The sequence below is a fragment of the Thamnophis elegans genome, chromosome 9 (assembly GCF_009769535.1).
Source record: "Thamnophis elegans isolate rThaEle1 chromosome 9, rThaEle1.pri, whole genome shotgun sequence".
In the NCBI taxonomy this organism is placed as follows: domain Eukaryota; kingdom Metazoa; phylum Chordata; class Lepidosauria; order Squamata; family Colubridae; genus Thamnophis; species Thamnophis elegans.
Window position 1 is genome coordinate 72,666,380 of NC_045549.1, and position 129,490 is coordinate 72,795,869.

Genomic DNA, 129,490 nt, shown 5'->3' on the forward strand with positions numbered 1-129,490 from the left:
ATGGCTTCACAGTACTCCACAAGGGGCTCCTTCTGGTAAGGGGGAAAATCCAACATTAGAAATTATGTTTGGTCTGGACATTTTCCCCCTATAAACAAATATCCAGGCAACGCCTAGTTATCTCATAGTTAATATAGAAACATTCCTTTCTTTTCCCTGCCCAAAATTCCCTGCGGTCTTCTCTATTCAGCTAACTAAATTTTCTAGCACATTCTTGTGTACAGGCAGTCCTCAAATTTCAAACATAGTTGAGCCAGAAATAGTTGCTAAGGGAGACCTTTGTCAATTGGGTTTTGCCCCATTTTGCAACCTTCCTTGCCACCGTTGTTAAGTGAATCACTGCAGCTCTTAAGTTAACAGCCCGGTTGTTAAGTGAATCTGGTTTCTCCCCATTGACTTTGCATGTCAGAAAGTCGCCAAAGGGGATCATAGGAACTTTGGACGCAGACACCGTCATAAATATGAGTCAGAGGCCAAGGGGCTGATCACGTGACCGTGAGGATGCAGTAACGGTCGTAAAAACAGTTCTGTCACTTTTTCCCAGTGCCGTTGTAACTTTGAACAGTCACTAAATGAACTGCTGTAAGGACCACCTGTATAAGAAGAAGAAAGAGAGCCTGATCGCTTTCTGAATCCATTGGAAACTTCTTGTCGGATTAAGGGAAGTACTAAAAAAATCGCCGAAAATAAACAAATGGCCCGAAAGGACTCCATGCCTTGAATTCAATGCTTCAAGGGACAGAATAGAATCACAAGAGAGAATATCAGGCTCCTGATTGCAAAACAGTAGGGAATCTCCAAATTGGAGGATCTAATAAACACCCTGTTTATTATACCGTTGTGTAAACAGAGGCATGGAATCAAGATACTACTACCACTTTGTCAAACTCTAGTAAAGACCACACCTGGAATATCACAGCCAGTTTTGGTCACCCACAGTGGTGGGATTCAAATAATTTAACAACTGGTTCTCTGCCCTAATGACCGGCTGAGGGGACATGGCCAGGGGGTGTGACGGGCAGTACTCAACCTCCTGGGAGCAAAAATGGGCTGAGGGGGCGCCACACACCCCCACACCCTGTTTTGGACCTAGTAAGTCTCCCTGCACTTACCTGGGAGCCAGAGACCCGGGGAATATAGGGACTCCTGGAATGGGCAAAGCAGGAAGGGGCGAGGCCAGCCAGCAACTTAATAACTGGCTCGCCCAAACCAGCCCGAACCGGATGAATCCCATCACTGGTCCACCGCACTACAAAAAAGATGTGGAGACTTTGGAGAAGGGCAACTCAAACAATCAAAGGCCTGGAGACTAAAACATAGGAAGAAGAACGGCTACAGGTTTTGGGTTTGGCTAGTCTAGAGAAATGAAGGCTTAGGGTGTGACATGACAGCAATCTTCCAGTATTTAAGGGGCTGCCACAAAGAAGAAGGGGTCAAATTGTTCTCACCCAAATCACCTAAAGGCAGGGCAAGAAAGAATGGTTGGAAACTAACCAAAGAGAGAAGCAATCCGGAATGAAGGAGAAAAGTCTTCCGGGTTTCTGGCGCGCATGCACAAGTGATAATCAGCTGGCCTTTCTGCATACGGCAGTGCTGGAAACCGGAAGAGCTGGTCTTCCATTTTCCAGCATGCACGACACCCAGCTGATCAGCACCTGCGCATGCGCAGCCGTAACCGGAAGATTTGCTGCCTGGCTTGTATGTATGCGCTGGAAACCAGACGTTCATTTTCCAGCATGCACAACACCCCCTTGGAAGCTCCTCTTCCAGATCGCGGCCCAGACGAGCACGCAAAGTGCTCACTTTTCGGCACTTGATGCCAAAAAGGTTTGCCATCATTGGTATAGGATCTCCTGCTTAAGTAGGGGGGTGGATTCCAAGACTGCCAAGGTCCCTTCCAGCTTCTATTCTATTCTATTCTATTCCATTCCATTCTCTATTCTGTTCTGTTCTGTTTTATTCTATTCTATTCTATATTCCGATATTCTATTCCATTCCATTCTATTCTATTCCATTCCATTCTATTCTATTCGATTCTTTATTCTTCTATTCTATTCTGTTTTATTCTATTCTGTTCTCTTCTATATTCCAATATTCTATTCTATTCCATTCCATTCCATCCCATTCTTTATTTTTCTATTCTATTCTGTTTTATTCTATTCTATTCTATATTCCGATATTCTATTCCATTCCATTCTATTCTATTCCATTCTTTATTCTTCTATTCTATTCTGTTTTATTCTATTCTGTTCTATTCTATATTCCAATATTCTCTTCTATATTCCAATATTCTCTTCTATATTCCAATATTCTATTCTATTCCATTCCATTCTCTATTCTGTTCTGTTCTGTTTTATTCTATTCTATTCTATATTCCGATATTCTATTCCATTCCATTCTGTTCTATTCCATTCCATTCTATTCTATTCGATTCTTTATTCTTCTATTCTATTCTGTTTTATTCTATTCTGTTCTCTTCTATATTCCAATATTCTCTTCTATATTCCAATATTCTCTTCTATATTCCAATATTCTATTCTATTCCATTCCATTCCATCCCATTCTTTATTTTTCTATTCTATTCTGTTTTATTCTATTCTATTCTATATTCCGATATTCTATTCCATTCCATTCTATTCTATTCCATTCTTTATTCTTCTATTCTATTCTGTTTTATTCTATTCTGTTCTATTCTATATTCCAATATTCTCTTCTATATTCCAATATTCTCTTCTATATTCCAATATTCTATTCTATTCCATTCCATTCCATCCCATTCTTTATTTTTCTATTCTATTCTGTTTTATTCTATTCTATATTCCGATATTCTATTCCATTCCATTCTATTCTATTCCATTCTTTATTCTTCTATTCTATTCTGTTTTATTCTATTCTATTCCATTCCATTCTATTCCATTCCTTATTCTTCTATTCTATTCTGTTTTATTCTATTCTATATTCCAATATTCTATATTTCAATATTCTATTCTATTCCATTCTTTATTATTCTATTCTATTCTGTTTTATTCTATTCTATATTCCGATATTCTATTCCATTCCATTCCATTTTTTATTCTTCTATTCTATTCTGTATTCCAATATTCTATTCCATTCCATTCCATTCTTTATTATTCTATTCTATTCTTAAGGCATTTTTTATTCTTCTATTCTATTCTGTATTCCAATATTCTATTCCATTCCATTCCATTCTTTATTATTCTATTCTATTCTTAAGGCATGGATGCCTTTCAACTTGGTGACTTTTAGGATCATCTCTGCTTATGCTGATAGTTATATAACCTCCTTAAAACAGCATACATTGGAGGGGGGGAGAAAGAACAATAGAGAGAGTACTAAAACTGGGTAGACTGAAACGATCCAGCTTCCCCCAGAGAACTTTCTTAGAGCAGCAACGGATGCTGTGTGTTTGCCAATCATCCTCACGGGAGAAAGTATCACTCAATTCTGAGATCCTGGAGCTCGGGAATCCCCCAAGGAGGAAACTGTAACAAATCCAATTGCTTCCTTTCCACCATGTTTGGAAAAAAAGTCGGATGAAAGTCTAGGCAGAAAGGCAAACAGTCAATGGGTGTTACTGGAGAATATTAGAGGAGGAAGCAATATTGATCTAGCATGCAAAGATGAACATCTCGTATAGAAAATAATATTTGTAGCTTAGAATTGAACTAGGTGATCCCTGGTGTTTTTTGAGCTTGGTGGCTTTCTTGCAGATATTTCATGACCCAACTGGGGACATCGTCAGTGCAACCCCAGGCAAAGGGGTTTGGGAGGAGGAGGAGGAGGAGGAGGATGTGGCTCACCAGCAGCCAGCAGAGCTGGCAGCGGATTCAGACAGTGAGGAGGTTGGAGAGGAAGATGGGCCAGTCCTGGAGTCTGGGGAAGGCTTGGAGGAGGGCTCTGTGTCGGAGGCAGAGAGGGGGCCAGGGCTGTCTGACAGTTATCAGCTGCCTTTGGAATCAGACATCAGTGAGGCAGACGAACAGCTGGAGCCTGTTCCCAGTGTGTGCATGTGCAGAGATGCCAGACAAAGGGAACAGCTAAAGAACAGATGTCAACCTGGGAGTAAAGCCACAGGTGGATGATGAATGGTCCCTCCCAGAGGAAATAAAACGAGGAGCGAAAGGGGAGTGGAGTTTGCAGGAGACAGTTAGTTCGCTTAATTGGTTCGTGACTCTCCGAGACTCCTTGCCAAGTTTTGCAGATATCAGCCTGGCAGCTCTCCAAGCCAGATAAGGTCTGTGACTGTAAATCCTCCCTTGAAATTCAAAGACTGCTGGATGTGAATGAGCAGAATCATAATATCATGGCCCGTGGAAAGTTATTCTGGATTAAGACAGGATATTTTTATATATTTGTTCCTCTTTTTTTGCCTACAATTCATAACTGGCTCAGCCTATTTAAACAAGCAGGAATAATACATCTAGATTCATATTTATAGCCCTAAATATTACATTCCAATAAATGAGATTATGCTGCCAGAGTATGAATGTGCAATCATATAATCATTATGACTTCAAGAAGAAAGAAATGGTTGTTATTTTGGTCTGCATTTTTATAGAAGTTATCTTTAGTACAGGCTGATATCACAGGACTTAATTCATACAATTCAAAAAATAACTTTTTCCTTTCCGCATTAGCAACGAGAAATGAACATTATTTGCCTTCCCCAAAGGCAGATATTTAAAAATCTCCTTCCACGTTTAAAATAAAAAACTGAATTGTTTTATTTCGTTATAAAGTAGACTCATTTGGTAGCGATCCCACCTTGAAAGGGCGGGGGGTTATAAATTTATACAATTTAAATTGGAGGACCTGTCAGTCATCCCAATTAATTTATTCCTTCTTATTTACCGTTATTGTTTTTTCCAACAATCCGATACATTGAGGTACATGGTAAAACAAATTTGCTAGCCTTTTTAAACGCACTGTATATTATGCATGCTGAATTTCACTTATTCAAGTAAAAATAAATTTCCATAATTAAGCCAGAATAGGTCTTCGTATTCTTTGAATGGTTTTCCTGAATAATTTGCATTCGTTTCAACTTTATGATAGTTCAACTTTAGTTCCTAGGTGTAGAAATTTCAGGAATACAAGAATAGAACAAGTCAGTGGCTGAACTCTAAAGGTAAAGGTTCCCCTTGCATATATGTGCTAGTCGTTCCTGACTTTAGGGGGCGGTGATCATCTCTGACCCAAAGCCGAAGAGCCAGCGCTGTCCGAAGACGTCTCCGGGGTCATGTGTCCAGCATGACTCAATGCCGAAGGCGCACAGAACACTGTAACCTTCCCACCAAGGGTGGTCCCTATTTTTTTACATGCTTTCCAACTGTTAGGTTGGCAGAACCTGGGACAAGTCACGGGAGCTCCCTCCGTGGTTCCACCACAAATCCGCAAAGCCCTTATCCGCGGAGACATAAGCGCGAAGACTAATTTGCGCCGTTCGAAGCGCTAAGGAAAAACGCGACCCTACCGCGATGACATAATCGCGGAGGGCAAATCCGCACATTCCCAAGCACTCAGTACCCTAAACCTAATCCTAAACCTAACCCTAAACCTAACGCTAAACCTAACCCTAAAACAAACCCTAAAACAAACCCTAAAACAAACCCCTAAACCTAATGCTAACCCTTACCTTAATTGAAATCGGCTTTCTGCCGCGGCGCCATTTTAAAGCGCCCTTCTGTTGCCGCGCTGTTGTCACGGCGGTGATGACGCGCGGTGATGACGTCGTGGCTTTAGCGACGCGATTTTATCACCGCTATTTTGACGAGCGCGGTTTTGTCGTGCCACGCCCTCCGTTACGCGGCGCTAGGGATTCGAACCGCTGGACTGCCAAGCTTTCTGGTCAACAAGCTCAGTGTTTTAGCCACTAAGCCACCACATCCCTTGCTGAACTCTATAACTGGCTAATTTTCAGTCTTGTCTCCTTCATTTAATCGAATCACGACAGTTCTATAGACTAGGTGAAACTTGGCTTAATGCCAGTAACTGTGAGCGGGATTTTGGCATCCTACAGGACACTCACTTAAATATGAGCCAACAATGTGCAGCGGCACTCAAAAAATCCAATGCAATCCTAGGTTATATTAATAGAGGGATAGAATCTACCACTTTACAAAGCTTTAGTAAGACCACGCTGGGAATACTGCATTCAGTTCTGGTCGCCACGATATGGAAAAGATGTTGAGACTCTGGAAAGAGCGCAGAGAACAGCAACAAAAATGATTAGGGGGCTGGAGGCTAAAACAAATGAAGAATGGTTGCAGGAACCGGGTTTGTGTGTTTACTCTAGAGAAATGAAGGATAAGGGGGGACATGATAGCAGTCTTCCAATATTTGAGGGGCTCCCTCAAAGAAGAATGGGTCAACCTAAGCAAAGCACCAAAAGGCAAGATAAGGAGCAATGGATGGAAACTAAACAAGGAGAGAACTGACGTAGAATTAAGAAGGAATTTATTGGCAATGAGAACAATTAATCAGTGGAACGGCTTGCCTTCAGAAGTTGCGGGTGCTCCATCAACAGTGGCTTTCAAGAAGGTACTGGACAACCATTTGTCTGAAATGGTATAGGGCGGGTGTTGGCAAACTGTGGCTCTGGAGCCGCATACGTCTCTTTCGATGCCCTGCTGTGGCTCCCTGTCGGCTGAATCCACCACTGGCTGGCCTCATTGGTGGGATTCAAATTTTTTTACTACCGGTTCTGTGGGCATGGCTTGGTGGGCATGGCAGGGGAAGGATACTGTAAAATCCCCATTCCCTCCCCACTCCAGGGGAAGGTTACTGCAAAATCCCCATTCCCTCCCCACTCCAGGGGAAGGTTACTGCAAAATCCCCATTCCAGGGGAAGGATACTGTAAAATCCCAGTTCCCTCCTGATCAGCTGGGACTCGGGAGGCAGGGAATAGATGGGGGGAGGGCCAGTCATAGATGGTATTTACCAGTTCTCCAAACTACTCAAGATTTCTGCTACCGGTTCTCCAGAACTGGTCAGAACCTGCTAAATGCCACCTCTGGCTGGCCCCGTCCTTTGCCCTCCCCTTCCAGTCACTCCTCGCCTGGCCTGAAAGAGATGAGAGAAGAATGAGACAGACAGACAGACAGACAGAGACAGAAAAAGAAAAAGAGAAAGAGAAAGAGACACACAGAGAGTGATATCTGTTTCCCACAGAAAACACCAGGAGCTACAAAACCTGATTAGGTGTGGCTGGGGGTTACCATGTGACTGGGTGGGAGTGAGTGGTGTTGAATTGGCCATGCCCATCCAGGTTTTGTGGCTCTTGGTGTTTTCTTTTTTGTGGGAAACTGGTCCAAATGGCTCTTTGAGTGTTTAAGGTTGCAGACCCGTAATATCGGGTCTCCTGCTGAAGCAGGGGGTTGGACTAGAAGACCTCCAAGGTCCCTTCCAACTCTGTTATTCTTTGTTCTCTATTTGTTGTGTAGACCTCTGATCATCCCAGCTTTTGAGCTCCAAAGAAGCTGGTTCAGTTTTGCCGTTAATTGACTTAATAGCCCACTCAAACATTGGAAGTAATTAAGCGTGGAAACACTATTTTTAGTGGAAACCACAGGATATAACTAAACAAATAACTGATCTCTGAACCGACCTAAAAGAAGGCAAACTTGCCTTCTTTAAATATCGCAAACTTTAATCATAGAGGAAAAAGTTCACTCCAGGTTTTTGTTGCTGCTTTGAGGGTATCTCAACAGGTAAATTTTGCAGTTTTACACATGAGAGTAGAAAGGACATCAGTTAAATTGAAAAAAGTTTTAACTCTTAATTTATGGTTAAAAAAATTTGTTTGGCACTAAAAGCATTTGATTTCTCTTACAATTTTAAAAAGGGACGCAGTGGTTCAGTGGCTAAAACACTGAGTTTGTAGATCAGAAAGGTCAGCAGTTCGAATCCCTAGAACTATGTAACCGAGTGAGCTCCTGTTACTTGTCCCAACATATTAACTGCAAGTAGAATTGTATTAGCACAGAACTGGAAACAAACAGATATCGCCCCAGATTCAATTATAGGAAAGGAAAATCTATGAATGTGCAGAAATGGATAAAGTGTGTATGGAAATGAAGGAGAGGGAAGAAACCAAGTATTATCAAATTTGGAATAGATGGTATTCCTGGTTTGAGAGTAAATGTAAAACTTAAGGTATAAAGGGTAAAAGTATATATGGAGTATTTAAATAAGGATATAACTTAGGATAGTGATATAGAGATAGAATTTTTTGTAAATAGTTACGGAAAATAGTTTTTTGTAAATTGTTACGGAAAATATGTATACCGATATGGAAAAATTACTACAAGTATAACTTTGTGTTTTATTTTTTAAACATTGCAAAATGTAATAAATATTATTATTATTTTTTTAAAAAAGAAGAACTTTGTGGTCTGCTTTTGTGGAGTAAGACTAGAGGTGGTATTTAGCAGGTTCTGACCAGTTCTGGAGAACTGGTAGCGGAAAAATTGAGTAATTCAGAGAACCAGTAAATACCACCTTTGGCTGGCCCCACCCCCATTTATTCTCTGCCTCTCAAGTCCCAGCTGATCGAGATGAAATGGAGATTTTGCAGTATCCTTCCCCTGGAGTGGGGATGGAATGGAGATTTTGCAGTATCCTTCCCCTGGAGTGGGGTGGGAATGGAGATTTTGCAGTATCCTTCCCCTGGAGTGGGAAGGGAATGGAGATTTTGCAGTATCCTTCCCCTGGAGTGGGGAGGGAATGGAGATTTTACAGTATCCTTCCCCTGGAGTGGGGAGGGAATAGGGATTTTGCAGTATCCTTCCCCTGAAGTGGGGAGGGAATAGGGATTTTGCAGTATCCTTCCCCTGGAGTGGGGAGGGAATAGGGATTTTGCAGTATCCTTCCCCTGAAGTGGGGAGGGAATAGGGATTTTGCAGTATCCTTCCCCTGGAGTGGGGAGGGAATAGGGATTTTGCAGTATCCTTCCCCTGGAGTGGGGAGGGAATAGGGATTTTGCAGTATACAAGTACCCCTGCCATGCCCACCAATCCATGCTATGTCCATCAAGCCACACCCACAGAACCGGTAGTAAAAATATTGAATCCCACCACTGAGTAACACAGCATTCCTATGAAAGACAACAACCTCAGAATATCCACAAGAGAGAGGATGAAAAAAGTAGAGTGTTCAAAATATATATACTTTAGATGTCACACTGAATTATTGTCACAGTCAGAGACTTCAAGGCTTCCGTATGATGGCTTGATTGCTGCTAGTCTTATCTTTCCAGGGTTACCGCTTCCTTAAAAAATAAAAATACCTCTGAAATCTGTATCGTGTATAAACATTATGCTGAATTATTGCCAAAAGTGTTCAACTAAATTTGGGTAAATGTCACAGTAAGTGTTTCTGTTCAACAAGCTATTCCCTAGAGCACAGAATCAAGGTTTCTGCCTCTATGCTTGTATTCACAATTTTTGAAATAAATGTTCTCTTTTCTCCATAAAACGACCGACCGAGCTATAAATACAACGTTTTTCCATTCTTTCGTTTTGATTTTTCACCTCCTCACTTACAGATACGGTTGCAGAAAGAAACGCTTTACGAGAACACGTGTATCCCAAGCTACGGGAATTCTGCCGGGAAAACTATGGGATGGAATTTCAGGTACTGTCCTACCATTTAAAATTTTAAGCCGGGATGTTCATAAGCTTGCTAAACCAGGGGTCGGCAACGTTAAACACTCAAAGAGCCACAAAGGTCATAAAGGGAAGCCCCCTATTCAATTCTGGAGCCGACTGGAAGTCCAGTACCCCCACCATAGAGTTTCCTCCTACTGCGGCATCCTTTTTCCTCGGTTGGCGGGAATTCCGGTTCCCCTGCCATAGAGTCTCCTCCTAGCGTGGCATTCTTTTTCCTCTACCTGTCCTAACCAAAAGCCCTATCAATTGTGGAGCTACTGGCGACAGGGAGCCGCAGCAGAGGGATGAAAGAGCCACATGCGGCTCCAGAGCCACAAGTTGTGGCTCCTAAACAGAAATCTTTTAGACGTCAGCCCTCTAGAGATCAACTGATATTTTTTTTAGTTTCAGAAAGCAAAGCCTCATGTTAAATATTGCTTTTTGAGACTTATTTATTTTAAAAAAATAGCTTGGTTTAAAGATACTGTAAATTGATACCTAGGATACAGCTGCAATCCAAGGTACAGTTGCCGTTAAACCTATTGGATTTTGATGTATCAATCAGTATGATCCATGTTGCCTTTCTAAATTCAGAATTGATAGCAGAGATTCCATATGTTTGCTTGACAATTCCCCCCCCCACCAAAAAAAAAAAACCTTAACAAGGTTTTAGCGGCTACCGTCAAGCGGGATTAAATCATAGCCTTTTCCTCAGGGAATTCTTGAAATCACTATTTTTGCAAGACTGGAAGAAGATCTTTACTCAGTTTTTTCCCCAAAAGAATAACTCCAAGGATTAGAATAGAATAGAATAGAATAGAATAACAGAGGTGGGAGGGACCTTGGAGGTCTTCTAGTCCAACCTCCTGCTTAGACAGGAAACCCTGTAGAGGTTAGAGTGTACCACCCACAATTACTAAGTGCCACTATTAGTAATCTGGTTCCCAATTTGAGGAAAGGTAGGATGGAACACTGCAGGGTAGTCCTCAGCGTACGATAGCAATAGCAATAGCAGTTAGACTTATATACCGCTTCATAGGGCTTTCAGCCCTCTCTAAGCGGTTTACAGAGTCAGCATATCGCCCCCAACAGTCTGGGTCCTCATTTCACCCACCTCGGAAGGATGGAAGGCTGAGTCAACCTTGAGCCGGTGAGATTTGAACCGCTGAACTGCAGATAGCAGTCAGTTGAAGTGGCCTGCAGTACTGCACTCTAACCACTGCGCCACCTCGGCTCTATCACAATCGAGCCCAAAAATGTATGTCGCTAAGTGAGACATTTGTTAAGGGAGTTTTGTCCCAGCTTATTCTTGCCAGGGTTGTTAAGTGAATCACAGCAGTTGCTAAGTGAGTCACATGGTTGTTAAAAGTGGCTTCACTACTAGTGGTGGCTCTTCCGTCCCAAGGACCAGCCCATAGATTTCTACTGCTCTTTTCTCCTCTGCCTTCTGTACATCAGGCACTGGACCCAACTGTTCCTCCTTGTCCTCATCAGCCACTTCCAGACCTGGGGGCTGTTGACTCTCCATCTGAGGGCTGACGGACAGCCCAGGCTCCGCCTCTGTCTCTCTCTCTCTTCCAGCTCCATTCCCTCTTCCCCCTCGGAGATCTCAGGTTGCCTTGATCCTGACCCTGACTCCCACGCCTTCTCCTCCTGCTCTGATTTAGCTGCTGGAGAGCCGACAGGCATTTATGTAGCCTCACAAAACAAAACGGCCATGCAGCATCCTTAGACGATTTCACAGCCAAGGATAATTATGTGCCGTTATTGTTTGATCCATTTTTTGTCTTGCTGGCTCCACCGTTTTGTTCTCACCTTCAAATCGGAATCGCCCTTTAACTTAAAAAGTGGTGCCTTTGTGATGCCCATTGGTAGAGTTGCTGGAAGAAAGGATCTCCTCGCACCTATGTGCTAGTCACTCCCGACTCTAGGGGGCGGTACTGATCTCCATTTCAAAGCCGAACAGCCAGCGCTGTCCAAAGACGTCCCTGTGGTCATGTGGCCGGCATGTCTCAACTCCCGAAGGCGCACAGAACGCTGTTACTTTCCCACCAAAAGTGGTGCCTATTTTTCTACTTGCATTTTCACGTGCTTTCGAACTGCTCGGTTGGGACAAGTAACGTGAGCTCACTCCATTACACAGTGCTCGGGATTCGAACCGCTGAACTGCCGACCTTTCTCATTGACAAGCTCAGCCTCTTAGCCACTGATCCACCGCGTCCCTCCTGATATTGCTAGTATTGTGATCAAGGTTTTGCCCAGGTCAGTTGTGCTTGCCGATCAGTCTCTAGGCGTCAAATCATCACAACTTGAGCAATAAAGACTCCTGATTCTGATCTCATCCAAGGCTAAGAGGAGCAATATTGACAGCTTATGTACCAAAGAGGCTGTTTTTTGCATAATTGTTTTTGCACGCAACTGTGCGGGAGAAGAGGGACGAGAGGAGTAATTGGGATATGTTCTCTTTTTATGCAGCAATTTGCGCACACACTCAATCAGGCATCAAATCACTTCAGTTCAGTGGTCAAAAATATTGAATTGCCATGATGTGATTACGGCTGGCACATGAAAAATCAGAAGTAGGACAGCAGTATGCCAGCTTATGCTAAAGGCTGGTCTTTCTTTTGAAAGGTCTTTTATTTTATTTATTTCAAAGGTCAACTGTTGTTGTTTTTTTGAGTTTCAGAAAGCAAATCCTCATGTTAAATATTGGTTTTTGAGAATTGTTTTTTTTTTTAAAAAAAAGAAATAGCTCGGTTTAAACATAAATTAATACTGCAGTTCTATGTACGGTTTGTCAGAGTTTGTTGCATAAATTCAAATCCAGAAAGCACACACAGATAACTGATTCAGCTGGATTCATTAACTTCTTTATATCCATAAGAATAGATGGATAAATGTACAATACCAACAGGTGGTTCTTCCAAGGAAACACAAGGCAGGAGAGTTACAGGCAAACACAAGCAGTTAGCTTTCATTTCAGCAGATGAGCCCAGACAGACTGCTATTTTACTTCTCAGAGCAGCAGATTGCTTAAGTTTCTGTTTCAATTCTTTGCACAGACTGAGATCTGTTTATCCTGGCCACGCCCATCCTAACCCCTTGAGGTCAAACACAGCCCTGATGCGACCCTCGCTGAAATCGAGTTTGATGCTCCTGTATTAGAGGAAGCTATAAAATTGATGTCGTCACGAAATAGATGGTCGTCAGTTCTCAGCAAATGATATAAGAGAAAAGCATTTAGGATGACCCTTAAACTTTTCCATTATTTATCAGTTATGGCCTCCCTACAATAATAGCAAGAGCAATAGCAGTTAGACTTATATACCGCTTCATAGGGTTTTCAGCCCTCTCTAAGCGGTTTACAGAGTCAGCATATCGCCCCCAACAATCCAGGTCCTCATTTCACCCATCTCGGAAGGATGGAAGGCTGAGTCAACCTTGAGCCGGTGAGATTAGAACCGCTGAACTGCAGATAACAGTCAGCTGAAGTGGCCTGCAGTACTGCACCCTAACCACTGCGCCACCTCGGTACACTGGGAACTGGCAGTGAGTTTCAAGGTGGGTTGTGGTTGATTTTGGGACTACCCCAGATGGAAGGTCCTGAGAAGGCCAAGATCAAGCCATAATTTTGCTAGGGATGAGCCGCCTTCTGCTTCTCCAGACTCTCAACAGATTTCAATCTCTGTGGCAAGTAAGATAAACAAGCAATAAGCAACAGCCTGATCAAAGAATCGTCTAGAACAGAGATCACCAACTGGTGCTCCGTGGACCACTGGTGGACCCCAAGAGAATTTTGCTGGTCGCAGAAAAATTATTTGCATTTTTTTATATTGCATTAAATCAGGGATCCTCAAACTACTCCTCCTGGGCGGGATACATGCAATGAAACGCATGCAATGGAACGAACTACCTCCAGAAATCCGGACCTCACCTCACTCTCATGGCCTTCAGAAAAGCTGTCAAGAGCTGGCTTTTCCGGCAGGCCTGGGGCTGTTGACCTCATTGTTGAGGTCCAGCCCCGATTGAAATGAATGTATTTGTGTCATTTTAACTTGTCTTATTTTATTTTTACTTTCTTTTATTTTCTTTCTCTTCCCTTCTGTAAGCCGCCCGGAGTCCTTCGGGATTGGGCGGCCTATAAATAAAATCAAACACAAACTTACTTACATGAACGTTTGTGTTGCTGCAAAGAATCTCCTCCTTCGGGGTCTTTTTGTGCAGGTCGGAGGCCGGGGCAGAAATTCCAATTTCGGGTCTGCTTTTTTTTTCTTACTTACCTCTTTGAAATCTTGGTGCGTCTTATACACCGGTGCGTCTTATAGTCCGAAAAATACGGTACATCTTGGAGCAAGTTCCAATTCAATTCAGTAAGAGCTTTTTTTTTTTTTTTCTCAGCGGACAGATATAGAATTAAAGTGTTAAAACATTACAGAAGTGACAGAAGGCTCGCTGTACGTGTTTCAAACCTATTCCTAACGGAAATATTTCCTTTCGTGACTCATTTATTAGGACAGCGTGAGCATCAAAGAAATGATAACACAACACAGACACTTTAACGCTATTAAGTTCTCTATGCATAGTCGATAGCCATGATGGCCAACCTGTGGCACATGGGCCAGAGGTGGCATGAAGAGTCCTCTCTGTGGGAATGCGCACCATCGCCAGCTGTTCTTCATGTTTCCAGCACACAAGCACCAACCAGTTGGTTTTTGTGGGCGCCGGAGTGCCAGAAAACGGCTGGAAAAATGGCTAAAATTGGCCAAAAACATGCTGGTTTTTGGGGGGGCGGTTTTCAGGTCATTTTCAGGCAGTTTTCCAAGGCATTTTCCAAGGCCGTTTTCAGAGCACCCGGAAAAACGCCTGGAAAACGCCCCGAAAAACAGCCCGTTTTTTGGCAAGCTGGTCTTTCCAGCATGCACATAGCAATAGCAATAGCAGTTAGACTTATATACCGCTTCATAGGGCTTTCAGCATTCCTCTCTAAGCGGTTTACAGAGTCAGCATATCACCCCCACAGTCTGGGTCCTCATTTCACCCACCTCGGAAGGATGGAAGGCTGAGTCAACCTTGAGCCGGTGAGATTAGAACCGCTGGACTGCAGATAGCAGTCAGCTGAAGTGGCCGGCAGTACTGCACCCTAACCACTGCGCCACCTCGGCACATGCATGCACGCCAGCCTTACCTAACGGCCGCTCCTGGAACCCTAGCCACCAAGCCCCTTCTGTCACGCTAATGGCCACTGCAAAAAGAATGCACCTTGCTGCCGCAACAGCGCAACACAGCAGCAGCCATGAGGTGACTCCGCTCGCCACCTCTTGCACCTCAAACATAAGAAGACCTCCCTGAAAAGAAGGCCAAGCGCTTATTTCCGGGGTCAAAAGAAGCGGTTTGCAGAGTCAGCATGTTGCCGCCCCCCCTCAACAATCTGGGTCCTTATTTTATCCACCTCGGAAGGATGGAAGGCCGAGTCAACCTTCAGCCAGTCAGGATCAAACTCCTTGCAGTGGGCAGTGAGCATTTTGCAGGTCGTGTCCCCTAAGGAGATACATCTAGTGGGACCCAGAAGAAGGGCCTTGTCTGTGGTGGCTCCCTCCCTCTGGAATATCATCTCTCTGGAAATTAAGCCAGCCTCCTCTGTAACACTCTTTTGGAAGGCCTTTAAGGTTCTTCCAGTGGGCCTGTGAAATCCAGAGCGGGATTGAGCCCATTGAATGACTGGTATGAATGAAGCCACTTTGAAGGGACGCGGTGGCTCAGTGGCTAAGTCACTGAGCACAGAAAGGTCAGCAGTTCGGCGGTTCGAATCCCTAGCGCCGTGTAACGGAGTGAGCTCCCGTTACTTGTCCCAGCTTCTGCCAACCTAGCAGTTCGAAAGCATGTAAAAATGCAAGTAGAAAAATAGGAACCACCTTTGGTGGGAAGGAAACAGCGTTCCATGCACCTTTGGCGTTTAGTCATGCCAGCCACATGACCACAGAGACATCTTCGGACAGCACTGGCTCCCTCCCTCTGGAATATCATCCCTCTGGAAATTAAGCCAGCCTCCTCTCTAACACTCTTCTGGAAGGCCTTTAAGGTTCTTCCAGTGGGCCTGTGAAATCCAGAGCGGGATTGAGCCCATTGAATGACTGGTATGAATGAAGCCACTTTGAAGGGACGTGGTGGCTCAGTGGCTAAGTCACTGAGCTTGTTGATGAGAAAGGTCAGCAGTTTGGTGGTTCGAATCCTGAGCACCTGTAACGGAGTGAGCTCCCATTCCTTGTCCTAGCTTCTGCCAACCTAGCAGTTCGAAAGCACGTAAAAATGCTAGTAGAAAAATAGGAACCACCTTTGATGGGAAGGTAACAGCGTTCCGTGCGCCTTCGGTGTTTAGTCATGCCGGCCACATGACCATGGAGACGTCTTCGGACAGCACTGGCTCTTCGGCTTTGAAACGGAGATGAGCACCATTCCCTCGAGTCAGGAACAACTAGCACATGTGTGCCAGGGGAACCTTAACCTTTCAAGCCACTTTGAGTCGCTAGATGCGAGTTGGCAGCAATAGAAATTTTCCAAATAAATAAATAAATGATCATAATCCCAGGCTCAGTTATGATCGCTAAACAAAGGACTATCTGTCACACGCTTCTATCCACGTGAGCTAAAAATTATGTGAAATCACACTCTATGGCTTCATTTCTTTAAATAAACATATCGGGTTTTTCTTTTCTTTTTTCCTCTCCCCCCCCCGCCCCCCCTCTCCATGTGAGGGCTTGCATCTAAGATTATTTCAGACTGACTCTGCAGGGACAAAAGAAAATGTGAACAATTAAACATCTGCTATTTTAGAAGGCTCGGCTTGATGGCAACCCAAACAACAAAATATGAAATATTTTAAAAATAGCGCTGTGAATACATGACTACCGCTCGCTGTTCCAAGGCCAAGTTAGATCATTCTTAGGGAAGGAGGGAGGGAAGGAGAGAAGGAGAGAAGGAAGGAGGGAAGGAAGGAGAGAAGGAAGGGGGGAAGGAAGGAGGAAAGGAAGGGGGAAAGGAAGGAGAGAAGGAGAAAAGAAAGGAGGGAAGGAAGGAAGGAAGGAAGGAGGGAAGGAAGGAGGGAAGGGGAAGGAGGGAGGGAAGGAAGGAGGGAGGGAAGGGGAGAAGAAACGAGGGAAGGAAAGAGGGAGGGAGGGAAGGAAGAAGAAGTGGGACCGTTGTAAGTTAAGATGGGTCTATGGGATGTTAAGAAAGCAATCTTCAAGTATATTGTCAACTGTAGGGAAAAATTGTTATAAATACATATTATTAATAACAGTTATGAGATCATATAATTGTGAATATATGAAATTTATTTAAAAAAAATTTAAAAGATTCTTAGGACGATTGGCTCATGGTACAGAGAATCAGTAGATCGTGGGTGTCAAACTCACCCTGTCACGTTGCTCTAACGTGACGTATCGCGACATTTTTTCCCTTTGTGGAGGTGTGGGGGGGACATAGCTAGCACATGATGCATGCAGCCCATAGGCCGCCACTTTAACACCCCTACTCTAGATCAGCAGTCCGCAAGTAAATTTGGGGGGGTCTGCAGAAAACCTATTTGCATTTGTTTATATTGCACTAAATCAGGGGTCCTCAAACTACGGCCCTGGGATGGATATGTGCAATGAATGCTTGTGTTGCTGCGGAGAGTCCCCCCCTTTGGGGTCTGATAGATGATACATCATAGACACATACAATAGACAGACAGACAGACAGACAGACAGACAAATGTGTAAATTATTCTTAAAGTCTGTTGCATTGTTCTCTCTCCTCATTGATCATAAGTCCTAACCAAGCTTGTTGTGGAAATAATAACACTTGGAGTTAAACCAAGTTGGATCTGGGTACTTGAGAGACCGCCTGCTGCCAATTACCTCCCACAGACCCATTAGATCTCACAGGGTTGGCCTCCTCCAGGTGCCATCTACCAGCCAATGCCACCTGGCTACTACCCGGGGGAGGGCCTTCTCTGTGGCAGCTCTGGCCCTCTGGAATGAACTCCCCGCAGAGATTCGGACCCTCACCTCTCTCCAGGCCTTCCGAAAAGCCGTCAAAACCTGGCTTTGCCGGCAGGCCTGGGGTTGATGAGTTCCCTCCCCTCTCGACATGTATGGTTGTGCGACTGTTGTCTACTTTTATTATTTGTATTTTGTCTTTTATGTTCCCCCTTTTTTTCCCGCTTGAATTGTTCGCCACCCTGAGTCCTCCCGGAGAAGGGTGGCATACAAATAATAAAATACAAATACAAATACAAACATACTCCTCTTAGCCATGAGTCTAAATAATTATAAAACTCCCATTTGGCTTCTCAGATCTGGCCCTAAATGTTGACAGAACGTATCCTTTGCTACGGTCCATAAATACATGAAGAGAAACCCTCCAGTCCTTCAACTATTGCTGTGTGTGTGTGTGTGTGTGTGTGTGTGTGTGTGTGTGTGTGTGTGTGTGTGTGTGTGTGTGTCCGTCCGTCCATCTGTCCCCACACTGTTGAGTTATGTCCTGAATGGTTATTTGTGACTAATACTCCACATAACTATGATAATATTATTTCTTGGCTCTCTAGGTCATTGATCTGTACTGGGGAGTGGAGCCAGAAGAATGGGACAGTCCAGACCTCCAAAAGACTCGCATGAGGCTCTTAGAAGATTGCTTGAAAACATCAGCAGGTCCATGTTTTGTTGTGGGTATAAAATAAAGTTTTACTTAAATTAATCTAGTTTTAAATGTAGTGGTGGTCATTTCTTAAGGATGCATATTTAACGTAAGATCTCCTAAGAGATTTAGCTGCTGTTGTGGGGCAGATTCCAGAGATGCATCTGAATATTTCATCATCATCATCATCATCATCATTTCTACGTTGCTGATCAGAAGACGGGCAGGTTGGGTTAAGTGATTTGTCTAAAACATCAGATATGTTTATGTTTGGAATGACATCTCAGAAGGAATATTAGTCTAATATGTTTGTTCCCCTTCATTTATTTTATTTTTCATTATATCGTATCATTTTATTATTATATTATTATTTCATTTTATTATTATATTATTATTTCATTTTATTATTATATTATTATTTCATTTTATTATTATATTATTATATCATATTATCGCTATGTTATGTTACGTTGTTATGTTATTGTCAGAGTTTGTTGGAGAAAAATCGAATCCAGAAAGCACGCACAGATAACTGATTCAGCTGGATTCGTTAACTTCTTTATATACATAAGAATAGGTGAATAAATGTACAATACCAACAGGTGATTCTTCCGAGTAAACACAAGGCAGGAGAGTTTCTGGCAAATACAAGCAGTTAGCTTCATATCAGCAGACAAGCTCAGACAGACTGCTAGTTTACTTCTCAGAGCAGCAGACTGCTTAAGTTTCTGTTTCAATTCTTTGCACAGACTCAGATCTGTTTAAGCTCCCATTGGCTGACTTAGTTTCTATGTCTGTTCATTGGCTGACCTTGTTCCCATGTCTCTCCAAGTCATTAATATTTTAATGTTAAGGTATGTTGTGTTGTGTTATGTTTTATATTATATCATATCATATCGTTATATTATATTAATTATATTATATTAATTATATTATATTAATTATATTATATTAATTATATTATATTAATTATATTATATTATATTATATTAATTATATTATATTATATTATATTATATTATATTATATTATTATATTATATTATATTATATTATATTATATTATATTATATTATATTATATATTATATTATTATATTACTATACTATACTATACTATACTATACTATACTATACTATACTATACTATACTATACTATACTATACTATACTATATTATATTATATTATATTATATTATATTATATTATATTATTTCAATGCTGGCCCACTCATCAGAGTACTGATAATGTTACGTAGTTGGGTAATGAAATGTCTACAAGAAAAACTCCAAGCTAAGAGAGTACCAAAGATTGCACAGTTCTCCTCTTCTCCTCTGCAAAAAAAAAAACCACACTCCCTTCTAGCACTGATGATATTACCTAGTTGGTTAATGAAAGGTCTGCAAGAAAACCACCAAGCTCAGAGAGCACCAAGGACTCTACAGTTCAACCCTGAGCTACGATTATTCTCTTCTATTCCAAGATGTTTCAGGCAGACAGTTCCACAAAGTAGTTGGAAACCTATCCTGTCTTTTGAACTTTCAGCAGAAATATCACATCCAGGGCGATTAAAATGTATGCTCCTCAAGTCAATCCACTGAAAATGCCTCTATATTTTTTTTTTAAAAAAATGGCAGCCATAAAATGTCCCCTATGCTTTTACTCCTAAGAGAAGAAATGTGATTATCTTTATTTCCGTTGGCAGTTTCTCTTTTACGCACCTCTTCCATTTGCTCCTAATTGCTGGTTTTGCCAACATATTTGAATGTAGCTCATGTCTAACCATTTTCTAATCACGTTTTAGATTTTTAAAAGCGTTGCGACTTTACAATGCGGACTGAATTACCAGACAATAGTTGTAAAACTATTCACACTCCGAGAATCTGCGGTCTTTGCTAGGGTATAGAATTGCCTCTTTTGTGTTTTAGATTGCTCGCTGGATGTGACATTTTGGATAAGGTTAAAAGCAACAGAATCTTTTTTATTTAAGGAAGAAGTGTGCAGCTAGACAAGACGAGGAAGGGTGTGTAATTATTGCCATTGTCCACTGATGAACAATTAATAAAACATTGTGCAGACTTTCCTCTCTCCCGACAACCCTGTTCCATAATACAGGAGGGGTTAATTTAATACAATAAAAGATATATTTAAAATTCATAGTGTACTATTGAAGGGACATACTACTAGAAAATTGTTGCTAGATGGTAAGTTAAATCAATGTCTGGAGGGGAAATCACTTCCACTGCTTGTAAGTGAATAGTAACCTAAGTGTATACTATCAAAACAGCCACAGCAGTTCCTTGTCTGCATCAACAGAAGGATTGTGTCAGATTAACAGATTAACAGAGTTGGAAAGGATCTTTTTCTGTAGGTCATTTAGACCAACCCCCCACCCCACCCAAGCAGGAGACCCTACACCATTTCTGACGGAGGGCAGTCCAGTCTCTTCTTGAAAGCTTCCAGGGATGAAGCTCCCACAACTTCCGAAGGCAACTCCTGTTCTATGGGTTGATGGTTCTCACTGTCAGAAAATTCCTCCTCGTTTCCAGGTTGAATCTCTCCTTGTTCAGTTTCCATCCACTGTTCCTTGTCTGGCCTTCAGGTGATTTGCAAAATAGCTGGACCCCTTCCTCTCTGTGGCAGCCCCTCAAATATTGGAAGACTGCTATCATGTCTCCCCTGGTCCTTCTCTTCCCTAGACTAGCCATGCCCAGTTCCTGCAACCGTTCATCATATGTTTTAGACTCCAGTCCCCTCATCATCCTGGTTCCTCTTCTCTGCACTCTTTCTAGAATCTTAACATCTTTTTTATGTTGTAGTGACCAAAACTGGATGCACTATTCTGGTGTGGTCTTACTAAGGCTTGATAGAGTGGTATTAGTGCCTCACTTGATCTTCATTGTGTCAAGATCATCAGAAGTGATAATACCACTGTACCAGTGGTGAGATTCATTTTTTTCACTAACAGTTATGTGGGCATGGGTTGGTGGGTGTGGCATGGCTTTGTGGGTGTGGCTTGGAAGATGTGGCAGGGGAAGGATACTGTAAAATCTCCATTCCCTCCCCACTCCACGGGAAGGATACTGTAAAATCCCCATTCCCTCCTCACTCCAGGGAAGGATACTGCAAAATCCCCATTCCGTCCCCACTCCAGGGGAAGGATACTGTAAAATTCCCATTCCCTCCCCACTCCAGGGGAAGGATACTGTAAAATCTCCATTCCCTCCCCACTCCAGGGGAAGGTTACTGCAAAATCCCCATCCCCTTCCAATCAGCTGGGACTCAGGAAGCAGAGACTAGATGATGACGTGATACTATGGTAACCAGCCTCTTAAGCATGATTTGTGATGTGTCTTCATGTGGGAGTAGGAGATGAGAGCAACCTTGATTTAATCGCCAGACAATTAGCAACCAATTAAGATCATTGAACAACGCTTACTGTGAAGAATGCTCAGGAGGTAAACAGTCCCAAGTTGCTTTTTCAAGAGGCAATTAGACTTCCTTGTTTTTCCTTCGAAGATGTTTCGCTTCTCATCCCAGAAGCTTCTTCAGCTCTGACCGGATGGTGGGGAATGGAAGGATTCATGCTCCTTGCAGACAGCTGGTCCTTTGCATTCTTTTGGAGAGTCGTTGAGGCCACTTGGAGGTTTATCTCTGTCCTCAGGGTCACCTGAGTAGTGCAAATGGGTGTGGAGCCTTCTTGGAACTGCTTGTTGTAGTCCATCAATGGCCAGTGGAGATGGCAGCAGAGTCAGACTGTGAGAAGGTTGGGGAGAAACACGGGCCAGTCCTGGAGTCCGGGGAAGGCTCGGATGAGGGCTCTGCGTCGGAGGCAGAGAGGGGGCCAGGGCCATCTGGTAGTTACGTGCTGCCTTCGGCGTCTGATATCAGTGAGGCAGAAGAACAGTGTGAGCCTGTTCCCACTGTGCACATGCACAGAGCTTCCAGGAGGCAAGGACAATTAAGACAAAAAGGGCGACTTGGGAGTAAGGCTTGGAGATAATTGGCATAATAAAAGGGGAGCAAACATGACTGAGGCTTTGCAGGAAGCAATTTTGTTCATTCTGGTCGGTTCAAGCTCAGAGAAACTCCGTTTGACTCTGTGCTCTATTTGGCCTTGCAAAAGTAATTAGCAATTAGGTCTCTGGCAGCGTTTCAAGGGAGATTAAGATGGGTGTTTATCAGCCTTATCCTGAAAGACTATGGCAGACTTCTGTCGGACTGTAATGTGAATCATTACGGGCTGTGAATGAACATGATTCGCAGCCGTTTAAATAAAAAGACGGGTTTTGGGACTAAGCGTGGGATTTTTACTGTCTCAGGAGGTCTACACCGCTGAAAGGACTGCGTTGTGGAGCTGTGCTTTCTGCGGGGTGTTTTCTGAAAAATGCATCTTAGGGACAATCACGGCCTGCGTGACGGAGAATCTCTACAGACTTTTAGCTAGGCAATTACTATGCGACTTTAACTACGCACACCACTTCCAAGAAACAACACACAGCCAAACTGTTTTTTTTAGGTTCCAAAAGTAAAAAAAAGAAAAATTTTCAAAACCCGAAATCTGCAGAAATGGATTTCTGCAAAACACTCGGCTCTATTTATAAAGGGCTGGATGTCACCCTGGATAACTCTTCTAAGAGTGTTCATCCCACTTAAATGTTCATCCCGCTTAAAAGTTTGGGAATAAAATAAATCGCCAGAGATAGATTGAATATTAAGGGTTCGAGGTTGTCCCTTTTATTCACTGCTAACTCTTAATTACCTGACACGTTTGGCTAATGAATTTTTATATTTTCAAAAGTGAACATGGTTAAAAAGTTTTTATTTTATTTTTAAAAAACGAATATAACCGTTGGCCATTCTTTGTCGCTGGGTTGGAAGAAATGACCATCTGGGTTCAGTTCCAAATGGGGGAAAAGACAACTGGAAACATGGAGACTGCTTGGAAAGATGGTTTAATGGACAGGATCATATGGTTTGAGGTCCTGGGGAAAAGGCACATGGGAGAGACAGAGAGACAGGGAGACAGAGAGACAGAGAGAGACAGATAGACACACACACACAGAGAGAGAGAGAGAGAGAGAGAGAGAGAGAGAGAGAGAGAGAGAGAGAGAGGAGAGAGAGAGAGAGATTGATTTATACCCTCTCTTGGCCTTTGAGGTTGAGCTTGTTTCTGATTGGCTGTCAGACTCCCATGGGGCCATGCAGGAGCAACTCTATAGGCTGTCCTGAGTCCCAAGCTTAGTTGACTCTTGCTGGGTGATGATGCAATGAAAGGGCTTTGGGATTCCAATTATGGCTCTGCTTGAAGGAGGGAGATCTTTGTTATGTAGAATAGACTGGCTCAGGCCTTAATGGTCCGTTGACAAAGGTTGCAGGGGAGCTGAGTTTCTTCCTCCCTTTTAGGGGAAATATTCTGCCCTTTTAATATTTCCTAAAATATCTCATGTCCCTAGAAGAGGGGTGGATGCTAACTTCCTACAGTTGCGCAATATAATTTTGAGAGGTGTAATTCAGAGATGTGTCGAAAGGTGATACATTGGGATTTGGGTTCAGATCCTTGCTCAATATGAAGCCCTGGACAAGTTAATGTTTTTGCCTTTTGCCTTATATTTTGATTTTATCTGGAAGGGGGAAAAATGAGCTTCGTATATCACAACTTGAAATAAAAAAGAAATCATTTTTTTCAAGTCCATAAGTCAGATGGTGAGATATTAAGAACGCACAAGGGTGTGTAATTATTGGTCCAAGCAGCTGTTCAACATGTTAGGTCTCACACCTGCTGGCATAAATAATCATATATTCTAATTTTCTGTTAGTGTAAATACAGTGTGTTTTTTTAAAAAAAAAATATCAAATGATTAGATGAAATAATGCCATCTGGTGGCTGGATCTCACAAACTAGTTTTCCAGGTTCAGGAATATGTTATTGTAAAAGGTAAAGATAAAAGGTTCCCCTCGCATGTATGTGCTAGTCGTTCCCAACTCTAGGGGGCGGTGCTCATCTCCATTTCAAAGCCGAAGAGCCAGCGCTGTCTGAAGACATCTCCGTGATCTTGTGGCCGGCATGACTTAATGCCGAAGGCTCATGGAACGCTGTTACCTTCCCACCAAAGGTGGTTCCTATTTTTCTACTTGCATTTTTACAACTGCTAGGTTGGCAGCAGCTGGGACAAGTCACGGGAGCTCACTCGGTTACGCAGCGCTAGGGATTCGAACTGCTGACCTTTCTGATCAACAAGCTCAGCATCTTAGCCACTGAGCCGCCACGTCCCTCTTTAAATTAGGATGTGTTAGGTGGGAATATTAAGATCCATTGCAAAGAAAGGAGGCATTAATAAAAGTGCTACTTTGCGCTGCGCGATTCTCCGTTACAACTGGAAGCTTGGAAATGAAAGAATTAATTCTTGTTGACTTGCATCCCTCAATTAGAACATGAAGGAGGTTAAATCGAATGAAAATAAATTTCGCTGTAAAATACAGACGATCCTCGACTTCCAATAGTTCATTTAGTGACCGTTGAAAGTTACAACGGCACTGAAAAAAGTAGGGTCTCCTGCTTGGGCAGCGGGGGGTTGGACTAGATGACCTACAAGGTCCCTTCCCACTGTATTAATCTGTTAAGTCTGACTCATGACTGTTTTTCACACTTACGACCATTGCAACCTCCCATGGTTATGTGATCAAAATTCAGGCGCTTGGCAACTGACCCGTATTTATGACGGTTGTAGTGTCCCGGATCAGGTGACACCCCCCCCCTTTTGCGACCTTCTGACAAGCAAAGTCAATAGGGGAAGCCAGATTCACTTAACAACTATGTTGCTAACTTTACAACTGCAGTGATTCACTTAACAACTGTGCCAAGAAAGGTCGTAAAATGGGGCGAAGGTCACTTAACAAATATCACACTTAACAGTAGAAATTTTGGGCTCTATTGAGGTCATAACTCAAGGGCTGCCCGTGTCTGTCATACTCGTTCTCCCCAACAGCTGTGTTTTACGTGCCATAGTCCAGGGGTGAAATGCTACCGGTTTGCACTGGTTTGCCCCAACCGGTAGTAAAAATGCTACTGGTTCACTTGAACAGGTAGTAAAAATATAACTGGTTCACCTGAACTGGTAGTAAAAATGCTACTGCTTCGCCCAAACCAGTAGTAAAAATGCTACTGGTTCTCTTGAACAGGTAGTAAAAATGCTACTGGTTTACCCAAACCAGTAGTAAAAATGCTACTGGTTCTCTTGAACAGGTAGTAAAATGTTTTGGTTCACCCAAACTGGTAGTAAAAATGCTACTGGTTTATCCAAACTGGTAGTAAAAATGCTACTGGTTCGCCCGAACTGGTAGTACAAATGCTACTTGTTTGCCCAAACCGGTAGTAAAAATGCTACTGGTTCTCTTGAACAGGTAGTAAAAATGTTACTGGTTTACCCAAACCAGTAGTAAAAATGCTACTGGTTCTCTTGAACAGGTAGTAAAATGCTACTGGTTCACCCAAACTGGTAGTAAAAATGCTACTGGTTCACCCAAACTGATAGTAAAAATGCTACTGGTTCACCCAAATGGGTAGTAAAAATGCTACTGGTTCGCCCAAAACCGGTATTTAAAATGCTACTGATTCGCCCAAACCGGTATTTAAAATGCTACTGGTTCACCCAAACTGGTAGTAAAAATGCTACTGGTTCACCCAAATGGGTAGTAAAAATGCTACTGGTTCGCACCAAAACCGGTATTTAAAATGCTACTGATTCGCCCAAACCGGTATTTAAAATGCTACTGGTTCACCCAAACTGGTAGTACAAATGCTACTTGTTTGCCCAAACCAGTAGTAAAAATGCTACTGGTTCTCTTGAACAGGTAGTAAAATGCTACTGGTTCGCCCAAACATAGTAAAAATGCTACTGGTTTGCCTGAACTGGGAGTAAAAATGCTACTGGTTCACCCCAAACCAGTAATAAAAATGCTACTGGTTCACCCAAACCAGTAATAAAAATGCTACTGGTTCGCTCCAACCAATAGTAAAAATACTACTGGTTCGCCTGAACTGGTAGTAAAATAAATGAAACTGGTTCGGGCGAACCAGTTTTTCAGACAGCCAGCTGTGATGTGCAATTTATATTAGCTAGAAAGCAGGGATTCCTGCGAATGCGCTCACGTGCACGCTCACATTACTACTGAACCAGTAGCAAAGGTAAGTGGATCTCACCCCTGGCACAGTCCCCATTTCTCTACATCGTTGAGACTAGGAAGATCAAGTTTGTACTGTTTCAATTCGTTCTTCTTTTGTCATTGGGCCTCTTAACCTTTTGGAAGAAGGAAAATGCCTGTCTAAGCTTTGATGGACAATGTCCTCAGCGTTGTTCCTGACCATTGTTCTGTGTTGTGTGCACCACAGGGCCTTTTGGGAGAAAAATACGGAAGTATCCGCATCCCGGGAGAAGTGGAATCCTCAGAATTCGAAATGATTCTGGATGCCGCAGTTGAGGCCAAGCTGGAAACCAAGATTTTGGAAGAGTGCTACTGCCGGGATGAGAACGCGGTGCCCCCAACCTATTACCTCAAACCGAAACCTGACATCCTGAAGAGCAATCCCAATATGGTAAATCTGCTTCACGTGGTGTTGAATTAGGACAGGAGTCCCATACCCGACTTCATTGAGGGCTGCATCAGGGTTGTGTTTGACCTGGGGGGGGACAGGGGGCGTGGCCAGGATGACACCCCCTGTGTCGAGGAGTCCCTGTGGTGACCCGAGCCTTCTGCCAGCGAAAACAGGCTCCTGAGTTCCGTTTTCAGCTGGGACGGCCATTTGCAATCCTCCGCCAGCGAAAATTGAGCTCAGGAGAGCCACGCACGACTCTTGTGAACTCCGGCAGAGGCACCGTGGACTGATCCTTCACTGTTTCCGGAGCAGCCCCGTGGGCCAGATCTAAGCACCCCGCAGGTTGCATCTGGCCCTCAGACCTTGAGTTTGACACCTCTGATTTAGGACATGTCTGAGGGCGGAGTCAAAAGGGGGTTTAGGCTAGAATCCTAACGTGGCTACAAGCAGACTAAATCCAACATCCCCTTGAAATCGGTTGATCCTTACTTAACTCCCAACAGGTTGCTTGCCATTAGTTGAGAAGATCACAAAAAGAGGGTGAAAATTTGACTGAGTCTTATACACCGAATGTAGACCCACCCACCGCCACCAGAGACCAAAAATGGGTGGCATGGAGGCAGCGATGGTCTGCGGCAATCCCTGCAGCCTGGAACAGCTGATTGGAGCAGTCTGATCCACTCGCCAATCGGCTGTGCTGAATCAGTCTGCAATAAGTGCTGAAGCTGACCTGGCTGGTCAGAGTTTTACAGCAGCAATCACATTCAGAAAGCACAGTAACTGATTCAGCAGGATTCAAATAATAATAATATACAATACATTACCAAAAGCAGGTTTTCCAAGGTAGCAGTAAATACAAGCAAAACACAAGCAGTTTCACTTTCGGTCTGGGCTAAGCCAGGCTCCTCACTGTCTCCTTGTTGCTCACACAGCAAATACTGTTTCAGAGTCCAAACAGCCCTCACTGGTGGCCCCTATGCCGTGGCAGGCCTGGGTCACTGCCGGTTCCAGCGACCCACGCCAAACCCATAGTAACCCACCTCTGTCCCTAATCCTTCTCTTCAGTAGCCTCAGTCAAACTACTCATTCCTTCACCCGGTCATCCAACTTTCTTGTTTTGTGTTCAGATGTCCTTCAAGTTATCAGACCTGGGGAGGGGAGGGATGAGGAGGGAAGAACAGCATGGGAGAGTTGCCATGGAAACTTTCCATCATGGAGAGTTCGTGCAAAACCCTGTCCCTCCTGCTGATTGTTGCCATGAAGACAATATTCGGAAAGGAAACAGATGGGGTAGGAAAAGTATTGTTTCCACCACCACCACCCCAGATTGGGAGTCAAATTTTTCTATGGGAAAGGGGTTAGAAATGTACATTTGCTTCTTAGGTACAATAAACTCGTGACCCGTCAAAACGCGCCCGATTAAACCGCGCCCAATTAAACCGCGTCGCTGATGTCATCAACAGGGCGACAACAGCCAGTGTGGAGAAAGAAGGGCACTTTAAATAGCGCTTTGAAAGCAAGCCGATTCAACTTAAGGTAAGGGTTAGGGTTAGGGTTAGGGTTAGGGTTAGGGTTAGCTTTAGGGTTAGGTTAAGGGTTAGGGTTAGGGTTAGGTTACGGGTTAGGATTAGGTTTAGGGTTAGGTTAAAGGTTAGGTTTAGGGGGGTTAGGTTTAGGTTTAGGGGTTAATTTTAGGTTAGGATTTACAGCGTCCTTCTGTCTCCGCACTGTTGTCGCCCTGTTGATGACGTCAGCGACGCGGTTTAGTCGGGCGCGGTTTAGTCGAGCGCGGTTTTGTGGTGGAACCCAATAAACTGGTATGTGCACACAACACACTCATATTCTAATACAGGTAGTCCTCAACCTACGACCAGAATGGAGCCCGGGATTTACGTTGCTAAGTGAGAAATTCGTTCAGTGAGTTTTGCCTCGTTTTATGACTTCCCTTGCCACATTTGAGAAGTGAATTGCTGCGGTTCACCGACAAAACCGTGCCGACAAAACCGCGGTGAGAAAACCGCGAGGTTGAAATCATGCTGACTATGGGCGCAGAAGCGCCGACGAAAGCGCGCCATCAAAAAACAACGAAAACAACGTAATAACCCTAAACCTAACCCTAACCCTTACCTTAACTTAAATCTCGCTTTTGTGGGCGCGGTTCTGTCGGCCGTTGTTGTGGGTGCGTTTATGACATCGCGGTTTTCTCGCCACGGTTTTGTCGGTGCGCTATTGTCCTGCGCGCATTTGTCGGGTCACAAATTGCTGCCGTCATTAAATTAGAAACACGGTTGTTAAGCAAATCAGGAATCTTGACTTGGCTTGTCAGAAGGTTGAGGAAGGTGGTCACATGACCCGCAGGACATGACCTGCCGTCATAAATATGAGTCAGCCAAGCCTCTGAATGTAAATCACAGGGCCATGGGGGTGATGCAATGGTCATAAGTGCAGCGACCCAGACCTGCCATGCCTTCAAACCGGTTCTCCTACGTGGCTGCCCTCTTGATTTTCGGTTCTGCGCATACACAGAGCAATTGTAATTGCATACATTTAATTTTTTTTCCCTATTTTTAACATTTTGCACGTGCCTAGACCTATTTTTGTGCAATGTGCTTGTGCAGAGAGCGCAAAAAAATTGTGCGTCCCGAACCAGCAGTAATGCCGGGAGCAACCCACCCTTGCCTGTGGCCCATTTTGCAGCAGGGGTACCATGGGCCAGTCTTTTCATATTTTCAGGCAGGCTCCACGGGCCAGATTAATAGCAATAGCAATAGCAGTTAGACTTATATACCGCTTCATAGGGCTTTCAGCCCTCTCTAAGCGGTTTACAGGGTCAGCATATCGCCCCCACAGTCTGGGTCCTCATTTCACCCACTTCGGAAGGATGGAAGGCTGAGTCAACCTTGAGCCGGTGAGATTAGAACCGCTGAACTGCAGATAACAGTCAGCTGAAGTGGCCTGCAGTACTGCACCCTAACCACTGCGCCACCTCGGCTTCTTAAGCACCCTGCAGTCCGGATCCAGCCTTGAGTTTGACACCCCTGTATTAAACACATCAAAACCTTCCAAGTTAATTTTATCCGCATGCGTTTTGGGCCTGCTTTTTGCAATTGTCGAAACCCTGGCACTGACCTTATCCTTTTTTCTTCTTTTTGTCTTTTTTTTTTTCTTTGTTGCTTTAAAGATGGAAGCCTCCTGCAACCCTGTCAGTGAGAGCAAATGGCAGGAGATATCAGAAGAAATTAAGGTGATGTTTAAGACAGCCGTGAAGATACTGTATGAAAAGGGGAAAATGAAACACAGTCAAGCAAAGAGATATCTTTCCTCTGGTAAACATGAAATCCAGGCACACCAGTGCGTAGACAGATAAATGCTGAGATAGGATTGCAGGGAAGTATGTGCAAAAAAGAAGAAGAAAAAAAAGGAAATCGATTGCCTTCGATTGAATCGTAGCCACTAATGACATGCGATTCTCATCGCAGGTATAATTGTTCCTAAATTGGGTCTCTTCACCCTACTCCTGAAACAATGAAGAGATAGGAAAGGCACTGCAGAGGTAGTCCTCAGCTTACGACCACAATAGAAGCCATCCCCAAGGTGCTTTTTAAAAAAAATAAAAGGCCAGCGGACTTTCTGGTTTTTCATTGAAGAGGTTTCGCTTCTCATCGCTAGAAGCTTCCTCAGTTCTGATCAGAGCAGAGGTGGTATTCAGCCAGTTCAGACTGGTTCACCCTAAGAAGCTTCCTCAGTTCTGATCAGAGCAGAGGTGGTATTCAGTCAGTTCAGACTGGTTCACCCTAAGAAGCTTCCTCAGTTCTGATCAGAGCAGAGGTGGTATTCAGTCAGTTCAGACCGGTTCGCCCGAAGAAGCTTCCTCAGTTCTGATCAGAGCAGAGGTCGTATCCAGCCGGTTCGGACCGGTTCACCTGAAGAAGCTTCCTCAGTTCTGATCAGAGCAGAGGTGGTATTCAGCCAGTTCAGACTGGTTCACCCTAAGAAGCTTCCTCAGTTCTGATCAGAGCAGAGGTGGTATTCAGTCAGTTCAGACCGGTTCGCCCGAAGAAGCTTCCTCAGTTCTGATCAGAGCAGAGGTCGTATCCAGCCGGTTCGGGACCGGTTCACCTGAAGAAGCTTCCTCAGTTCTGATCAGAGCAGAGGTGGTATTCAGCCAGTTCAGACTGGTTCACCCTAAGAAGCTTCCTCAGTTCTGATCAGAGCAGAGGTGGTATTCAGTCAGTTCAGACCGGTTCGCCCGAAGAAGCTTCCTCAGTTCTGATCAGAGCAGAGGTCGTATCCAGCCGGTTCGGACCGGTTCACCTGAAGAAGCTTCCTCAGTTCTGATCAGAGCAGAGGTGGTATTCAGCCAGTTCGGACCGGTTCACCAGAAGAAGCTTCCTCAGTTCCGATCAGAGCAGAGGTCATATTCAGCTGGTTCGTACCGGTTCGCCCGAAGAAGCTTCCTCAGTTCCGATCAGAGCAGAGGTCATATTCAGCTGGTTCAGACCGGTTCGCCCGAAGAAGCTTTCTCAGTTCTGATCAGAGCAGAGGTCGTATTCAGCTGGTTCAGACCAGTTCGCCTGGAGTGGTAGTGGAAATCACGATTTTGGGCGAACTGTTCCAAACCGGCTGAATGCCACCCGCTCACCCGCCCCGGCTCTATGCATCCCATTTAGGCACAAGTGTTTTAGGCCAGGCGCATGTGTGGAAGGGGCGCACGCGAACCAGTGGTAACAAATGTGAAACCCACCACTCGATGAGAGCCTCACATTTCTGTGGCTGAGTCAGGCATTTGTTAAAATGAGCTTTGTCCCATTGTGCGACCTCCCTTGCCACCGTTGTTAAGCGAACCACTGCTGTTGTTAAGCTGCCAACATGGTGGCTGAGTGAATTGGATTTCCCCATTGATCTCGCTTGTTGGAAGGTGACCCCCCCCCAGGACATAAATACGAATCTGTTGCCAAGCATCTGAGTTTCGATCATGTGACTATGGGGAGGCTCCAGTGTGAACAATTGTCATAAGTCACTTTCCCCAGTGCTGTTGTAAGTTCAAACGGTCACTAAGTGAACGGTTTTAAGTCGAGGACTACCTGTATAGAACGTAACTGGCTTTGTCTTCCTCGCCCCAAGTATAGAATATGAGGAAACAATTAGAGAAGCTTGGTAAGAGTTTGATACAGCCTAAATGTCTGTGTAGATTTCTCAGTCATCCAGGTCATAAAGGTGCTTTTTCAAGGGGAAACTGGACTTCCTCGGTTTTCTTTGAAGATCCAAGCTTCTCATCCAAGAAGCTTCTTCAGCTCTGTAGTTATAGCTAGATGTCTATGGAGCTTGTCAGTCATCCAGGTCATGGTTGTCCCAAAAGTGCTTTTTCAGGAGGCCACTGGACTGTCTTGGTTTTCTTTGAAGAAGTTTAGCTTCTCATCCAGGAATCTCCTTCAGCTTTCTCCAGTCTACAACACAGTCCTTTCAACAGTTCCAAGAAGGCTCCACACGCATTTTGCACTACTCAGCCGACCCTGAGGACAAGGTAAACCTCCAGGTGGCCTCAATGACTGTTAAAAAGAATGCAAACGACTAGTTGTCTGCAAGGAGGCTCAATCCTTCCATTCCCCACCATCCAGTCAGAGCTGAAGCTTTTTGGGTGAGAAGTGAAGCATCTTCAAAAAGACAAAAACAAGAAAGTCCAGTTACCTCTTGAAAAAGTTCCTTCGGGACAACCATGACCTGGATGGCTGTGAATGCCCATAGACATTTAAGATGGGTGGACTTCAACTCCCAGAACTCCTGCAGCCAAGCTCAGGAATTTTTAAGGTGGGTGGACTTCGACTCCCATCTCAAGAACTTTAAGATGGATGGACTTTAACTCCCAGAATTCTCCCAGCCATATTCAGGAACATTAATTTCCCCAACCAATCTCAGAAACTTTAAATTCTAGGACTTCAACTCCCAAAATCTCCCCCCAGCCAACCTAGGAGCTTCCCAGAGCTGAAGAAGTTTCTTGGAGGAGAAGCGAAACATCTTCAAAGAAAAAAACAGAAAGTCCTGTTGCTTCTTGGGGGAAAAAAATCACTTTTGATACAGCCTAGTAAATTTGGATTCCGCGCAGCAGATTTGACTTTATTCTCCACGAACTTTAGACGTTTTCTTATTTTCTTTCCCCTCTTCTCTTCTCTCAGCTATCGAAGACGAGTTCGATTTCGCCCTAGGAAAACAAACCCCGGCTTTTTTGAAGAAGTGCGTTTGTTACATCCGTAAAATTGCCAACATCGAACGTTTCGTGAAAATGCCTGAGATGGAGAAATACATGGACGTCCTTCACAGCGGCGGGAAATTTCTGAGGGATCCCGAAGCACTTGAAAAACTCATCCGACTCAGGGACGAATTTGTACCTACCATTGTGGCTTCGTCCAACTTGAGAGTCTACACCTCCGTTACGCATTGTGACATCAAGTACGGTTACACCCAAGAAGTAGAGAGCCACTACATTGAAGGTCTTGGCAAACAGTTCTACGAAGACATGATTGACATCATACAAGCAACGGTCCAACAGAATTTTGACATAGAGACAGACTGGATTTATGACGAAGTCCTGCAACATTCCTCTCTGTGTAGAACCTACTCTTCCTTCTACGAATATAGATGTGAGGCCAGAACGATCATGCGTAAATACCTCCTGCCGAAGAAAATGGGCCACGTTAATCCTCTTATCATCTATGGGGGACCCTGCACCGGGAAAACATTTTTATTAGCAGAAGTGTCAAAGAAGGTAAAAGCCCACAGCCCTCCTGTTAATTTTTTCCCCCTTGCTGTTTTAAACCTAACAGTTTAAAGACTAAAAGTCTTTAAAGAGTTAGTCTTTTGGTCTTTCCAAGACTAAAACTGAAGACTAAAAGTCTGTAGAGATAATCAGTCATCCAGGTCATGGTTGTCCCAAAGGGTTCCACCACAAAACCGCGGTCGACTAAAGCGCGCTCGACGAAACCGCAGTACCTGACATCATGACAGCACGACGAAAAAAAGCACGCTGTGAGCACTAAAGTTAAAATTAACCCCGAAACCTAACCCTAAACCTAACCCTTAACCTAACCCTAAACCTAAACCCTTAACCTAATGCTAAACCTAACGCTAACCCTTAACCTAACCCTAAACCTAACTCTTAACGCTTAACCTAATCCTAAACCTAACCCTAACCCTTAACCTAACCCTAACCCTAACCCTTACCTTAATGTGAATTGGCTTGCTTTCAAAGCGCTTTTTAAAGCGCCCTTTTTTCTCCGCGGTCGCTGTTGTCGTGCTGCTGATGACGTCAGCGACGCGCTTAATCGGGCGCGCTTTAGTGGACCGCGGTTTGTCGTGCCACGGTCCCAAAGGTGCTTTTTCCAGGGGACAGCTGGACTTTCTTTGAAGACGTCCAGTCAGCGTTGAAGAAGCTGAGAAGTGAAATGTCTTCAAAGAAAAAAAAGGAAGTCCAGTTGCCTCCTGAAACAGCACCTTCGGGATAATTGAAGATTACTTCTCGGTTTTATTTTAAGCTGTAATTGGGAGCTTTCTCTAGATCACTTCACCTGTTGGTAGCCTTATTCTTGAAGTTGCCGATAAGACAAGAAAAAGCATTTGAACTCATTAAAGTGGATGAGTCTCTTAAAGCAGGCTCAACTTTATTTAGGCTCACACAAAGAGGCACTTTTGCCTATCTTTTGATTGTCATGTGATTTAAATTGTGATGCGTTGATGACCGACTCACATTTATGACGGTTACCTTGTCCCTGGGTCATGTGATCCCCCTTTTGCGACCGTCTGTCAAGCAAAGTCAATGGGGGGGAAGCCAGATTCGCTTAACAACCGTGTTCCTAATTTAACAACCACAGCGACTCTCTGAACTATGTGGCCAGAAAAGTCATCAAGCGGGGCAAAGCTCACTTAACAAATTTCCTCGCTTAGCAACATAAACATTGGGCTCGATTGCTTTACTTCTCTCTTTATACTGAAATGAATTTCAATTGTTATAGGTTGAGAACTCTGTTTTAATTAATAAATAATATCATTGTGCTATTTTCTCGCCTGGACTACTGTAACGCTCTCTACATAGGGCTGCCCTTGAAGAGCACCGGAGGCTTCAACTGGTCCAGAATGCAGCCATGTGGGTTATCATGGGGGCACCTAGGTGCTCCCATGTTGCGCCCCTTTTAGGCGGCCTGCACTGGTTGCCGGTTGTCTTCCGGGTGCGATTCAATGTACTAATTGTGACCTTTAAAGCGCTCCATGGCTTAGACCCAGGATACCTACGAGACCACCTACTGCCACAGGTAGCCTCCCACCGTCCAGTACGATCCCACAGAGTTGGCCCCCTCAGGGTGCTGTTGGCCAGACAGTGTCGGCTAGTGACCCCCAGGGGGAGAGCCTTCTCTGTGGGAGCGCCTTCCCTCTGAAATGATCTGCCCCCGGAGCTTCGTATAATCCCCAACCTCCGGTCCTTCCGACGCGCCCTAAAAAGTTGGCTTTTCCAGCAAGCCGGCCTGGCCTGAACAGAATAAAATAGAGGATTAATTTGGTTGTTAATTTTAATTAAAATTTTATTGTAAATATCAATTGAGGGTTTTTTGGGGGGATACTTTATTTAATATCCCTTTTAATTTTCGTAATACGTGTTTTCTTTTATGTTGTACGCTGCCCTGAGTCCTTGGGAGAAAGGCGGCATATAAATCCAATAAAACCTATTTAGAGAATAACATTGTTGTGATGTTCTCTGCTCCTTAAAGGAGATGGTTCTGCAAACCGAGGTGGCGCAGTGGTTAGGGTGCAGTACTGCAGGCCACTTCAACTGACTGTTATCTGCAGTTCAGCGGTTCTAATCTCACTGGCTCAAGGTTCCATCCTTCCGAGGTGGGTGAAATGAGGACCCAGACTGTGGGAGCGATATGCTGACTCTGTAAACCGCTTGGAGAGGGCTGAAGTGGTAGCAGAAATTTGAGTAGTTTGGAGAACTGGTAGCGGAAATTTTGATTAGTGTGGAGAACCGGTAGTGAAAATTTTGAGTAGTTTGGAGAACCGGTAGCAGAAATTTGAGTAGTTTGGAGAACCGGTAGCGGAAATTTTGAGTAGTTCTAAAACTAGCTGTTTTATGTATTTGGCTAAATTTTGGTGAATTTGGCCACATGACCAGATCAAAAGGGGATCGCGTGACCCAGGGACACTGCAACCGTCATAAATGTGAGTCAGTCCTCAAGCATCCAAAACGTAAATCACGTTACCATGGAGATGCTTCAAGGGTCGTAAGTGTGAAATATGGCCATGGGTCACTCTTTTTGGTGCCATTCTAACAGTCACTAAACAAATTGTTGTAGGTCAAGGACTACCTACATTTACCGTGTGTTGTGACCTGTCGACCACCGGTCCCTCCAGCAGCCGAATCAGAGGAGGAGGAGGAGGCGTGGGAGTCAGGGTCAGCATCAAGGCAACCTTAGAGCTCCGAGGGGGAAGCGGACGGAAATGGAGCTGGCAGAGAGAGAGAGAGAGAGAGACAAAGGCGGAGCCTGGGCCATCCGTCAGCCCTCAGATGGAGAGTCAACAGCCCCAGGTCTGGAGGTGGCTGATGAGTAAGAGGAGGAACAGCTGAGTCCAGTGCCTGACGCACGGATGTACAGAAGGCAGAGGAGAGGAGAGCAGTGGAAAATCTATGGGCTGGTCCTTAGTCCAGAAGAGCTACCACTGCTAGCAAAGCCCCACTCTAGCTCTGGGGATAAAGGCAGGGGTTGGGGTGGAATAGATGTGGCAATTATTCATCTCCCTGCCGGATAGACTTGTTAGCCTGCGGTGAGAGAGAACTTTTTGCGGGGCAGCCAGCGCTCTTAATAAGGAATTGTTGATTTAAATACAGAGATTTTATCGTGTTTGGAGAGTTGGGTCAGAACACCATGTTTCTTGCGTGTGTGTTCTGGATTAAGTCTACTAACTTGAACAATTAACCTCTTTGTACTTCTACTTTGCAGGCTTATGCTTGGCTGAAGGAAGAGATGGGACCGGAATCGGATCCTGTGGTGATCATAAGATTTATAGGATCTACAGAGATGAGCACAGACCTGAGGACCCTCCTTCAAAGTATTTGTGAACAGTTAGTGGTCAGCTATCGATGCCTCGTGCAAAGCTACCCAAAAAAGACCCACGATCTCCGAGACTTGTTCGTTAACCTTTTGAACGAGTCTTCCTTTCATCGACCTCTGGTTTTAATCTTTGACGCTCTGGAACAGCTGGCCGATCACGAGGACGCCAGGAAATTGTGGTGGCTCCCTGTTCACCTGCCTCGTTCGGTGCGCATTATCTTGTCCACGCTGCCGAACAAACATGGCATCCTGCAAAACTGAAGAGCCTCATCCATGACGAAGACAGCTACATTGAGTTGACACCAAGGGACAGGAAGATGTGCAGCCAAGTCCTCAAGCAACAGCTGCTCCAAGTGAAGAGAAAAGTCACATCGGGCCAACAGATCTACGTCAACGAAGCTTTCTCTAAATGCACTCTGCGATGTTTGTGAACTTAACCTTCCAAGAAATTCGACGTTGGAGGTCTCACAAGGATGTCAATGAGTCTTCCATCTGGTCACTGTTCACGATGGCATAGAGCAGATGTTCTGGTCCCTGCAGAACATCTGTGGAGCGGAGACTTTTTGTCCCCGACAGCCCTTGGCTATATCACAAGTCCAAAGATGGCCTTGAGGAATGGAATTGGAAGACATTTTGGGCTCTCGATAACACGTCATGCTAGAGCTAAGTCAACGCATCAGGAACCTCAATCCGTTGAGAGTACCGTACATCTACATCGCCAAACTAAAGAAGATTAACCGGATACCTCGTAGAAAGACAAGTCAAAACGTAACCTTTTAGTTTGGGCGAATCGGGCACCTACAACTGATTGCCCAAAAGATTATCTTCACAGTGAAGAAGAGTGCAGACATGCCCGCTGTCATTGCGAGTATTTTTTCTAGGGGTTTGGTCCGGAGGCCGGAGGAAGTCTCTTTACGGCGAAGATCAATATCTGAACGGCTGCCTGGACAGTGACAGCAGGAGTATGAACAATGAGGAGAGGCACATGATGGACCTCATGATTTTGACAGGCAGTCCCCCGATCAGCCTTGGGTCTTCCAGTGCAATCCTTTGGAGCCCGACATTTTTTTTTCATTAACCACCGGAAATGACCGAGCTTTTGCACCACCTAACCAAGTCCGGGAAATCTGACGACATTTTTGTACGGCGTCATCATGAACTTCAGCTGGCTTTATACCATGATCAAAATTGGACAGTTCGACAAAGCCCTCTCTCGGATGTGGAGCTGGCCTACAACTACTCGCAGGGAAAAAGAGCTGAAGTTTCTAGCAGCATCCTGCGGGCCATCAAATACAAAGTGATCAATACCCAGGGACCCTCTCAGCTGAATTACAACAGAGGCTACTCCCGGTAGTCAGCTCCTTGCCCAAACTGAGACAGCTTCTTCTAGAGTGTGACAAAGATGGCCCTAAGTATTGTTCTATGTTCCACTTCATTCTGCTATGGACATCACTATAGTCCTGAACGGCTACCTCTGTCCTCCAGCTGCTCTCAGTGACCGAAATCCTACCTACCTTCAATCCAAATGTAGTTATTGTTGCTCTAGAAATGGGTCCATCAGTACCTGGGATATTGAGACCCGCCAAACTCTTAAGGCAAATTACAACTGCTCAGTCAGTTATTTTGGGCATGGAAACTGACGAGCGATGAAAAATACCTTGTGGTGGCCACCACCAAGAACACACTCTTGATTTACGACAATCTAACTCTTGTCTTCTCTCCGAGGTGGAAATTAAAGGCTCAAAGCATAGCGGAATTGGAGTGAGTTCAAGTTTTATAAATGGATTTGCCCTCTCTGTAAACCATGCGCTGTCGTGGTTGGAAGCTAGTAAAGACATTACGGTGATCGATCTACTCTACGGATGGCCACTTCATCAGTTCCACTGTTGGTAATGAAGTCACCTGCGTCCAGTGTTCAGGAGATGGGATGTACGCTTTCTGTGGACAACATCTGAACACGGCATCAATATTTCATTTGGGCAGCGGCGACAAGCTGGCCACGGTGACCTCTGAATTCTCAGGAGGGTTTGTTAAGTTTCTTCTCGTCTTAGATGCAGCCTAAGAGATGGTCATGGTGGACAGTGAAGGGGCCCTCTCTATTTGGAACACGGAGGAAATTGCCCACCCTCAGTTAATGGACGACTTTGATTGCAGGAGGGGGACAGCGAATTTGTCAGCCTTGAACTTGCTGAAAGACCAAAGCGCCATTCTAATCTGCAAGTCTCTCGGGATTGACCTCCTGGACACCAGCATGTGGAAAGTCGCGGAAAAGTTAGAGCAAAAGGCACGAGCGCTTCGTCTCCGCCACATTATCCAAAAATGGAGATTATATCATTGCGTCGATTGAAAACACCTCTGCCATTTTCATTGGAGAAGAGATAGCGGGCAGTGCATAGCGACCTTACAAGAAATCTCAGGGAACATTGTCCGGTTGATGAAGTCAAACCATCACAACATGCTGCTCTCCTTGTCCACCAGCGGGGTCCTTTCAGTATGGGACATCGATATTATCACTGCAATGTCCAATATTGACAAAACTGGCAAGCCGATCCAAAGAATGGTTTTGCCCACCAAGGGGGGAAGCGATTTACACGCTGGATGGATCCGAAGCTATCCATAAATGGAACTTCAGCACGGGGTTCATTGAAGCAATATTTAAGCATGAAAGCTGGTTGAAAACTGTGTCCCTGACTTCCAATGGGAAACTGATGATTACGTCTGATGACAAATGCAGCCAGTACGTGTGGCAAACGGACCTCCGGTGAAAATCTCTTCCGCATCAATGGGCAAAGGATATGCCAACTGTTGATAACCCACAAATGACCAGTTTGTGGTCTCCCTCTGTGAGCAAAACGCATCCAGGGTTTGGAGGCTGTCTACCGGACACGCGTGTGCAAATTCTTGTGGCCTTGCAGAACGCATTTATAACCACGGCAAACACCTTTGGTGGTGGGATGAAAAAGACAAAGTGTTAGTAGTCCAGCCTGGGACTGGTAGCATACCCAGAAGTTTTCTTGCGATGATGGCATCACCATTGGGGATATCAAACTCATCCCCAGATTGTCCGGATATCGTAGTCTTTATAACATCTGCTGAAACCGTGAACATCTACAGTCTTAGCGAGGAAGTCGTCTCTCGGCGTTTACAGCGGCCTAATAATTTCTTGAAAACATTAGAAGATTTTTGAATCAGCGTCCAATGGAAACCTGGGGATTCTCTCTTGTGGGGTATGAGAATATCACATCCTAGATCTTCACAGCTGGCAAACTTCGAGTGGTCCACGCATCAGGTATAATCTGGAGGCAGAGGCTGTCTCAGGACGGACGCTACCTGGTGTACATTTGTTTTCGCATCGTGGGAAGACGACGAGGATAACAGCGCCATCTCTATCTTAATTGTAATGAGGTTGGCGGATGGCAAAAACATCGGGGCCTGCTCGCTCTACAAAACCCCTGCTTTCCTAACTCTTTCCCAGAGACACCTGAACATCATCGTGGGCTTTGACGACGGAAGCATCGCCACATACACCGTGGTGGATCGCGTGGACGCTGCCCTGAAAATCAAAATCGCTACGTCAAACAGCCGGCAGATTTTCAACAATGCCTCTCAAATGATGAAGCCGAAGTGTCACCATTACAGCTTCAAGGCGACCGCCGACTGTATCTGGAGAGAATCGACGGAGGTGTTTGCGAGAGACAGTCCCATCACCGTGGTGGATGTGGAGACCAGCGATGCCACCCCCACCAAAAAACACAACTATTGCTACGATAAAGTGTGCTCCGCCATAGACTGCAGAGTGTTCACTGCTGGCAACTAAGCGTCGAACACGGAGTCCGCTCGCCCTTCTGCACGACGGATATCGCGTTTGTTATTGGGGCATGAGCCGGTTTTTTTTTAAAGAAGCCAATTTAAAAACTAACACAATTCCACGAGGCAAAGAGAAAATATTTGAAGGCGAAGCTTGATCCACAGTGTTTCAAGCAATCGTCCGATGTATTCTGCCGTTTTAAAAAAAAATGGGGTAGGGAAGAAGGCTTTTCAATAAGCAATGATGCTATATTTCATATTGGAATGGGGCAGATCAAGCATTTTTTAAACTAAAAACTAAGAAAAACACCAAAAAAAAAATCCAGCTGACCAGAAGCAATTTTGAATTGATATACCACTTGCAAAAAAAAATAGGTTTTTTTCCTTCAGATGGTGCAATCAGATGTTTACATGTCACCTTGAAAAAGTTTGATGCATTCCATAAACATTTGAAGTAGCAGCTGTTAGAACCCCCCACACACACACACTCATACACACAAAGACATACAAAATACCATATTTTTCGGACGCACTGGAGTACAAGACGCACCAAGGTTTTGAAGAGGCAAATTTAAAAAAAAGTTTTGAGACTCTGCAAACCTTCCAAAAACGGGCCCAGTTTTTTTTTTTTTTTTAAAGGGCATGAATAGCCTTTAGGAGGCTTATAGAGTGCTCCTGGGGGCTGGGGGGGGCAAAACCATGCAAAAAACAGCCCAGTTTTTGCTCATTTCTGCCCTCCCCAGCCCCCAGGAGCTCTCTGAAAGCCTCCTAAAAACTATGTACGGCCATTTTGGTGAAGGAGGCGGGGTTTAAGGAGGCAAAAAATGCTGTATTCAGTGTATAAGTCACACCCAGATTTTCAGCCTCTTTTTTGAGGGAAAAAGGTGCATCTTATACTCCAAAAAATATGGTAATTGTTTAAAAGAAAGCAGCAAAGGGATTTTTTCAGCCAGTGAATAGCCCGAATTCCCCCAGATTCTTCAGTCACGGCCATCCTTTCATGTAAATCTTTTGTCACTTAACTCGGTGCTCTTATACTTCTGATTCATTCTGCTTGGTTTTTTTTCTCTCACTTGGTTCAGGTAGAGAGGAAGGTGATGTAATCTAAAAGCCACCACATAAAGCGTGAAGACATTGTCTTTGAATTAAACAAAATGCCCCAAATTGCAAGCGCTTCAAACGTCGACAAAAAGTTTTCTATTGCAAAAATACAATTTTGACAAAATGGCCGATTTAGATCCTGTAAAGCGGGGGTGTAGAACATGGCTGACTGGAGGATTTGGGAATTGAAGCCCACAAGTCTTAAAGTCGCCAAGGTTGCACACTCCTGCTTTACGGGATCTAGCACGGCTGACTGAGGGATTCTGGGTGTTGAAGTCCACAAGCCTTAAAGTTGCCAAGGTTGGGCCACATGGTAAAGAAAGCAGTTTTGTCTGGTTTTGTGCTGTTTTCTATATCCTTCCCAATGTCTTTCAGTACAACGCTTAAGGCAGAGGTGTCAAACTCAAGCCCAGGGGCCAAATTCGGCCTGCGGGGTGCTTAGATCTGGCCTTGGAAACAGCGGACTGGCCCACAGTGCCTCTGCCAGCAAAAACGGAGCACAGGAAGGTTGCGTGCGGCCCTCCAGAGGGCCATTGCAGCCGAAAACTGAGCTTGTGAGGGCTGTGGGCAGCACTACCAAGCTCCATTTTTGCTGACAGAGGGTTGCAGGAGGCCGTCGCAGCTGAAAATGGAGCTGAGGAGCCCGTTTTCACTGGCAGTGTGCTCAGGCCACCACAGGCGCCCCCTATATGAATGATGTTGAACTGGCCATGCCGGTTCCACCACAAACCGCGTTCGACTAAAGTGCGCTCGACGAAACCGCGTAGCTGACGTCATCACAGCGCGACGAAAAAGCACGCTGTAAACGCTAAAGCTAAAATTAACCCCTAAACCTAAACCTAACCCCCCTAAACCTAAACCTAAACCTAACCCTTAACCTAACCCTAAACCTAACCCTAAACCTAACCCTTAACCTAACGCTAAACCTAATCCTAACCCTTAACCTAACCCTAAACCTAACCCTAACCCTTAACCTAACCCTAACCCTTAACCTAACCCTAAACCTAACCCTAAACCTAACCCTTACCTTAACTTGAATCAGCTTGCTTTCAAAGCGCTATTTAAAGCGCCCTTTTTTCTCCGCGGTCGCTGTTGTCGCCCTGCTGATGACATCAGCGACGTGGTTTAATCGGGCGCGCTTTAGTGGAGCGCGGTTTTGTCGTGCCACGGGCCATGCCTACCCCGGCTTCCCGAGGTCACACACAACCCTGATGCAGCCCTCAATGAAATCGAGTTTGACACCCCTGGCTTAAGGGATAACATTTTTCCCTCAGAAAGGGCATTAGGAACCGTCCATCCCATTCCATTCTCTCTTTTTAACGTAAAAAAAAATCACTCTTATGATCCGTTGTGTTGTAAGAAAGTCTGGCTGATTCTAATCCTTGCAGGAATCAGAACGGGAAGGATTCACACATCCTTCCCGACGCATTTAGTGTCTGCCTTATTGTCATTCCTGTTCTTTCCTGCGCGAAACACGGACGCGAGGACCAAATTACTCGGGGATTCCCTGTGACACGCTCGCCTATGTGCTGAAAAAGAAGCAAACAACAACAACAACAACAATCTGGCTGCCTAAAGGGTTCTTTACTGTTACACTTTGTAATAAATTTCTTACTTCTCTGTACAATATCATACTCTTCACTTCCTGCTTTGGGTTGGCCTTTTTATAAGATTTTATCACTTCGATGCCTGCGAGTATTAGGAAAAATAGGGGTGTAATTCTGATGTTTATTTATTTTTAAGTTCATCTCCTCCTGTTCTCCTACCCTTGCCTTTCCTAACCGAGAGCTCTCTCCAGATAGTCCTTAGAGGAGATGGGATTTGTAGTCCAAAGATATCTAGAAAGCCCTCTATGAATTGGACACGCAGAGCTCAATTAAGATATAAAGTATGTGAGTTTCAGGGAGAGGATCTCAGGGGTGAAATGCTACCGGTTCGGTCTGATTCACCTGAACCGGTAATAAAAAAATGCTACCTGTTCACTCGAACCAATAGTTAAAAAAAAATGCTTTTAAAAAGTTTTTTAAAGATTCTGACGATCAGCTGTGTCGCGCAATCATCAAACCTTTTAAAAACCTTTTTAAACATTTTTTTTACTACTGGTTTGGGCAAATAGGTAATTTAAAAAATGCTTTAAAAAGGTTATTAAAAGGTTCTGACGATCAGCTGTGACAATCAGCTCTGCCGCGCAATCATCAGAACATTTTTAAAAACTTTTTAAAGCATTTTTTTTACTACCCATTCGGGCAAATAAGCAGTAAAAAAATGTTTTTAAATGTTTTTTTAAAAGTTCCAACGATCAGCTGTGACAATCAGCTATGCCACGCGATTTATATTCGCTAGAAATCAGGAAATCCTTTCTAGCGACTCTAAATCACGCGGCACAGCGTTTCCCCCCCCCCCCGCTGCTTTCCTACTTACCTTTGCACACTCAGAAAAGGCTTCTTGGCACTTGCGGTGCGCATGTGCGTGAAGTGCGCAAACCACATGAAGCGAACCGGTAGCAAACTTCGGAGCATTTCACACCCTGGGAGGATCCCTCCCATTAATTACAGAAAGTATAAAAGATTTCTAACTGTCTCTGAGTGTAAACAACATGTGTTTGTAGGCCGGTCTTCCATTTTAAAATAAGGGCCACTGGTGTCTCTTCCCAGCTTGTGTGCATTTTATAACAGAAGTAGGTAAAACAGGTGCTTGTTCCAGTTTTGTCAGCCAATATTTGAGGACTCCGAGTATCCTACTTATAAAATCCTCTGGCGCAGAAGCCCTCAGAGAAAATTTGCACAGGGGATGAGGTTACATTTAATCACGGAGGGAATTTGCACATCACTTGCTGGATGGTCAATTTCCTTTTTGACATCAACATGTCATATACAACCTCCTGGGAGAGTGATGTGGTGGCCTAGAGTTAGAACTCTTGCCTGACGGTCAGAAGGCTGTGAGTTCGATCCTAGGTAGTGGCAGATTTCTCTCTCTCTGGGCGCAGTGAGAATATATCTGCTGAACAAAACTCCATATCGGTGACAGGGAAGGGCATCTGGCCATGAAACAGTCTGCTAGCTCAATTCAGATGGCCAGACTCCACCCCACAAGGGATTATAGGGTCGTTAAAAGAAGATGATATACAGCCTCCTGGGAGCCATTTAATCTTGAATTCTCAAATGACGCCAGGCCAACGATGTGCAGTTCATCCAATGGTGAAGAAGTTGCTCTAGGTGGGTTTTGAACTATGAAAATAGCTTCCTAATTAAATTGAAATTTGCAGCGGAGAAATTGGATATTAGAATAGGCGTGCCAGTTGATCAAATGCATTTGTGCTTCAGTTTAATTGAGCTGTTGAGTGCATTTTCTTACAGGTTCTCCCCCCCCCCCCCCGCCCAATCCAATAATGTCATCCATCAACTTGGTTCAGATAGTCCTTGACTTACGACCACAATCATGCCCCCGCATTTGCTAAGTCAGACAGGGACACTCATTTTACGACTTTTCTTGCTGCAGTTGTTAAATGGATCGCTGCCATTGTTAAATTAGAAACACATGGTTAAGTGAATATTCCTGACAATTGTACGCTGTTTACTTATCACAACCCAGCTGTTTCCTGATGAGTCTTAACAATCCAAGCTCCCGTATTAAGCCCAACCTTTAAAACGTCGATAAAACCAATTTAAAAGAGCTGCATATAATTAAGTGACTTGGGGTCCTCAAAATAAATAAATAAATAAATAAATAAACATGCTGTGTCTCACTTTCTGACACATCTCTGCAGGAAATAGATAGATGATAGATAGATAGATAGATAGATAGATAGATAGATAGATAGATAGATAGATAGATAGATAGATAGATGATAGACAGACAGATGATAGACAAATAGACAGATAGAGAGAGAAAGAGAGAAAGGTAGATAAATATGATAGATAGATAGATAGATGATAGATGATAGATAGATAGATAGATAGATAGATAGACATAGATAGATAGATAGATAGATAGATAGATAGATAGAGATAGATAGACAGAGACAGACAGACAGACAGATAGATAATAGATAGATGATGATGATAGGTAGGTAGGTAGGTAAAGGTTCCCCTCGCACATATGTGCTAGTCGTTCCTGACTCTAGGGGGCGGTGCTCATCTCCATTTCAAAGCCAAAGAGCCAGCGCTGTCCGAAGACGTCTCTGTGATCATATGGCCAGCATGACTAAATGCCGAAGGCGCACGGAACGCTGTTACCTTCCCATCAAAGGTGGTCCCTATTTTTCTACTTGCATTTTTTACATGCTTTCGAACTGCTAGGTTGGCAGAAGCTGGGACAAGTCACGGGAGCTCAGTCCGTTATGCACCACTAGGGCTTTGGACTGCTGACCTGCCGACCTTTCTGATTGACAAGGTTAGTGTCTTAGCCACTGAGCCATTGTGTGATAGATAGATAGATAGATAGATAGATAGATAGATAGATAGATAGATAGATAGATAGATAGATAGATAGATAGTGTCTGAGCTTTCCGGAGGAGGAGGAGGGGGAGGAGGAGATGGTGGTGCTCCCACACCTTGGTTGTTTTCTTGCAGGCGTTTCATTGACCCAACTACACAACATCCCTAGTGTAGAAGGGAATTGGTTCATCTCCATTTATATACAAGTGGTTTACTCTCTTCGTGTTGATGGAACTGTTCTTGATGGTTCCTTGATTAAGCTGTTGCTTACTAATTGATTATTTCTTTAGTATTAATTTTGGTATTAATCTCTGCCTATCTGATAATCTCTCCTTCCTTAATCAAGGAACCACCAAGAAGACTCCCACCAATACTGACCGGGCAACCCACTGGTATACAAACAGAGAACAAACCCCACTCCCTTCTTGCGCTGATGATGTTACCTAGTTGGGTCATGAAACGTCCCTGCAAGAAAACAACCAAGATCTGACAGCACCAAGAATCCCAGACTCCTCCCCCTCCCCCCTGAAAATTCCACTCCCTTCTAGCACTGATGATATTCCCTAGTTGGGTCGTGAAACGTCCCTGCAAGAAAACAACCAAGATGTGGGAGCATCAAGGATCCCACAGTCCTCCCCTTCCTCCTCCTCCTCTCTTCCTCTTCTTCCTCCTCCTCCTCTCCTTCCTTTCTTCTCCTCCTTCCTGAACATTCCACTCCCTTCTAGCACTGATGATACTACCTAGTTGGGTAATAAACGTCTGCCAGAAAGCCACCAAGCTTAGACACAACCAAGAACCGTCGCAGCTCAATCTACAAATATTCTCTTCTATCTGAGGACTGTCAATACCCTCACCTAATATAGGTAGTCCTCAACATATGACCACAATTGGGCCCAAAATGTATGTTGTCCAGTGACAAATTTGTTGAGTTTTGCCCCATTTTACGACTTTTCTTGTCACATTTCTTAAACGAATCACTGCAGCTGTTAAATTACTGTATTTTTCGGAGTATAAGATGCACCGGAGTATAAGACGCACCAAGGTTTTGAAGAGGCAAATTGAAAAAAAAGTTTTTGCACTCTGCAAACCTCTCAAAAATATGCCATTTTTCATGAAAACGGGCCCTTTAAAAAAAAAAAAAAGAGGCTTGCAGAGCGCTCCTGAGGGGTGGGGGGATAAAACAAGCAAAAAATGCCCCATTTTTTTGCAAAAACGGAGCCATTTTTTGTCCCAAAAAAAAAGGAATGGATAGCCTTTAGGAAGCTTATAGAGTGCCCCTGGGGGTTTTTGCTTATTTCTGCCCTCCCCAGCCCCCAGGAGCTATCTGAAAGCCTCCTAAAGGCTCTGCATGGCCATTTTGGTGAAGGGGGCGGGGTTTTGGGAGGCAAAAAAGCTGTGTTCAGGGTATAAGACACACCCAGATTTTCAGCCTCGTTTTTTGAGGGAAAAAGGCGCGTCTTATACGCCGAAAAATACGGTAGTAACCCCCAGTTGTTAAGCAAACCTGGTTTCCCCGTTGACTTTCTCATCAGAAGGTTGCAAAAAGCGATCCCTTGATCCCGGGGGCACTGCAACCCGTCATAAATGTGAGTCAGTTGTCAAGCCTCCAAAAGTAAATCACATGACCATGGGGATGCTGCAAGGGTTGTGGGTGTTAAAAGTGGCCTTAAGTCACTTTTTGTTGTGGCCCCCAGCGGTCAGCGGAGCTGGCAGCAGAGTCGGACAGTGAGGAGTTTGGGGAGGAACACGGGCCAGTCTTGGAGGCTGAGGAAAGCTCCGACGAGGGCTCTGCTTCGGAGGCTGAGAGGGAGCTAGACAGCAGTGAGGCAGAAGAACAGGTGGAGCCTGTTCCCTGTGTCCGCATGCAGAGCTGCCAGAAGAGAAGAACAACTAAGAAAGCAGGGTCGACTTGGGAGTAAAGCCACACCTTGGAGAGGATTGGCCCCTCCCATAGGAAACAAAAGAGGAGCGAATGGGGAGGGGGCTTTTGCAGGAAACAATTTGTCCCTTCGTCGTTTCAAGAGTGGAAAGTTCTGTTTGTGCCTCTGACTCTGTGCCAAGTTTTGCCTTGCCCTGAGTTTGGAAACTCGTTACCTGGCAGTTCTCTGAGCGAGATAAGGTTCGTGTTGATAAACATTCCTCTGAAAGACTGTTTGCCAAGCCTTGCTGACTGTGAATGAAAGGAATCCACAGTCGTGTAAATAAAAGGGGTGTTGCCGGGACCAAGACTCTGTTTCTCACTTTTTAAGGAAGCCTAGGTCAGAACACACTTTTCAGCGATGTTATAACTTCAAACGGTCACTCAACAAACTGTTGTAAGTCAAGGACTACCTGTATAGATGTCCCGCAACTAAAGCACCTTTCCCTCCACATCCTCTTTCAGGAAGGGTACAGCCATGCGTATGAAGTCAAAGCAAAATGGCTGAAGGTGTTAGGGCCCAGGGGTATTTTATTGTCTGGATTCAGAGGTCGCATTCAGCCGGTTCGGACAGGTTCACTTGAGCCGGTAGTAACAACCTGCAAGTAGGCCCACCCAAGCGCCCCTGCGCTATGCCCTCCTATTTAGGCATGTTTTCAAGCTGCGTGCATGCGTGAGAATCCGCATGCAGGAGCAAAGCGCATGCACAGAAGGCTGTGCACATGTGTGGGAGGGGCACTCTCAAATCTGTGAAGCGGTATGGAAAGTGAATACCACCCATCTGGATTGTGTTCATTGGTGGGATTCAAATAATTTAACAACCGGTTCTCTGCCCTAACGACCAGTTGGGTAGGCGGGACTCAGTGGTCATGTGACCATGTGGGTGTGGCCAACTCAACATCACTCAGGTCGATGGGCGCTTCGCCTTAGCTGTGACAATGTCATAAGGGTTAACCGGAGAGGCAGTTTCTGTAAGCAGGGCAATAAAGATCAGGCTAGAAACAACACCAGAATGTTTCTTTCCTTCCTTCCTTCCTTCCTTCCTTCCTTCCAGGATTAGCCCTGTAAAGTGGAAAAAAAAAAAATGAGATTTCTTCCAACAACCGGTTCTCCGAACTGCTTAGAAGGTTAACAACCGGTTCTCCCGGATAGGTGCGAACCGGCTGAATCCCACCACTGATTGTGTTGATCCATTTCCCTGGTGTCGTATTTTTGTACATGGCAAACCTGGATTGGTTGAGTTTCCAACTCGACCAATCTATGATTTAATGATTTCAGATGAACATGACGAAGGGAAGAGACATCTACATCTCCCTGGTTTCGTGATAGAAATTCTTGCTCTCATCTCTCTCTCTCTGGAGACTGGTAAGTTCTCGGCCGGTAAGACAAACCCAGCACAACATTGGACCGGACCTGGGTTTAACCCGTCGGACTTCCAAAACGGTCTGCATTTTGAACCTCAATGAGCCTTTTTGTACAACTAATAGAGAATGGACTGTGGCATACCATTCTTCTGTGTAAATTACCCCCTCTAGAATATAAAGAATGCCTTTTCTTAAATCGTTTGCAACCAATAGATCAAACTGAATGTTTTTATGTAAACTTTGTATTGTCTGGGGAAGAATTAGCCCCCCCCCCCCCCGGCCGGGTCAAAGATTTATATTTCATAAATGTTTAATTTAGTTACCTTTTGTTACAGGGTTGTTAAATTAGAAATGTATGGCTGTCTTCAACCATATATTTGTCTTGCCTATACATTGTTTGTATGGATAAATAAATATAAACGCCATAATAAAACTAACAGCTTTCTGACGTCATTTTCTCAAAGTTTGCATGCTCCACAAATTTTCCACAAGTAGAGGTAGTAATCCTTGAGAGTGGTGCAGTGGCCTAGAGGTGGAGCTCTCGCCTCCCCATCAGGAGGCTGTGAGTTCAATCCTAGGTAGAGGCAGATATTTCTCTCCCTGAGCACAATGAGAATAGATCTGCTGAACAAAACTCATTGGCGACAGGGAATGGCATCCGGCCAGTAAACACTCAGCTCCATTCAGTTGTCCAAGACTCCACCATGCCAGGGATTGTCAGGTTATTAAAACATGATGATGACAGGTAGTAACCACAATTTCCGTTGCTGACAGTTGTGAAGTGTGTTTTGCCCCATTTCATGCCCTTTCTTGCCACAGTTGCTAAGTGAAGGCGTCATGAAGTGAATCTTCATGAACGACATGGTTTGTTTGTTGTTAAGCGACATGGCAGTTAGACTTATATACCGCTTCATAGGGCTTTCAGCCCTCTCTAAGTTTTAGAGAGTCAGCATATTGCCCCCAACAACAATCCGGGTCCTCATTTTACCCACCTCGGAAGGATGGAAGGCTGAGTCAACCCTGAGCCGGTGAGATTTGAACAGCTGAACTGCAGAACTGCAGTCAGCTGAAGTAGCCTGCAGTGCTGCACTCTAACCACTGCACCACCTCGGCTCTTAGCAGTCTTCCAGTCAATCAGAATAGAGCTGGAAGGGACCTTGGAGCCGTGGTGGGATTCAAATAATTTAACAACCGGTTCTCTGCCCTAATGATTTCTTCCAACAACCAGTTCACCAAACTGCTCAGAAAGTTACCAACCGGTTCTCCCGAAGTGGTGTGAACCGGCTGAATCCCACCACTGCCTTGGAGGTCTTCTAGTCCAGCCTTCTACTCAAGCAGGAGATCCTCCAGTGATGAAGCACCTACAACTTTTGAAGGCAAGTTGGTGAACTGCCCTCACTGTTAGGAAGTTTTGCCTTAATTCCAAATTACTTCTCTCCCTGATTAATTTCCATCCATCGTTTCTTGTCCTGCCCTCGGGTGCTTTGAGGGTACTGGAGAAGCCGTTACAGAGAAGAGGGGAACAACCTATTCTGCAAAGCACCTGAGGACAAAAAGTAGCTTCCTCCATTGGAGGTCTTGGCGATCTAACTTACAACTAAGGAGGAATTTCCTGACAATGAGAACAATCAATCAGTGAAATGACTTGCCTCCAGAAGTTCTGGGTTCTCCATCACTTGAGGCTTTCAAGAAGAGACTGGACAGCCATTTGTCCAGAATCATATAGGATCTCAAGATGTTGGACAAGAACCAGGATGGCGAACCTGTGGCACACAGAGCTATTTGTCAGGGCAGCAAGGCTAGCTTACTTCAGCCTTTTTTTGAGGCCATTTTTCGCCCTCCCCAGGCTCTGGAGGCTTTATAGGAGCCTGGGGAGGGTGAAAACAGCCTCCCACGTTCCCCGGATGCCCTCCGGAGGCTTAAGGAGCTTCCCTGAAGCTTCCGGAGCTCAAAACCAGCCCTACGGGCAAACCAGAAGTTCAGGAACAGACTTCCAGTTTGCTTATAGAGCCGGTTTTAGCCCTCCAGAGTCTTCAGGGACTTTCCATAGGCTTCCCTGAAGGCTCTGGAGGGCAAAAAACGACCCTATGAGCAAACTGGAAGTCCATTCCCAAACTTCTGGTTTGCCGTGGGGCCGGTTTTTTGCACTCCAGAGTCTTCAGCGAAGCTCCTGAAGCTTCCGGAGGGCCCCCCGGGGGGGGGCAGGGGAGGCTATTTTCACCCTCCCCAGGCTCCTATAAAGCTTCTGGAGCCTAGGGAGGGTGAAAAAAGCATGCAAAAAAATGGGGGTCGCACTGGTCGTCATGCAGGCATGCACGCTGGGGTCGCGCATTGCATTATGGTTGTGGCACACCCTCGTATGACACCCCCCCTGCGCTCCCCAACTTTTGGCACGCAAGCCCCAAAAAGGTTCGCCATCACTGGACTAGAAGACCACCAAGGTTCTTTCCATCCCTATTGTTCTAAATTATGAAATCAGAAATTTTTATATTGCTTAACCAGTGTTTCTCTACTTCAGCAAATTTAAGAGGGTGACTTTCATTTCCCAGAGTTCATGGTTGGCTGGGGGGAATTCTGGGAGTCGAAGTCCACCCCTCTTAAAATTGCCAAAGTTTAAGAAACACCCACAAGAAAGGACACAAAAACAGACTTCACAATTGTCTCTCTTAGCATTGGAAATCATGACCTTAAGGACTACTACCTGTCAATAAGAGCCGAGTGGCGCAGTGGGTAGAGTGCAGTACTGCAGGCTACTTCAGCTGACTGCTAGTTCAGCGGTTCAAATCTCACCGGCTCAGGGTTGACTCAGCCTTCCATCCTTCCGAGGTGGGTAAAATGAGGACCCAGATTGTTGGGGACGATATGCTGACTCTCTAAACCGCTTAGAGAGGGTTGAAAGCCCTATGAAGCGGTATATAAGTCTAATTGCTATTGCTATTGCTATCATCATCATAATGAGAGGTGGGTTGCTTCTGGTTCGGTCTGATTCGGCCGAAACCGGTAGTGGTTTTTTGGCCTGAGTCGCAGAACCAGCAGCAACCCAGGCTGGCCACCCCCCAAACCGGTTTTTTGGTCCCATTGCCGACACATTATTTTGTAGTCCGTGCGTGTACACAGTTCACTCTAAATTGTTCTGCGCATACGCAAATATGCTAACCAGTAGTAAAACTGGGAGCAATCCACCTCTGCCCATAAAGCCTTTTGCGGTGGAGTTTGGGCAACTGAATGGAGCTGAGTGTTTACTGGCCGGATGCCTTTCCTGTCACCAATACGGAGTTTTCTTCAGTTAGGTGAACTCTCTCGGGTCCCCGGCGTTGGACTGCACACAAGAGCGCATCCAGAAGTTGTTAGCCATTTGATCTTGAGTTAAAAGGTAAAAGTAACATTACGATTGACCAGTAGATGGAGCAAGTGTGTTGCACACCTATATTTTTTTTTCCACGTCCATCTGATAGTGTTACCAGAATGACAATTAGGGCATTGATGCTCTTTTAGTCATAGGCAGTAGAGAACAAAACCAACAGGGAAACCTCTTGTATCTTCGGTTGGTCGGAGTTTCTCTTGAAGCCCAGAAAAAGAACAGTTTGTGTGTGCGCGTGTGTGTGTGTGTGTGGTGTGTGTGCGTGCGTGTTCCAGCATAACTTTGGAACGCCTCGAGCAATTTCAACCAAACCTGGTACACAGATGACTTACTCTCTGGAGGAAAAAAAGTGGGGGTAAGACACCCCTCACATCCCTTGGGGTGTGCGTTCTGTTAAGATACAGCCTGTTGTGCCTTAAAAGGACTTCTACTGCACAGCGCAGTGGAGTTGCCATGGTAACGGCTTCACAGTACTCCACAAGAATAGAATAGGACTAGGACTAGAGTAAAGTAGAGTAGAGTAGAGTAGAGTAGAGTAGAGTAGAGTAGAGTAGGTAGAGTAGAGTAGGACTGGGACTAAGACTAAGACTAAGAATGGAGTGGAATGGAGTGGAATGCAATGGAACGGAACAGAACAGAACAGAATAGAATAGAATATGGAAAGAATAGAATAAAATAGAATATAATATGGAAAGAATAGAATAGAATATGGAAAGAATAGAATAGAATATGGAAAGAATAGAATAGAATAGAATAGAATAGAATAGAATTCTTTATTGGCCAAGTGTGATTGGAAACACAAGGAATTTGTCTTTGGTGCAGATGCTCTCAGGGTACATCAGGAGAATAAACTGCATTCATCAAGAATAAAAAGATACAACACTTAAGGATAGCCAAGGTTACTAATAAGCTATCAAATTGTACAATTGTATTAGCTCAAAGTCTGCAGAGATTCTCAGCCATCCGGGTCCTGGTTGTCCCAAAGGTGCTTTTTCGGGAGGCAACTGGACTTTTTCTTGGGGTTTTTTTTTTCTTTTGAAGGCGTTTCGCTTCTCCTCCAAGAAGCTTCTTCAGCTCTGAAGAAGCTTCTTGGAGAAGCAAAAACGACTTCAAAAGAAAAAAACCAGAAAGTCCAGTTGCCTCCTGTAAAAAGCGCCTTGGGGACTTCCTTGTGAGTGGCTCAGGTCGGGATCCTGACTCCTGGGTCCTATTCCCCTTCAGGAGCTCCTCCTGGGAGTTTTTTTGGGATGGGGAAGGCGGGGGGGGAGGACAGCATCCCAAATCTACCTGGCAAAAGAGCAAAGCAAGAGAGGCTGTTGATTGACTGATTGATTGATTGTTGTTCTTTTCTAACACACAAACAAACTTGGGACTTCCTTTCATCCTTTGTCGGCTGAGATTCCCCCCACTCCCGGCTCGCTTGCAAGAAAAGAAGGGTCCCGGTTCTCTCCAAAGCGCCGCACTCCAAAACTTTGTAAAACTTTTCTACACACGCACCCCCCCTCCCCACACACACCACACACACACACACACACACAGAGTCTCTCACTCCGGCTTGGTCGTCCACGTGACGCCCGCTGCCCAATGAGGGGCGGTCATTCGGACGGGCTCCTGCGAAAAGATCCAGAGTCGGGGAGAGGGGGAGAGAGAGAGAGACGAAAAGAAGAAAGAGGGAGGGAAAAAAGCGAGAGAGTGGGGGAGAGAGTGGCAGAAATAGAGAAAGAGGGAGGGAGAGAAAGTGAGAGAGAGGGGAGAAGGGGGAAGGAGAAAGTGGGAGAGACACAGAGAGAGAGGCAAAAGAGAGAGAGGGAGGGAGAAAGAGCGAGAAAGTGGGAGAAACAGAGAGTGGGAGAGAGGCAGAAAGAGTGAGAGAGAAAGACGAGGAAGATAGAGAAATTGGGGGAGACAGAGTGGGAGAGAGAGGCAAAAAGAGAGAAAGAGAAAGAGGGAAGGAGAGAGAGGGGAGAAAGTGGGAGGATAGCGAGAGAGGGAGGAGAGAGAGGGGCAGAAAGAGAGAGAAACTGGGAGAGAAACAGACAGAGAGAGGGAGAAAGAAAGAGTGGGGCAAAAGAAAGAAAGAGAGACAGAGAGTGGGAGGGAGAGAGGCAGAAAGAGAGAGAAACTGGGAGAGAGAAAGAGGGAGAGAGGGGGGAGTGGGAGAGATAAAGTGGGAGAGACCGAGAGAGAGGGAGAGAGAGAGAAGAGGAGGGAAAAGTGGGAGAGGCAGAGAGAGGGGGGGAGGGAAAGAGAGGCAGAAACAGAGAGTGTTTGGCGAGAGGCAGAAAGAAAGAGAAAGTGGGAGAAAGAGAGAGAGAGAGAAACTGATTGACTAACCGACTTAGTTCCGGGGATGGCAGACCGAGATCCCAGCCTGCTTCCATTCCGGAACGACCCCGAGGCGACAGGTGAGTTGGCTGCTTCGCCCTGCGCGATTTTTCTTCCCTTGCGCAACTTTTTCTGTCCCGCGGATCACCTGTGCCCTGCTCACCTGGATCTGCGGGAGAATCCGGGATCCTTTCTTCCGAGATCCCTCCTGGCGCCGCGTAGGAGGTGGGGGGGGATTTCACTTTCTCCGAAGTAAGTCGATCTGATTCGGCTCCTGGTCCCTCATTCGAGTCAACAGCCGGCGCAGGTAGGCTGCAGCTGGCAGGAGGCTCGAAAGCCAAGCTCCTCGACTTAGGACTAAAATGGAGCCCAACACTTCCCTTGTTAAGGGAGAGTGTTGTTAAGTGAGCTCTGCCCGTTTTACGACCTTTCTCACTGCGGTGGTCACCGCAAGTCAGGCGGTTGTTAAGGGAACCTAGTTTGAAGATGGATGTGGCTTGCCAGAAAGTGACAGCAGTCGTAAGTAGGAACCAGTGGCCAAGCACCTGGATTCGGTCACACGACCACGGGAAAGCTTCAAAGGTCATAACTGTGAAAACGGTCATATTCCACTTTATTCGTGTTGTTGAAACAGTTTGTAAAAGTTGTAAGGGAACTGTTGCAAATCTAGGACTACCTGTAACAGAGGGACCTTGGAGGTCTTCTAGTCCAACCCCTTGTTCAAGCAGGAGACCCTATACCGTTTCAGATAATGGATCTCCTGGCCAGTGGTGGGTTGCCAATTTGTTACTACCAGTTCTGGCGCCCTCCCGTGTTTGTGAGACGCTTCTGCGCAAGCTTAGAAGCATCCGGGTGGGTGGGCGGAGCCTTCCGCCGCCACTACTACCGGTTGAGCCAATCCAAGCCAAACCAGCAGTAACCCACCTCTAGTCCCTCCGCTTCTTCAAAACCTCCAGTGTTGGAGCACTCACAACTTCTGGTGGCAAGGAGTTCCACTGATTAGTTGGTGCAGAAGACAAGCGGGGCACCTAACATCAACGGCTGATGCACCTTCGAACGTAGGTAGGTTCTGTGCATCACCCCACAACATCTTTTGATCGTCTACATTTAACCACCCATGCCGGAATAATTTCAACTTCTTTGTTCGTTTCTGCGCCTTCTTTTCAAAAACATTTCAGTGGCCCCAACGACTCTCAGAAAGCGTCCTGAGGACCAAGGAGCTGCAAGGAACATAAACCCTTCCATTCTTTAGCCATGTTCCTTGCAGTCCTCTGTGTTTTAATCCTCTTCCTGAGAGTCGCTGAGGTCACATGGAGGTCATCTGATTCCTTCCATTTCTCCACCCTTCGCTCAGAACTGAAGAAGCTTCTTGGATGAGAAGCGAAACCTCTTCAAGGAAATAAAAAACAAAGGAAGGCCAGTGGCCGCTTGAAAAAAGCATCTTTGGGACACACGGCAGGGGTGTGCGTGTGTGTGTGTGTGTGTGTGTGTGTGTAAAACTGTAAAGTTGCCTAGCACTTTAAAAAGATGTGTGATATAGTGGGAACTAGACTGAATCGTGGGAAGACTTTAGGGGAAATTTCCTTTCCATGTGACTTTTCTACTCTACAATCACGACCTCGTTGTCTCCGGCCTACCTCACCAGGTTGTTGGGAACGTTTTAAAAAAAAACGTGGGCTCTCAATATAGCAACTCCTTCGTTGTGGGAGAAGCCGTGGTCCGGTGATTTGACGTAGGGTAGGCGGAGCGGTTATTGAACTTATTCTCGGTTGTTTTCCGCTGACGTCTCCCCAAAGAAAAATGGTTTCTTTCTCCGAGTGAAGCTGGAGATCTATAAACCTCCCCTCTGCAGTTGTATAATGGTGTAACTGGGGTTGCAGCCCGCCTTGGGAGCAGCTGTGTTTGACCGTCCTAAATGTTTATTTTTCTCTCTCCTACGGGCGTTCTAGAGAGTTTGCAACCTTCAAGTCAGAAAGAAAAATGGTAAATGATTACCTGGGAGCTGTATTTGTACTACGAGAACGGGACCGGGGGGGGAGGAAGGAACGTGGAGCCTTTATCGTTGCTGGCGTGCTTAGTAAGGCTCCTGAAGCCTGAAATGTTTTGAAAAGAAGGCGTAGCTTTCTGGAACAAACAAAGAAGTTGAAATTCCGGCACAGGTGGTTAAACGTGAAGATCAAAAGGTTTCTGGGGTGATGCACAGAACCTACCTAGGTTTTGAAGGTACTCAGCTGTTTGATGTTAGGTGTCCCGCGTATTGTTCTTCTGCCAACCGATGGGTTGAATGGGGACAAGCTCCGGGCACGCTGGGATCCCTTGGGGAGAAAGTTGTTACTTTAATATTTTTATCAATTTTATTAATTTTATTAATCAATTTTTTATAATATTTTTTTAATTTTTAATTTTTATAATTATTTTTATAATTTTTATAATTTTTATAATTTTTATAATTTTTATAATTTTTATAATTTTTATAATTTTATATTTTTATAATTTTTATAATTTTTATAATTTTTATAATTATTTTTATAATTTTTATATTTTATAATTTTTATATTTTTTATAATTTTTATAATTTTTATAATTTTATAATTTTTATAATTTTTATAATTTTATAATTTTATAATTATTTATAATTTTATAATTTTTATAATTATTGTTATAATTTTTAATATTTATAATTTTTATATTAATTTTTATAATTTTATAATTACATTTTATAATTAATTTTTATAATTAATTTTTATAATTATTTTATAATTACTTTTTATAATTATTTTTATAATTACTTTTAATAATTACTTTTATAGTTAATTTTATAATTAATTTTATAATTAATTTTATAATTAATTTTTATAATTTTTATAATTGTATAATTAGTTTTTATAATAATTTTATAATTTTTAATTAATTTTATAATTATTATAATTATTTTTATAATTTTTTTACTTTTTATTTTTTTATTTTTATTATTTTTATTTTAGTAATTTTTATTTTTATTTTATTCTATTCTATTTTTATCTTTTTACTTTTATTTATTATTTTATTATTTTATTCTATTAATTTCATTTTGTTTTATTAGTTTATTTTATTATTTTATTTACTTATTTTATTTTACTAGTTTATTATTATATTATCATATTACATTACATTACTATACTATACTATACTATATTATTATTGTACAATTGTACCACAGCGGCCAGTTGTTTCGCCGGATTTGGCATTGGTTACTAGTCGGGCCCCACCCAGGGGCCTAGGACGTCGTAACATATTTTCGTAATATGCGTGCAGATCCAAGCAGTGCGGCTTTTTGCATTTGACTGATGGTGATTTTGTCAATTTTTAACTGTTTTAAATGTAATTCCAGTGCTTTTGGAATAGCACCCAGTGTGCCAATTACCACTGGAATTATCACTGCTGGTTTGTGCCATAGTCGTTGAATTTCGATTTTTAAGTCCTGATATCTTGCGATTTTTTCATGTTCCTTCTCGGCGACCCTGCTATCACCTGGTATTGCGATGTCTATGATTGTGGCCTTATTTTTCTCAACCAGTGTGATGTCTGGTGTATTATGGCCCAGTATTTGTCGGTTTGTATACGGAAATCCCACAAGATCTTGACCATCTGATTTTCGGTGACTTTTTCAGGCTGATGTTCCCACCAGTTTGTTGCTGTTTTAATATTATAATTTTTGCACAAATTCCAATGGATCATTTGTGCTACTGAATTGTGCCGCAATTTATAATCAGTCTGCGCGATTTTTTTACAGCAGCTGAGTATGTGATCAACAGTTTCATCAGCTTCTTTGCAAAGTCTGCATTTGGCATCATCAGAGGATTTTTCGATTTTGGCCTTAATGGCATTTGTGCGGATAGCTTGTTCTTGCGCAGCCACATTAGTGACTCTGTTTCTTTCTTTAATGTACCTGTTGTTAACCATAACCAAGTTTGTTCACTGTCCACTTTATCTTTTATTTTTTCCAGAAATTGGCCATGCAGTGCTTGTTCTGCCAACTCTCCATTCTTGATTTTATCACATCTTTTCTGTATTCTTGTTTCGTCTGTTGGGCCTTCAGTAGATTTTTGTTCTTTACTTCGATTAATAGATGTTCTTGACTTTCTTTTAAATAATCAGCCAGTGCATGTTTTTCTTCTTCAACTGTTTGCTTCACTTGTAATAATCCTCTGCCACCTGATTTTCGGGGCAGGTACAGTCTATCAGTATCACCACGTGGATGTAAACTGTATGCATTGTCATTAGTTTCCTGGTTTTTCGGTCCAAAAGGTCCAAATCAGCTTGTGTCCAGTTAACTATACCAGCTGTGTATCTTATAACTGGTATTGCCCAGGTATTTATGGCCTTGATTGTATTTCCACCATTCAATTTAGATTTCAAAATTTCCTAACTCTGTTGGTGTACTCTCGCCTGACAATGTTTTTACTTCTCCATGCTTGATGTTCCAACTGCAGAATGCCTAAGTATTTGTAGGCTTCATTTTCTTTGCATTTAATTAATTGGCCATTGGGCATTTCAATTCCCTCACATGCAGTGATTTTGCCCCTTTTTATGGATACAATGGCGCATTTTTCCATGCCATTATTATTATTATTATTATATTATTATTATTATTATTATTATTATTATTTTCAAATGCGGTCATTTTCCCTGGCCTCAGAAATTCAAACTTTCCAAGGAAGGAATCCAGTGGAAATGCATTCATGTGTCTTCCTGATGAAGTTGTGTTCAGTGGATGGTAAAGTTTCTGCAAAAAAATCAGCTGTGTGGCTTGCAGGGAGACATCATAACATCTGCCCCAGTTGTTCAGGGAAGTTTCCTAACAGCTGAGGTTGAATGTTTGCTTTGTTTCTCTCCTTGCTTTGACGGTGGAGGTTTCGATGCTCATAGCCCAGCCTGCATACTCAGAAGTCAGGGGTCCTAACAACTGTAGAGTAGAACACACAGAGGTCTTGCTATCTAGATATTAAATCACGGATTAGACAGACTTTTAGCTACACAATTTGGGATGAAGAACCCTTTGAATGGTGTGGCAGTAGGAATGGATTTCCAGAGGGGGAAAAAATGACAGACTAAAGGAACCATTTGCACCACTGGGGACCCTGAGGACGCAGATAAATCTCCAAGTGGCCTCAACGACCTTCTGGAAGGACACAAATGACCAGCTGTCTGCAAGGAATATAAATCCTTCCATTCCCCACTATCCTGTCAGAGCTGAAGAAGCTTCTTGGATGAGAAGTGAAACATCTTCAAAACAAAAAAAATCAACGTCCAGTTGCCCCCTGAAAAAAAATAAAAGCATTTGACTTAAGTGGTGTAGGGGTTTCCTGCCTGAACAAGGGGTTGGACTAGAAGACCTCCAAGGTCCCTTCCAACTCTGTCATTCTGTTATCCTCTAAGTCCGAATGAACCCTGACTTAACACAGCATCCTCACAACAACATCCTTGTGACCTGCTGGGATACTTAACATGAATTTAGCATGCTAAGGCGTTTTCATGGAAACAAGATGCTAATTCACTGGCTCCCTTCCATCCTCCTTTTCTCTTAAGTGGAAATGTGACTTGGGTTTCAACTATATTATAGTCCCAACAAAGGATGCAATATGGAACTCCATATTGTGGAATCAAATTGTTGCCTATGACACATGTACAATCTTTTTACGTGGTCGGTTCACTACGTTGCTCTAACGGGAAGGCAGGAGAATTCACCAGCAGTCCTCATCTGAGCACCACAATTCAGCCCAAAGTTTCTGTCATTAAGTGAGAAAGGGGTTAAGTGAACGTTGCCCTTTTTGGCCACCATTGTTAAGTGAATCGCGGTAGTCGTTAAGTAAGTGAGAGACCGCCTACTGCCAATTACCTCCACTCGACCAATTAGATCCATAGATTAGGCCTCCTCCGAGTTCCATCAGCCGGTCAATGTCGACTGGCAACCACGCGGAGGAGAGCCTTCTCGGTGGCAGCTCCGACCCTATGGAACGAACTCCCCGTGGAGATTCGTACCCTCACCACCCTCCAGACCTTCCGCACGGCCCTTAAAACCTGGCTGTCCCGACAGGCCTGGGGTTAAAGATATTGACCCCACCTGAATTGTATGAATGTTGTGCTTTTAACTATGTATTGTTTTATGTGTTTAACATGGTTTGTCCTCCCTCCCCCTGAACTGTGAGCCGCCCTGAGTCCCCCCAGGGAAAAGGGCGGCATACAAATAAAATATCTATCTATCTATCTATCTATCTATCTATCTATCTATCTATCTATCTATCTATCTAAGTAACCCAATGGTTAACGTAAATCTGGTTTCCAACAGTGTGTGGCGGGAGCCAAAAAAGCCAGCGCAATCCTAAATCGCATTAACAGAAAGATACAATTAAGATCAAGTGAAGTATTAATACTCCTCTACAAAGCCTTAGTAAGACCATACCTAGAGTACTACATCCAGTTTTTGTCACCACACTATAAAAAAAGACTCTAGAAAGAGGACAGGGAAGAGCAACCAAGATGATTAGGGGACTGGAGGCTAAAACATACGATGAACGGTTGCAGGAACTGGGCTTGGCTAGTCTAGGGAAGAGAAGGACCAGGGGAGACAGGAGAGCATCTTCCAATATTTGAGGGGCTGCCACAGAGAAAGAGCTTATTAAGCTATTTTCCAAAGCACTCGAAGGCCAGACAAGGAATAATGGATGGAAACTGGTCAAGGAGAGATTCAACCTAGAAATAAAGAGAATTTTTCTTGACAGTGAGAACAATCAACCCATGGAGCAGAAGTTGCCTTTGGAAGTTATGGGAGCTTCATCCCTGGAGGCTTTCAAGTACAGACTGGACTGCCCTCTATCAGAAATGGCGTAGGGTCTCCTGCTTGGGTGGTAGATTGGACTAGATGACCTACAAGGTCCCTTCCAACCAGAGGTGGGTTCCTGCCAGTTCGCACCTATTTGGTAGAATAGTTGTGTCTAGTTGTTCTGGTGTGCAGTGCCCTATAGCGTCGTTTTGAGGGTAAAGTTGAAACAATTTATGTCCAGGATGCGAGGGGGTGTAAATATTTCACAGCCCTCTTTTTGACCCGTGCAGTGTCCAGGTCCTCAATGGAAGGCAGTTTGGTAGCCACTGTTTTTTCTGCAGATCTAATTATCCGTTGAAGTCCGTGTCTTTCTGTTGGATTGCAGAGCCAAACCAGACAGTTATGGAGGTGCAAATGACAGACTCATAATGACAATGAAGATGCATGTAGGGAAGAGGTGATGGCTCTGATGGACAGGTGCAATAAAAGGAACCTGGTTCTAAATGTTGATTAAAAAGAAGAAGATCGTTGTAGATTTTAGAAAGAGCCAGCACGGTTATACTCACTCAGTATCTAGGATGCAGCTATAGAGGTGATAAATAGTATTAAGTATCCAGGGGTGCAGATAACTAACAATCTGAACTGGTCTCTCCACACATCATCCTGGGTGTGTAAACCAGCATCTGCATTTCCTGCGTCGGATGAGGAAAGCACATATTTCTCCTTCTATCCTGGCCACTTTTTACAAAGGCACAATTGAAAGTCTTTTAACAAACTGCATCCCTGCTTGGTTTGGTGGCCGCACTGCCTCAGATAGAAAGTCCATACAGAGAGTGGTGAGGACAGCGGAGAACATTCTAGGAAGCTCGCTTCCCATTATTCAGGATACTGCTTCTCTAAGCGCTGTGTGCTTAGAGCTCAAAGCTTCGTTAGAGACCCCACACACCTACTGTATGGTCTGTTTCTGTTATTCCCTTTTGGGGGGGGGATTTCGAAATATTTCTAGCTGGACTACCAGATTCTGTACAGCTTTGTCCCTAGGCCGGCCATCTGTTAAACTCTCAAGATTTGTTTCTCTCGCCATGTACATGTACACATGCGAACTAGACTGTGTTGTTTCTCTGTGTCATAATATATGTGGGTATATGCATAATTTTGTGTTTATTTATTTATTTGTCTATTTTGTCATGTTTATGTAGTGTATATTGAAGGTGGTGACCCTCTGAGAGCTGTATGTAACGAAATTTCATTTTAATGTATGCCGATTCGTGTACATTCAAAGTGACTAATAAAGTTATTCTAAGTGTTAAGAAGTGTAAGGCAGCTGGGACCCCCTCCAAAATTTGCTAGCAAGTAAAAAATGTGGACCTATCTGTTCAAAAACAAAAAAATGCAAGTAGAAAATAGGAACCACTTTGGTGGGAATAACAGTGTTCCGTGCCCTTCGGCATTTAGTCATGCCCACATGACCACGGAGACGTCTTCGGACAGCGCTGGTTCTTCGGCTTTGAAACGGAGATGAGCACCGCCCCCTAGAGTCGGGAACAACTCACACAGATGTGCGAGGGGAACCTTTACCTTTTAAGAAATGTCAAAGAGCTGGAGGGGAAAGTCTATGGAGGACGCCTGCAAAATACAGGCCATCTGACAAATTGCATTTCATTTTTTTTTATTTTAATTTGGATTTGGATGTGGATGAAATGAAATTTAATTGTTGTCTGCTTAACCACCTGGGTTAAGCAGGGAACACGCCTCTCCCACAAAAGACAGGTACTTAACTCGTCCGTTCTAAATCCCTACAGAAATCACAATTTAATTAAGCCAACCCAGAGCTCAGCAAACCTCCATGCAAACGCCTCAGAGTTATTTCTGTTTCTGGCACTTTCTAAGCCAGACTGAAAAGTTGTTTGGGGGGGGGGAACTCCACTGAAGAGCATGAATAATTTCCATATTTAAAAGTAATCCTTGATTTAACAACAGTTCATTTAGTGGCTCTCATTTAGAGAGTGTTTTAACAAACACTCTCTGCTTGGTTTGGTGGCCGCCCTGCCTCAGATAGAAAGTCCACACAGAGAGTGGTGAGGACAGTGGAGAACATTCTAGGAAGCTCATTTGAAGTTAAAACAGCACTGAAAAAGCGACTTATGAACTTTTTTTGAACACTTATGATCGTTGCAGCCCCCCTGTGGTCAGTTGATCAAAAATTCAGATGCTTGGCAACTGACTCGTATTTATGACGGTTGCAGTACCCACGTGATCCCCTTTTGCGACCTTCCGACAAGCCAAGTCAAGGGAGAAGCCCGATTCATTTAATGACTAATGTTACTAACTGAACAGCTGCAGTGGTTCACTTAACAACGACTGCGGAATGAAAAGTCATCAGATGGGAGAAAATTCACTTAACAAACGTTTCGCTTCGCAACAAACATTTTGGGTTTCATTGTGGTCGTAAATCAAGGACTATTGGAATTGCCAAAAGAAGTCCATTGATATGGGTATGGTTTTCAGAAATGAAAACCCCTTTTTTTATTCCATTTTCTTCCTTCCAGCCCAATCTGGAACAATCCAGAGGCTGAAACAGAATAATTATTTTGTGAGCCACACGGTAAGGGTGAGGGACTCACCAGGTTTCATACGGTATAGAAACTAATCAAAATATCCATATTTCCTGCATTCAAAGAAATAAATGTTGCAAACGGTTTGCTCCTGTGTGTAATGCAAATTCCGCATCACTACCTTTCTAATGATTTTTCTCGGAGTCACCAAATTTAAGTTTGAGACTTGTATTCCCCCCTTTTTTTCCCCTGTAACTTGCAGGATTAAATTGTGTTGTTGCCACTCCACCCACCCACCCGAGCCCTGTGCCTCCAGGAATTTAATTAGAATGTCTCCCCCCCCCCATTGTTTCATCTCTAATTCTAAGAAAAATGTAACTTGCTATGAAACAATTTCCAGGGAGCTAGGAGAGGTAAAGCGTGACAACGCTAGCTAATGATTTAACGGGGTTTCAGCCAAGATTTATTTAAAAACAAGGCATTGTAAAACATGAAGGCTGGACACTAGGACCGTATATAAAAATTCCACAACTATCGGCTGGAGAATACTGGGAGTTGAAGTCTAACATCTTAAAAGTTGCTAAGTTTGAGAAACGGTTTTCTACTTAGTGGCAGGAATTTGTAAACTTTTTTTTTTAAAGAAATGTGTAGTTGCCTTTCTGTTCCAAGCCTGGATACGTTTGTGAAGGCACCGTGAGCTGCATAAGGAAAGGGAATTTTAAAAAAGTTTGAAAGCGTGATCTGTTCTATTATTATTGCATTCGGATATTTAAAGTCGTTGGCATCATCCTGTAAAGTAAAGGTAAAGATTCCCCTCGCACATCCGTGCTAGTCGTTCTCGATTCTAGGGGGGTGCTCATCTCATTTCAAAGCTGAAGAGCCAGCGCTGTCCGAAGACGTCTCCGTGGTCATGTGGCCGGCATGACTCAACGCCGAAGGCGCACGGAGCGATGTTACCTTCCCATCAAGGTGGTTCCTATTTTTCTACTTGCATTTTTACGTGCTTTCGAACTGCTAAGTTGGCAGAAGCCGGGAGAAGAACGGGAGCTCACTCCGTTATGCGGCGCTAGGGATTTGAACCGCTGAACCTGCGACCTTTCTGATCGGCAAGCTCAGTGTTTTAGCCACTGAGCCACCGCATCCCTCATCCTGTAGAATTAGCCATTTGTAAAAATTCAAACCCATTTGGAGATTTGCCAGTGCATTTTTTTCTCCCCTCCCAAATTGATTTTGGATGTTCAAAACAATTCTGTTTCCTCAATTGATCTGCAGGGCCAGATGGACTTGGGTGAATCTCCTGAATGAATCTGATGTTTTCAATTCACTTTTTTTCCCCTCCCATATGGTGGGGTTTTTTTTCTCCCCATCCTTGAATTTTAAATGTTCAATTCCTCTCTCCGGGTTGCAAAAGAGTTGGAGGCCATAACGTGTTCGTGAATAATCTCCTTTCTTTATCAGAGCATATTTTCAATTTTGTGGTTGTTTTCTCCTGTATCTGAAAGCGTGGAATGTTACATTTTTTTTACAGGTCTCGCATGGCTGCAGACAATGCGATAATTAACAAGTAGCTGTGTGTTGTTTGGGTACATAAAACCATAAACCCCCCTGTCTGTACCCCCTTCCCTGATTTGTCTGTACCCCCTTCCCTGATTTGAGTCCCCTTCAGGGGAAAGGGCAGCATATAAGTAATAAATCAATCAATCAATTAAATCAATCAATAAAAAAACCCAAAACTACAGTACTTTTTCTCCTTGAAAACTTATGATCAAAAGTGGCGCTTTTTTCCTTCATCCTGCCTGATTTCCTTTTCTTTGAATAGGTGCTTTGAATGTATGCTTTAAGATCATGTAAGACTTGCAAAATGGAACCAAAATGTTTAGCTCCTTCCTTTTTATATTCTTTTTAAGTAGAGCAGAATAGAACAGAACAGAACAGAATAGTGGAATGAAGGAATAGAACAGAACAGAATAGAATAATGGAGAATGGAATGGAATGGAAAAGAAAAAGGAATGAATAGCAATAGCAATAGCAGTTAGACTTATATACCGCTTCATAGGGCTTTCAGCCCTCTCTAAGCGGTTTACAGAGTCAGCATATTGCCCCCACAACAATCCGGGTCCTCATTTTACCCACCTCGGAAGGATAGAAGGCTGAGTCAACCTTGAGCCGGTGAGATTAGAACCATTGAACTGCAGATAACAGTCAGCTGAAGTGGCCTGCAGTACTGCACCCTAACCACTGTGCCACATCGGCTCTATAATATAATAATGGAGAATAGGGTTCATCGACAAAAGGGTGACCGACAAAAGTGTGCCCAACGAAGCCGCGGTGACAAAACCGCGAGTTCTAAACCACACTGACGAATGAGTGCTGAAGCACGCCGACAACAGCGCGCCGACAGAAGCGCGCTCTAAACCTAACCCTAAACCTAACCCTAAACCTAATCCTGACCCTGACCCTTACCTTAACTTAAATTGCGCTTCTGTCGGCGCACTGTTGTCAGCGCGTTGATGACGTCACGGTTTTAGCGCCGCAGTTTTGTCGGCATGCTTTTGTCGTGCGCGCATTTGTCGGATCACAGGAGAATAGAATAGAATAGAGGAATGAAGGAATAGAATAGAACAGAATAATGGAGAATAGAATAGAACAGAAGAATGAATAGAACAGAACAATAATGGAGAATAGAATAGAATAGAATAGAGGAATGAAGGAATAGAACCAAACAGAGTAGAATAGGTTGCAAAAAGGAGATCACATGACTTTGAGACTCCAAGCAATTCCATAAGTACAAACCAGTTGCCAAGCATCTGAATGTCGGTCACATGATACTGGGGATTCTGCAGTGGTCGTAGGTGTGAAAAACGGTCATAAGTCACATTTTTCAGCGCCATTGTAACTCTGAACGGGTCACGAAATGAACTGTTGTCGTGGTGGCTCAGTGGCTAAGGCGCTGAGCTTATCGATCAGAAGGTCGGCAGTTCAGCGGTTCGAATCCTTAGCACCCTGTAACGAAGTGAGCTCCCGTTACCTGTCCCAGCTTCTGCCAACCTAGCAGTTCGAAAGCAGGTAAAAATGCAAGTAGAAAAATAGGGACCCCCTTTGGTGGGAAGGTATCAGCACTCCGTGCGCCTCTGACGTTTAATCATGCCGGCCACATGACCAGAAAGACATCTCCGGACAGCGCTGGCTCTTCGGCTTAGAAATAGATGAGCACTGCCCCTAGAGCCAGGAACGACTAGCATGCATGTGCGGGGAACCTTTACCTTTGCCATAATCGAACCGAGGTGGCGCAGTGGTTAAATGCAGCACTGCAGGCCCTTCAGCTGACTGCAGTTCTGCAGTTCGGCAGTTCTAATCTCACCGGCTCAGGGTTGACTCAGCCTTCCATCCTTCCTAGGTGGGTGAAATGAGGACCCGGATTGTTGGGGGCAATATGCTGACTCTGTAAACCGCTTAGAGAGGGCTGAAAGCCCTATTAAGCGGTATATAAGTCTAACTGCTATTGCTATAAGTCAAATAGTCACTGAACGAATCATTGTGTGTTAAAGACTGGCTATAAATTATTTTTCCTTTCGTTTTTTTTTATTCCCCAATGGAATCTCCTTTGGCTTTGCAGGTGCATCAAAACACAGAGACTCCCAACTATTTCCTCCAACCTTAGTTCCCTCCTCCAACCATACTTTAAACAAAGTCCTTCTTATCATCGCATAGTTTCTATTTTTGGTTCCTTGGCTCGGGGGGGCGGAGCAGGTGGAAAAACCAATATTTGCTGACATCCTATTATTCTTTCTTTGTGTTTCTACTTTTTCCCCATGACTTTATTTGCTTATCTTCATGTTTAGGTTTACATTTCAATGGTCTGTAAATGGTTTGCTCCATTGGGGTTTTTTTTTTTAATTTGTAATTTTTTTCCCCAAAGTCGCTAATAATAGCTGAGATGTATTTTGCAACTAGCCACAACGGAAGAGTTGAAATGAACGGAAAATGAGGCCCTTTAGTGCAAATTCTTTGGGTATTATCTCTGAGTATATGTACAATTCCACCCAACGGATTTTATGGCGACCTCTTGCAAAGGGCAGCTGAATCTTAAGTCGTAAAACCCAGCATGGATCCAGATTTTAATATGGAGAATGCACAACTCTTGTTAATATTGAACTAGCTGATAACCCAGTGTTGTCCCAATCCTCTATTACACAGGAATGGCGATGTCAAGTGGCAACAGTGGCTGTCCTCCCTCCTTCCATTAAATTCGCCACAATTCCTGAAGAGACGAAGGTTTTTGTAGTTTTGTAGTTTTATTAGAATTTGTAGGCCGCCCTTTTCCCTGAGGGGACTCAGGGCGGCTCACATAAAACTAGGAAGGGGGGATAGAGACAACAAAATAGAGACATATACTAAAAATAGTAGGCAACATCCATACAACATTCGGGAGGGCAATTATCCTTATCCCCAGGCCTGACGGGCGAGCCAGTTCTTCAGGCTGTGCGGAAGGCTTGGACGGTGGAGAGGGTACGAATCTCCACAGGGAGCTCGTTCCAAAGGGCCGGGCTACTGCTGAGAAGGCCCTCCTCCTTGTGGTTGCCAGCCGACACTGGCTGGCCGATGGAATACGGAGGAGGCCTAATCTATGTGATCTTATTGGTCGTAGGGAGGTAATTGGCAGAAGGCGGTCTCTCAAGTATCCAGATCCACTGCCATGTAGGGCTTTATGGGTGATTAATAGCACCTTGAAGTGCATCCGGAGATCGACAGGTAGCCAGCGCAGCTCGCGGAGGATAGGTGTTATGCGGGTGAATCGAGGTACACCCGCAATCACTCGCGCGGCTGCGTTCTGCACTAGCTGAAGTCGCCGGATGCTCTTCAAGGGCAGCCCCATGTAGAGCACATTGCAGTATTCCAGCCTGGAGATCACTAGGGCCCGAGTGACTGTTGTGAGCGCCTCCCGATTCAGGTAGGGTCGCAACTGGCGCACCAGGCGAACCTGGGCGAATGCCCCCCTGGTCACAGCCGTTAGGTGGTGGTCAAATGACAGCTGCGGATCCAGGAGGACTCCCAAGTTGCGAACCCTCTCTGAGGGGTATACAATTTGACCCCCCACCGAGTGATGGTATACTAGTCAGATCTTTGGGAGGGAAACACAACAGCCACTCGGTCTTTTCTGGGTTGAGCACAAGCTTGTTAGCCCTCATCCAGCCCATGACGGCCTCAAGACCCCGGCTCATCACATCTACCGCTTCATTGAGTTGGCACGGGGCGGACAGATACAATTGAGTATCGTCCGCATATTGATGGTATCTAATCCCGTGCCTGCGGATGATCTCTCCCAGCGGTTTCATGTAGATGTTGAATAGTAGGGGGGATAAGACCGAACCCTGAGGCACCCCATATTTAGGGGCCTAGGGACGATCTCTGCCCCCCCACTAACACCGACTGCGACCTGTCCGAGAGGTAGGAGGAGAACCACCGTAGCACGGTGCCTCCCACTCCCACCTCCCGCATCGTCGCAGAAGGATACCATGGTCGACGGTATCGAAAGCCGCTGAGAGGTCAAGGAGGACCAGGATGGAGGAATGTCCTTCATCTCTGGCTCTCCAGAGATCCATCAATGCGACCAAAGCGGTTTTCTGTGCTGTAGCCGGGTCTGAAGCCTGACTGGAAGGGGTCTAGGTAGTCTGCTTCCTCCAAGGACCGTTGGAGCTGGAAGGCCACCACCTTCTCAACAACCTTCCCCAGGAAGGGAAGGTTGGAGACCGGGCGATAACTATTAAGGACAGCTGGATCCAAAGATGGTTTCTTTAGGAGGGGTCTCACCACCGCCGCTTTCAGTGCGGCGGGGAAGTTCCCCTCCCGAAGGGAGGCGGTCACAACCGCCTGGATCCAGCCTCGTGTCACCTCACTGCAGTTCGTAACTAGCCATGAGGGACACGGATCCAGAACACAGGTGGAGGCTACAGCTCTCATGGCCTTGTCCACATCCCCGGGGTAAGAGCGACTTCTCCCTGAGCCCTGATTTCAGCCAGAATTAAATTAGTTTTAAAATGTTTTAAAATTGCGCCCCCAGAAGCGTAATTTCTATGTTGGATTTTTTTTTTTGCCCTTACCAGTATTCCCTTGTGAAGCCATTACCATGGCAACTCCATTGTGCTGTACAGTAAAAGCCATTTTATGGTAGGACAGGCTGTATCTTAACAGAACACACACCCAGAGGTGTTAGGGATGTCTTACCCCCACAGTATTTTCTCCAGAGAGTAAGTCATCTGTGTAGCAAATTTGGATGAAATTGCTCAAGGCGTTCCAGAGTTATGCTGGAACACACACACACACACACACACACCACACACCACACACACACGATATAGATAGATAGAGAGATAGAGAGAGAGAGAGAGAGAGAGAGAGAGAGAGATAGATAGATGATAGATAGATAGATAGATATGATAGATAGATAGATAGATAGATAGATAGATAGATAGATAGATAGATATATAGATGATAGATAGAGATAGATGATGGATGGATGGATGGATGGATGGATGGATGGATGGATGGATGGATGGATGGATGGATGGATGGTGGGAAGGATGGAGGGAGAGAGAGAGAGCGCGCTGGTGTTATATGGGAATGATGGTGTAATATTGTGGGCTGATAAATGGTTCTTTAATATTGTCATAGCAGTTGACATATTTTGACAGCTATAGTAAGATTTTGCTTTTACCTCTCTCCCTGGCTCCTTCATTTATGTGGTGTTAAGTCAGGAGCAAGCAGCAAAACTTCTCATCTGGGAAAATATTGCAGAGCTATTCCTGTTTCCATGGTGCTTCCTAAACTCTGAATAAATATGTTTGTCCAGCATGCTGAAGAAGGAGAGGGCAGCCATGAGAGAACTAAAGGTCATATTTTCGAGGTGACAATGGCAGGGTGATCACTCAAAATAAACACAACTGTCCAGCGTGATCTCTTTTCTTGTCTTGTCTTGGGTAGTTGCAATTTCTAAATCCTCATCTTCTTCTCTTCTCCTCCTCCTCCTCTCTCCTCTCCTTCTCCTCCTCATCTTCTTCCTCCTCCTCTCCCTCTTCTTCTTTTCTTTTTCTTCTTCTCCTCCTCCTCCTCTTCTTCCTCCTCCTCTCCCTTTCTTCTTCTTCTTTCTTCTTCTCCTTGTCCTTGTTCTCCTCCTTTTCTTCTTCTCCTCCTCTTCCTCCTTCTCTTCTTCTTTTCTCTTCTCCTTGTCCTTATCTTCCTCCTCCTCCTCTTCTCTTCCTCTTCCTCTTTTTTTTTCTTCTTCCTCTCCTTCTCCTCCTCTTCTTCTCCTCCTCCCCCTCTTCCACTCTGCAAACCCCTTAACACTGCTGATGTTACCAAGTTAGGTCATGAAACGCCTGCAAGAAAACAACCAACCTCAGAGACTACCTCACAGTTCTCCCTGAGCTACAAATATTCTCTTCTACCTGAAGACTCTGTTGGGTTTTCTCTTAATTAGTTTGCTTGTTTATTATTATTTTGACAGAAAGGGAAATATCACAATGAAGGCTTCCCATCCGTTTCCTAGTAAATACATTTAAAAGCAAGACCAGCAAACTTCAACAAAACATCCCTTTCTTTGATCCTGTTGAGCAGACTTCAAAAAATATGGTCATGTCCATCCTTTGGCCCTGGGGGAATGAGCCACAGGCTGTTTGCATCTTCTGGAGAACGTCAGCAGAACAGCTGGTTATCCAAGGTGAAGGGAAAGCGAGAGCATTCCATTTGCATAAGTCGGTCCATAGTTTCTGCGCTCATGAAGGCTGTGACATAAATAGAACATGGAATCATGGAACTGGAAGGGATCTCAGAAGTCAACCAATCAGAATAGAGCTGGACGGGACCTTGGAGGTCCCTTACAGTCCAGCCCCCTGCTCAAGCAGGAGAACCTGTAACATTTCAGATAAAGGCACCGTCCACTTGTCCACTTCTTTAAAACCTCCAATCATGGAGCTTCTGGTGGCAAGCTGTTCCACTGGTTAATTGTCCTCATTGTCAGGAGCTTCTCCTTCTTCGTTCCAGATTGTTTTCTCTCCTGTTTATTTCCATTCATTGTTTCTTGTCCTGCCCTTTGGAAAATAAATTGACCCCCCTCCCTTTGTGGCAGCCCTTCAAATACTGGAATGCTGCATCATGTCATCCCTAATCCTTCTTTCCTCTAGACTGGCCATACCCAAATCCTGCAACCATTCTTCATAGGTTTTAGTCTCCAGCCTTTAATCATCTTCGTTGCTCTTCTTTGCACTTTTCCCAAAGTTTCCACATCATTTGTTTTTGTAATGTGACCAAACTGGATGCATATTCCGGTGTGGCCTTACTAAGGCTTTATAAAGCGATAGTAATACTTCAGGCGATTTTGATTCTATGCCTCTGTTTATACAACCAAGGATTGTATTAGGTATTTTTTTTTTGGCTGCGCCCCACACGACTGACTCATGTTTAAGTGATTAACATTATCAGAGTTGGAAGGGACTTTGTAGTCATCTAGTCCAACCCCCTTCCCAGTAGGAGACCCTACACCATTTCTGACGGAGGGCATCCAGTCTCTTCTTGAAAGCTTCTAGGAAAGCTCCCGCAACTTCCAAAGGCACTTCTGTTCCACTGGTTATTATTCTCACTGTCAGAAAGTTCCTCCTTATTTCTAGGTTAAATATGTCTCCTTGATCAGGTCCCTGATTTAGTGCAATTGTTTGGTCCCTGATGGCCTGCGAAGCTGGCAGCAGAGTCAGACAGTGAGGAGTTTGGGGGGAACATGGGCCATCCTGGAGTCTGGGGAAGCTCTGATGAGGGCTCTGTGTCGGAGGCAGAGAGGGGGCCAGAGCACATTCCAGTTATCAGCTGCCTTCAGAGTCAGACATCAGTGGGGCAGAGGAACAACTGGAGCCTGTTCCCAGTGTGCGCATTGCGCAGAGCTGCCAGAAGCCAAGGACAGTTAAGGCCAAAAAAGGGTGACTTGGGAGTAAGGCTTGGGGACAATTGGCCCCTCCCATAAGACATAAAAGAGGAGCAAACAGCCGTGAGCCTTTACAGGGAGCAATTAGTTCATATGGTCGGTTCAAGCTCTGAGAACTCCTGTTGACTCTGTGCTCCGTTTGGCCTTGCAAAACTAATTGGCAATTAGTTTCTCTGGCAGCATGGGTGCTTATCAACATCACCCGGAAGACTGTTGCAACTCCCAGCAGACAATCTGTCGGACTCTTCGCAGACGGTTGATGAATCATGACGGGCTGTGAATGACCACAGGTGGGTGAAACGAGGACCCAGACTGTGGGGGGCGATATGCTGACTCTGTAAACTGCTTAGAGAGGGCTGAAAGCCCTATGAAGCGGTATATAAGTCTAACTGCTATTGCTATTGCTATAATTCACCATGGCCATCAAAACCACGGTAGACAAAACCGCGCTCGACGAAAGCGCGTACGTGACGTCATCATCAGCGCGACGGAAAAAAATTACAAATAAATTAAATTGAAATTAAAATAAAATTAAAGCAAGCCGATTCACATAAAGGTAAGGGTTAGGGTTAGGGTTAGGGTTAGGGTTAGGGTTAGGGTTAGGGTTAGGTTAGGGTTAGGGTTAGGGTTAGGTTTAGGGTTACGTTAAGCGTTAGGGTTAGGGTTAGCGTTAGGTTAAGGGTTAGCGTTAGGTTTAGCGTTAGGTTAAGGGTTAGGGTTAGGGTTAGGTTTAGGGTTAGGTTAAGGGTTAGGGTTAGGGTTAGGGTTAGGGTTAGGTTAGGGTTAGGTTTGGGGGGGTTAGGGTAAGGTTTTCGCTTTAATTTTAAATTACCGCTCACAGCGCGATGTTTTCGTCGCGCTGTGATGACGTCACGTACGCGCTTTCGTCGAGCGCGCTTTTGTCTACCGCGGTTTTGTGGGGGAACCATAATTCACAGCTGTTTAAATAAAAGAGGGGCTAAGATTGTGATTTATGCTTCCTCAGAAGCCTAGGTCAGAACAGCAATATAAAAAAAAAATGCAAAAATGCAAAGATTTTTCTGAGGACCACCGGTTGGTGACCGCCGGGATAGAGAACACTTTCTCATTTAGCCGCTGCTCATTTTCACAATCCCAAGTTTGTCCCGGTGCGCCGTCTAATGCTTCGGTTGCAGTTGAGTCATTTTTACTCCTCTTTTGGGTTGGTAGGTTTTGAACAGTCTCTCTATTCTTCTGGGGAAAGCCAAGGATGGATGAACTTGGCAAGCTGGCCCCAGGCGAAACAATACTAGATCTTTTAAAGGAACAAATGCTTGCTTCAATGCTCCAAGCATTGTTTCAAGGCAGGATGGTAAATAGTGTTAAGACTTTAAAAAATAATAATCAAACACCTTTCCATTCAAAGGGGAGGTGGAAAAATAGAAGTTTGCATGGAGCCGCCTAACGACTACTTTCCTTGTCTGGAAATTGTGAGGTTGCCCTCCAGTCAATAGGACGTTTTTACAATGCCCTAAAGAGATAAAGTCTTGATTACAACAGCTTTTCCACTCCTGGCTGCCCCTGTAGTCCGTACGATCAGATTTATGTTCTTTCTAACAAAGCGGTTAAGTCCTCCAATTATTTTTTTTCCTGGGACAATCGATTCAGGGTGGCTTCAGTTGGGAGCAAGCTTTGTTGTTCTTAGTTGCGAAGTTATGCTCGACCAGTGGTGGGTTTCAAAAAAATTTGAAGCCGGGGTGGTGCAGTGGTTAAATGCAGCACTGCAGGCTACTTCAGCTGACTGCAGTTCTGCACTTCGGCTGTTCAAATCTCACCGGCTCAGGGTTGACTCAGCCTTCCATCCTTCCAAGGTGGGTAAAATGAGGACCCGGATTGTTGTTGGGGGCAATATGCTGACTCTGTAAACCACTTAGAGAGGGCTGAAAGCCCTATGAAGCGGTATATAAGTCTAACTGCTATTGCTATTCTGTAGGTATGGCCTGCTTTTCGGGTCCACCGGTGGAACCTCTTCTAACCGGTTCGGTAGATTTGACGAACCGGTTCTACCGAATAGGTGCGAACTGGTAGGAACCCACCTCTGTGCTCGATCCATCGCGACCCCATGGACAGCCTTCTTCCAGGCCTTCCAGAGTCCATTGAAGCTCACGTCGACTGCTTCCGTGACTCCATCCAGCCACCTCCTTCTCTGCCATCCCCTTCTTCTTTTGCCCTCAATCTTTCCCAGCCATGAGGCTCTTCTCCAGGGAGTCCTTCCAGTGGTAGCAATAGTTAGACTTACATACCGCTTCATAGGGCTTTCAGCCCTCTCTAAGCGGTTTACAGAGTCAGCATATTGCCTCCACAGTCTGGGTCCTCATTTTACCCACCTCGGAAGGATGGAAGGCTGAGTCAACCTTGAGCCTGGTGGGATTTGAACAGCCGAACTGCTGAACTGCAGTCAGCTGAAGTAGCCTGCAGTGCTGCATTTAACCACTGCGCCACCTCGGCTCATCAGTAGTAAACTGGTGGGTTCCTCACCAGTTTACTACTGGTTCGCTGAAATTTTGTGCATGCATCAACCTATTTTCTAAAGCCCCTGAAGGCCAGACAAGGAATAATGGATGGAAACTGAACATGGTAGAGATTCAACCTGGAAATAAGGAGGAATTTTTCGACAGTGAGAACCATCAACCCATGGAACAGAAGTTGCCTTTGGAAGTTGTGGGAGCTTCATCCCTGGAGGCTTTCAAGAAGAGACTGGACTGCCATCTGTCAGAAATGGTGCAGGGTCTCCTGCTTGGGTGGGAGTTGGACTAGATGTCCTACAAGGTGCCTTCCAACTCTCTAAATCTAAATAGTTGTCCCATCTTTTCTTGAAAATGTCCAGTGAAGGAACATCCACAATTTGCACAGGCGAGCTGTTTCATTCGTGACCCGTCAAAACCGCAGTCCACTAAAGTGCGCCCGATTAAAGCGCGTACCTGACGTCATCAGCAGCGCGACAAATAAAATAAAAAATAAATTAAATTAAAATTAAAATTAAATTAAAGCAAGCCGATTCACATAAAGGTAAGGGTTAGGGTTAGGGTTAGGGTTAGGGTTAGGGTTAGGGTTAGCGTTAGGTTAAGGGTTAGCGTTAGGTTTAGCGTTAGGTTAAGGGTTAGGGTTAGGGTTAGGGTTAGGTTTAGGGTTAGGTTAAGGGTAAGGCTTAGGGTTAGGTTTAGGGTTAGGTTTGGGGGGGCTAGGTTTAGATTTACGGATTAATTTTAAGTTTACCGCTCACAGCGTGCTGTTTTCGTCGCGCTGTGATGACGTCACGTACGCGGTTTCGTCGAGCGCGCTTTAGTCTACCGCGGTTTTGTGGTGGAACCGTTTCATTGATTAATCCTTCTACTGTCAGGAAATTCCTCCCTATTTCTAGGTTGAATGTCCTTCTGGTGTCCAGCCTTCTGGTGCTTTGGAGAATAGGTTGACCTTCTCTTCTCCTTCAAGCATTGTATCTCCCCTAAACCTTCTCTTCATTAGACTTCATTATGCAGTGTTTATGCAGGGAAGCGTTATTATTACTATTATTATTCACATGTTGGATTTATATCATGGGCACATAAAATAGCACTCCCTTTCCTTGCAATTTTTTTTCAATGCCCTTCGCGATGGGTTGCATTGAGAGATTTTGAACAGCGCCACTGTTCGTGGCTGCACATTTTTATGACTACCAGATCTGGAGGAAAGGAAAGCATTCCATTTTTTCCTGCATCATTTCGACTAGGTTAGGGTGAAGGTTAAGGACAGATTGTTATGGAGAAGACCTCTCTTTCTGGTTCCCAAAGAGTGGACAACGACTTGATGGAACTTAATAAATCAACCAGGGTTTACTACATCCCCCCTTAGGCATGAAAACTGACTGGGCGACTTTAGTCCAATCACCAGGAAACTGGGAGTTCTAGTCCAACTTTAACGCTGAAAGCTGATTGGATGACTTTGGGACAGTCACCAGGAGACAGGGAGTTCTAGTTCAACTTTAGACATGAAAACTGATTGGAGACTGGGAGTTCTAGTCCAACCTTAGGCCTGAAAGCTGACTCGGTGACTTTGGGCCAATCACCAGGAAACTGGGAGTTCTAGTCCAACTTTAGCGCTGGAAGCTGATTGGATGACTTTGGGCCAATCACCAGGAGACTGGGAGTTCTAGTCCAACTTTAGACATGAAAACTGATTGGAGACTGGGAGTTCTAGTCCAACCTTAGGCCTGAAAGTTGACTCGGTGACTTTGGGCCAATTACCAGGAAACCGGGAGTTCTAATCCAACTTTAGGCATGAAATCTGATTAGATGACTTTGGTCCAACCACCAGGAGAGAGGGAGTTCTAGTCCAACTTTATGCATGAAAGCTGACTGGGTGACTTTGGTCCAATCACCCGGAGACTGTGAGTTCGAGTCCAAAATTAGCCATGAAAGCTGATTGGATGAGTTTGGTCCAATCACCAGGAGACTGGGAGTTCTAGTCCAACCTTGAAAGCCAGCTAGGTAACGTTAGGCCTGTCACTCTCTCACACCCCAAGCCACCTCACAGGGTTGTTGTTTGGGGAAAAATAGGAGGGAGGGAGGAATATTAGGTACGTCTGTCTCCTTAAATGATGCACAAAAATAATAAAAGTGAGATTAAAACAAAATCTTTAAAATATAGCGAGTCAGCATGGAATAGTCTCGATGTTCTCAGAATGCTTCTCTGCTAAAATGTCACAATTTGAAATTGTGCAGCTCTTTATCCTTACCTGCCAAGGGGCATTTTTTAAAACTTGGAAAAGAAATCAAGGTGATTTCTTGAGGAATCTCGTCAAACCACACCATCACTCTTTTAGCTTGGAGCCAACGAAAGGACGAAAAAGAAGCTCTGATGGAATAGAATATACAAGGAGAAAAGCAGAACATGTGTTTTTTTTGAGTTTTTATTTTATACACATAAGCACATCAACAGAACACATAAACACATTAACAAAAATAACCACGTAACTTAAAAACAACATAGGAACAAGAAGTTCCATCGTATATCATACAGCAGTTCCGAATCGGTTTCTTTGCAGTTAGTGTTTTCCCTTCTATACATTTCTATCTTGCGTTCATAATCTCCTTATTCGTTATCCATTTTTATATACATTTCTTTATTTGTTTATACTTAGCTACTTATGATCAAGTATTATTTACCTATATTGTGCTTTATATTTTTACTGTCATTTATTCTCTTACATACAGTTATAGGCATACATTCACATAGTTATTCTTTTTCTTTGCCATTCTTATATTATTATTATTCTATTTAAAAGGTTATAAGGTATAATTTGGAATGTATTGTTTACCATCCTTCACACCTGCTATGACACCACCTTATTTTCTCTTTCCTTTCTTTTCTCCCTCCCTTTCTTCTCTACTTCCTTCCTTCCTCTTCTCCTTCCCCTTCTTCCTTCCCTTACTTCTCCCCTACTCCTACCTCCTGTCTTCTCCTTCCTACCCTCTCTCCTTCTCTTTTTCTCTCTTCCTCCCTCCTCTCCTTCTCTTTCTCTCCCTCCCACCCACCTCTCCTTACCTCTTTCTTCTTCCCCTACCTCTCCTCCACATCTCACCTTATTTTCTCTTTCCTTTCTCCCTCCCTTCCTTCTCTACTTCCTTCCTTCCTCCTCTCCTTCCCCTTCTTCCTTCCCTTACTTCTCCCCTACTTCTGCCCTCTTTCTTCTCCTTCCTACCCTCTCTCCTTCTCTTTTTCTCTCTTCTCCCTCTCCTTCTCTTTCTCTCCCTTCTACCCACCTCTCCTTACAAAAGCAGAACGTTTTATTCTTCTCATATAGTGTCAGAAATCAGGATCACCTCTTAACAACTAATTCCAGGAAAATCCACATTTGAGGTCGGGAAGCCCATTCCACGCTTTTTTTTTTTTAAGAGAGATTTCTGCCAAAATTTTGGACAGTCCCAATTTAGGTGATGCTACAGGTTTCAAATCTGTTTTGTATCTTCTCTCCGCCTCTGGCCCTTATAAAAAAAAATGCGGAGCACAGACATTAAATGCCGGGCATGTTATTTGAAACGTAAATCTAGTTTTCAGCGTTCCTCTATTCCTGTGATAAGCAGGTTTGGCTGCAAAGCCCAAGGGAAGCTTATACAGGAATTTCTCAACTTAGAAAACAAGCAAGCCAAGGGAAGGAAGGAAGGAAGGAAGGAAGGAAGGAAGGAAGGAATCTCTCCTTGATTAGTTTTGAATTAAATGAAAAGTACATGGGGAGGGGGGGGGAGAAACCAGGGTGTCAGATCTCCAAACCAAACCTGAGTGCTGTGTGGATATATTTTTCTTGCTGAGAACAGCGAAAATCAGGATTAAATTCCTTCCCTGGGCCCTGATTGCTACACATTCGACATCCTTACAGTGGGGGCATTTTACATGTTCGTTATTTGTTTGCCCCTTAAGTCACAGGTTGGTGTTGCGTTGCAAGCTCTCATTTTGCTGAGCCAAAAGATTCTCAGTGATTGCTATGACCTTAATAAAGTGCCTTTCACGTCTACACCTCTTTGATTGCCCTTAGCTGTGTACATTTCATAACAACTGGTCCTGAAGCCGCCTCTGGGTCGATATGTTGAAAGAATAAAATAGAATTTGGATAGAATAGAATAGAACAGAAGAGACAGAATAGAATAGACTAGACTAGAATAGAATAGAATAGAATAGAATAAAGGATAGAATAAGGATTAGAATAGAACAATATAGAATAGAAGTAGAATTTGGATAGAATAGAATAGAACAGAAGAGACAGAATAGAATAGAATAGAATAGAATAGAATAGAATAGAATAGAATAGAATAAAGGATAGAATAAGGATTAGAATAGAATAGAATAAAACAGAATAAGATAGAATAAGATTAGAATAGAATAGAATAGAACAATAAAGGCTAGAATAAGATCAGAATAAAATAGGATAGGATAGGAGTAGAATAGAATAAGAATAGAATAAGAGAATAAGGATTAAAATAGAATAGAAGTAGAGTAGAATAGAATAGAATAAGGATTAGAATAGAATAGGAGTAGAATAGAATAGAATAATAATAGAATAAGATAGAATAAGAATTAGAATAGAATAAGGATTAGAATAGAATAGAATAGAATTCTTTATTGGCCAAATGGATTGATTGGACACACAAGGAATTTGTCTTTGGTGCAGATGCTCTCAGTGTACATCAGGAGAATAAAATACATTCATGAAGAATAAAAAGATACACAATACTTAGGGATAGCCAAGGTTACTAATAAGCTATCATATCATATTAGGAAAAAATTAAAAACAATATAAATTGAAAAATACAAACAACATGGTTATAGTCATAAGTGGGAGGAGATAGGTACTAGGAAGGATGAGTAGAATAATAGTAATGCAGTTTTAGTAAATTATTTGACAGTGTTCTGGGAATTAGTTGTTAAGCAGAGTGATGGCATTCGGGGAAAAACTGTCCTTGTGTCTAGTTGTTCTGGTGTGCAGTGCCCTATAGCGTCGTTTTGAGGGTAGGAGTTGAAACAATTTATGCCCAGATGCGAGGGGTCTGTAGATATTTTCACGGCCCTCTTTTTGACTCGTGCAGTATGCAGGTCCTCAATGGAAGGCAGGTTGGTAGCCACTGTTTTTCCTGCAGTTCTAATAATCCTTTGAAGTCTCTGACTGTCTCGTTGAGTTGCAGAGCCAAACCAGACAGTTATGGAAGTGAAGATGACAGACTCAGTAATTCCTCTGTAGAACTGAATCAGCAGCTGAATTCATGAATGGATGAATGAATGACAGTGGCGGGTTTCAATAAAGGAGAATATGTGTAGGTCAGGGTTGAAATGAGGGGTCCTTGCTGCTCTCTGAGCCTGCTTGTTTTCTTGTTTTCTTTTGTTACCCAATTAGGTAACATCATCAGTGGTAGAGGGGTGGGGGGATTTTGGTGGCTAGGATATGAATATGATCAGAGACTGAAATGGCCGCTGTCTACGTCTGTTGTGGCCCACCAGCGGCGAGCAAAGCTGGGCGCAGATTCGGACAGTGAGGATTTTGGGGAGGAAGATGGGCCAGTCCTGGAGTCTGGGGAAGGCTCTGATGAGGGCTCTGTGTCGGAGGCAGAGAGGGGGCCACAGCTGTATGCCAGCTATCAGCTGCCTTCAGAGTCAGACATCAGTGACGCAGAGGAACAGCTGGAGCCTGTTCCCAGTGTGAGCATGCACAGTGTTGCCAGACGAAAGGAACTACTAAAGAACAGATTTAGATTTAGATTTAGATTTGGTTTATTTATATGCCGCCCTTTTCCGGGAGGGACTCAGGGCGGCGAACAACTCAAAAGGGGAGAGGAGAAACATAGAACACAATACAAATAGTTAAAATAGCCAAGAATCGCACAACCACACAGGTCGAGAGGGGAGGGGAACTCATCACCCCCAGGCCTGCCGGCAAAGCCAGGTTTTGATGGCTTTTCGGAAGGCCTGGAGAGAGGTGAGGGTCCAAATCCCTGCGGGGAGTTCGTTCCAGAGGGCCGGAGCTGCCACAGAGAAGGCCCTCCCCCGGGTAGTAGCCAGATGACATTGGCTGGTAGACGGAACCCGGAGGAGGCCGACCCTGTGTGATCTAATGGGTCTTTGGGAGGTAATTGGCAGCAGGCGGTCTCTCAAGTACCCAGGTACCAACAGGGTTCAACGGGAGTAAGAGCAGACAATGAATGGCCCCTCCCAGAGGAAATGAAAGAGGAGCGAAGGGTGGAGTGGAGTTTGCAGGAGACCATTAGTTCGATTTAATTGGTTCGTGATTCTCCGAGACTCCTTGCCAAGTTTTGCAGATATCGGCTTGGCAGCTCTCCAAGCCAGATAAGGTCTGTGACCGTAAATCCTCCCTTGAAAGACTTTGCTGCATGGGAATGAGCAGAACTCACAGCAAATTAATCAAAGGGGTTTTTGTTGGGACCAGGAGTTTGTTTCATGCTCTCGGGAAGCCTCCGTCAGAACAGTGTTGTTTTGTTTTCCACCATGGCCACACCCATCCAAGCTGACCCCTGTCGGGGGCACCATATACGGCCTTCCCAAGCTCTAGTCCTTTTTGTTGGCAGAGGATTGCAGGAGGCCGTCACGGCTGAAAACGGAGCCCGGGTGGACCGTGCATGGCCCGCCTACGCTCCATTTTCATTGGCAGAGGCCCGGCAGGCCGGTTCTTCACCATTTCCAGGGTGGGCCCAATCTAACCACCTTGCGGGCTGGATGCAGCCCGCAGGGCTTCAGTTTGACACACCTGCAGTAATTAGCGATTGACGTCTACGGTATTTTGAGGTCAGCAGGTGTGAAATAATTGCTTTAGGAGAGGCTTGAAGACTGAATCTTGCCGGTGTGAAAGTGGTGAGCTACTGATCTAATGGTCTGCTGGTGCAGAAGTAAATTTTCCATTGTTTGTGTACAGGGGAGTCCTTGGCTTATAAACCGTTCATTTTATGTCTGTGGAGATACTCACTCGTCCAGGTCAGGGTTGTCCCAAAGGTGCTTTTTCCAAAAGGCAACCGGACTTCATTTTTTCCTTGAAGAGGTTTTGCTTCTCATCCAAGAAGCTTCTTTGGTTCTGACTGAAGAAGCTTCTTCAGAAGTGAAGAAGCTTCTTGGATGAGAAGCGAAACCTCTTCAAGGAAAAACGAAGTCCGGTTGCCTTTTGGAAAAAAGCAACCATTTGTCTTGTGACCTTTCGAAATGACAACGTTCACTGAAAAATGTGGCCGTGTTTCACACTTACGACCATTGCCGCGTCCCCGTGGTCATGTGATCAAAATTCAGGCGCTCGGCAGCCGCCTCGTACTTAAGATAATTCCAGGAGTCACGTGATCTTCTTTTGCGACCATCAGATAAGCAATGGGGATGCCAGATTCACTTAACAACTGTGTTACTAACTTAACAACGGACGTGATTCACTTAACAATGGTGGCAAGCAAGATCATAACAATGGAGCAAAACTCACTCAACAACTGTCTTTTTTAGCAATGGAACCTTTGGGCCTCCATTGCAGTCGTAAGTCAAGGACCAGCTGTTGTAAGGTGAGTTACAACAGTTCATTTAGTGACCAGCAATGCAAAAAAAAAGGAACTTATGACCGTTTTTCAAACTTACAAACCTTTGCAGCATCAAAGTTCAGGTGCTTGGCCACTGATTCACATTTATGACCGTTCCTGTGTCCCAAGGTCACATGATCCCCTTTGGCGACCTTCTGTGAAGACAGACTCACTTCATAACTATGCTACTCATTTAATGACAGCGGCAATCCAGTTGGCAAAAGTGAGGAGGATAGTCGTAAAAGGGAGCAAAAAACTCACTTGGCAAACACCTCACTGAGTGACGGAAATGTCAGGCTCAATTGGAGGACTGCCTGTACTTGGGCAGTGTGTTCGCCTGCATGAAAGAAAGTTGAGCTAGCCAGCAACTACCTCTAGTAATCCACTTGAGGATAATAGTATACAGCCTGGGTGAGCCAAGTAGTAAATTACCGTATTTTTCGGAGTATAAGACGCATTTTTCCCTCAAAAAGAGGCTGAAAATCTGGGTGCGTCTTATACACTGAATACAGCAGTTTTTGTGTCCCGAAACCCCGCCCCCTTTGCAAAAATGGCCATGCATAGGCTTTAGGAGGCATATAGAGTGCTCCTGGGGGCTGGGGAAGGCAAAAATGAGCAAAAACAGGGCCTTTTATGCTCAATTTTGCCCCCCACCCCACCCCCAGGAGCACTCTATAAACCTCCTAAAGGCTACACATGCTCTTTTTAAAAAAAAACAGCCCCGTTTTTGCAACAAACAGGCTGATTTGGGGAAGTTTGCAGAGTGCAAAACCTTTTTTTTTTTTAAATTTGCCTGTTCAAAACCTTGGTGTGTCTTATACTCCGAAAAATATGGTAAGTATGGGAGCAGTTTGACTAGTCTGGCGTGTTGACATTTTTAGCTGGTCTGGAGTGGAGGGGATGTTCTTGCAGAAGTCCTAATTTCCTCCACGTGACTTGGCAACCGAGCAAACCAGATAATCCAATTCATAAAAGAGAACCTGAATGATTCAGACCGCACTGGCCAGTTTTACACGAATAACTTTTGCCTGTGAGACGGTTTCATTTATCCTTATCGCTTCCTGCCTCGTATCTAGAATAGAATAGAATAGAATAGAATAGAATATAGGCTAAGACGCTGAGCTTGTTGATCAATCAAGAGTTCAAATCCCTAGCGTCACGTAACGGAGTGAGCTCCCATTACTTGTCTCAGCTTCTGCCAACCTAGCAGTTTGAAAGCACGTAAAAATGCAAGTGGAAAAATAGGGACCACCTTTGGTGGGAAGGTAACAGCGTTCCCTGCGCCTTCGGGAGTTGAATCATGCCAGCCACATGACCACGGAGATGTCTTCGGACAGCGCTGGCTCTTTGGCTTTGAAACGGAGATGAGCACCATGCCTTAGAGTTGGGAACAACTAGCACGTATGTGTGAGGGGAACCTTTACCTTTACCTATTGCACTGAACTGTGAAATATTGATACAATACAATAGCAGAGTTGGAAGGGACTTTGGAGGTCTTCTAGTCCAACCCCCTGCCTAGGCAGGAAATCCTATACCGTTTCAGACAAATGGCTATCCAACATCTTCTTAAAAACCTCCAGTGTTGGAGCATTTACAACTTCTGGAGGCAAGCTGTTCCACTGATTAATTGTTCTGTCAGGAAATTTCTCCTCAGTTCTAAGTTGCTTCTCCCCTTGATTAGTTTGCACCCATTGCTTCTTGTTCTACCCTCAGATGCCTTGGAAAATAGTTTGACTCCCTCTTCTTTGTGGCAACCCCTGAGATATTGGAACACTGCTACGTATCATGTCCTCCCCTAGTCCTTCTTTCTATTATACTAGACATCCCCAGTTCCTGCAACCGTTCTTCATATGTTTAGTATCCAGTCCCCTAATCATCTTGTTGCTCTTCTCTGCACTCTTTCTAGAGTTTCCACATCTGTTTTACATCGTGGCGACCAAAACTGAATGCAGGATTCCAAGTGTGGCCTTACCAAGGCTTTATAAAGTGGTATTAACCCTTCACGTGATCTTGATTCCATCCCTCTGTTGATGCAGCCTAGAACTGTGTTAGCTTTTTTGGCAGCTGCTGCACACGGCTGGCTCCTATTTAAATGGTTGTCCACTAGGACTCCAAGATCCCTTTCACAGTTACTACTGTTGAAGCAAGGTACCGCCTATACTGTACCTGTGCATTTCGTTTTTCTTGCCTAAATGTGGAACCTTACGCTTTTCACCATTGAATTTAATTTTATTAGATAGTGCCCAATGTTCAAGTTTGTCAAAATCCTTCTGTATCTTAAGCCTGTCTTCTGGAGTGTTGGCTATTCCTGCCAGCTTGGTGTCATCTGCAAATTTGATGAGTTCCCCATTTATTCCCTCATCCAAATCATTGATGAAGATGTTGAAGAGTCCTGGGCCCAAAACAGGGCCTTGGGGTCCTCCACTGCATGCTTTCCTCCATGTAGATGCAGTTCCATTGAGGACTACACGTTGAGTGCGGTTGGTCAGCCAGTTACAAATCCATCTAGTGTTGATGCTGTCTAACCCACATTCTTCTACTTTATCTAGTAGTAGGTTATGGTCTACCTTATCAAATGCCTTATTGAAGTCCAAGTAAACTATATCAACGGCATTCCTCTGCTCCACTGATTTTGTCACATTATCAAAGAATGCCATAAGATTAGTCTGGCATGATCTCTTTTTGACAAACCCATGTTGGCTTTTGGCTATTACTTTGTTTGCTTCTAGGTGTTCGCTAATTCGTTGCTTGATTATCTTTTCCAGAATCTTTCCTGGTATTGAGGTCAGGCTGATAGGTCTGTAGTTTCCTGGATCTGTTTTTTTCCCCTTTTTTGAAGATGGGAACCACATCAGCTTTTTTCCAGTCCTCTGGCAGTTCCCCGGTGCTCCAGGATCTCTGAAAGATATAGTTCAGTGGTTCTGAGATCTCGTCTGCCAGTTCCTTCAGACCCTGGGGTGTAATCCATCCGGTCCTGGTGATTTGAACTCGTCTAGGGTAGACAGGTGCTCACTTACCATTTTCTTCCCTATTTCAACTTGTGTTCCTAATCTGATTTTTGTGGTGCTGTTTTTGATAGGCTGGAGTGTTTTATCCCTTTGTGTAAAGATAGATGCAAAACATGAGTCAAATAGTTCTGCTTTCTCCCTGTTGCTTGTCGCCTTCTTGTCACTTTCTCCCAGCAATGGACCAATTGTTTCCTTAACTTTTTTCTTGTTTTTAACATGTTGGAAGAAGCTTTTTTGTTATTTTTTACTTTTGTGGCAAGCCTTAGCTTTCCTCACTTCATCTTTACATGCTTGGGCTATTTGCTGATATTCTGCCTTAGTTATGTCCCCCGCTTCCCACTTTTTATACTTAATTTTTTTGTCTTTCAATTTTTCAGAGAGTTCTTTATGCAGCCATGCTGGTTTCTTTTGAGAGCTGTTATTTTTCTTCTTCATCGGTATTGTGCTAGACTGGGCTTTTGTAATCTCATTTTTTCAAAATTTCCCAAGCTTCTTGAGTTGTTTTCCCCTTGAAGATTCTCATCCATGGAATTTTTCCCAAATTCTCTCTAAGTTTATTGAAATTTGCTCTCTTAAAGTCCAAGACTCTAGTTTCACTTTGTTCTACTACTTGTGTTTCCATAATGTTGAATTCCAATATTGCATGGTCACTTGCCCCCAGGGTTCCCTTGGAGCCAAGGTGGCGCAGTGGTTAAATGCAGCACTGCAGGCTACTTCAGCTGACTGCACTTCTGCAGTTCGGCTGTTCAAATCTCACCGGCTCAGGGTTGACTCAGCCTTCCATCCTTCCGAGGTGGGTAAAATGAGGACCCGGATTGTTGTTGGGGGCGATATGCTGAATCTGTAAACTGCTTAGAGAGGGCTGGAAGCCCTATGAAGCGGTATATAAGTCTAACTGCTATTGCTATTGCTATTCAACACCTTCTATCATTTCCTCTCTTGTTAGTCAGAATGAAGTCCAATATGGCTGATCCCCTTGTTCCCTTCTCTACTTTTGGGGAAACAAAGTTGTCTGCTAGGTTTGTTAGGAACCTGTTGGATCTTCCACTTGGTGCAGAGTTTGTTTCCCAGTTGATGTCAGGGTAGTTAAAATCCCCCAGTACTATTGTGGTGTGCTTCCTAAAATAAGATTAAAATACGTGACCCGACAAAAGCGCGAACGTCAAAAGCATGCCGACAAAACCGTGGTGCTAAAACCACGATGTCAAAAGCGCGCCGACAACAGCGCGCCGACAACAGCGCACCGACAGAAGCGCGATTTAAGTTAAGGTAAGGTTTAGGGTTAGGTTTAGGGTTAGGTTTAGGGTTAGGTTTAGGGTTAGGTTTAGGGTTAGGGTTAGAGTTAGGTTTAGGGTTATTTTTAGGGTTAGGTTACAGCGCGCTTCTGTCGGTGGGCTGTTGTCGGTGCGCTTCAGCGCTCATTCGTCGGCGCGGTTTTGTCACCGCGGTTTAGTCAGGCACGCTTTTGTCACTCGCGCATTTGTGGTGGAACCATTAAAATAAGATTAAAATAAGATTCTAAAAAACAAGTTGTGATGTTGCAGTATTTGTAGGACTATCTGGTCTTCCTTAGGAACACACATATAGATCTTATCATTATCACCAGCCTAGGGGCAGATCTTTTTAAAAGGCTATTTATGACCAAGAATGACACAACATTATTTTGTACTTGCTGTCTGTTCCGTTTCCTCCTGGATAATATATTTTTTTTCCTCCTCCAATACAACTGCCTCTTTCTGGATTCTTTTGTGAAGCATGAAATGCAAATTCTGTTGGTCATGCAAACCACCCAGTCCCAATAAAATCCATCTCATTTCCCTCTTTAGCATCCCAGCGTAAGGCAGTTCCAGGATGGCTCTGCCCATAGACGTCAATAAAAGCCAATGGACTCTAATACAGTGAGTAAATTGTAAAGTCTAAGCGGAGTGACTTGATATAGATTGCAGATATATCGTTAGATATAAACGTAAAGAAATAGAGATAGAGATAGATGACGTAGATAATAGATGAAATAAAGCAGAAGGTACCGTACTTTTCGGAGTAAAAGATGCACCGGAGTATAAGATGCACCAAGGTTTTGAAGAGGCAAATTAAAGAAACAAAATTTGCCCTCTGCAAACCTCCCAGAAACAGCCCGTTTTTCGTGGAAATGGGCCCGTTTTTTCTCAAACAAAAGTGCATGGATAGCCTTTAGGAGGTTTATAGAGTGCTCCTGGGAGCTGGGGAAGTTAAAATTGAGCAAAAAACAGATATTTGCTCATTTTTGCCCTCCCCAGCTCCCAGGAGCACTCTGAAAGCTTCCTAGAGGCTCTGCACAGCCATTTTGCTGAAGGGGTGGGTTTGGGGAGGCAAAAAATGCCGTATTCAGTGTATAAGACGCACCCAGATTTTCAGCCCCTTTTTTGAGGGAAAAAGATATGTCTTATACTCCAAAAAATATGGTAAATTGTAGAGTCTAAGCAGAGAGATTGGATATGGACATATAAATATTAGATAATACAGAAAATCACAGAGTAAGCATAGACTTGATATAGATTGATTGATTGATTGATTGATAGATAGATAGATAGATAGATAGATAGATAGATAGATAGATAGATGATAGATAGATAGATAGATGATAGATAGATAGATAGATAGATAGATAGATAGATAGATAGATAGATAGATAGATAGATAGATGATGGATGGATGGATGGATATATGGATATGGATATGGATATGGATATGGATATGGATATGGATATGGATATGGATGGGTGGATGGATGGATGGATGGAGATGGAGATGGATGAATGGATATGGATAGATAGACAGACAGACAGACAGAGAAATAGATGGATATGAATGGATGGATGGATGGATGGATGGATGGATGGATGGATGGATGGATAGATAGATAGATAGATAGATAGATAGATAGATAGATAGATAGATAGATAGATAGCATCTTCATTTAACGACTCCATAATCCCTTGCAGGGTGGAGTCTTGGCAACTGGAGCTAGTAGAGTACTTTAATGGCCGGATGACCTTCCTGTCGCCAGTGTGGAGTTTTTTTTCTGCAGACCAGAGATGGGTTACTACCAGTTTGCACCGGTTCAGGCGAACCAGTAGTGGAAATTGCGACTGGGTCATTGAACCGGTACGGACAGCAGGCTTGCCACCCCCCCCAAAGTGGTTCCCCAGTCGCCGCAGAATGTTGGGTTTTTTGACATTTTTAATGTTCTGCCCATGCGCAGACCTATTTACAAGCAATTTCACACACAAAGCACTCACGCACCGAACTGGCAGTAACGCCGGCAGCAACCCACCCCTGGATTGGGCTCAGTTGTGGTCCTAACTCGAGGACAATCTGTCTTAAGCCATCAAGCCTTCCTCGGTTCTTTTGTATTCTGTCCCCTTCCAAGTTGTATTTCCAAAACTAGCTGGGGGGAGGGAGGGAAGGGAGGGCTCTCTTTTTTCTCGGCGAATCTATTTCCCGTTGGACCAGTTCTTGAGGTGGCTGACTGGTGCCTTCCCAGGATTGAAGGTGGCGAGAAAGCAAAAACATGTTGACAAAACGAATCAAAGCGGAGCGGGGAGTGCGTCCCTGGTTGCGGGCTAGAGGTGAAAAAGCTTTTTCTGACATCAACCCAGCTAAAAAAAAAACGAGTTGGACAGGTAAGCAGCTGCAGACTTGATTTGCCTTCCAACTGGCTCAGTGCTGCATGTTCCAGTCATATCAACAAGGAGTGCAGGTTTCCAGCATGATCAACAGTCATCGTATTCCAGAAAGACTACATGCCATGCATTACGTCCCAAAACAGCATAACTTAAGGCAGATTGCTAGCAGGAAGAGCTGCTTTTTAAAAAAAATAGCAATAGCAATAGCAGTTAGACTTATATACCGCTTCATAGGGCTTTCAGCCCTCTCTAAGCGGTTTACAGAGTCAGCATATCGCCCCCAACAACAATCCGGGTCCTCATTTCACCCACCTCGGAAGGATGGAAGGCTGAGTCAACCCTGAACCGGTGAGATTTGAACAGCCGAACTGCAGAAGTGCAGTCAGCTGAAGTAGGCTGCAGTGCTGCATTTAACCACTGTGCCATCTCGGCTCTAAAAAAAAATAATTTTATTTAAATTATGGAGTACATGATTGACCACTGGCACTTAGCCCCCTCGAGACTGGCAAAATTGTATCCGAACTTAAATCCAAACTATTGGAAATGCGAACAGGTACAGGATACTTTCCTTCGTGCATGTTGGTTATGCCCAAAAGCAAAAAAAAAAACATTGGACTAAAATACAAAAATGGTTACAGGAAATTATAAACACCCAAATAGAAAGCAGAATTGTTTCTTCTGGGGATTACTAAGGGAAAATACATGAAAGAGATAAAATATTTAATTTTGCACATAATGTGCAGCAGTGAGAATAGCACTCGAGCAATGTTGGAAAAGTGATAACTATGCTGACAGATTGATAATCCAAAAGATTCTTGATTGCGTAGAGATGGATGGACTCACCTTGGAGTTAAGGGACAAGGAAGACTCAGAATAGTATACAGTTTGGGAAAACTGGTATCAATGGATAAATAATAGGAACATGAAATGTACAGCTTAGAAACGTAGATGAATAGATATTGGAATAATTAGGAATGTATAAAATGTATTTGAAAAGTAAATGGTTATGTTAGTACTGTCAAAAAGGATTGTGACTTATTTTTAAAGGTGTTTGTATTTAATGTTTTAAATCCTCAATAAAGTTTTTTTTTCTTCAAAAAAAAATTTAAAAATAAAAAAATTATGGAGCATGGCATCCAATTTTGGTTGCCATGATCAAAAAAAGATGTGGAAACTCTAGAAAGAGTTCAGAGAAGACCAACCAAGATGATTAGGGGACTGGAGGCTGAAACAAATGAAGAACAGTTGCAGGAATTGAGTATGTCTAGTTTAATGAAAAGAAGGACTAGGGGAGACATGATAGCAGTCTTCCAATATCTCAGGGGCTGCCCCAAAGAAGAGAGAGTCAAGCTATTCTCCAAAGCATCTGAGGATAGAACAAGAAGCAATGGATGGAAACTAATCAAGGAGAGAAGCAACTTAGAACTGAGGAGAAATTTCCTGACAGTGAGAACAATTCATCAGTGGAACACCTTGCCTCCAGAAGTTGTGAATGCTCCAACACTGGAAGTCTTTAAGAAGATGTTGGATAGCCATTTATCTAAAACAGTATAGGGTTTCCTGCCTAGGCAGGGGGTTGGACTAGAAGACCTCCAAGATCCCTTCCAACTCTGTTATTCTATCCTATTCTTTTTTTTCCTTTAACATCCGTAAGTGTTTAGTGGACAGTGTATTATCTGGCTCAATATATTTTGCATACAATTCTGATAGTGATATTACCATGTAAATATACGTAGTCCTGCTTTTTCAACTTCTAACCTTTGTGTATTGATAGTAATCAGAATGTGTTATATTTCAGTATACATAATATTGTTTTTCCAATTTCTAACTTTCTACTTCTTTTTTCTAACACTCATTAGAATAACCATGTTAAAAAGAATTCTCTGTCTATCGATCATCTCTTGCCCTTTTTTAAACTTTCAACCCTTATTAGCTTTTGGGTGAATCTGCTCTGGAATCTTGTACCTCCTTTTGTCATTTTTATTTAGTCTAAAATATTTCCGCTGCCATCACATCTGTCTCTTGCTGTTGGATCCCTTGATCTCTCTCATCCTCAGTTCCAGAGGTGGTATTCAGCCGGTTCGGACTGGTTTGGGTGAACTGGTAGCAGGGATCACGCCCCAGTGCTATTCCGTCCTATTTAGATACGTTTTTGAGGCCGTGCACATGCGTGGGAGACTCACGCACTAGGAAAGTTCATACACTGAAGGCCGGGTGCATGAGAAGCGAGTGTGCGCATGCGGAGCGAACCGGTGGTAAGAATAAGTGAAACCCACCGCTGCTCAGTTCCCCCATCATTTTTAAGGAAGCTTTCTCGTTATTCTCTTCTCTATTTTGAATTCTTAAAAAAAAAAAAATTCTATTTGTTCCGTGTTGGAAATTATTGCTGTCTTATTTCCTACTAGCAGGAAGAGTTTTGGAATCCTGCAGTGTTTTGGGAATTCATTTGGATGAATTCAATCATAGGTTGAGGACTACATACAGTACATACCATACATTGTTATTGTTGTTGTTGTTGTTGTTATCACAACAACAGAATTGTATCACAGTGGCCAGTTGCTTCGCTGGATTTGGCATTGGTTACTAGTCAGGCCCCACCCAGGTGCCTAGGACGTCGTAACGTATTTTCGTAATATGCATGAGGATCCAAGCAGTGCAACTTTTTGCATTTGACTGATGGTGATTTTGTCAATTTTTAACTCTTTCAAATGTAATTCCAGTGCTTTTGGAATAGCACCCAGTGTGCCAATTACCACTGGAATTACCACTGCTGGTTTGTGCCATAGTCGTTGAATTTCGATTTTTAAGTCCTGGTATTTCGCGATTTTTTTCATATTCCTTCTCGTCGATCCTGCTATCATCTGGTATTGCGATGTCTATCATTGTAACTTTATTTTTCTCAACCAGTGTGATGTCTGGTGTATTATGCGCCAGTATTTTGTCCGTTTGTATGCGAAAATCCCACAAGATCTTGACCATCTGATTTTCGGTGACTTTTTCAGGCTTATGTTCCCACTAGTTTGTTGCTGTTTTAATATTATAATTTTTGCATAAATTCCAATGGATCATTTGTGCTACTGAATTGTGCCGCAATTTATAATCAGTCTGCGTGATTTTTTTTACAGCAGCTGAGTATGTGATCAACAGTTTCATCAGCTTCTTTGCAAAGTCTGCATTTGGCATCATCAGAGGATTTTTCGATTTTGGCCTTAATGACATTTGTCCGGATAGCTTGTTCTTGCGCAGCCAGGATTAATGATTCTGTTTCCTTCTTTAATGTACCTGCTGTTAACCATAACCAAGTTTTTTCACTGTCCACTTTATCCTTTATTTTTTCCAGAAATTGGCCATGTAATGCTTTGTTCTGCCAACTCTCGATTCTTGATTTTATCACATCTTTTCTGTATTCTTGTTTCGTCTGTTGGGCCTTCAATTGTTGTTGTTGTTGTTGTTGTTGTTATTATTATTATTGGTTAATCTTTGGTGAGATTCACAGCCTTTGGGGCTGGTTGGTAGCTCAACAGCTCGAGTCCTAACCAAGGACCTAGGAACTGTTAAGGTAACGTTGGAGGATATAAGCTGTTGCAAGTAGGGTGGTTTTTTGTAGAATCAGAATGTTCAAGTCTGATAAATTTAAAATTTCCAAATAGCGAGGTAGCCCTTTAGGTATTGCTCCAAGGGCTCCAATTACAATCGAGACAACACTCAATTTCTTTTTCCACAGTCGCTCAACTTCAATTTTCAAGTCCCGGTACTTTGTGATTTTTTTCTTGCTGCTTATCTTCAATTCATGCATCTCTAGGTATTGCAATGTCAATGAACCAAACTTTTTTCTTTTCATCTATTGTTATGTCAGGTGTGTTGTGAGCCAAGTGCCTGTCAGTCTGGACTCTGAAGTCCCACAAGATCTTGACTTTCTCATTCTCTAAAACATTCTGAACCTGATGTTCCCAGTGGTTTTTGCTGTACTCAAATCCAAACTTTTGGCACAATTTCCAGTGAGTGATCTTAGCAATGCGGTCATGGCGTTGTAGGTAGTCAGTTTGTGAAATTTTGCTGCACCCACTGATCAAGTGGTCGACTGTCTTTCTCATTACAGAGGTGACATTTGCTGAATATTATTATTGTCGTTGTTATTATTATTATTATTATGATCAACCTAATTGACCAGAGCCAATGGATATTAATAATTATAAATATCTGGAGAGCACAAGATTGCCTCACCTCTAGGCACAGGCTTCAGATAAGATCAGTCGGTCAAAAGTGAACTTCAGGCAAAGCTATTGAAGGAAGCAACTCTAAAAATATGCTGGCTGAAAATAGTTGAAATACTTCCTTGGGTTTCGTGGATGTTGTATTTCTTCCTGCTTTATCAGGAAATCTCAAAAGAATATTGTCACCCAAGAATTCCTTGAACAATAAAAGCTGGCTGGTGCGTAGATTATTCGTCTTTCTGTCTTTCTCAAAGATAAACCGTAGTATTTTTTTTTATTTCTCCTTGTGGGCTAACCATATATCTTCAGTAGATTGATGTTCAGAGTTGGAAGGGACTTGGTAGGTCATCTAGTCCAACCCCCCCCCCCTCTCAAGCAGGAGACCCTACGCTATTTCTGACAGAGGGCAGTCCAGTCTCTTCTGGAAACCCTCCAGTGATGATGAAGCTCCCACAACTTCTGAAGGTGATCCATTCCATTGAATATAGAATAACAGAGTTGGAAGGGACCTCGGAGGTCATCTACTCCAACCCCCTACCGAAGCAGGAGACCCCACGTCATTTCTGACAAAGACCAATCTCTTCTGGAAAGCCTCCAAGGATGAAGCTCCCACAACTTCCGAAGGCAACTTCTGCTCCGTGGGTTGATTGTTCTCACTGTCAGAAAATGTCCCCCTCCTCTCTGTGGCAGCCCCTCAAGTATTGAAAGACTGCAATCATTAAATAATGATAGACGATAATTGAATATAAATGTGTATTACTATTAGAAATATATAAGTTGGTTGAATGTCATAACTATGATTAATTCCACTAGTTCTATTTGTATTAGATTGTATGAACACTAGGTGCCACACTGTTCACACATTGATACATATATATAAAATAAAATTAAAAACTTGGGGGGGAAAAGTATTGGAAGACTGCTATCCTGTCTCCCCTGGTCCTTCTCTTCCCTAGACTAGCCATGCCCAGTTCCTGCAAGCGTTCATTGTATGTTTTAACCTCCAGTCCCCTCATCATCCTGGTTGCTCTTCTCTGCACTCTTTCTAGAGTCTCAACATCTTTTTTATAGTGTGGTGAGCAAAACTGGATGCAGGATTCTAGGTGTGGCTTTACTAAGGCTGTATAGAGGGGTATTAGTACCTCCCTTCACCTTGATTTGTCTCCTAACCAATTTTCATAACTATCATTTCAGATGCCCGTGAGGTTAAAATCATGGTCCTTCAACTCCCTCTGATTTGTTGGTAAGTAGGTTAAAATATTTTCATGCCTCCGTCTGTCTCAAGAACCTCTTGTAACTTATGACTTATAAAGAGTATGCTAATCAGTCCTGTCTGATTTCTGATCGGTACGTGGGTTAGATTTTTCACAGCACTTGGGACCCATAAGCCACGGCTCTTGAAAGTGTGGGTGGGACTTTTTAAATTTATCTGCTGTAGCATAACTTCTCAAGGTTTGCCGTCGCAGGAGTCTGGATTTGGTTCTCTGCTGCTGTCTCACTCCATTTGGAGACAAGACGCTAGTTAATATTTAACGAAGGAAATGTTTTCTGTTTCTAATACTATCCTGTTTGGTAGAGGAAGAAAACAACTTTGCTGTTTCTCTACTGCTTTAACCTTGCGACCTCTTAGATAGGAAAGAATGAGAGAAAGAGAGAGAGAGAAAGAGAGAAAGAAAGAAGAAAAAGAAAGAGAAAAAAGAGAGAAAAAGAAAGAAGTAAAAGAGAGGAAGGAAGGAAGGAAGGAAGGAAGGAAGGAAGGAAGGAAGGAAGGAAGGAAGGAAGGAAGGAAGGGGATCGGAGAGGGAGAGAGGAATGAACAAAAGAAGAAAAGGGAAAGAGAGTGAGAAAGAAAGAAGAAAAAAGAAAAAGAGGGGAAGGGAGGGGGAAAGAGAGAGAAAGGAAGGAAGGAGGGAGATAAGAAAGAAAGAAAGAAAGAAAGAAAGAAAGAAAAGAAAGAAAAACAAAGAGCATGGGTTCAGGGAGAGAGGAAGGAACAAATGAAGAAAAGGGGATGAGAGAGAAAGAAAGAGAGAGAGAGCACGGTGAAAGGCTAGAGAAAGGAAGGAACGAAGGAAGAAAGGAAAGGGAAAGAAAGAGAAAGAAAGGAGAGGAAGGAAGGAAGGAAGGAAGGAAGGAAGGAAGGAAGGAAGGAAGGAAGGAAGGAAAGAAAGGAAGTGCAAGCAACATGTTGATGGAGTCAAATGTTTAGTGTTTTCCATGTTAAAACATACGGTAATTGGAAACTCATTTTATCCAACACACACTTTCAAAAATAAAGTGGAAATTCCTCTTGCTATTTTGCATAAAATTCCCTGCTTCTGATGTCTGTTTCTCACCCACCCACCCCTCTTCTCTTTACAGATACTGACAAAAGAAGAATCCAGATGGGGTGCAAATGCTGTAAAATGATTAAAAGGTAGGAGAGCCTCCATCTCATTTCTGGCAGGACTAAATTCAAAAAAGGCTAATTAATATGGCTAGCTTGCACAGTCATTTTTTTCCACATAAATTTTGCAAGCTGATGAGAGATGATGGATGGATGGGTGGGTGAGTGGATGGATGGATCACAAAAATAGATGGTGGGTGGGTGGGTGGGTGGATGGATGGATGGATGGATGGATGGATGACAAAGATAGATGGTAGATGGATGGATGGATGGATGGATGGATGGATGGATGGATGGATGGATGGATGGATGGATGGACGGATCACAAAGATGGATGGATGGATGGATGGATGGATGGATCACAAAGATAGATGGATGGATGGATGGATGGATGGATGGATGGATGGATGGATGGATGGATCACAAAGATAGATGGCAGATAGATAGATAAATAGATAGATAGATAGATAGATAGATAGATAGATGGATGGATGGATGGATGGATGGATGGATGGATGGATGGATGGATGGATGGATGGATCACAAAGATAGATTGTAGAAGGATGGATGGATGGATCACAGATAGATGGCAGATGGATGGATGGATGGATGGATCACAAAGATAGATGGCAGATAGATAGATAGATGGATGGATGGATGGATGGATGGATGGATGGATGGATGGATGGATGGATGGATGGGATGCATATATAGATGGTAGGTATGTAGGTAGATAGCTAGGTAGGTAGTTAGATAATTTGTTAATCAGTTTTCCCCACAACGGACACTATTAAACAGTCAAGTAGACGTGAAAGCACAATGAAAGAATGAGGTTGGCCTTGCCAAACATCAAGAGCATGGGTAGTTAACTTTAATTCCATTTGAATGTAGTTGCACCGTGCTTTTCTATCGCGGTAAAAAATGCTCAAAATTCAGGTGAGAAATCCTGGCGAAATGAGCAGGTTCCTCCATAACGGGGCGGAGAAAAAAATTGAATAACTGAGTATCCTCCTTTTCTTCCCATAGCTACATCTTTCATCCCCAAGACGTGCAGACGGCTGCGTACATCAACGAGATAAACTATAAACCAGAGGAGGAAGAAAGAGGGAAATTTCACGGCAAGCAGAACAGTGACATTCTGGGCCGTCAAAACGAAGCCCAGATTGCTGAGGCGCCGGTAGCAGCAAACCAGTGCAGGTCCCACTACTCCAAGAATGATCTCTGGGGTTCCAGAATCCCTGCTCTTCCGGAGAAAGGACTTGGAAACGCCGTAGTAAAATGTAACGTGAATGGGATCCATTCCTCCAAGAATCTCAGCGCCCCTCCTCCTAGAACCCAACCTAAGAAGATTAACCTGCACAGCTCTTCCACTCAGCGGCCTGATCCTCCAGGCCAAAAGGTTTTTCAGCCCAAAACAGGTGATAAACTCGAGTTTTTCAATCATGAAAATCACCCAAAGCAAACTTTGGAAATCTCGAATGCCCTTTGCAAGGAGAAAGGTTTCCAGGCTATCGACGGAACCGTATTTTCCATCGTGTGTGCCCTACCAGAGATCCGAGACAAAGACTTTCGGTTGGATAACCCATCTTTTCTCCCCGAGGACAACCCTGCGGAGAAAGCGAGGACTGTCACGAAAGAGAACCTCTCAAACCATCTGGTGCAAATCAACCAAAGCACGGAAAACATGACCGTCGTCCACCACCTGCCGTGCGGCGAGTCCGATGAGTCCGATGAAGGGGACGGCGTCTGGAGGAGGACGAGTCTTTTCGGCCTCTCGTTCGACGACCAAATAGCCACCCAGATCCTCTCTGCAAGGAACAAAGGAGAGCCGGCGTGGAAAGCCAGATGGGACGGCCTCGTCAAGGTCAACGGAGAACTGGAAGAAGATGCAGAAGTCGCCGAGGCCCTGGCAGCCCTGGAGGCAGCTACGGCCGGTGAAACTTTTGAAGAGGAGGAGGAAGACTATTAGACAGCAGTCGGGGTAGTGATGATAAGTGTCTCTTGAACAAGAAGGAGTTGCTTCAACTTGAGAAAGCCACTTGGGAGTTCTGGGCACAGGAGGGTCATAGCTGGTTAAAGGAATTGACCACGTAAAATATACAGTATATCACAGGAGTACACGCCCTCGCACTTTGTAAATATTTAAGGATATCTTCCCATGTGACAACACTGAAGAAATGACACTTGACTACCATGTAAAGTAGTGAGGATACAGCTTGTATAACAGTGGAAACGTGCTGTCCCCTCAAAATAACACAACGCGCAGCCATTAATGTCTAAACTGATGGGAACAAAAGTGAATACACCCCTCACTGTGCCGAGGTGGCGCAGTGGTTAAATGCAGCACTGCAGGCTACTTCAGCTGACTGCAGTTCTGCAGATCGGCTGTTCAAATCTCACCGGCTCAGGGTTGACTCAGCCTTCCATCCTTCCGAGGTGGGTGAAATGAGGACCCGGATTGTTGTTGGGGGCGATATGCTGACTCTGTAAACCGCTTAGAGAGGGCTGAAAGCCCTATGAAGCGGTATATAAGTCTAACTGCTATTGCTATTGCTATGATGGTGGGAATGTTATGGTCTGGGGCTCCATGAGTGCTGCCAGCACTGGGGAGTTACAGTTCATTGAGGGAACCATGAATGCCAACATGTACTGTGACATACTGAAGCCCAGTGTTGTGGTCCGCGGGCAGCCTGCAGAGCTGGCAGCAGAGTCGGACAGTGAGGATGTTGGGAAGGAACATGGGCCACTCCTGGAGTCTGGGGAAGGCTCGGACGAAGGCTCTGCATCAGAGGCAGAGAGGGGGCCAGGGCCATCTGGGAGTTATGTGCTGCCTCCGGAGCCTCCAGGGTCAGACGTCAGCGAGGCAGAGGAGCAGGGGGAGCCTGTTCCCAGTGCGCACATACACAGAGCTGCCAGAAGGCAAGAACAGTACAGACAGAAGAGATGACTCGGGAGTAAGGTTTGGAGATTATTGGCCCCCTCCCATAGGACATAAAGGAGGAACAAAGGCACGTGAGTCTTTACAGGAAGCAAGTTTGTTCATATTGGTTGGTTTAAATTCTGAAGCTCTGTTTTGACTCTGTGCTCCATGTGGCCTTGCAAAGCTAATTGCCAATTAGGTCTTTGGCAGCATTTTCAAGGGAGATAAAGGTGGGTGTTTATCAGCCTTATCCCGAAAGACTTTGGCAGACTTCTGTTGGACTCTTTACAAACTCTCATTCGGCTTTGAAACGGTGATGAGCTCCACCCCCTAGAGTCAGGAACGACTAGCACATATGTGCGAGGGGAACCTTTACCTTTAAAAGCTGTATACTCGCTACTTTACATTGTAGCCAAGTGTCCTTTCTTCAGTGTAGTCACATGAAAAGTTGTGCTTAAATATTTACAGAATCTGAGGGAGTGTACTCATTTCTGTGTAATATACTGTATAACAGTAACAGAGTTGGAAGGGGCCTTGGAGGTCATCTGGTCCAACCCCCTGTTCATGCAGGAAACCTGTACTAGAGATTCGAACTGCTAAACTGCCGACCTTTCTGATAGACAAGCTCAGTGTCTTAGCCACTAGTCAAGGTATAATGACAATAGACGTCCTTGGGCCCACTCTACATTTTGTCCAGCTCTCTTGAACATCACCCATCTAATGTTCATGCACCGACCTTCTACTCTAGAAGACATTGACCAAGCCGCAGGGGTGAAATGCTATCGGTTTGGGCCGGTTCGCCCGAACCAGTGGTTAAAAAAAAATGCTTAACAAAGTGAAAAAAAAAAGTTCCAACAATCAGATTAACCTTTTTTTCAGCATTTGGGGTCCGTTTTTGCTCCCAGGAGGCTTCATTGAGCCCTACTAGCCCAAAAATGGGGGGTGGGGTGGTGCTGAGAAGGAAGGAAGGAAGGAAGGAAGGAAGGAAGGAAGGAAGGAGGAGAGGAGAGGGAGGGAGGACCACAAACCTGGCACTAGATGCAGTTTCAGAGAATACTTTGAAAGAGCATAGCACACAGTGGTGGGTTGCTTATCCCGTTCCAACCGGTTCAGTTGGAACGGGGCCAGCAGCGTCCTCGTGCACGCACGCAGTTCACGCATGCGTCTTAGCACCTGCGCGATGCTCCAGCTGCTCACGGAGAATCGCGCAGGAATTGTATGTGCCATCCAGCTACTCGCGGAGAATCGCGCAGGCGCTGTATGTGCCATGCGCCTGTGTGGAAGCGCAGAAGCCTTCAAAGACCGGTAAGGAGCGCGGGCGAGTGGGCCCTTTGCCGTTCCCGGAAGTTACTTACTTCCGGGTTCGCCGACGAATCGGTCCACGGGGACCGCCACAAACCAGTTGAAACCCACCCCTGATAGCACAGAAGGGACCTGAAGGTCATCTAGTCCAACTCCCTGCTCCCGCAGGACATTGTTAAAGTGAGTTTCTGTCTTTTGAAACCCCCTGTCACATGACTACATAGCCACGCCCACCCAGTCACATGACCTCCACGCCCATAGAACCGGTAAGGAGAAAGATTAGATTTCACCACTGCCGAGGCCTCTTTGTTTCACCATGCTCCTCTGAAGACCATCTCCTTCTGTAAGGAACAGTTCTCGGGACCTACCTTTTGATGCGCTTGAAGGATGCGCATCTTGTTCGGAAAGAGCCGAGAGAAGACTCTTGATGGAGGAATCACCAAGGATGGACAGGGATTTTCCACTAATTCCTGGAGGGACAGGGGTTTGTTTTTAATAAACGAATTGTGTGTAGCCCATGGTAGGGCTTATTATGCGATAGTGTTTGGAGTTGTTTGTTTTTTTTAATGTGTGTCCTGTTTCAAGTGGTGGGAAAGTTAGGCGGGTGATTGGAAGCCATTTCTAATATTTGGTGCTCAAAACCCTGTTTGGTGCCCACTTCCTTCTTTTTGGTGGGGGAGGTAAGAAGAAGGCCACAAAAGCATCAAGTCGGGAACTCAAAAACACTAATAAGACCTCCCCCAAAATAAGGCCAAGCGTTTATTATGGGGCTCAAAAGAAAATAAGACCCTATCTTATTTTCAGGGAAACACGGTACATACAAACGTCCATGGATGGATGGACGGAGAACCGGTTGTTAACTTTCTAAGCAGTCCAGAGAACCAGTTGTTGGAAGAAACCTCCTTTTGTTTCTTTCCACTTTCCAGGGCTAATCCTGTAAGGAAGGCAGGAAGGAAATATTCTGGCGTTGTTTCTAGCTAATCTTTGTTGCCCTGCTTACAGAAACTGCCTCTCCGGTTAACCCTTATGACATTGCAACAGCTAAGGCGAAGCGCCCATTGACCTTAGTGACGTTGAGTTGGCCACACCCACCCAGTCACATGACCACCGAGCCACGCCTACCCAGCTGGTCATTAAGGAAGAGAACCGGTTGTTAAATTATTTGAATCCCACCAATGCTGCGCATGTGTGCGTAGCAAAATTCCGTGCACACCGAAAGCAACCTATCCTTGGTCTGGTCATATCTTCAGCACAACCCTTCGTTTAACTGCAGGGAAAACTTCATTTCTTCCTCCAAAGCATGTTGCATTTAATAGAACGTATCTTTGGTGAATACAAAGCAAAGTGGAAGCCAGTTCCGGGCCTTGCTTCTTCTTGACGTGAAAGAGCGCCACCTGCAGGATTAAACATAGGCAGCAGGCTGAAATAAAAATTAAAATATAGCGGGAGCGAAGGATTTAGGGCCATTTCCAAGAATAAGGCGGTAAGCAAGGATACGTTAAAACACTATTTTCTGAACGTTCCTCTCTTTTCCTGGCTAGGATTTCTTTCTGGATACCTTCGCCACAAGAGTCTGCACCAACAGATGATGAAACAACTGTTTTGGGGTTGTTGTTTTTTATTATATACTTTATATTTTTAATTGGGAGCTGCAATGGGATAATATGGATTATTCTTGACCGGAATTTTAGCTTGTCAAAAAGCCCAGCCCACCGCCATGATTCTCTCTTCTGGCCTGACTTTTGTGGTTCCTAGCAATTGTGTATGGTGGCTAATGGAGTATTTTTTTTTGGGGGGGGGTTGTCCTAGCTGGGATTTTCCCTCTGTGTCGTTGAGTTTTTGCAAAGAGGAGGGAGGCAGGCGGGAAGGAAGGGGGTAAAGGAAGATGAAAGAGAAGGGAGGGAGGGAGGGGAGAAGGAACGTGAAGGAAGGAAGATGAAAGAAGAAATGGGAGGGAAAGAAGAGAAGAAAAGGGAAGGAAGGAAGGTGAAAGAAGAAATGAGATGGAAGGAAGAAGAAGAAAAGGGAGGAAAGGAAGGAAGGTGAAAGTAGGAAATGGGAGGGAGGGAGGGAAGGAAGAAGAAAGAAGAAAAGGGAAGGAAGATGAAAGAAGAAATGAGATGGAAGAAAGAAGAAAAGGGAGGGAAGGAAAGGTGAAAGTAGGAAATGGGAGGAAGGGAAGGAAGGAGAAAGAAGAAAGGGGAAGGAAGGAAGGTGAAAGAAGAAATGGGAGGGAGGGAAGGAAGGAAGATGAAAGAAGAAATGAGATGGAAGGAAGAAGAAAAGGGAGGGAAGGCAGGAAGGTGAAAGTAGGAAATGGGAGGGAGGGAAAGAAGAAGAAAGAAGAAAAGGGAAGGAAGGAAGATGAGAGAAGAAATGGGAGGGAGGGAGGGAGGGAGGGAAGGTGAAAGAAGAAAATGGAGGGAAGAAAGGAAGGTGAAAGAAGAAATGGGAGGGAGGGAGGGAAGGAAGGAAAATGAAGGAAGGAAGGAAGATTTGTATATATGTATGGATATATATAAGGTAACCCACTGGATATAAAAATGGCAATGCCTTATTTTTCTGTCTCAATGGAGCTATCCCAGTAATGGATGCATTTTGAATCTTGCTGATTTCAAAACCAGCAATATTGGCTCTCGTATTTTGTCCCCTGAGGAAGATTATCAAGTGTGTTGCATATTTATGTTCATAGTAATGTTTTCCCCCAGGTGAATGGCTTGCTTTATATTACTATATATTATGGAGTCCTTGTTGGTCTCCGAGTTTTGTAGTTTTCTTACAGACATTTCATTACCCAACCAGGTAACATCATCAGTGCGAGAAGGGAGCGGGGTTTGCTCTCATATTATATACAAAATACAGTTTAATACACTTGCATTTATATATTAATATATAAACAGATAGCAAAACCCACTCCCTTCCAGCACTGATAATGTTACGTGGTTTGCCAGTGAAAACCAAGACACTCACCACATTTCAATCTGAGCTACAAATATTCTCCATCATTATATAATATTTATTAAATCAAAAAATCAAATCTATGCTGATTTCCAGTCCTCAGTCTGCAATTCCATTTAACACATGGGTGGAACTATCCCGTTTCCCTGAAAATAAGACCTCCCCAGACAATAAGCCCAATTGAGCTTTTAAGCACATGCGATAAAATAAGCCCTCCCCAAAAAATAAGCCCTCCCCTAAAATATTTAACCGCATGCACAACCAGTCCTCATTTCCCGGGGGGGTAGGGGGGAATACGCCCCACGCACCCCACATGCCGTGCACGCGGAACAGCCTCACAGAGGCTGCTCCCGCAAACCCTAGCCACCGCGGCCCTTCTCTTAGTGGCGGCCGCAAAAACAGCGGCAGGCCCAGCAACGCCAGGGCTGGTAAGAGTGCGCCAGAAACAGAACTTCCGGTCCTCTCTGGATCAGCTGATCTGCGGGCCGCGGGCTGAAGTTAAGGGGCCTCCTGCCCCTCAAAAATAATAAGACCTCCCCGAAAATAAGGCCAAGCGCTTATTTTAGAGGTCAAAAGAAAGTAAGACCCTGTCTTATTTTCGGATAAACACGGTATGTACTTCCATACAGAATTAATTTTCCATTCTATGTTTTTCCTTCCCTTTAATCGTTCGATTTAGAAGGCATTCTTTTTCCGGTTTGAATTTAAAAGCGCTAGTTTTTTTAGAAACAAGGTACACCACCAGAAGTGGGATTCAGCCGGTTCGCACCGGTTCGGGAGAACTGGGAGCTCCGACGATCAGCTGGCCCCTCCCACCCACCCAATCCTGTCCTTTATTTCCTGCTTTCTGGCTCATCTCAATCGTGCGCCACAGCTGATTCCCCCTCCCCAGCTGTTCTACTTACCGTTGCTGATTTGGAAGGTAAGCAGCTGAGCTTCAAAGTGCTCCATTTTCAGCGGTGTGTGCGTTTTAGGCACGCCCTTACTGATCCCACCACTGTACACCACCACCCTTGGAAACACTTTCCCCCCAGAAACTATAAAATATGATCAAGCACACATAAAGGGCAGGAAAATGTTCTGACCTAGGCTTCCTGATAAAGCATAAGTCACATGCTTAGTCCCCCAAACCCTCTTTTTATTTAAACGGCTGTGGATTATTGTTTATTGTTTATTTGTCTTGTATGCCGCCCACTCCCGGAGGACTCCGGGCGGCTCACAATAAACAAGGGGAGGGGGATAAATAGACAAAACAACACTTTAAAAATACGCAACATTCACAATTTCCATGGGGCTGGATATTTCACAAGCCCCCCGGCCTGCTGGAGCAGCCAGGACTTGGTGGATTATGGTCCTTCGCAGCCCATAATGATTCACAAACAGTCTGTGAAGAGTCCCACAGAAGTCTGCCACAGTCTTTCAAGGTAATGCTGATAAGCACCCATCTTTATCTCCCTTGAAAAGCTGCCAGAGGCCTAATTGACAATTAGTTTTGCAGGGCCAAACGGAGCACAGAGTCAAACAGGAGTTCTCAGAGTTTGAACCAACCAGGATGAACAAAATTGCTTCCTGCAAAGGCTCACCTCTGTTTGCTTCTCTTTTATGTCTTATGGGCGGGGCCAATCATCTCCAAGCCTTACTCCCGAGTCACCCTTTTTGTCTTGGAAGCTCTGTACGTGCGTACAGTGGGAACAGGCTCACGCTGTTCTTCTGCCTCACTGATGTCTGACTCCTAAGGCAGCTGATAACTGTCAGACGGCTCTGGCCCCCTCTCTGCCTCCGATGCAGAGCCCTCGTCCGAGCCTTCCCCGGACACCAGGACTGGCCCATATTCCTCCCCAACCTCCTCACTCTCTGCTGCCAGCTCCGCAGGCCGCTGGCAGACCACAACGGAAAAGTGTGAAAGAAAACGTCACACCGCTGTTTAAAAAGGGCTTTCGTTGCTTTTATTGTTCAAAATGAACAATCAAGTTTATTGTACAAAAATGCTTGCAGCCAAACCAAAGAGTTAACATACATTTAATGCACACTTAAATTACATTTAATGTGAAAAGTGAGTCCCTCTCCGCTTTGGCAGCTGATAAATCGCACAAGCTGATCGATGAAAATGACAGAATTGTGTTTTGCAACTGAGAAACGTTTATTCAAGCACACCGATGTTTTTTTGTGCAAATCCAAAGGCTTTGGTCAACAGCTGAAGACGTGAATATTGATTTAAAGGTTTTCGAGCCGGAGATGATGCAACTGGTTTTAGTACAACTCATTGTAAACCTGAAATATACTTGTAATCGGATTATTTCCTCAAGAACAGATTCATAGTTAAATAATAATCCACGGAGCATCAGGTTAACAAGACTAAGATTTAGAGCAGGAATGGTGAACTATGGCCCTTTTATGACTTGTGGACTTCAACTCCCAGAATTCCTGAGCCAACATGGGAATTTGGCCCTTTAATGATTTGTGGACTTCAACTCCCAGAATTCCTGAGCCTGCAGGGGAACTCATCCCTTTAATGACTTGTGGACTTCAACTCCCAGAATTCCTGAGCCTGCAGGGGAACTCATCCCTTTAATGACTTGTGGACTTCAACTCCCAGAATTCCTGAGCCTGCAGGGGAACTCATCCCTTTAATGACTTGTGGACTTCAACTCCCAGAATTCCTGAGCCTGCATGAGAACTCATCCCTTTAATGACTTGTGGACTTCGACTCCCAGAATTCCTGAGCCAGCCATGCTGGTTAAAGAATTCTGGGAGTTGAAGTCCACAAGTCATGAAGGGGCCACAATTCCTCACCTCTGATTGAGAGTAAAGACTCATTGAGATCATCCATCACACCTTTCATTTCCAAATTTAGGGATCGGATCTTGATGTAGCAAAAATAGCTATATCAGAAGGAAATAATATCGACAGAAGATGCTTCCCCTAAGCCAGTGTTTCTCAACCTTGGCGACTTTATGTCCTGTGGACTTCAACTCCCAGAATCCCCTAGCCAGTGCACTGGCTGGGGGATTCTGGGAGTTGAAGTCCACAGGACATAAAGTCGCCAAGGTTGAGAAACACTGCCCTAAGCGAATGCCATAGATATATTGGCGCCAATATATCTAGAAGGGTGAGTGACAAGGATAATGTGAAAAAGAGCACGGCTAACTCAGCAGAATACAGGTAGCCCTCGACTTACGACAGTTCATTTAGCGACCATTCGAAGTTCCAATGCCACTGGAAGAAGGGACTTCACTTAACGACCATGTCACTGATTTAACAACTGCAGTGGCAGGAAAGGTCGTAGATGGGAGCAAAACACACTGTCTCACTCAGCAACAGAAAACTGGGTCTCGATTGTGGTCAGAAGTCAAGGACTGCTGGTATTTTTAGGATCACAGTTTGCCCAAAGAAAGGGCCTTAGTCAAAATAAGAATACATTTGCATGCCTGGCCTCCCAACTACTTCTCAGATACATCTACAAAATTCAATCAGCAGAAATACGCTAAATTCGGCTACGAGAACCAAACCAGCAACGATAGTAAAGTTGCGGAATAAATGTAGTTAAGGCAGCGCGTTATTTAGCAGCCGTTGGAGGGATGCGGTGGCCTAGAGGTGGAGCTCTCGCCTCACAGTTAGGAGGCTGGGAGTTCAATCCTAGGTAGAGGGAGATATTTCTCTCACAATGGACACAATGATAATATACCTGCTGAACAAAACTCCGCACTGGCGACAGGGTAGGGCATCCGGCCAGTAAACACTCAGCTCCATTCAGTTGCCCAAGACTCCACCCCACAAGGGATTATGGGGTCGTCAAATGAAGATGATGTCATTTAGCAGCCATTGGGACACCCGCAATAAATTAAGGCGAGAACACAATTTCCCCTTCTCCTGTTCTCAAGAAAGGAGCAGGAGGAGATTACACAATTTGCATTATTTGCTTTGGTCAATCTGCTTCGAACTCGTGCCGTGCGACGTATACAAAAGACACTTGTGGGGCAAGAGTTTGGGGGCTCCCTCCCCACTTGTTCCGAGAGAGAGTTTTCATTAAGTTCGACAGAGGAAAAATAAAAAGTAAAAAAAAGGCATTTTTAAACATACATATACGCAGTACATTCCGGATGAATAAACGCCATTCAATATTCCGTGATTAACAATATGTTAAATATCTGGGGTCGAACGGTGCAGAGATTCAATTAGTGAAAGCTGCCCGAGGTGTGGCGTTCCCAAATACATCCATGAGAAGTCCTTTTTTCTTCCCCTCCCTTTCTGTGGTCTTCCTTGATTTCTTTTATCCTGCTGAAGACAAGGAGAACAATAAGATGGTTAGAAGCGTCAATCAAGCTGGCAATCTCTGGTCGTGGAACTACAAAATAGTTCCGTGTGAGCCTAGAATCCCTGATAGAATAGAAATAGAGTAACAGAGCTGGAAGGGACCTTGGAGGTCTTCTAGTCCAACGAGCCAAGGTGGCGCAGTGGTTAAATGCAGCACTGCAGGCTACTTCAGGCTGATTGCAGTTCAGCAGTTCAGCTGTTCAAATCCCACCAGGCTCAAGGTTGACTCAGCCTTCCATCCTTCCGAGGTGGGTAAAATGAGGACCCAGATTGTTGTTGGGGGCAATATGCTGACTCTGTAAACCGCTTAGAGAGGGCTGAAAGCCCTATGAAGCGGTATATAAGTCTAACAATTGCTATTGCTATTGCCCTGCTTAGGCAGGAAACCCTACACCAACTTCAGACAAATGGTTATCCAACATCTTCTTAAGAACCTCCAGTGTTGGAGCATTCACAACCTCTGGAGGCAAGTTGTTCCACTAATTAATTGTTCTCACTGTCAGGAAATTTCTCCTTAATTCTAGGTTGCTTCTCTCCTTGATTAGTTTCCACCCATTGCTTCTGGTCCTGGCCTCAGGTGCTTTGGAGAATAGCTTGACTCCCTCTTCTTTGGGGCAGCCCCTGAGATATTGGAACACTGCTATCATGTCACCCCTGGTCCTTCTTTTGATCAGACTAGATATACCCAATTCTGTTCTGACGGAGGCTTCCCAAGCGCATGAAGCAAACTCCTTGTCCCGACAAAAAACCCTTTTATTAATCGACTGTGGATTCTGCTCATTCACATCCAGCAAAGTCTTTCAAGAGAGGATTTACAGTCACAGACCTAATCTGGCTTGGAGAGATGCCAGTCCTGATATCTGCAAAACTTGGCAAGGAGTCTCGGAGAGTCACGAACCAATGAAGCGAAGTAATTGTCTCCTGCAAACTCCACTCCCCTTTCGCTCCTCTTTTATTTTCTCCGGGGGGGGGCATTTATCGTCCACCTGTGGCCTTACTCCCACGTCGACCCGTTTTTTAGCTGTTCGTCTGACAACAGTGTGCATTGGGAAGAGGCTCCAGCTGTTCTTCTGCCTCACTGATGTCCGACTCTGAAGGCAGCTGATAACTGTCAGACGGCCCTGGCCCCCTCTCTGCCTCCGACACAGAGCCCTCACCAGAGCCTTCCCCAGACTCCAGGACTGGCCCATCTTCCTCCCCAACCTCCTCACTGTCCGAATCTGCAGCCAGTGGAACAACCTGCCTCCAGAACAGAGGTGGGTTCCTACCAGTTCACACCAGTTCGGTAGAACTGGTTCGTCAAATCTACCGAACCCGGTTAGAAGAGGTTCCACCAGTGGACCCGGAAAGCAGGCCACACCTACAGAAGAGCTTCCAAATTTTTTTGAAACCCACCACTGACATACACACACACACACAGAGAAAGAGAAAGAAAGGAAGAAAGAAATAAAGAAAAAAAGAAAAAAGAAAGAAAAAGTGAGAGAGAGATGAAAGAAAAAAAGGAAAAAGGGACAGAGACAAAAGGAAGGAGGGGGGAGGGAGGAAGGAGAGGGGGGTTTGGGAGGGAGGGAGAGAGAAAGAGAGAGAGAAAAAAAAGAAAACACATGGCCGGCAAGCCACTCCCACAAAGGAGGCCACACCCACAGTGTAGGTTCGAAAAACATTTGAAACCCACCACTGCTCCAGAAGTTGTAAATGCTCCAACACTGGACGTTTTTAAGAAGAGGTTGGATAACCATTTGTCTGTAGTGGTGTAGGGTTTCCTGCCTACGCTGAGGGTTGGACTAGAAGACCTCCAAGGTCCCTTCCAACTCTGTTATTCTGTTAATATATTTATTTGGGGAAGAAAATCCTGAGGTCTTTTTGGCCTTTAAGGGCTTCTAGAACTTGGAGCCTACTGACCTGACATGTCCTGCCATCATCACTTTCTGCCCGCGGAACGCTATCCTGAGTCCGATCTCACAATCTTCCCCTGTCTGTTCGGCGTTGATTTCGGCGTCTCTTCAGATTCCGGCGTGACAGGAAGGGAAGCCGATTGTTCTTTGCAGCTTTCTTTCCCAGGAGTAGAGGGCACGTCTCCAACGTTGCCTCCACTGACGGACACCAACTGCTTTCGGTCCTTGGCAGCCCCTTTAGCTTCCACTTTGGTAACCCGAAATCTGGAACGAGGCAATTCATTAAGAGGAACGTTGAGTCCATCTCGCAGAGCTGATGTTACGGAAAATTGCAGCGGAGACGGTAGTAGAAAGATATCTTGGAAAAGGTCATCCAATCATTCCTGTCCCTTGCCTCCTGTGGCTTGTTCTCTCTTCATTCATTCATTCATTCATTCATTCAGCCATTCATCCATCCATCCATTCATTCATTCAGCCATTCATTCATTCATTCATTCAGCCATTCATTCTTACTTTTAGAAACAACTCAAGCCGGTGAACATATCCTTCCGCCGCCTGCTTTTTCCACAAGTGAAATAAGTTGGGCAGAGAAAGAGTGACTGACAGATTGCCGAAGCCGCCCTTCATGGCTAAACTGGGACTAGAACTCACCATCTCCTGGTGACTGGCCCAAAGTCACCCAGCTGACTTTCATGGCTAAGGTGGGGCTAGAATTCACTGTCTCCTGGTGATTGGCCCAAGGTCACCCAGCTGACTTTCACGCCTAAGAGAGGACTAGAACTCACAGTCTCCTGGTGATTGGCCCAAGGTCACCCAGCTGACTTTCACGTCTAAGAGAGGACTAGAACTCACAGTCTCCTGGTGATTGGCCCAAAGTCACCAAGCTGACTTTCACATCTAAGAGAGGACTAGAACTCACAGTCTCCTGGTGATTGGCCCAAGGTCACCCAACTGACTTTCATGTGTATGTCAAGACTAGAACTCATAGTCTCCTGGTGATTGGCCCAAGGTCAACCAGCTGACTTTCATGTCTAAAAGAGGACTAGAACTCAGTGTCTCCTGGTGATTGGCCCAAGGTCACCAAGCTGACTTTCATGTCTAAGAGAGGACTAGAACTCAGTGTCTCCTGGTGATTGGCCCAAGGTCACCAAGCTGACTTTCATGTCTAAGAGAGGACTAGAACTCAGTGTCTCCTGGTGATTGGCCCAAGGTCACCCAGCTGACTTTCATGCCTAAGAGAGGACTAGAACTCACAGTCTCCTGGTGATTGGCCCAAGGTCACCAAGCTGACTTTTATGTCTAAGAGAGGACTAGAACTCACAGTCTCCTGTTGATAGGCCCAAAGTCATCCAACCACCTTTCATGGCTAAGGTGGAACTAGAACTCCCATCATCCCAGTTTCTAGCCTGGTGTCTTATCCACTAGACCAGTGATGGGCAACCTTTTTGGCGTGGTGTGTCAAAAATCGGCAAAAAATCGAGCATAACTCGCGTTGTGCTTCGACAAAAACATAATTTTGCGCAATTTATAGTTTAAACTACAAAAATGTATAATTGCAATATATAATTGTATTTAATAAACCAAAAACAAATTATTTAACATACCTGCTTAGTAACTTCTTTCATCCTCACTTTTTTCCAAGAGCTGGGAATGATTAGTTTCAAAATGTCTATTTATATTCCACGTTCTGCTTACTACCGTTTCAGTACATAGAACGCAAAATGATCTGCCATTTTTTTCTATAATGCCATACATCTCGCTCCATGTCTCTTGAAAGGGTCGGCCACTGCCACTACCACTCCCTTTACTTAACCTTTGTTTTTTATTTTTTGGGTGCTCCATCAGTGGGCCAGTGACAGCAGATAGAATTATAGACAGCCAATTAGGGGTTAACTAGCCTAACAAGCTAACACAACCTCCCCCTCACTTATCTCAGTTATTGTGGGCAATTACAAGTCCATGGCACCCCAATAGTTGCTGCTAATGGCGCTCACAGTTCCCGTTGGCACTCCGCTGTTCCCTGCTGTGGTGCGGTCGTAACCGACAGTCCCAGGAGTAGACTCTCTGTGCCGGCCTGACTGGAGAGAGGCGCGCACTGTTCCCACGCTCCTCTCCTGTGGGTCCTCCTTCGCCGCGCTGATGACGTGTGTGCACATGGCACGCACGCCTTACCAGCAGCCCCTGCGCTCAGAAAGGGGCGGCGGCGATACCGTAAGTGAGTGTGGGCGGGGGAGATCACACATCCCGCCCCCCCCATTCCTCCAGCACAGATTCTTTCATCCTCGGCGGCCGTGCAGGAGCCGAGGATGAATCGCATGAAATCCTGTGCGTGTCACCCCAAATGGCTACGCGTGTCAGCACTGACACGCGTGTCATAGATTCGCCATCACTGCACTAGACCAAGGTAAGTCACCCATCCGTGGTTTACCTGAGTAGATCCAGTCGGAGCCGAACAGTCTCCTACTGGCTCCCCTCTTCTCTACTCCCAGCTTGCCAACGGGAGCCAACTGGGCCACGCCCCTCTCCTGAAACCAAGCCAACTTACCTTCCCACGGAGAGCACGGTGACCTGTCCGTGCCGGGGTCTTTTGGCTTCTTTGCCCCTTTTATTTGGACTGAAGAGATTCCAGCGTTTATGGCTGCAACGAGAGCAAGCGCCGGTCCCGGCCACCCCGCCAATGGTGTGCAAGTGGTGCCCTCGGCAAGTGTGTTTTGACAAAGGACCTCCAGGGGACAACGGGGAACCTGGACTCACTGGGCTGCCTGGAGTCGTCGGGCTAATTTTAGGAGCAGAAATACAGGGAGGAAATGGACATTTAGGGCTGGCATTCGATGCATTAATTCCCGCTATCTTTTTTTTTCCCCTGAGCTCACAGACGACATGATTTCCAAACACACATTTTTTTTTAAATGACCTTGTTTCACAAAGCTTTTGTTAATCTTTTTTTAAATATATTTTTATTGTTTTCTTCTACTTCTCTTCATTCATCCTCCTTATCTATCTTCTACTTCTTTTCCTTTGTCCTTATCTATTTCCTTCTAGTTCTCTTCCTTCATCCATATCTATCTTCTTCTACTTCTCTTCCTTCTCCTTATCTATCTTCTAGTTCTTCCTTCCACATCCTTATTTATCTTCTACTTTTCTCCTTTCGTCTTCCTTATCTATCTTCTTCTACTTCTCTCCCTTCGTCCATATCTATCTTCTTCTACTTCTCTTCCTTCTCCTTATCTATCTTCTAGTTCTTCCTTCCTCATCCTTATTTATCTTCTACTTCTCTCCCTTCATCCTCATCTATCTTCTACTTCTCTTCCTTTGTCCTCCTTATCTATCTTCTATTTCTCTTCCTTTGTCCTCCTTATCTATCTTCTACTTCTCTTCCTTCGTCCTTATCTATCTTCTTCTACTTCTTTTCCTTCTCCTTATCTATCTTCTAGTTCTTCCTTCCTCATCCTTATTTATCTTCTACTTCTCTCCCTTCATCCTCATCTATCTTCTACTTCTCTTCCTTTGTCCTCCTTATCTATCTTCTATTTCTCTTCCTTTGTCCTCCTTATCTATCTTCTTCTACTTCTCTTCCTTCGTCCTTATCTCTTCTTCTACTTCTTTTCCTTCTCCTTATCTATCTTCTAGTTCTTCCTTCCTCATCCTTATTTATCTTCTACTTCTCTCCCTTCATCCTCATCTATCTTCTACTTCTCTTCCTTTGTCCTCCTTATCTATCTTCTTCTACTTCTCTCCCTTCGTCCATATCTATCTTCTTCTACTTCTTTTCCTTCTCCTTATCTATCTTCTAGTTCTTCCTTCCTCATCCTTATTTATCTTCTACTTCTCTCCCTTCATCCTCATCTATCTTCTACTTCTCTTCCTTTGTCCTCCTTATCTATCTTCTATTTCTCTTCCTTTGTCCTCCTTATCTATCTTCTTCTACTTCTCTCCCTTCGTCCTTATCTATCTTCTTCTACTTCTCTTCCTTCTCCTTATCTATCTTCTAGTTCTTCCTTCCTCATCCTTATTTATCTTCTACTTCTCTCCCTTCATCCTCATCTATCTTCTACTTCTCTTCCTTTGTCCTCCTTATCTATCTTCTATTTCTCTTCCTTTGTCCTCCTTATCTATCTTCTTCTACTTCTCTTCCTTCGTCCATATCTATCTTCTTCTACTTCTTTTCCTTCTCCTTATCTATCTTCTAGTTCTTCCTTCCTCATCCTTATTTATCTTCTACTTCTCTCCCTTCATCCTCATCTATCTTCTACTTCTCTTCCTTTGTCCTCCTTATCTATCTTCTATTTCTCTTCCTTTGTCCTCCTTATCTATCTTCTTCTACTTCTCTTCCTTCGTCCATATCTATCTTCTTCTACTTCTTTTCCTTCTCCTTATCTATCTTCTAGTTCTTCCTTCCTCATCCTTATTTATCTTCTACTTCTCTCCCTTCATCCTCATCTATCTTCTACTTCTCTTCCTTTGTCCTCCTTATCTATCTTCTATTTCTCTTCCTTTGTCCTTATCTATCTTCTTCTACTTCTCTTCCTTCGTCCATATCTATCTTCTTCTACTTCTTTTCCTTCTCCTTATCTATCTTCTAGTTCTTCCTTCCACATCCTTATTTATCTTCTACTTTTCTCCTTTCGTCTTCCTTATCTATCTTCTTCTACTTCTCTCCCTTCGTCCTCCTCATCTATCTTCTTCTACTTCTCTTCCTTTGTCCTCCTTATCTATCTTCTATTTCTCTTCCTTTGTCCTCCTTATCTATCTTCTTCTACTTCTCTTCCTTCGTCCTTATCTATCTTCTTCTACTTCTCTTCCTTTTCCTTATTTATCTTCTAGTTCTTCCTTTCTCATCCTTAATATCTTCTCTCCCTTCGTCCTGCTTATCTATCTTCTTCTCTTCCTTCTCCTTATCTATCTTCTAGTTCTTCCTTCCTCATCCTTATTTATCTTCTACTTCTCTCCCTTCATCCTCCTTATCTATCTTCTTCTACTTCTCTTCCTTCGTCCTCCTCATCTATCTTCTACTTCTCTTCCTTTGTCCTCCTTTTCTTCTTCTACTTCTCTTCCTTCGTCCATATCTATCTTCTTCTACTTCTCTTCCTTCTCCTTATCTATCTTCTAGTTCTTCCTTCCTCATCCTTATTTATCTTCTACTTCTCTCCCTTCATCCTCATCTATCTTTTTCTACTTCTCTTCCTTTATCCTCCTTATCTATCTTCTACTTCTCTTCCTTTGTTCTCCTTATCTATCTTCTTCTACTTCTCTTCCTTCATCCGTATCTTCTTCTACTTCTCTTCCTTTGTCCTTATCTATTTCCTTCTAGTTCTCTTCCTTCGTCCATATCTATCTTCTTCTACTTCTCTTCCTTCTCCTTATCTATCTTCTAGTTCTTCCCTCATCCTTATTTATCTTCTACTTCTCTCCCTTCATCCTCATCTATCTTCTACTTCTCTTCCTTTGTCCTCCTTATCTATCTTCTATTTCTCTTCCTTTGTCCTCCTTATCTATCTTCTTCTACTTCTCTTCCTTCGTCCATATCTATCTTCTTCTACTTCTTTTCCTTCTCCTTATCTATCTTCTAGTTCTTCCTTCCTCATCCTTATTTATCTTCTACTTCCCTCCCTTCATCCTCATCTATCTTCTACTTCTCTTCCTTTGTCCTCCTTATCTATCTTCTATTTCTCTTCCTTTGTCCTCCTTATCTATCTTCTTCTACTTCTCTTCCTTCGTCCATATCTATCTTCTTCTACTTCTTTTCCTTCTCCTTATCTATCTTCTAGTTCTTCCTTCCTCATCCTTATTTATCTTCTACTTCTCTCCCTTCGTCCTCCTTATCTATCTTCTTCTAATTCTTTCTTTGTCCTCCTCATCTATTTTCTTCTACTACTCTTCCTTTGTCCTTATCTATCTCCTTCTAGTTCTGTTCCTTTGTCCTCCTTATCTATCTCCTTCTAGTTCTTCCTTCCTCATCCTTATTTATCTTCTTCTACTTCCTTCATCCTCATTTATCTTCTGCTACTTCTCTTCCTTCATCCTTCGTATTTATTTTCTTCTCTTCCTTCGTCCTCCTTATCTATCTTCTTCTACTTCTCTTCCTTTGTCCTCATCTATCTCCTCCTAGTTCTTTCTTCCTCATCCTTACCTCCTCCTTTTCCTTCATCTCATTTAAATCAGACTCATTAATTCCAAGGAATTGAATGGTAATTGAGTTAACAGGGATAACATTCTTCCTGATGTTTAAATTCTGTTCCTTTATTTTACTTTCCTATCATCTTTTCCTAGCGGAAAGATTCAGGAGTTATTCGTTCTGCTTCATTTGAGGCTGTTTAAGGAAGAGAGAAAACATTTACAACGAGATGTGGTTTACCTTTCTGGGTCGCCGACAGAATTATCAGCCACCATAGCTTTCAGCACATCTGCGTTGGCTGCAAAAGTTAGAAATCGTATTTAATATTTTTTGTTCTGAATTCTCTACTACGGTCTTGAGCAAAAGTGGTGAATGAGAAGACTGCAAACCCTGTGTCAGGCCTGCTACCATATTTTCTTCTGGATCTTTGGCCTGCCACACTTTCTATTATTCTGCTATGCATTTTCTATTGTGGGGAAATGGGAAGGGGCATTGTATGGAGTCAGATGGCATGTAGCCATAACAACATTCTTTCTAGAAAGCCAAGGTCTCTGCACCTAAGCAGTACTGGATGGGTAGAAGCTGCCAGCATGGCAGTGGAAGATTGGACTATGTAATGGGGAGGGGGGGTGGCAAGATCTTGAACTTTCAACTGGGTGGGGAAAACCAGAAAGCTTTCAGATTTGGGTTTTCCCAGATGTGCCAACATGGCTCTCTTAATAAATTGGAACTTTGAGCAATACTTTTCCTTGGACTCTGATTTATTTTTGGATGCTATTTGGAACCAGGAGCTAAATTAAATAATTTGCTTATGAAACAGAACTGGTAGAAAGTAGAGTTTTGCAGGGCAATGCTTTGCACATCTTCTCAGCAGGAAGTGAAGAGGCACAGGACAGCCTGCAAATGGTATTGTTCTGAGCTAGGCTTCCCCAGCAGCACGAAGCCAAGTCCTGATAAAGCACTGATGATGTTACCTAGTTGGGTCATGAAATGCCTGCAAGAAGACCATCAAGCTTAGAGAGTACCAAGAATTCCCCAGTTCAACTCTGAGCTACACATATTCTCTGTTATTCTATGTTCTACATTCTTCTATTGATTTCAACCGCTTTAAGATGCCAGGGAGACATCAAATTAAGTGACTTTTTTTAGTTTCAGAGGGCTGGGAGAAAAATCCCTGAAACTCAGCCATGTTGTATTTGCACCCAGAAAATGTTGAAATGATTTCCAAGATCTGTGTGTGTGTGTGTGTGTGTGTGTGTGTGTGTGTGTGTGTGTGTGTGTGTGTCATGGTTTTTGTCAGAGTTTGTTGCAGAAATCAAATCCAGGAAGCACACACAGGTAACTGATTCAATAGGATTCATTAACTTCTCTTTATATGCAATATAACACATAAATAAATATATAACACCAACGGTGGTTCTTCAGTTTCAGATCAGAGCAGTAGACCAGTTTAGTTTTCAGCGCAGACTAGTTTCAGTTTCAGAGCTCAGCACAGCTAAGCCACGCCCAGGCTCCTTACTTTCTCAGCTCCCATTGGCTGACCTTGTTACTAAGCCCTATTCATTGGCTGACCTTATTACCATGTCTCTGCCAGTCAGTCCCCAATGGCTGACCTGTTGCTATATCCTATTCCAGTTCATGAATATTTCTGCAGGTTTCATCTGACGTTTTGTTCTGACAAATTCTGAACTTTGACAAATAACCTTATCTTTCTTTAATGCTTGAGGATGCTGTCTTGAGGACATGGCAAACCTGTTCACCATTAAGATTTGACTCTTCGAATAAGTACTTTTGGTTACAAGCAATTTGCGCACATACAGAAGCGAATGTTTAAAAATTCATGCGCGACTTTACCTATAAAACTGAATAATGAATTATACGACACAAATGAAAATGCTGGATTTCATTATTTTACAGTCCTTCCGAAGACACAAAAATGCCATATTTTTCAAACTATAAGATGGTCTGGACTATAAGACACACCTAACTTTTGGGGAGGAAAACGAAAAAATAATTCTGCCTCCCAGAAATACCGCCAATCAGCTGTTCCAGGCTGCGGGGATTGCACCCATCACCGCCGTCGCCTATCACTGCCTCCGCACGCCCCGTTTTTGATCTCCACAACCCACACACCCCATTTTTGGCCTGTTCCAGATGGCGGGAATCAAAAATGGGGCATGCGGAGGCCAAAAATGGGTCGTGCACAGGTGGAAAATGAGGTGCGTGGACGCGGCAATACGTGATGCTGGCAATTGGCGGTAGCGATCTCCGCAGCCGGGAACAGCTGATCGGTGGTATTCTGGGAGGCTGATCCAACTGCCAATCAGCTGCTTGTGCTAAATCAGGCTGTGTTGAAGCTGACTAGGCTGTTTGCCATTTGCTGCAAGGAGGCAGAGGCTGAAGAGTGAGGACTGGTGGGTGGGCGGGGCTTCGGCAACATTCACTCTATAAGACGCATAGACATTTCCACCCACTCTTGGGGGGGGGGAGTGCATCTTATAGGCCGAAAAATACGGCAGACACTGAGGTTGTCGACCAGAAAGTTTGGCAGTTCGGCGGTTCGAATCCCTAGCGCCGCATAATGGAGTGAGCTCCTGTTTCTTGTTCCTGCTTCTGCCAACCTAGCAGTTTGAAAGCACATAAAAAATGCAAGTAGACAAATAGGAACCACCTTTGGTGGGAAGGTAACAACGTTCCGTGCGCCTTTGTTGTTTAGTCATGCCAGCCACATGACCACGGAGAAGTCTTCGGACAGCGCTGGCTCTTCGGCTTTGAAACGGAGATGAGCACCGCCCCCTAGAGTGGGGAACGACTAGCACATACATGCGAGGAGAACCTTTACCTTTCAAAATGCCAAATAAATTTGTAGAGTCATTTCTAAGAACTTGGAGGTCCCTTACCTTCATTTTTCATGATATAATCAACTATCTGTCCCACAGTGTCGCTGTTTTCATTGATGCTGTCGTTCAATTCTAAAAGTAAAAAACAAACAAATCGAAAAGTAACTTTTTTTCCTTTGGTTCCTGGAAAGGAGCGATAAACTACGTGACGACAACATTTTCAAAAACGGCATATGAAGCAGAGGTTGAAATTGCTATCTCTGAAAAACAGCTTGAAGGGGGGGGGAGAGATGGTTATCGAAAGCTGATCTGGCTGAAAAAAGCAAAACTAAAAAAATAAAGGCAAAAGAGTCATTTCTTCCTATTTCTCCTATTTGGCAACAGCGATATAAAAAAGATATTGAACAAGTGCAGAGAAGAGCAACCAGGATGATGAGGGGACTGGAAGCTAAAACATACGATGAACGGTTGCAGGAACTGGGCATGGCTGGTCTAGGGAAGAGAAGGACCAGGGGAGACAGGATAGCAATCTTCCAATATTTGAGGGGCTGCCACAGAGAGGAGGAAGGGGGTCAAGCTATTATCCAAAGCACCAGACAAGGAATAATGGATGGAAACTGAACAAGGAGAGATTCAACCTGAAAATATGGGGAAATTTTCTGACTGTGAGAACAATCCACCCATGGAGCAGAAGTTGCCTTTGGAAGTTGTGAATGCTCCAACACTGGGGGTCTTGAAGAAGAGACCGGACAACCGTTTGTCTGAAATGCTATAGGGTCTCCTGCTTGAGCAGGGGGTTGGACTAGAAGACCTCCAAGGTCCCTTCCAACTCTGTAATTCTATGTTCTTTGGAAAAAGAGCATGAAAGATGATTAGGGTGCTGTAGGTTAAACCATAAAAGGAATGATTGAGGGAAGTAGGTAATGGATGGATGGGTGGGTGGTGGATGGATGGATGGATGGATGGATGGATGAAAGAAAGGAAATAAGGAAGGAAGGAAGGGGGAGGGAGGGAGAAGGCAGGAAAGAAAGAAAGAAAGAAAGAAAGAAAGAAAGAAAGAAAGAAAGAAAGAGGGAGAAGGCAGGAAAGAAAGGAAGGACGGAAGGAAGGAAGGAAGGAAGGAAGGAAGGAAAGGGAAGGAGGGAGGGAGGGATGAAAAAGGTAGGCAGGAAGCAAGCAAGCAAGCAAGAAAAAAGAAAGAAAGAAAGAAAGAAGAGGGACGGCAAAGGCAGGAAAGAAAGAAAGAGGAGGGAGGGATGAAGAAGGCAGGCAGGAAGCAAGCAAGCAAGCAAGAAAAAAGCAAGAAAGCAAGAAAGAAAGAAAGAAAGAAAGAAAGCAAGAAAGAAAGAAAGAAAGAAAGAAAGAAAGAAAGAAAGAAAGAAAGAAAGAAAGAGGGGGTTGGCAGGCAGACAAGAAAGGAAGGAAGGAAAGAAGAAAGAAAGAAAAAAAGAAAGAAAGAAAGAAAGAAAGAAAGAAAGAAGAGGGAGGGCGAAGGCAGGAAAGAAAGAAAGGAGGGAGGGATGAAGAAGGCAGGCAGGAAGCAAGCAAGCAAGCAAGAAAAAAGGAAGGAAGGAAGGAAGGAAGGAAGGAAGGAAGGAAGGAAGGAAGAAAGAAGGAAGGAAGGAGGAGGCAGGCAGGCAGGCAGAGAAGGAAGGAAGGAAGGAAGGAAGGAAGGACTGACTAGGGGAGACATGATAGCAGTGTTCCAATATCTCAGGGGCTGCCCCAAAGAAGAGGGAGTCAAGCTATTCTCCAAAGCACCTGAGGGCAAAACAAGAAGCAATGGGTGGAAACTAATCAAGGAGAGAAGCAACCTAGAACCCAGGAAAGCCCAAAACTGTTCCTCCAGGCCTGTATGAATACGGAAGCAACCTTACCTATCTTTTCCCCAAGCTGTTCATCTTCTTCCTCCGCTTCAGTCGTACACCGATAGCCCTTTTTCTTCAGCACGTGGCAAATTAAAACCCCCAACAGCCCCATCAGGAAGAATACCGGAATGAGGAAATAAGCGATATATTCAAGGTGTCCTCCTCCATCTTTGGACGAGCCGTTTTCAGACGTTTTATCTGTCGCGTTTCCGAAACTGTGGCTTGCGAAGGCTTCAGGGGCTCCTAGGGAGACAGAAGGCGGAAGAGGTCACCATGTCGGTCAAATCTATCCTTGGACAATGCAACGGGTCAAACATCTAGAGAACATTTCTTCCTGATAAAAGAATTTGGAGCAAGCAAAGTGGGTTCATCCTACCTCTCAGAGCCATGTGGCTTTGTGTTTATTTGTGTGTGTGTGTGTGCGTGTGCGTGCGTTGCATTTGTGCTGATAAATAAATAAAGGGAGACTAGTATAGATCTATTTCAAGCTATTTAGCCCTCATCAGCTAGCCATACCCTTACTGGGAATCGAACCTGGGCTGTATTACACATTAGGCAGTTATATTAGCCACTAAGCCACAGGATCCCTTATCAGCTAAGCCAGGGAAATAGGTATGTATTGTGTCACAACCCCTGGTATGCCCAAATATGGGAGGAAGCATACTGCTTCCTTTCTCTGTCTATCGGCTCATAACACACATATATATAAAGGAGGAGAACCTTGTGGCTTAGTGGTTAACACATCTGCCTAATATGTAATACAGCCCAGGTTCGAATCCCAGTAAGGGTATGGCTAGCTGATGAGAGCTAAATAGCTTGAAATAGATCTATACTAGTCTCCCTTTATTTATTTATCAGCACAAATACAACACACACACACATACATATATATATATACACATACATACATGCATGCATGCATGCAGACATACATACACATATTAATTTCATTTTCAAGACAAGTTGTGGCCCGCCAGCAGAGCTGGAAGCAGATTTGGACAGTGAGGAGGTTGGGGAGGAACCTGGGCCAGTCCTGGAGTCTGGGGAAGGCTGGGACGAGGGCTCTGCATCGGAGCCAGAGAGGGGGCCATGGCTGTCTGACAGTTATCAGAGTCAGACATCAGTGAGGCAGAAGAACAGCTGGAGCCTGTTCCCAGTGTGCGCACAGCTGCCAGGAGAAGAGAACAGCTAAGGAACAAGGATTGACTCGGGAGTAAGACCATAAGTGGACGGTGAATAAAGAGGAGCAAAAGGGGAGTGGAGTTTGCAGGAGGCAATGAGTTCAATTCATTCGGGTGAAGATCTGTTCCTGACTCCTTGCCAAGTAATTTCTGCTACAGGATGGCGTTTGGAAGATATCGGCCTGGCAGCTCTCCAAGCCAGATAAAGGTCTGTAGCTGTGAAATCTCTTGAAAGACTGTTGGCCGGGACTTTGCTGGAGAAGAATTCCCTTTATAAACTAAATAAAAGGGGTTTTATCGGGACAAGGAGTCGGCTTCACGATCCTGGGAAGCCCAGGTCAGAATATCAAGGTTCTCATATGTGTTTAGATACTTTAATTGTAAAGATCATTTGATAGCCAATACAAGCAATGTGATGGAATGTAATGCGACCTACAGCTGCAATGGAGCTCCGAATTCCTGTCGTTAAGTGAGCTTCGCCCCCATTTTACGACCGTCCTGGTCACCGTTGTGAAGCAAATCACTGCAGTTGTTTGGTGCGTGACCCGTCAAAACCGCGGTGCACAAAAGCGCGCTCGACGAAAGCGCGTACGTGACGTCATCACAGCGTGACGAAAAAAATTAAAAATTGAAATAAAAATAAAATTAAAGCAAGCCGATTCACATAAAGGTAAGGGTTAGGTTTAGGGTTAGGGTTAGGTTAAGGGTTAGAGTTAGGTTTAGAGCGTTAGGGTTACGTTTAGCGTTAGGTTAAGGGTTAGCGTTAGGTTTAGCGTTAGGTTAAGGGTTAGGTTTAGGGTTAGGTTAAGGGTTAGGTTTAGGGTTAGGTTTAGGTTTAGGTTTGGGGGGGTTAGGGTAAGGTTTTCGCTTTAATTTTACATTTACCGATCACAGCGCAATGTTTTCGTCGCGCTGTGATGACGTCACGTACGTGCTTTCGTCGAGCGCGCTTTTGTCTACCGCGGTTTTGTGGTGGAACCGTTTGGTGAGCAACGTGGTTGTTAAGTGAGTCCGACTTCCCCGTGGACCTGGTGGTCACAAAAGGGGATTCACATGACCCCGGGAAACTGCAACCGTCGTAAGTACGAATCAGTTGCCAAGCGTTTGAATTTCGATCACGTGAACCTGCGGAAGCCGCAATGGTCATAAAGCGTGAAAAACGGTCGGCTTTTTCCGGTGCCGCTGTAAGTTCGAATGGTCACTAATTGAACCGTTTTAAGACGAGGAGTGCTTGTGCAAGAATCTCTACAGATTCAGAGTCTGCTCTATAGTCCAATTTTATGTCAGTAAATCGGCGTGCGTTTTTGCTGTTGCACCATAATTTTGGAGTGTCGTTTTAAATCTTTTAAAGAATATCTTTGATTTATTAAGAATCTGATCATACAAAGATTGTTTCTCTATATATATACACACTAAGGCAGTGTTTCTCAACCTTGGCAACTTGAAGATGTCCGGACTTCAACTCCCAGAATTCCCCAGCCAGCGAATGCTGGCTGGGGAATTCTGGGAGTTGAAGTCCAGACATCTTCAAGTAGCCAAGGTTGAGAAACACTGCACTAAGGATTGGATAAAAATATAAATATTTATTAGCTACTGACCAGTAGGGGGCACTAGACCACCAGAGATGTTAGGCGTATCTCCAACAGGAGTTTGAACCCATCAACTGGGCAACTATATATTGCTGAATACATTAGTTTGCCCAAGCTGGCAGGAACAGAGATCTTATAGGAGTTAACCCAGGGTGTGTCTTCTCTCTGCTATCCTACTGGAAATATTCTGATTTTTGTGAGTCTTGGCTTCGAGGCGAGAGACCTTAAAATTGTTTCCTTTTAATAAGGAGGGGGAAAGGTGTTGTGTAACCAAACAGTGTTTGATATTGCTTTTACAAAAACAAAAAAAAAGTAAAAATTATCTTTAGTAGCAACAAACTGGAAATCCAATAAAAAAAATAAAACAAGTGGAAGGAAGGAGGCTAGGGATATTACAGGCAACAGTAAATTGTCCTTTTGCACTTGATTTCCTTCCAAATGATTTGTTTAGGTAATTAAACATGATGTGGGATCACTTCCATAGCAGGAGAGGAAAGAGGGAGGGAGAGGAAGGTGGAGGGTGGGGAAGGGAGAGGAGAGAAGGGGGAGGGAAGAAGGAGGAAAGGGAAGGGGCAGAGGGAAGGAGAGGAAAGGGAAGATGGGGGAAGGGAAGGAAAGGAAAGGAAGGGAAAGGAAAGAGGAAGGGAAGGGAAGTAAAGGGAAAGAGAAGGAAGAAAAGAGGAAGGGAAGGGAAGAAGAGGAAGGGAAGGGAAGAGAAGGAAGAAAAGAGGAAGGAAAGGAAAGAAAGAAAAGAAGGGGAGCAAAGGAAAGGAAGAAAAGAGGAAGGGAAGGGAAAGGGAAGGGAGAAAAGAGGAAGGGAAGGGAAGAGGAAGAAAAGATGAAGGAAAGGAAAGGAAAGAAAGAAAAGAGGAAGGGAAGGGAAGAAAAAAAGAAGAAGGGAAAGAAAGGGAAGGAAGAAAAGAGGAAGGGAAGGGAAGGAAAGGAAAGGAAAGGAAGAAGAGGAAGGGGAAGAAAGGAAAGGAAGAGGAAGGGAAGTAAAGGGAAAGAAAAGGAAGAAAAGAGGAAGGGAAGGGAAGAAGAGCAAGGGAAGGGAAGAGAAGGAAGAAAAGAGGAAGGAAAGGAAAGAAAGAAAAGAAGGGGAGGAAAGGAAAGGAAGAAAAGAGGAAGGGAAGGGAAAGGGAAGGGAGAAAAGAGGAAGGGAAGGGAAGAGGAAGAAAAGATGAAGGAAAGGAAAGGAAAGAAAGAAAAGAGGAAGGGAAGGGAAGGAAAAAAGAAGAAGGGAAAGAAAGGGAAGGAAGAAAAGAGGAAGGGAAGGGAAGGAAAGGAAAGGAAGAAGAGGAAGGGGAAGAAAGGAAAGGAAGAGGAAGGGAAGTAAAGGGAAAGAAAGGAAGAAAAGAGGAAAGGAAAGGGAAAGGAAGAAAAGAGGAATGGAATGGAAGGGAAGGAAAGGAAAGGAAGAAAAGAGGAAGGGAAGGGAAAGGGAAGGGAGAAAAGAGGAAGGGAAGGGAAAGGAAGAGAAAGGGAAGGAAAGGAAAGGAAAGGGAAAGGAAGAAAAGAGGAAGGGAAGGGAAGGAAAAAAGAAGAAGGGAAAGAAAGGGAAGGAAGAAAAGAGGAAGGGAAGGGAAGGAAAGGAAAGGAAGAAGAGGAAGGGGAAGAAAGGAAAGGAAGAGGAAGGGAAGTAAAGGGAAAGAAAAGGAAGAAAAGAGGAAGGGAAGGGAAGAGAAGGAAGAAAAGAGGAAGGAAAGGAAAGAAAGAAAAGAAGAAGGGGAGGAAAGGAAAGGAAGAAAAGAGGAAGGGAAGGGAAAGGGAAGGGAGAAAAGAGGAAGGGAAGGGAAAGGAAGAGAAAGGGAAGGAAAGGAAAGGAAAGGGAAAGGAAGAAAAGAGGAATGGAATGGAAGGGAAGGAAAGGAAAGGAAGAAAAGAGGAAGGGAAGGGAAGGAAAAAAGAAGAAGGGAAAGAAAGGGAAGGAAGAAAAGAGGAAGGGAAGGGAAGGAAAGGAAAGGAAGAAGAGGAAGGGGAAGAAAGGAAAGGAAGAGGAAGGGAAGTAAAGGGAAAGAAAAGGAAGAAAAGAGGAAGGGAAAGGAAAGGAAAGTAAGAGAAGAGGAAGGTAAGGGAAGGAAGAAAAGAGGAAGGGGAAGAAAGGAAAGGAAGAAAAGAGAAAGGAAAGGAAAGGAAAGAAAAATATGTCAAACCAAGTTCTCCTCTGAAAGACCTGACTAACTTGCAAAGCTAAAAAGTACCCCAAAACTATTTTGCTGGAGTCTTTTCAATCAATCATGTCCAACAAGCTGTCACTTTGGATTTCCCAAAAATGAGGTCAATTTCCACCGTGCATCGGAACAGTCAAATGCATTATTTTTCACCTTCCTGTTTCTGCTGAATTTGCTATTCAAGAGTGGACCAATCCAGGAAATGGATTTCCTCTGTGTGGGCAGTAGAAACTTAGCTGCCCTTTGTTTTCTTTTGAGAATCAGCCAAAAAAAAATAAGTTTCTTTTTCCTTGTCATTATGATAAAGGATTCAAATGTTTTGTTTGTTTGTTTTTAAATCAAACAACCACCTCCTTTACAGTATTGATCAGTTGCTGAGCTTGGAAATCAAAATGCTTTATTCGGATCGATCTGAAGTTACATACAGGAAGTCCTCAACATGACCAGAATTGAGTTCAACATTCCCGTTGCTAAGCGAAACGTGTGTTAAGTGTATTTCACCCCACTTTACGGCATTCCTCGCGGCCGTTGTTAAGCGAACTGTTGCTAAGTTAGCCACGGGGTTGTTATGTGAATCTGGCTATTGACTTTGCTGGTTGGAAAATCACGAAACGGGATCGCGTGACTCCGGGACACGGCGACAGTCATATATATGAGTCAGTTGCCAAGCGTCCGAATTTTTGATCCTGTGACGATGGGAAGGCTGCGAGAGTGAAAAATGGCCATAAATCACTTTTTTCAGTGCCCTTGTTAAGTTTCAACCGTCACTAAATGAAAGTGTTGTAAGTCAAGGATTATCTGTACTGAATCTACATTTGCTGTGCCAGTCACTAAATCATAAATGTCACTTCCCTCTGTTTTCACAGTTATTTTTTTTTCTTTTTTTAAATTGATTTTCCATTAAATGCATTTCTTAGTGCTTTATAAACATCGTGGTGTGTTGGTATTTAATTTGCTTAACAAAAAAAATTGCATTCTTAATCTCCAACCGCCTTTTTGCAACCCTTGGTAAAATAGATTCCATGTTTGATAATATTCTACCTTCCTCTTTCTGATTAATTTTCAGTGTCAATCTACGACACATTTCTGCACAATATTCTTAACTATTTCTTCATCTTGCAGTATAGCTTCAGTATTGTGCAAAAATATTCCTTGCTGCTGTTAAGGCATGTAATATTAAACACATACTTTCCTTATCAGGTTTTCCCCCCATATGATACCTAATAAAAACAATTCAGGTTTATAATCTATAGGTTTTCACAGTTATTTTTTCATGGTTATTTATCACTTTGTTTTATCTCTCTTAGACTTTCATGTCGAAGAGAGGACTAGAACTCACAGTCTCCTGGTGGTGGGCCCAAAGTCACCCAGCTGACTTTCATGTCAAAGAGAGGACTAGAACTCACAGTCTCCTGGTGATTGGCCCAAAGTTATCCAGCCAACTAATATGCCTAAGGTAGTACTAGAACTCACAGTCTCCTGGTGATAGGCCCAAAGTCACCCAGCTGACTTTCATGTCAAAGAGAGGACTAGAACTCACAGTCTCCTGGTGATTGGCCCAAAGGTATCCAGCTGACTTTCATGTCAAAGAGAGGACTAGAACTCAGTCTCCTGGTGATTGGCCCAAAGTTACCCAGCCAACTAACATGCCTAAGGTAAGACTAGAACTCACAGTCTCCTGGTGATTGGCCCAAAGTTATCCAGCCAACTAACATGCCTCAGGCAGGACTAGAACTCACAGTCTCCTGGTGATTGACCCAAAGTCACCCAGCTGACTTTCATGTTGAAGAGAGGACTAGAACTCACAGTTTCATGCCTGTGGCAGGATTTTGGCAATTTACTTTTCCACCTTGAAATGATTAGTCCATTTAGTCCAATTCTTAGCGATTCTTTATTTTCCAAGAAACCGGACATTCCCAAAGGTTCCCTTTTCCAAAAACTATAAAATGTGGTTCAGCGACAATTAATGCAAATTTATTTATTTATTTATTTATTTATTTATTTATTTATTTATTTATTTATTTGTCTTGTATGCTGCCCACTCCCGGAGGACTCCGGGCGGCTCACAAAAGACAAGGGAAAGGGGGAAAATGAGACAAAGACAACATATTAAAAACAAAACCAACATTCACAATTTCCGTGGAGGTAAATGCTTCTCAGCCCCCCCTCAGCCTGCTGGAACAGCCAGGACTTGGTGGCTTTGCGGAAGGCCGGGAGGGTAGTAAGGATCCGGATCTCAACAGGGAGCTCGTTCCAAATTGTTTCCCTAGTCATCCTAACTTCATTTGGTCCACGTCAAATTCTGAATTGTAATTTTCAAAGAGAATGACTGTGTCCCCACATCCACTGTAAAGAGTTATGCATGGCATGCTGAATTCAAATTCCCCTTCCTAGCTTGGAAAAGAACAATACACAAATAAAATTAAAAGTCGCCAACTTTTCACAAGGCGGACTGCTATAAATACTCTTCTGCATTTCCAGAATGTGTGTGTGATCCTGACTCAGAATAAAAATCTGAATTAATGGGAGATTGTCTAGGGAGATTCTCAGTCATGCAGATCATGGTTGTCCCCCAAAGTGCTTTTTCAAAAGGCAACAGAACTTTTGTATTTCCTTGAAGACATTTCGTTTCTCATCCAAGAAGCTTCTTCAGTTCGGAGCAAAGAATTTCTTCAGTTCTTCTTCAGAAGTGAAGAAGCTTCTTGGATGAGAAGCAAAATGTCTTCAGAGGGGGGGAAAAACTCCAGTTGCCTTTTGGAAAAAAAAAACACCTTTGGGATAATGAGAGATTGCATTTAATGTTAAGTCTGAAAAACCTAAACATTCAGAACAAAATAAACTTGGCTACCTCTTGTCTCCAATTTCCCAGACATTATCCAAACAAAATTCGACAGAACATATTATACTTCTTTAAAAAAAAATCACAACTCCATCATTAAAACCACTTTAAATCGTTCCAGAACAACACAACTCTTCATAACACATGTATTTTCTTTTAAATGCTTTTTAAATCCAAAGTGAATCTTTTTCTCAGGATTTTCTTTTGCGAAAGCCAAGTGCAAAGCGTACCCAGGAAGAAAAATTCGAGGAAGAAAATGAAACAGTGTAAATTTTTTTTAAAAAGGAAGTTCTCTTTTAAATAAGAGTCACATGGTGTATTATTTCCTGTGCAGGAAAAATAAAAGCGAGTTACGAACACGATATCCAAATCCTACAAAGGGAATCAGAAAATGTGTCATTGGAATCCATTAATCTACCAGTCAGCATTAGTCAATTTCCTTAGACCAGGGATGGCTAACTTTTTTGTCCTTCTCTTCCTTTTTCTTTCTTTCTTCCTT

The 129,490-nt window shown here is 44.1% G+C and overlaps 3 protein-coding genes across 6 annotated transcripts; 2 read left to right on the forward strand and 1 right to left on the reverse strand.

The window, feature by feature from the left end:
• The first annotated feature begins 6,339 nt into the window (after window positions 1-6,339).
• On the forward strand, window positions 6,340-41,343 carry NWD2 (NACHT and WD repeat domain containing 2). The gene is given in 37 exon segments (XM_032223675.1): window positions 6,340-6,412; window positions 9,567-9,655; window positions 18,257-18,373; window positions 26,737-26,940; window positions 30,122-30,266; window positions 33,114-33,703; window positions 36,927-37,287; window positions 37,290-37,454; window positions 37,457-37,528; window positions 37,531-37,768; window positions 37,770-37,805; window positions 37,807-37,895; window positions 37,898-38,029; window positions 38,032-38,107; window positions 38,109-38,175; window positions 38,177-38,245; window positions 38,248-38,338; window positions 38,341-38,457; window positions 38,460-38,486; window positions 38,489-38,530; window positions 38,533-38,580; window positions 38,583-38,623; window positions 38,625-38,669; window positions 38,671-38,737; window positions 38,740-38,927; window positions 38,929-39,311; window positions 39,313-39,401; window positions 39,404-39,612; window positions 39,614-39,793; window positions 39,795-39,854; window positions 39,856-39,935; window positions 39,937-40,005; window positions 40,007-40,091; window positions 40,093-40,218; window positions 40,220-40,297; window positions 40,299-40,388; window positions 40,390-41,343. Coding segments are annotated over 37 exon segments (5,103 nt in total). The 3' UTR covers window positions 40,855-41,343.
• Window positions 41,344-55,272: 13,929 nt separating this feature from the next.
• Window positions 55,273-99,387, forward strand: C9H4orf19 (chromosome 9 C4orf19 homolog). 3 transcript variants are annotated; one of them, XM_032224587.1, is made up of 5 exons: window positions 55,273-55,429; window positions 88,561-88,632; window positions 95,808-95,856; window positions 96,975-97,029; window positions 98,026-99,387. In XM_032224587.1, exons 4-5 carry the CDS (start codon window positions 96,998-97,000, stop codon window positions 98,966-98,968), a joined length of 975 nt encoding a protein of 324 aa, XP_032080478.1. In that variant the 5' UTR covers window positions 55,273-55,429; window positions 88,561-88,632; window positions 95,808-95,856; window positions 96,975-96,997; the 3' UTR covers window positions 98,969-99,387. The 3 variants fall into 3 exon arrangements, with proteins under 3 accessions (XP_032080478.1, XP_032080477.1, XP_032080479.1); XM_032224586.1 differs by lacking the exon at window positions 88,561-88,632; XM_032224588.1 differs by lacking the exons at window positions 55,273-55,429; window positions 88,561-88,632 and adding an exon at window positions 57,552-57,572.
• Window positions 99,388-108,110: 8,723 nt separating this feature from the next.
• Window positions 108,111-121,469, reverse strand: RELL1 (RELT like 1). 2 transcript variants are annotated; one of them, XM_032224499.1, is made up of 6 exons: window positions 121,221-121,469; window positions 119,404-119,475; window positions 116,744-116,801; window positions 112,934-113,164; window positions 110,396-110,652; window positions 108,111-108,457 (listed from the first exon to the last, which is right to left on the reverse strand). In XM_032224499.1, exons 1-5 carry the CDS (start codon window positions 121,321-121,323, stop codon window positions 110,436-110,438), a joined length of 681 nt encoding a protein of 226 aa, XP_032080390.1. In that variant the 5' UTR covers window positions 121,324-121,469; the 3' UTR covers window positions 108,111-108,457; window positions 110,396-110,435. The 2 variants fall into 2 exon arrangements, with proteins under 2 accessions (XP_032080390.1, XP_032080389.1); XM_032224498.1 differs by having other exon boundaries at window positions 108,111-108,454; window positions 121,221-121,444.
• Window positions 121,470-129,490: the final 8,021 nt, after the last annotated feature.

Excerpts from the sequence above, each read along its gene's own strand:
- C9H4orf19 (XM_032224587.1), top strand. The coding sequence starts at position 96,998 with ATGGGGTGCAAATGCTGTAAAATGATTAAAAG. Across the intron at positions 97,030-98,025 it reads TGCTGTAAAATGATTAAAAG|CTACATCTTTCATCCCCAAG; the intron begins GTAGGAGAGCCT and ends TTCTTCCCATAG.
- RELL1 (XM_032224499.1), bottom strand. The coding sequence starts at position 121,323 with ATGGGGCTGTTGGGGGTTTTAATTTGCCACGTGCTGAAGAAAAAGGGC. Across the intron at positions 116,802-119,403 it reads TTATATCATGAAAAATGAAG|CCAACGCAGATGTGCTGAAA; the intron begins GTAAGGGACCTC and ends TAACTTTTGCAG. Across the intron at positions 113,165-116,743 it reads TCTGTCGGCGACCCAGAAAG|CCCGACGACTCCAGGCAGCC; the intron begins GTAAACCACATC and ends TCCTAAAATTAG.